Source organism: Stomoxys calcitrans, chromosome 1 (assembly GCF_963082655.1).
Source record: "Stomoxys calcitrans chromosome 1, idStoCalc2.1, whole genome shotgun sequence".
Classification (NCBI taxonomy): Eukaryota; Metazoa; Arthropoda; class Insecta; order Diptera; family Muscidae; genus Stomoxys; species Stomoxys calcitrans.
In genome coordinates, this window is record NC_081552.1 from 178,484,864 (window position 1) to 178,629,042 (window position 144,179).

General features: G+C 38.0%; 1 protein-coding gene across 1 annotated transcript; it reads right to left on the minus strand.

Annotated features, from left to right (window-relative positions):
• Positions 1-45,563: 45,563 nt before the first annotated feature.
• Positions 45,564-106,539, minus strand: LOC106093407 (homeobox protein araucan). Its single transcript, XM_059371073.1, has 5 exons — positions 105,801-106,539; positions 86,928-87,614; positions 61,136-61,239; positions 50,443-50,741; positions 45,564-48,771 (listed from the first exon to the last, which is right to left on the minus strand). Exons 1-5 carry the CDS (start codon positions 105,840-105,842, stop codon positions 47,834-47,836), a joined length of 2,070 nt encoding a protein of 689 aa, XP_059227056.1. The 5' UTR covers positions 105,843-106,539; the 3' UTR covers positions 45,564-47,833.
• Between the last annotated feature and the right edge of the window lie 37,640 nt (positions 106,540-144,179).

The window sequence follows — 144,179 nt, forward strand, 5'->3', positions numbered from 1 at the left end:
AGAGCGCACAACAAGCCGACTACTGGCTTAGGTGTATGTCCATAGTGGCATGGGGCGGATTAATGTCTGCACCCTCTTTTCAACCTAACCTAACCTAACCTATGTGATCACAGATCAATATTTCCAATTTTAATACCCACCACCATCCTCTGGTGGTGGGTATAAAAATTAAAGATTTAAAGACTCTTCTATTTGGACTATTTTGGGTCCATATCTAAGGTTCACTGTTTTCTTGTTTTAAGGTAAATTTCTTAACTTTCAACGAAATTTTGATATTCATGTCAGATTTTCGTCTTAAAAACAAGACGCAAAGTTAAGGATTTGATAACCTACCATTTAAAATAAAAAATCCTTGAAGTAAAGGAAATATTAATTAATCAGAATTAATTGCTGATCGCCTCTGTGATATAAATATCACAGTAACCACGCTCAAAAACCCTGTATATTAGCTGTGCTTTTCTTAATGCATGTGTTTCTGTGTAATGACAGATTTTTTGTCTGCACAAATTACATTACTCCCGAAGGCTTGTCGAAGATCGAGTTAAAGTATTTTTTCTACGCAAATACGTACTATTGCAAACTAATGTTAATATAACCTCCCCATCAAATGTACCGCATTCACTTGTCTACTGTCGCTGTCTAACATCTATGTGAACATTTTTATTAAATTATGACATAAAAGCATCAAAAACCTGTCAACCATAGAAGAAATGTTAAAGTTGTTGTTCTTTAACATTTTCTTAGCAGCAACTTACATGGCACAACAAAAAAGTGGCACACATGATAGACAATTACTTCGAGACATGAAAATCTCAATTGGACGAAATGTTTGTGGCTATGTGGTGGATCTCTAAATACTCGTAGTCGTTTTAGCTTTTCGATTAAGAGCTAAGATCTGGTCCCTTTATCATTAGTTCTACAGTGCTAACAACAACATGAGGCAAAATAACTTAACTCTAGCAACATACAAAAGCCTTATGAGGAACACAGTCACTCGTCATACAACTCATATTTCAAGTGATGTAGTGCAAGAAGAACAGGACGATCAAGAATCGATTGTTACTCAAGCAACAAAGAGTTTTCCAAGTTATCCACCCGTGCATTGTGACATTAATTGTCAATGCTCTCATATCCGTGTACATTCATCCGGTAAGACGTCAATGGAAATCCAACGTAAACTGGGTGGAAAACAATAACAAAAGGTAGCAACTATGATTACATGCACGAAATGTCCAAGATTTTGGGTCAGTTAGGCATTAGGTTATAAATATATGGTTGGTTGTGGTGGCGGTGGCCTTCTACCCAATGTAAATACAAATGGACGATGGGTAAATACCCAAGAGGTATTTGATCGGTACATTGGGTAAATATCCGGGTATTTACCCATATATACCCAGAAGCTGGGTATTTATAATATTGCAGATATCTTGGGTGTAAATAAATTTTCAAAACAATTTTTGATGATTTCATATTTTTGGTTTATTATACTGACCTTCTAATCTCACAAAATCGGAATTTAGTTATATACACCGATCTCCAGACTTAAAGTCTTGAGGCAATAACATGGTAATTTTTCAGTTGGGCACAATGAGTTCTGGTAGATCCCTACCCATTCCTGTAAAGTGTGGTCCAGATCGGACCAAATTTGGATATAGCTGCCCTGTAGACCGATCGCCCGATCTCCCGATATTGGGTATTGAGGCCATAAAAGATCTAATTATTGCCCGAATTCTATGAAATTTAGCACAGTATGTTCTGGTAGACCCCTACCCATTCCTATCAAATGTGGTCCAGATCGGACCATATGTGGATATAGCTGCCATATAGACCGATCTCCCAATGTCGAGTGTTGAGCCCATAACAGGAGCATTTTTTATACGATTTTCATGAAATTTTCAGTGAGCTCTGGTAAAGACCTACACCTTTTTGTTGAATCTTGTTCAGATTGGACCATTTTTGGATATCACTGCCATATAGACAGATTTCCCGACATAAAGTAATGAGGCCATAAAAGGCGCACTTTTCAATAGATTTCGACAAAATTTGGCAAAGTGATTTCTGGTAGAGCCCTACACATTTTTGTTAAACCTTGTTCAGATCGGACCATATTAAGCTGTAGCTGCCATATATAACGATCTCTCGATATGAAGTGTTGAGCCCATAAGAGGAGCGTTTTTAATCCGATTTCGATGAAATGTGCCATAGTGAGTTCTGGTAGACCCCAATAATAAAGTAGAATCCCATCTCTAAATGTAGGTTCAATTAGTACAGTTTTGAAAACTATATCGCAAAGTGTAAATCGGGAGATACGTATATATGATACCTATATATAAATCTAAACTGATTGATTTGAAATTCACCAGTTATCTGAAGAGTCGTAAGAGAAAACTTCTTGCCAAATTTTTTGAGGATCACTCCACAGATCACCAAATTATTGCAGTATTAGTTCAAATAGGACGAAAATATATATGGGAGCCATATCTAAATCTGACCCCATTTCTATGTAATCACCAGTAATCATAAAAGTGATACATATAGGGTGATTTTTTAAAATCTATAGGAAAGTTTTTCAAAACAAGTAAAAAGGCGTTAGGTTCGGCCGGGCCGAACTTTGGATACCAACCACCTCGGATATATATTTAAATCACCTTCCGTGAAAATCCGGTGAAAAATCCATACTTTATGCCCCATAGCAGCTGTATTGAAATATTTTCCGATTTGAACCAAATACCAACAAAATATTGCTCTTTTTAGTAGCTATATCTAAAAATAAACTGATCTGAACCATATACGACACGGATGTCGAGAAGCCTAACGTAAGTCCCTGTGTAAAATTTCTGTAAATTGGATTATAAATGAGCCTTTTATGGGGCCAAGACTTTAAATCGAGATATTGATCTATATGGCAGCTATATCCAAATCTGGACCGATTTGGGCCAAGAGCCTAATACAACTCACTGTCGCAAATTTCGGCTAAATCGGACAATAAGTGCGTCTTTTATGGCCCCAAAACCCTCAATCGAGAGATCGCTAAATATGCCAGCTATATTCAAATCTGTACCGATCTAGACCAAATTGAAGGTGGACGGCGACATCGGACAATAAATGCGCCTTTTATGGTCCCAAAACCTTAAATCGCGAGATCGGTCTATATGGCAGCTATATCCAAATCTGGACCGATCTGAGCCCACTTGCAAACGAATGTCGAAGGGCCTAACTTAACTAACTGTCTCAAATTTCGGCGACATCGAACAATTAATGCGCCTTTTATGGACCTAAAACTTTTAATCTCAAGATCGGTCCATATGGCAGCTATATCCAAATCTAGACCGATCTGAGCCAAATTGGAGAAGGATGTCGAAGGGTCTAACACAACTCACTGTCCCAAATTTCAGCAAAATCGGATAATGTGGCTTTTATGGGCCTAAGACCCTAAATCGGCGGATCGGTCTGTACGGGTCTATATCAAGATATAGTCCGATATAGCCCATCTTCGAACTCTTTTCCACATTTCGGCCGGTATGTCACGAATAAATGCTTCAATGTTGTCTTCCAATGCGTCAATTGAAGCGGGCTTGTTTATATAGACATGAGCCTTAAAATACTCCCACAAAAATTAGTCTAAAGGCGTTAAATCGCACGATCTAGGCGTCCAATTGACTGGTCCCGAACGTGAAATAAATTCACCTAACTCGCCTCTCAATAAGTCCATTGTCACGCGTGCTGTATAGCATGTGGCACTGTCTTGTTGAAACCACATGTCATGCAAGTCAAGCTCTTGCATTTTGGGCAAAAAAAAGTTGGATATCGTCTTACAATAGCGCTCACCATTCACAAATACTTTACGACGATTCGCAGAAGTACGGTCCAATGATGCCACCAGCCCATAAACCGTACCAAACTGTGACTTTTTCTGGATGCAGTGGTAGCTCTTGGTTTTTCTGGCTGATCCTCACTCCAAAATTGATAATTCTACTTAGTTACGTACCCATTGAGCCAAAAATGAGCTTCGTCGCTGAACACAATTTTTCGATAAAAAAGTGGATCAAGAGACCTTTCACCTAAAATTTTGCGTTGCGGTAGGTCGTACGGCTTCACTTCTTGCACCAGCTGTATTTTGAAAGTCCTAACATCTAAATCCTTCCGCAAAATTTTCCACGTTGTTGAGTAACAGAGGCCCAATTGCTGCGAACGGCGACACTGGCCGATACAGCTGTGATATTTTCTTCAGTTCGCACACTACGTAGGCGTATTAGTGCGAAATTTAGTCACAATTGCCCGAATAGCCGCTTCAATGGTTCGATTAAACTGACCATAAAATGGAAGGAGCGCGCGATTAACTTTCTTAACAGAGCACGCATTTTGATAAAAAAAAAATTCAATAATTTGCAAGCGTTGTTCGTTTGTAAGACGATTCATGGTTAAAATATGGACCAAACTGCAGATATTTGATAGTGAAACAAAACACGAAACGTGCGTGAGCTGTTTAAACCAGTGTTGTAAAAAAGATAATTGCTATAAAATCACTCTTTGAAACACTGGATGCAAAATATACGCTAAATCAGATTAGAATTGAGCCGCCTAACGGCTCAAGAAGTGAGAATCCATGTAAGGTAACGAACCGATTTTGGGCCATATTTGGCACAGTTGTTGATGGTCAAGAAGGTCAAATCCGAATTTGGTTTCCATGGGAGCTATATCAGATTATGAACCGATTTAGACCATACTTGGCTCAGTTGTTGATGCTCAAACCAAAAAACTTCATGCAAAATTTCAGGAAAATCTAGAGGCTCAAGAAGCCAAGATCCGATATCGGTTTATATGGGAGTTTTATCAAGTTATTAACCTATTTGGACCATACATAGAAGAGTTATGGAAAGTCAAAATAAAGAACATGCTGCAAAATTTCAACTAAATCGGGGAAGAATTGCGTCCTCTAGAGGCTCAAGAAGTCAATATCCACAAACGGGTTTTATGGCAGCTACATCAAAACATAGACCGTTATAGCCCATTAACAATCCCAGCTGACTCACACCAGTAGGAAGTATTCGTGCAAAATTTCAAGCGCCGAGTTTTATTCCTTCGAAAGGTAGATTACTTTCGGATGCACGAAGAAGGCTAAATTGTTATACAATCTCAAGGCGTTCAAGGTTAGGTTGGGTTGAAAACAGGGTCGGATGTTAATCCGCCTATGCCACTATGGACATACCCCTATGCCAGTAATCGGCTTGTTGTGCGCTTTTAAAACTATGAAGTAACCACTTAAAAGAGAATTTCAATTTAGGAATTCCGTGCTACTTACAAAATCCTTAATTATTTTCCATGGCTCATGTCTGGTATTGTGTCCCCACCTAAGTGTCGTTAACTAAGATTCGTCGCCCACGCACATAACTCGGACTTCGTCGACCCGATAGGCTTCAGGTTTACCAAGTTTATTGACGGCAGTCCTTTGGCCTTAATTGCTAAATCGTCTGCCCTTTCATTCCCCCTTACTCTTTTATGGCCCGGCACTCAAACGATGCGTATATTGCCATCCTTAGAGAAGGCTTGAATCTCCTTCTTACACTGAAAGACTGTTCGTGACCTTACCTTCCTAGTTGTTTCTGCTGGCAATTTTACTGTCCGTAACGATGTTCACACTAGATTGTATCTCCGCCTGCAGGACCGAATTATGGCCAGGCAGTCTAAATCAGATCTTAGTCCCATGGGTTCTCAATGTAGACCCCCGGGCCCGCTCTGTCCTCTGGCTTTGATCCATTCGTGTAACATGATCTTTCAGATGTTAATACTTAAATTCCATCAATCCAAGACTGTGCCTCGCACTCGGTCCAAGGTTCATCTCAGGTATTCGATCGGAAACCTCCTCCCTTCCTTTCAGGTTTCCTATCGTCGCCGCAATTATACCGCGATGGTATAAGCTGCTCCCATCCTCAATACTCCTTAATTCGCCTTAAGTCTCATAGCTGCCTCACACTTAATATGTTTGTCGGATATTTAGAATAGTCTCCAGTGCCCTAGTGGGCGTGGTGCTCATCGTTCCAACTATGCCAAGACAACATGTCCTTTGAACCCGTTGTATGGCCCTTATGTCGCATTTTTTCTCAATAGCAGTCCGCCAAAGTACTGAGGCGTAAGAAAGTATTGTTCTAATCATCCTCCTGTAGAGCCAGTGGGCGATCAAGACGATCAAGAATATATATTCTCTGTTGGGTCTCAGATCGATATTTCGATGTGTCGATCCTATGGTGGAGGTTATAACAATTATTTTTTAAATAACAATGTGATCCTCAGGGCCAAAGTCATGACATCTCTGTTGTGGTGCAACGTATAAATTGTAGGTTGATAAGTAGTTGGTAAGTAGGAAGGTAGGTAGGTAGGTATGTTTAATGCTCATACTGGCTGACTAAATGTTGAACAACATGTCATGTTGTGATTATTTTGTTTGACACAAATTGACAATCTGTTACTTATAATGTTGTCGATGTGGACGTCCGACGTTGTCAACAATGTTGTTGCCACAATTGCATGCCTCAAAAGCAGCCTGGCTGTGTTGTACTCGTATGCAACATCATTATTATAACTAACATCGTATTATTGTGAACTATTACAACAATGACGATGTGCTCACATTAAAATTATGATTACAATTTATGATTTATTAATGAATTTAGCAAAGGCCAAGCTACAAGGAGTCCAGTGCAGCGTGTACCGGCTTGACTTTGCTCTTTGCTTTCGCATATTGTTTTTTGTCTTGATTATTTGATAAAAGTGCTTAAATTTTGTTTCTGTTGGGGCTGTTTTTCAGTGCGGGTTTTTTGCTGCCAACATTAATTGGTGTCACCGGCCGGAAATGATAAAAACTTGTGGAAAAACTGTATTTGCAGTGCGTTTTTTCCACTTAGTGAGTGTTTCAAATACAAAAATAAATGTCAATTCAACAACAGTCAAAGGCTTGAAGCAAACAAATCCACCTAAATTGGCAGAAATTTTTAATGAATGAATTGTATGTAGAGAGTGCAATGAATGCTGAAACACTACGATTCTTGAGGTGAAATGTTGCTTGTTTAACAAATTTCTCTATGGCAAATTGGCCATTGTGCAAAACGCCAAAGAAATAAAAAAACAAACTTGGGGACAATCATTCATAATGTCAGCAAGAGCACTGACTCCAAAGCACCACCACCACCACCAACAACTCGTCGCAAAAAAAGTCTGTTGTTTTTTTGCTCCTTCCTGTCAATAACAACAGCAGTTGGATTTTATGCCAATCATCATTACACACAACCTTACATATAAATTGCCGCCGAAATGGCTTATTTATCAGCCTTTCTTTTGGCCAAATTTATATAATTGTAGTCATAAGTGTTGTTTTGTTTCATGCCATTAAACATATCCAAATAATTTGTAACAAAAAATTTTCCCCAAGTGTGCCAAGAACAAGGGACAATGTTTTTAAATGGCAATTGAGAAATGATTTCTTCAATACTATTGAGTTTTTTATACCCACCACCATGGGATTGGGAGTACTCGTTTAGTCATTTCATTTGCAGCACATCGAAATATCCTTTTCCGACGCTACAAAGTATGTATATATTTCTGATTGTCGTGAAATTTTAAGACGATTTAACGATGTCCGTGTGTCTATCCGTCCGTGTGTCAGTCAGTTGTAATCACGCGACAGCCTTTAAAAATTGAGATATTGAGTTGGAATTTTGCACAGGCGCGTTTTTCTTCTATACGCAGGTTAAGTTTTTATGGGCCAAATTTGACAATATTTGGATATAGCTACCATATAGACCGATCTGGCGATTTAGGGTCCTAAGTCGGTAAAATCCGCATTTTTTGTCCGACTTCGCTGAAAATTTAAACCGACAGTTGTACTAGGGGCCCCGATATTCAAACTGAATATGGTCCATATCGGACCATATTTACATATTGCTGTCATATTGCCCATTAAAGGTACAGTTAAACCCTGATCTCGTTGGAACTTGAAACAGTCAGTTGCTTTAGGCCTTCCGTCATCATACCTAAATATGGTCTAGATCCGACAATATTTAGATATAGCTGCCATTTAGACCGGTCTGCCGATTGAGGGTCTTAAGCCCATAAAATCCGTAATTATTATCGGATTTCACTAAAATTTGATATAGTGAGTTGTTTTCCGACATCCGACTCAAATATGGTTCAGATCGGGTTTTATTCAGCTATAGCTGCCATATAGACCGATTTGCCGATTAAGGGTCTTAAGCCCATAAAAGCTGCATTTATTACCGGATTTCGCCCATATGGCATATGACTGGGCTAGACCCAGAGGTCTCAATGTTAACCCAGAGAAGACTGAAATATGCCTGTTCACGAGGAAGACTAAGGTGGGTCAATTTAATGCACCACGTACTGAGAAGCCTCACAGATGTTGGGCACTATGTAGACGGGCCGTAGGCTCGAAATGGGGCATGTATCCGAGGATAGTCCACTGGCTCTACAGGAGCGGGATTAGACCAATACTTACTTACGCCTCAGTAGTTTGGTGGACTGCTATGGACAAAAAGTGCAACATACGGACCATACAACAGGTTCAGAGAACATGTTGTCTTGGCATAGGCGGAGCGATGAGGACCACGCCCACTAGAGCACTGGAGACTATTCTAGATATCCGACCCATTGACATACTAATATTAAGTGTGAGGCAGCCACTGCGGCTATGAGACTTAAGGCGATGAGCGAATGGATTGGGGATGGGAGCAGTTCATACCATTGCGGTATAATTGAGGCGACGATAGGAAACCTGGAAGGAAGGGAAGAGGTTTCCGATCGGATACCAGAGATGAACCTTGAAGTCGAGTGCAAGGCACTGCTGCTATCGGCACAGCCATGGTTTGACGGAACCCTAGTATTGCCATATGGAAGATCATGTTACATGGATGGATCAAAGCTAGAGGACAGAGAGGGCCCTGGGGGTTTACATTGAAAATCCAGGGACTGAGATCTGTTTTGGACTGCCTGACCATAATACGGTCCTGCAGGCGGAGATCCGGTTCACGATCACTGAATGCGTGAACTGGTGTGGTGCTAACGTGAGGACATCGAGTGTGAACATCTTTACCGACAGTAAAATTGCCATAAGGGCAATAATAACCAGGACGGTAAGGTCACGAACAGTCTTGCAGTGTAAGAAGGAGAAAATCCGCATCGTTTAGGTGCCGGGCCATAACGGAGAAAGGGGAAACGAAAGGGCAGATGATTTGGCGGTGAAGGCCAGAGGACTGCCGTCAATAAACTTGGTTAACCCGAAGCCTTTCGGGTCAACGCAGTCCGAGTTAAGGGAGTGGGCGACGAATGCGCATGCAACATTGTGGAACAGCGAAACGGTCGGTAGGACGGCGAAAATCCTATGGGGGGATCCAGATGGTGAGAAGACGAGGCTATTACTGAAAGGAAGGAAGAATGAGGTCAGGATAGCTATTGGTATCATAACGGGATAGCATGTGTAGGGCATGCGGGCAAGTGATAGCATGTGTAGGGCATGCGGCATGTGTATGGCATGAGTGATAACATGTGTATGGCAGCGGTCCTTAGGTGGAGACACAATATCAGATATAAACCAACTTAGGGGAGTGGTATTGAAAACAATTAAGGATTTTGTAAGAAGCACGGAATTCCTAACTTAAAATTTTCTTTTTAGAGGTTACTTTATAGTTTTTTAGAGCGCATAACAAGCCGATTACTGGCTTAGGTGTACGTCCATAGCGGCATGGGGCGGATTAATATCTGCACCCTCTTTTCAACCTAACCTACCCGATTTCGCTAGAGTTTGACACAGCGACTTGTATTAAATCTCCCGTAATCCGACCAGTAAATTGTCCATATCAGGCTATATTAAGATACAGCTGCCATATAGACCGATTTTTCAATTTAGGGTACTAATCTCATAAAAATCGGATTTGTTTTACGATTTCGCTGAAACTGTTACCTTTAAAGAGTGATTTCTAGCTATTATTTTTTTGGCAACACTGGTTTTAACAGCTCACGCATATTTCGTGTTTTGTTTCAAGGTCAAACATCTTAGGTATGGTGTATAATTTAACTATGAATCGTCTTAGAAACGCGCGTTTCATCCATTTTACGACAAAGTTAATTTTTGTCGATTTTGGAGCGAAGATCAGCCAGATGCATTGCAAGAGCTACCAATGCATTCAGAAAACGTCGCAGTTTGGTACGGTTTGTGGTCGCATTGGACCAAATTCCTTCAACGATGATCCGAGTCGTAACGTAATTGATCAAGGACCCCATAAAGTATAAATATTCTTGTTCGTCTCGAAATTCTGATTCGAACTAGCCATGTCCGTCCATCCTTCTGTCGAAATCGCGATAGTGGTCGAACGCGTAGAGCTAGCCGCTTGAAATTATGCACAGAAACTTTATATTGGTGTAGGTCGTCCGAGATTGCAATTGGCTATATCGGATTAGATTTGAATACAGCTCCCATATAAATCGATCTCTCGATTCGACTTCTTGAGCCCGTGGAAGATGCAATTTTTGTCACATTTGGCACACAGGGTTCTGTTATGACTTCCAATAACTGTGCCAAGTTCAGTTCAAATCGGTCAAGAAACTGATATAGCTCCCCTGTAAACCGATCTCCCGATTTGATTTCTTGAGCTCTTACAAGCCTCGATTTTTATCCGATTTGACTGAAATTTTGCATATAGTGTTCTCAACAACTGCGCAAAGTAGGTCCAATTCGGTCTATAAATAGTTATACCCCCTCTGGGGGTATATTTTCTATTTGTCATTCCGTTTACAACACATCGAAAAATCCATTTCCGACTCCATAAAGTATATATATTCTTGATCAGCGTTAAAATCTAAGACGATCTTGCAATGTCCGTCCGTCTGTCTGTTGAAATCACGCTACAGTCTTTAAAAATAGAGATATTGATCTGAAAATTTGCACACATTCTTTTTTTGTCCATAAGCAGGTTAAGTTTGAAGAAGGGCTATATCGGACTATATCTTGATATAGCCTCCATATAGCCGATTTAGTGTCTTAGGCCCATAAAAGCCGCATTTATTATCCGATTTTGCTGAAATTTGGGACAGTGAGTTGTATCACGCCTTTCAACATCTTTCTTCAATTTGGCCCAGAAGGGTCCATATTTGGATATTGCTGCCATATAGACCGATATCTCGATTTAAACTCTTGGCCCCATAAAAGGCACATTTATAATCCTATTTCACTGAAATTTGACACAGTGACGTACATTTCACTTTTCGACATTCGTGTCGTATATGGATCAGATCAGTTTATTTTTATATATAGCTACTAAAAAGACCAATATTTTGTTATATACTGTTGAAAAATGACTTGTACTTATAAGTATTTGGTCCAAATCGGAACATATTTCGCTATATCTGCTATGGGGCATAAGGTATGCATTTTTCACCGGATTTTGACGTATATGCCCGAGGTGGTGGATAACACATTTTTACTTGTTTTAATTTAATTTCACCATAGAATGTGGGTACACTAATTTCGTCATTCCGTTTGTAACTCATCAAAATATTCGTCAAAGACCACATGAAATATATATATTCTTGATCGGCTTGACATTTTAAGTGTATACAGCCATGTCCGTCCGTCTTTCTATGGAAAGCACGCGTAGTTTCCAAGGAGTAAAGCTTGGCGCTAGAAATTTTGGACAAATACTTCTGTCCGTTAACCATATCGGTTCATGTTTTGATATTGCCCCCATATAAACCGATCTCCCAATTGCTCCTAGAGGGCGCCATTCTTGTCTGATGTGGCTGACAGATGTTCTCCTACGACCTTTAGCATATCTCTTAAATAAGTTTTGAATCGCTCTGTAACTCGATAAAGCTGCCATATAAACAAACCAATACAACTGTTTTCCGCTTTGACTGAAATTTTGCACGTAGTGCTTTATTAACACTCCTACCAACTGTTCCGGCCTAATCGGTGTATAACCTGAAATAGCTGGTTTTTATTGCCCTCATTGTAGAGTGGAATGCTAACGCATATCACCAGATATGGAGAAAATGTCAACTAAAGGGGTGAGCTGCTTATCGAATATATTGGGTTGCCCAAAAAGTAATTGCGGATTTTTTAAAAGAAAGTAAATGCATTTTTAATAAAACTTAGAATGAACTTTAATCAAATATACTTTTTTTACACTTTTTTTTCTAAAGCAAGCTAAAAAGAAACAGCTGATAACTGACAGAAGAAAGAATGCAATTACAGAGTCACAAGCTGTGAAAAAATTTGTCATCGCCGACTACATGAAAAATCCGCAATTACTTTTTGGGCAACCCAATATTATAAGTTGCAAACCGTCCTTTATTACCAGGAACATGCAGGAGGTACTAGATATTACCTTTGTATCGGAACATATAAGCACAAGAATATGCGACTGGGATGTGTTAGATGACCACAGCTTCTCTGACCATCGTTATATTAGTTCCAGCATTGGGAAAAATACCGCATAAGTTGTCCTACAGCTAAACAAAAGAAAGGCAGATTGGAATAAATTTTGGCACAAATTCTGCAACTGCGAAGGATATAGACATAACGGTCAAGCGGATCACGAAGGCCCTGAATGACTCGCTTGTGTCAGCATGCCCTAGTGCAAAGCCAAGGGCTAACAGCGACCGCCATGGGAGATCCCAGAGCTGGTTGGTCTAAGGAAGGACTGCAGAAAACTCTTCACCAGAGCAAATCCACAAGAGCACCACACGATCTATAAAGCTAAGCCAAGAAAATATAAGGGAGAGCTGAGAAAGCCTCAGAAAAAATCCTGGGTGGAATTCTGCAGCTTCGTAAAGGATACATCTGAGGCCTCTAGGCTAAGGAAGATTCCGTCCTCGAGACCTATTACGGTGGGGTATATTTAAAAGTCAGAGAATGCATGGACAAAGTCTAGTGAGGAAACACTAGAACTACTCCTTGATACACATTTACCGTGAAATTTTCCAACGGACATGAAGGACTCCATCGAGTCAATCCGGTAAGTTTAACCGGCTGTCATGGGATGACATGGCATCCCTGTGGGAGGTAGGGACACGAAGGTAATTTTCATTCCGAAAGCAAGAAAAACTTACAACACGAAGGCGAAAGATTTTCGTCCAATTAGTCGTCCTTTATGCTGAAGACCCTTGAAGGGTTGATAGAAACATATCTTAGGGCAAAGATTGCTGTCGCGAGAGCAGCATGCAGATAGTAAAGGCAAATCCACTGAAACAGCCCTTCACGACCTAGTCGGCTACATTATTATTGTCTCAGGAGAAAAAGGTGTACAAGTAGTCACATATGCTGATGACGTGGCAATAACGGTTAGGGAGAAATTTCCCAGTAGATATACTTCAGGATGCTCTACGTGCAACAGCAAAGTGGGCTACCGAAAGTGGTCTAGGTATAAATCCGTGCAAGACAGGAGTAGTTCTTTTCAGCAGAAGATACAATTTGGCTACAGTGGCAACTGTCTCCTTGTGAGGAGACAATGTTCCACTTACAGAAAGCATAAAATACTTGGGTGTTTTGCTGGACATGAAATTTAACTTCAAATCTAACATTTTGGAAAAGGCAGAAAGACAACTCTGCACAACAACAAGACAGCGCGTCATGCATTGGGTATTGCTTTATGGTATTGTGGTCTGGCGACGGCGCTTCTAAAGTCCACCTTCTCTCCAATACTTAACCGGATCCAAAGGTTGGCTTGTTTGTGCATCACACCCGCACTGAGGACACCATCTGATGCACTGAATTTAATGCTACATCTAATGCCTCTGGACATTGTGGCTAGACAAATTGCAGCGAACACTGCTGTGAGGTTAAGGGTGCTTTCTTTTTGATCATATTGCGGATACGGAGACTGTGTTATCCTTGATGCAATATTCAATGATTCAGGTAGTGTGTATGACGTCCTACCTGAACCGCTTTTTGATGAAAAGTACTGTCCCACTATTCCTGATTGAACCAATTGCAACTACGATATTACTGTTAATAGAAATTACATAGACTTCTATACTGATGGTTCCAAACTGGACCACCAGGTGGGCTTTGGGGTGTACTCTAAAGATCTAGAATTGGTCATATCAAAAATGTTGCCCGACTGCAGTGTGTATCAAGCGGAAATCCTTGCAATTATGGAAGTGGTGGAATCGCTAGGACATAATGCCATTACGACGATTGGTTTAAATATCTTCTCAGACAGCCAGACAGTCATTAAATCCCTGGAGAACGTGTTTCTGGACACAAAAAACGCCCGCGACTGTAGCAGATCTCTCAACGAGATGGCTGAACAGTTCAAAATTCACCTGTTTGGGGTGCCGGGCCACAGAGATATCCCAGGTAATTGAAAAGCGGACGAGCTTGCGAGACTAGGAACTACCCTACACATTCCAGGGATACTGGAATCTGTGGGTATGCTTCTATCAACATGTAAGCTAAGTTTTCAGGGCCAGGCCCGAAGGACAAGAATGATAGATGGTCACAAAAAAGGGCTGTGAGAATTTCTAGAAGCTATGTGGCCTAATCTAGACTTGAAGAGGTCTACTGCTTTGCTGTCTCCGGCAAGAACAGACGTCTCAGTCATTGTGTCCATCATGACTGAGACGTCTGTCGGAAAACATGCTGACAGTGAGGACATCGAAGAAGAAGAAATTCGCACTTACAGTCAGTAAGAGTTCCACTTTAGGTTCCCATTTCTTTGAACACCTATCTGATTTAGGGGACGTGAACATTCGCATGTTACTGGGGTTTTTAAAGCGATCTGGATGGTTTCTGTTCGGGTGGTATTACAATGGACGAAAACGTCTAAGTAGTCTGATGGTAGACTGTCACTTAATCCTAAATTAACCTATTGCTCTCATAGCCTCATCTACTTTCCCCGAAGATGTTCACACTTGATGTCATCATCTTATCAACATGTTAACATCTTACCATCGCACGTATTCCGAGATCGCCGGGATTTCCGCTTGCAGCATTGTATTATGGTCAGGCAATCGGGAACAGATCTCAGATCCCAAACTACTGAGGCACACGTAAGTATTGGTCTAATCCCGCTCCTGTAGAGCCAGTGGGCTATCCTCGGATTCAGGCCCCATTTTCGACTCTACATAGTGCGCAACATCTGTGAGCCTTTTCGATACGCTTCCGAATATGACACTTCTAATTCAGTTTCCTGTCCAAGAACATTCCTAAGTATTTGCTCCTGTCACATATCGAAATCGTTCTGTCGAGAAAACGTGGTGCATCAAATTGGCCCACTTTCGTCTTCCTCGTGAACAGCCAGATTTCTGTCTTCTCTGGGTTAACATTGAGACATATAGGTTTAGCCCAGTTGTATTGCATCTACATGACCATTTTGGTCTTTCTGCTTTGCTGATTCGGATCCTTAGCCCTTAGAAGTGTCCCAAATCTAAAATCTCCTCCCTTATCCTATTAATGAAAGGTACCGATATTACTAATGTTGAGTATTATTAGACCGTTAGTATTCAAGAATGGGGCTTGGTCCCGCATGTCAATGTTGCTACTAACCCGTGAAATGTGGTGAGAATTTCCATCGCAGACTATTAATGTCTCATTTCCTATGTGTTTTGCCTTCCATACCAGTCGTGTATAGTATGATAACAGTTCATGCGATATAAAGTATGAGGAAAGTCGCCCAATAAACTGATCAAAGTTTTATTGAATTCACTATTCGGTGTTTTATATTTGAAATTATGGTAATGATACGCCTACAGCCACGCAAAACATTTTGCATCTAAAGATAAACGAAAGATACAAATGTATGAAACTATGTACATTCCACGAAAGCTATTTTGCGTATTCATCAGCCGTTTCAGATGGTATCTACAAAATCAATAAATTTTCAAAGCTAGCATGTAATGGCCCATCTCCAAATGGATATAGAAATGCGGCCTATCAAAGAGATCAAAATCCAAAGGTACGAGTATAATTGCATTAAACAGCGACTGGAATATCAAACAGTTTTGAAAATAAAATCCTATATGTTAAAAAAAAAAAACACAGAAATATTAAAACAAAACAAGTAAAAAGGCATTAAGTTCGGCCGGGCCGAACTTTGGATACCCACCACCTCGGGTATTTATGTAAACTCCATTTCGTCACAATCCGGTGAAAATTGGATAACTTACGCATCCAAATTCAGCACGGACATTGAGTGATCTAATATATATTGGGTTGCCCAAAAAGTAATTGCGGATTTTTCATATAGTCGGCGTTGACAAATTTTTTCACAGCTTGTGACTCTGTAATTGCATTCTTTCTTCTGTCAGTTATCAGCTGTTACTTTTAGCTTGCTTCAGAAACAAAATGTAAAAAAAGTATATTTGATTAAAGTTCATTCTAAGCTTTATTAACAATGCATTTACTTTCTTTTAAAAAATCCGCAATTACTTTTTGGGCAATCCAATATATCACTAATCCATTTTGTAGAACAAAATATTGGTATTTTTGGTAGATACATCCAATTATAAACCCATCTGAACCATATTAAAGTCGGATATAGTGAGGCTCAGAATAACTCACTATTTCAAATTTCAGCGAAATCGGGTAATAAATAAAGCTTTTATGGGCTTCAGTCGCCTTATCGACAGATTGGTCTATATGGCAGCTATATCCAAATATAGTCCGATCAGAACCATATTTAGGTCGGATGTTGGGAGGTCTTAACCTACTTACTGTTTCAATTTTCAGCGAAATCGGGTAATAAATAAAGCTTTTTGGCTTTAGATTCCTTATCGGCAGAACGGTCTATATGGCAGCTATATCTAGATATAGCCCGATCTTTACCATATTTTGTTCAGATATTGGGAGGATTAAACTAACGCACTGCTTTTACGCATAAAGCTTTTATGGCCTTTAGAATCTCTATCGGGAGATCTATCTATACGGCAGCTATATCTAAATATAGTCCGATCTTTACCATATTTTTATCAGATGTTGGGAGGCTCAAAACTGCGCACCATTCCAAAATTCAGCGCAATCGGATAAAAAGTAAAGCTTTTATGGCCTTCAGACCCTTTATCGGGAGATCGGTCTATATGGCAGCTATATCTAAATATAGTCCGATCTGAACCATATTTAGGCCGGGTGTAAAGCTTTTATGGCCTTCAGACCCTTTATCGGGAGATCGGTCTATATGGCAGCTAAATCTAAATATAGTCCGATCTGAACCATATTTAGGCCGGGTGTCGAGAGGCTTAAAATAACCCACTATTTTAGATTTCAGCGAAATCGGGTAATAAATAAAGCTTTTATGGCCTTCAGACCCTTTATCGGGAGATTGGTCTGTATGACAGCTATATCTAAATATAGTCCGATCAGAACAATATCTACTTCAGATGTCGGGAGGCTTAAAATAACCTGCTGCAAAATCTGATAAAAAATAAAGTTTTTATGGGCATTAGACCCTTTATCGGAAAATCGGTCTACATAGCAGCTATATCCAAATATGGTCCGATTTAGCCCGTTCAAGAACTTAACCAGCGTCTTTCAAAAAGACGTATCTGTGCCAAATGTTAGCTCAATATCTCATTTTCTTCAAGCTCTAGAGTGATTAAAACAGACGGACGGACAGACACACGGACATCGTTAAATCGTCTTAGAATTCTACGACGATCCGAAATATATATATATACTTTGTAGGGTCGGAAATTGATATTTCGATGTGTTGCAAACGGAATGGTTGTGGGTATAAAAATCAGTATCGTACACAATTGCCAATTATTAAAATCTAAAAAAATTAATTTTGTAATAACTTCAAGGCAATCGTTTTGTCCATGGTTTGTCTTGATCAAAAATTTGATCAACATTTAACTTTTGTTTTATGTTTAAAGAGTTTTTATCGAAATTTGGTTTAAATTTTTGGATTTTTCTCCCAAATTTATTTATACAATATATTGCTATCATCGTTCGATTTGTTGTACCTCTATACATTAATTTGAGACCCTGTTGCCTTTTTGTGCAGAATTGTGTTGTGTTCGCCTGTTTTTTGTCCACGGTCCCATGATAATTAAGTACTATTTTCTTAGCACTTTGTTTCGATTTGCTATGACAATGTGGGTACTCAAAATTGTCATAATCGTTTTCCGGGTATGGTTTGTTTGAGACATTGTGTGCGGTTTATTGTGCCCAACATTTTGCCACAACATGTGGTAGAATACATGCATTAACCCTATCACAACCCAGGCTATACTGATACAACTTTTGAGTTTTATGGCTTGTACTATGTTGAAAACCCATGCTTTTCGTGATTAATTTTTTGAAAAACTACACAAATTTCAGTGGTAAAATAACAAAGTTATTAAAAATTTACCATAAGTAATGATGGAATGTCGTTCCGTATAATATCAGTGAGTTTATTTTGCTTTAAAATCTATTACGAGTATTTGGACAGTTCACGATTTATGCATCCATGGCGGATGCATGGGCTGAACTGAATGACAACTGAGGCTTCCAGGAGCTCAAGAAGTCACATCGGAAGCTCGATTTATATGGGAGCTATATCAGGCCCTTGACCGATTTGGACCGTTCTTGGTACAGTTGATGGAGGTCATAACATAACACTACGTACAAAATTTTAGCTAAATCGGACAAAAAGTGTGGCATCCAAGGGCCCAAGAAGTCAAATCGGGAGATCGGTTTATAAGGAAGCTATATCCAAATCTGAACCGATATGACGCATTTGCCATCCCCAACGACCTACATGAATATTAAGTATCTGTGCATAATTTCTAGTGGCTAGCTCTACGCGTTCGATCGCTATCGTGATTTCGACAGACGGACGGTCGGACGGCTAGTTTGGCTAGTTCGAATTTCGAGACCATCAAGAATATATATACTTTATGCGGTCCTAGATCGATATTTTGAGGTGTTACAAACGGAATGACTAGATTAGTATACTGAACTGCTGCACAAACAGGCAAGATCTTCGTGTGCCAAAGTGCTTAGGCTCGAAAAATTTCTTAGCGAACAGCGCCTACGTACAAAGGTTCTTGCTTCTACACAAGGAAGTCGTTCGTGTAAAAGGGTAAAGGATAGTTTTTCATCTATCCCAAATCTTGTTAAGGATGATCAAACGTTCACTGAACCGGGTTATAAGACTAACCTTATGGCTGATATATTTGCAAGGAACTCTTCCCTGCCGGATAGCAATCAGGCACTCTGCTTTATCGAAAATGTATCTGGCGTCATGCCCCAGATATTTTACGAACTCGTGGGGCTAAAAGGGTTCTTAAGAATCTAGACGTGAATAAATCCCCGTTCCCGGATGGCTTATCAACACTTGTCTTGTATAAGTACTCTTCGACGCTTGCTCGTCCGTTATGCAACCTTTCCTACCTTGCCTACCGTGCGAGAAAGTTGCAAACGTTCAGCCTATACCCAAGAATGGTGAGACGAACAACCCTGTGAATTACCGGCCAATTGCGATATGCTCCTCTCTCTCCAAGGTTATGGAGAGCATGGTTAATCACCATCTTGCGAGGTATTTAGAGTCTAATTTGGGTTTGGGTTCTGCAAAAATCGCTCTACGGACGGCCTTATGGCATTTCTGTCGGAATCTTGGAGTCGTTCAATGCACCAGTTTGGTGAGAGTAAGGTTGTGGCTCTGGATATCGCCAAGGCATTACTTTCAAAGCTTGTCGGTCATTTAGTGTCGGTAATGGCTTCGTTCGATTTATTTCGAGCTTTCTCAGAGATCGCACTTTTCGAATCGTTATAGATGGGTTCTATAACGGCAAAGAGCATAAATTGAAGGCAGTTGTGCCCCAGGGGTCTGTCCTCCTTCTCTTTTTCTTATTTTCATCAACGATCTGTTGATTCAGACATCGAATCCGATCTGCTCATTTGCAAATGACGGTGATCTCTGTCACAGGCCCAGTCTTTGAAAGATTGAGGACAAGAGACGGGTTATTGACGACACACTCTGGCAGGATTTGCTGGCCATTTCTGAGTGGGATCGAGTAGATTTTAATGCACGGAAGACTCAGTGCTGCTTATTGTCACACAAACGATTATCTGATCCATTACGATCATCTTTGTCTATCAACGGTATAGATGTTGAGCCATCAGAAGCTCTTGATGTTCTGGGCAAAGTGATGTCCGTTAAGCTAAACATGTATCTAAAGTGTCGAAAGAAGCATTCAAGTGCTTAGGCTTCCTTAAGCGGTGTAAAAATTACTTCACTTCTTCTGATCTTCTTAACATCTAAGCCACCTTTATAAGGCCAAAAATGGAGTGCAACTCACATGTAATGTCTGGTCCTTCAAAATCATCCCTGGAGCTACTGGACCGTGTACAGAGCAGAGCGATAGCGATGATTGGCGAAAGTATTACCTCTATTACCTACCTAGGTGTTGGTTGATAAATAAAAGCATTCTATGTTATTTTAGACCTGTTCCGTAATCTTGGAACAAAGAGGTTGATTGAAGGCTTATAATTTCGGAAATAATAGTTAAGTTAGCCTTGAGGAGCTACCAAACTCTTTAAGCCACACGGACCTGATGCAATATATCTGGCGTTACGTCAGAAGTAGGCGGCGTCCCATATGGCCTCTATTTTCACAGTGTACTTAGGACATGCACATACTCTGAAAGGCTGGAAGGAGGCTAGTGTGGTATTTACACCCAAATCTGACAAGGCAAGTTATGCAACACCAAAGGCCTACATAACTATAAGCCATGGAACCTATTGTGGATACCATGATAAAGAATAGGACATCCAGCGAACTGCTCAAATACAAACCGCACGCCTATGTCAAGGGAAGATCGTTAGAGACGGTCCTACTCAAATTTGTGCATAAAATAAAATAATCCTTCGTTGCCAAGGCGTAAACATTGAAGGTATGCAATGACATTGAGGGGGCTTTTAACAATGTTCGATACATAGCACTGATCCAAGCTTTAGACCAGTGACAGGTGGACCGAGACTTTGGATAAACTAAACTATATTCTAACGAGCAAGTGGATAAAATGCGAGTCCCATAACATAAGAATAACAGCAAAATTGGCACAAGACGCTACAGAGGGGTATTTTATTGCCACTCCTATGGATGACGACCATAAACAATCTATTACGGATGATGCCTGAGGTGGGATTTGAGCCCGTATGCTACGCAGACTACATAAAAATACTTCTAAGGTATAAGGATTCGAACCAGCTATGCGAAAGAGCAGCAGATGACATACGGCTGAGTTAGACCAATAGGTATCAATGTTAACCCAAAGAAGACTGAAATCTCTCTGTTTACTCCGCATAGACGAAGATGGGCCAATTTGACCAAACACGTTGCCGCGACAAAACTATTTTTATGTCTGACAAGGATTTATAATTAGATGTGATTGTGGACTGGAAACTTAATAGGAAGTGTCACCTTCAGAAAGGTTCACAGATGTTGGGCACACTGTAGACGTGCTGTAGGTTCGAAATGGGGTTGGAATCCGAGGATAGTCCACTGGCTTTACTAGAGTGATAAGACAAATACTTACTTACGACTCTGTAGTTTGGTGGACTGCGATGGAGAAAAAGTGCAACGTAAGGATAATGCAATAGGTTCAGGCCCACTAGGGCACTGAAGACTATTCTAAATATCCCACCCATATATATACAGATTAAGAGTGAGCAGCCACAGCGGCTATAAGACTTAAAGCGATGGGAGAATGGATAAAGAATAGAAGCAGGTCGTACCATGGCGGTATAATCGAGGCAACAATAGGATACCTGGAAGGAATTGAAGAAGTTTCCGATCGGATCCCTAAAAAGACACTTGGGGTTGAGTGCGATACTCTGTTGCCAGCGGCACAGTCTTGGATTGACGGAACTCTGGTGTTATCATCTGGACATCTACACGGATGGACCACAGCTTGCGGACAGAGTGGGACTAGGGGTCAACACTGAGAACCTATGTTTTGAGATTTGTTTCCAACTGCCAGACCATAATACGGTACTGCAGGCGGAGATCTAGGCAATCATAGGAATGCGTGAGGTGGTGAGGTGTTAACCCGAGAATGTCTAGTGTGAAAATTTGTACGGACAGTTAACTGGCCATCATAACAACCAGGACGGTAAGATCACGAACAGTCTTGGAATGTAAGAAGGAGAATGGCATGATTCGCATCGTTTGGGTACCGGACCATAGTGGAGTAAGGGGGAATGAAAGAGCACACGATTTGGCTGTGAAGACGGGAGGAATGCCATCTATTAACTTGCTTAACCCAAAGCCTCTCGAGTCGGCGGAGACCGAATGAAGGGTGTGGGTGACGAACGCATGTAACACTATGTAGTGAAATTGTCGGTAGGACAACGAAAATCCTATGAGGAGATCCGGATCGTGAGAACACGAGGCTATTAATGAAAGGAATGAAAAGAAGGACGGTATAGCTTTCGGTACCAAGTATGGTTCAAATCGGTATATACCCTGATCTAGCTCCCATTTAAACCAATTTCTCGATGTGAGTTCTTAAGTCCTTTGCTTCAACTTACGACTTCATCCCTGAATTGTGTTTTAGGTTCTTGTGTATTCAGGATCTGTGTTAGAACTTTTCGGCGAACTAATTCAAAGAACTTGACAAATGCGATCCATGGTGGAGACTATATAAGATTCGGCCCGGCCGAATTTAGCACGCTTTTACTTGTATTACAACAATTTGGTAATTTGTTAAGCGATTCACACAAAAGCTGGCACAAAAATTCCCTTTTAACTCCCGGTGTTGCTGTTAAACTTCAAAGAATAATTATCATCCGATTTTCACTTTCACATCCTCTGTCAACTCAGTCACAATGGCCTTTTTACGATTTTTACTATGGGTGCGTATTTCGATTGAAATCAGTTCAGATTTAATTATATACAGCTCTCTCCCACCGTTGCTACCTGTTCCTTAGCGGAATGTTCATGGGCAAAATTTGCGAATTTGCATTTGCACCTCCCATATATAATTGAGTCCGATTTTGACTTATACTCAATAGTTCAGTAATTTGTTAACCAATCCGTAGGTTTCTCTTGTAACTGTTCTGATAACTGATCAATTTCATAGAAATCTGTTCAGATTTAGATATAACTCCTATAGATATGTATCAGCCGATTTTCATTTTAAGGCCTTTGCTAACGCCAACGATTTTCTCAAAAATTTGCACAACGAATTACTTTATGGCTCCATCAATATGTACGGATTTAAGTTGAAATTCTGGGTATCAAATTCAAGTAAATTTTAGTTTTGACGACTTAGCCGCATGCCCAATGTGGTGTAGGGGGCTTCACCCGACTTTAGTGTGTCCTTACTTGTATTTATTTTTTGAAATAATGGCCGAGATAGGCTTCGTATTTTGGGATTTTGGAAATCTAAGCACAAATGACGCCCGGGCCACCTAGGTCTTTGAAATTTTGCTAATGATCTTGATAACACTAAGCTCTAACTATTTCATATATCAAAGGGCTATCTCTATCCGTTCTGCAGAAAACTCGTCAACAGAGAAAAGCCACAAGAGCACCACACGATTGGAGGGCATCTATAAGGCTGAGCTAAGAAAATATAAGGGCGAGCTGCGAAAGGCTCAAAACAAATCCTGGGTAGAATCCTGCAGCTTCGTAGATGATACATCTGAGGCCTCTAGACTAAGAACGATTCTGTCCACGAGACCTATTACGGTGGGGTATATTCAGAAGTCAGGGAATGTATGGACAATGTCTAGTGAGGGAACACTAGAGCTACTCGTTGATAAACATTTCCCAACGGACAACGTGGCGCCAGAAGAGGTTGTCACTGGTATGCATTCGTCGGAGGCTATTAGGGAAATTGTGTCTGAATCGAAAGTCCTTTGGGCGATGAGAAGTTTTGTCTCCTTTAAGTCGCCAGGCCCTGATGATGTATCACCGGTTGTATTACAAGCTGTGTCTGACAGACTAATTCCCTGGCTTAGGGAGATTTACTATGTTTGTATCAGCATGTCTAATATAAAGCTGTGATATGGAGGGACACAGAGGTAATTTTAATTCCGAAAACAGGAAAACCTTTCCACCCGAAGGCGAAAGAGTCCTATTAGTCTGTCATCATTTATGCTGAAGACTCTTGACAGGTTGATAGAAACATATCATAGGGCAAAGATCCCTGGAGATGGCCTGTTGCGGCTGCAGCATGCATATAGTAATGGCAAATCCACTGAAACAGCCCTTCATGACCTAGTCGGCTATATAGAGAGTTATCCAGCTGTCAAGGAATGTACAATGATAGCTTTTCTTGAACATTGAAGGTGCTTTCAATAATGTAAAATCGACGTCAATCATGAAGGAGTTGGAGTTTCTAGGCATCAACTCTACCGTAAGATAGTTTATTAATAACTTACTTGCTAAAAGATGCATCGCGACAGGCTTGGGATCTGTGGATCTAAAAAGATGGGTCGGCAGAGGAACTCCTCAAGGAGGTGTAATGTCTCCTCTACTTTGCAACATAGACATTAACAATATATTATTGTCTCTGGAAGAAAAGAGCGTAAAAGTGGTCGCGTATGCTGATGACGTGCCTATTGAGGTTAGGGGAAAGTTTCCCAGCACTTTAAGAGACAGAAGTAGTTCTTTTTAGCAGGAGATACAAGTTGCCTATAGTGGCACCTGTCTCCTTGGTAGGGGAGAGTGTTCCATTTACAGTGCATTCACAGAGAATGCAAATCAAATCCAAATCAAATTGTAAAGGACAAGAAAGGCAACTCTTGCTCTATTCACCTGGAAGAGAGCCATAGGCAAAAGTTGTGGGTTGAGACCGTGGGCCATGTATTGGGTACATACTGCAGTTGTCATACCAATTATGTTATATGGTGTTGTGGTCTGGTGGACGGCGCTTTAACAGTCCACCTAATGCTCAATACTTGACCGGATCCAAAGGATGGCTTGTTTGTGCATCACAGCCGCGATGAGGACGACACCATCTGATGCGCTAAACTTAATGCTACATCTTATGCCTCTGGACATTGTTGGCTAGACAAATTGCAGCGACCACTGCCGTAAGGTTAAGGGAGCTTTCTCATTGGTCATGAGGTGGCTACGGACACTGTGTTTTCCTTGATACAATATCCAATGTTCCAGGCAGTGTGGATTACACCCTACCTCAACCGCTTTTTGATAAAAAGTACTGTCCCACTATTCCTCATAGAAACGATTGGAACTACGGTATACCTGGTAACAGCTGTCACTGGCTAAACCAGACCTCTCAGTCATTGTGTCGGTCATGACAGGTCACAGTCAAATCGGAAAACATGCTGACAGCTGTGAGGACATCGAAGAAGAAGGGACTATAGAACACCTTCTGTCTGTGGGTCCCGCACCAGAAGTCAGAAGGCTTTCCACTTTAGGCTCTCATTTCTTTGCGAACCTGTCTGATTTAAAGGATGCGAACATTCGCAGCGATCTGAATGGTTCAATGGTAGGGACTAGAAGGCATCTTCCGTCTTCTGTTCCTTTAGTATCACAATGGACGAAAACGTCTAAGTGAGTCTGATGGCAGACTGCCACTTAAGCCTAACCTTACCTACCCGTTCTTCAATGGCGCATTTTTTTACTAGTTTTTTGGATTCTATCCCACTGTGCAACGTCGCTCTGGACGCAGGGAGAGGCAGACGTTTTCCGGATATGCGATGTCCAAAGGGACAAACGGTTAGTACCCGGGGTTGCGTATCTCAAAACCATGCCTGCTTGTCGGAAAGCTCACAAGCTTGCAAAATTTGTGAGACCTGCTTCTCCAAATCGGTGTATAGCCCATATAGCTTCTATAGAAACTAATCTCCTGGATAGAGCGATGTTTCCCTCTGCGTGATATTGTAACATATATGCCTCCTTTGGTCGTTAATGGGTTAAAACTAACAGCAGAAAACAATTCGTTCAATACAGTCAAATGATTGGATTTGTAAACATATTATTAAGTAGTTCAACGTCAGCATTTGCTAGTTCATAATTCTTGCTGTTGTGGTTGCTGTTACCCGGGCACACCGCTCGTCCCTTAAACCCGCCAAAGTGCTATTCGAAATTGCTGTTGTTGTTGGTGCTAATGTTATTATAGAATGAAACCTATGTTCAGAAACCAATGAACAAAATGTAGTTTGGGTGCGTTTGCTTGTTGTGCAAATAAAAATGTATTAAATGTATTTAGCAACAACAGAAACAACAAAAGAGGTGAATGCAAAAAACAAAAACCAAACATTTAAATGTGAACACATATAATCGGCGTTGTTGTTCAACATTGTTTTTGCAAATTTCTCAAAACATGCGCGTAATTTGATATCTTAGGCTGTTTTTGCCCCTTCCTTTTTTATGCTTCTCCTTCTTCTCATATTGCTGCTCTGTGGTATGTTCCAATGTATGTATGTACGAACGTACATGCGACTTTGTCATTTAGATACGCTCTATTTGACAACTTGTGTACCTTTGGCCATATTTTTCATGTTTAATATCCTCCATGGGCGATGAAGATGGTTCATCTTGATGGGGGACCATAACTAGTCACCAAAAAATCAAATTTTCAATGGACCAGTGTATAAAACCGGCTTTTGTTTTTCTTTTTTCAGTTCTCAAAAAAATGGCTAAAATGTGGCTTATTTTCCAAAAAGTGGTATAGGTGAAGGTGTTCGTGAAGATAAATTCCGAATTTAACTAGCAGAGACACAAATCGCTTTGTTAACAGAGTGCGAGAGAGAGTAACAGAAGTATTAACAGACATCCACTGAGGGGTTAGCAGAGCTCTGTAAATACTTAACAAAACCAAAAAACAAGAGATATTAATAAAATTTCTTACTTTTTTTTATTAATTACTGCAAATATTTGTAAAACGAAAAATAAAACATACGAAATTTGGAGTATAATATCAATGCATTGAATGAAAAACGCAAAATGAAATATCTATTACCGTAGCACTGAGAAAAACCACAAATTATAAAAAAAATATTCTGGACAGGATTATGACCAATGGTACCGGAGGACATCTAAGAATTCTATAAGGTACAACCATACATCGTTGGAATGGTCACGACGTGTGCTTTCCTAAACATGTCCTTCTTTGAAAATCGAGCAGTTGGCTTTTTCAAAATCCTGTCTTTTTTAAAAAAATTCACGAAAAAAATCTGGACAGGATTATGGCCAATGCTCCTGGAGGACATCTAAGAATTCTACAAGGTACTACCATACATCGTTGGAAAGGTCACGATGTGTGCTTTCCAAAACATGTCCTTATGAAATTTAATTAATATCTCTTATTTTTTGGTTTTGTTAAGTATTTACAGAGCTCTGCTAACCCCTCAGTGGATCTCTGTTACTACTTATGTTACTCTCTCTCGCACTCTGTTAAAAAAGCGGTTTGTGTCTCTGCTAGTTAAATTCGGAATTTATCTTCACGCACATTATAGGTAAATAGATTTGGAACAGTCACTTAAATGAAAATTCAAATCAAATGTTGTCAAAATGTAAACAAAAATTTACATGAAATTCATCTAGGATAATCAAGTTATCTAGAAACATCACGTTTCATAGAATGTGTGTTGAAAAGCAAAAATTTCGAAATATCGGTATCAAGATTTCTGCGGATCTAATCTGAAATTGTGCACTTTTCAAATGTGACCCTTCTCTTGAAACGCGTGATCTCGGAGTTGGGTGGTGCGATTTTAGCGAAATTTTGTGTGCTCTCTTATAGTAAACTAAAATCAAGTAAAAATGCCGGGCCGAACTTTGGATGTGGTGGATATCCAAAATTCGGCCCGGCCTTTTATATATGAGGGTATATATGAAAACCACCTTTCGGCACAATCCGGTAAAAATTAGTTAACTTATGCACCCAAATTCGATACGGATATTGAGTGGGCTAATAAATATAAGCGACTGTTGAATTTTGTATTTCAACAAAATCGGATAATAAATAAAACTTTTATAGGCTTCAGACCCTAAATCGGCTCATCGGTCTATATGACAGCTATATCTAAATATAGTCCGATCCAAACCATATTTAGGACGGATGTAGGGAAAACTAAGACTACCCACGCTCTTATGGGCTTCAGACCCTTTATCGGCAGATCGGTCTATATTGCAGCTATATTTTAAATATAGTCCAGCGTGCACCAAAAAGATGTATGTGTGCCAAATTTCAGCTCAATATCTCAATTTGTGAAGGCTGTAGAGTGATTACAACAGACGGACGGACAGACACACGGATATCTTTAAATCGTCTTAGAATTTTACGACGATCCAAAATATATATACTTCGTAGCATCGGAAATTGATATTTCGGTGTGTTGCAAACGGAATGACTAAATGAATATACCCCCTATCCTGCGGTGATGGGTATAACAAGTAAGAGCGTGCTAAGTTCGGCCGGGCCGAATCTTATTTTCCCTCCACCATGGATCGCATTTGTCGAGTTCTTTGCGCGGTATCTCTTTTAGGGCAAACAGGGCTATATCTAGTTATAGTCCGACTCGGACCATAAATGAATTGAATGCTGAACATTGTAGAAGTCATTGCGTAATATTTCAGTCCATTCGGATAAGGATTGCGCCTTGTAGGGGCTCAAGAAGCAAAATCGGGAGATCGGTTTATATGAGAGCTGTATCAATCTATTAATCGATTCATACCATATTAGACACGTTTGTTACAGATAATGGAAAAAGCCGTTCTACAAAATTTCTGCCAAATCGGATGAGAATCAAGAATTCAAGATCCCAGATCGCTTTATATGGCAGCTATATCAGGTTATGTGCCTATTTGCGCCGTACTAAGCACAGTTATTGGAAGACATAACAAAACATCTCGTGCAAAATTTCAGCCAAATCGGATGACAATTGCGCCATCCAGCGGCTCAAGAAGTCAAGATCCAAGATCGGTTCATAATCAGCTATACCAGATTATGAACCGATTTGAATCATACAACAATCATAGTTGTTGCAAAACACCACGTGCAAAATTACAGCCAAATTGGATAAGAATTGCGCCCTCTAAAAGCTGAAGAAGTCAAGACCCCAGATCGGTTTATATGGCGGCTTTATCAAAACATGGATCGAATTGGTCCATTTAAAATCCCAACTGACCTACACTATTATGAAGTATTTGTGCAAAATTGTAAGCGCTTAGCTTTACTCATTCGAAAGTTAGCGAGCTTTCGACAGACAGACGGACGGACATCGCTAGATAAATATATATACTTTAGGGGGTCTAAGACGCATATTTAGAGGTGTTCCAAACAGAATGGCGAAATTAGTATACCCCCATCCTATGGTGGAGGGTATAACAAAAATTTTGTATCCAAATTTCGGACCTAGAGAGGCCGCCCCCAAAACCTACCAAATATATCTATAAACCAATCACGACAATAATGGACTTAAATTAAAGGTATTTGATATCCAATTATCGGACTAAGTGTATGGGGACCACCCCAACCCCTAAAACACCCCCAAATAAAAGGTATTTATGAGTAGAATACAAATCTGGTATCCAATTGTGGGACCAAGTTTCTGGGGGTCCACCCCTCTGAAAACACCTCCCAGACAGGAATTATTTACTGACTATGGCAATATGGAGTTCAAATAGAAGATATTTGAGTGTAGAGTACGAATTTGATGTCCAAATGTGAGACCAAGTGTTTGGGACCAAAGGAGGAGATCTACCCCTTCCCCAAAACATACCACAAAAAACAACTATTTTCTGACCATCGTAATATGGGCCTTAAATAAAGGTATTTGGGACTAGAATACGAATCTGATATCCAAATGTAACACTATATTTTTGGCGCACCGCCCCTTCCCCAAAACACTCCCTTCAAGAGTACCAAGAAATATGTCGCTCCAATAAAAGTGACTTGAGATTGCAAATGCAAATTTTGCCCATGAACATTTCACTAAGGACAAACTTCTCACATATCAATTAGTGAAGTCCGATCCAAATTTAAGCTCAATGATAAGGGGCCTCCTCTTTATTGCCGAGTCCGAACAGCGTGTCGCAGTGCGACACCTCTTTTGAGAGTAGTTAACACCCCCAAAAACACCCCTAATACCTAGACATAATGAAATATCGGGCTGAAGTAAAGACTTTTAAGATTGGAGTACATCTAACATCCAAATTTAAATGACATTAAACCCTTCGAGCGAATTCGTAGACCAAAAAAGATCATATGGGATTCAGATAAAGGTACTTATATTGTTACACTGTTAGCCAAGCGGTAAATGTATACCGCTTGGCTGTTTTTATAGCATAGTATTCACTAAAAGCTCTTTAATTGTCGAAAATAAATATTCAAACGACAATTTTGTTCCGCTTTGCTGGGCCCGGTTCAGCAAATATGTTATAAAAAGTGTTCCAACTGGCTAAAATAAGGTACAATCCTCGTCTTTTTAGTAAACCAGCTGTTTCTCGCACGTTTATTACTAGTATGTAGAAACCTTCTGCAGTTTGTTATAAGACACGTGGGGCTACTTGAAAGTGTTAAGAACTTTGGAATCGGTGCTGTACGATTTAAGAAATTTGAGGAGACATTTTTTTTTCTTCTCAAAACTGCCAAATTTTGGGACGGCTTTAACATATATATTAGTTGATCAAATCGGGACTTCAGCAGATTTAATCACATCTACATTTATTCCTTTTAAAAAAATATATAAAAGAAATTAACACCTGCTGGTAGAAAAACAAGTAAAAAGGCGTTAAGTTCGGCTGGGCCGATCGTTGGATACCCACCAACAGGGGGATATATATAAAACACTTTTCGTCATAGTCAGGGGAAAATTTTATTTTATAATTTATGGCCCCATAGCAGCTATATCGAAATATGGGCCGATTTGGGCCAAATTCGACACGGATAGTGATTGGTCTTATAAGTACAAGTCACATTGTTCAATTTTGTAGAGCAAAATATTGGCCTTTTTGGTAGCCATATCCAAATACAGACCGATCTGAACCATATACAATACGGATGTCGAAAAGCCTAACATAAGTCACTATGACAAATAACGGATTACAAATGCGCTTTTTATGGTGCCAAGACTTTAAATCGAGAGATCGGTCTATATGGCAGCTATATACAAATCTGATCCGATCTGGGCCAAATTGAAGAGGGATATCGATGGGCCTAGAGCAACTCATTGTCCCAAATTTCGCCGAAATCGGATAATAAATGTGCCCAAAATCGTAAATCGAGAGATCGGTCTATATGACAGCTATGTCCAAATCTGGACCGATCTGAGCCATATCGCAGAATGATGACGAGGGGCCTCACGTAACTCGCTGCCCCAAATTTCAGCGACATCAGACAATAAAGGCGCCTTTTATGGGTCCAAAACCTTAAATCGAGAGATCGGTCTATATCGCAGCTATATCCAAATCTGGACCGAGCTGGGCCAAATTGAAGAACGATATCGACTGGCCTAACACAACTCACTGTCCCAAATTTCAGCAAAATCGGATAATAAATGTGGGTTTTATTGGCCTAAGACCCTAAATATGCGGATCGGTCTATATGGGGGCTATATCAAGATATGGTGCGATATACCCCATCTCCATATGGACAAAAAAGAAATCTGTGTAAAATTTCAGCTCAATATCTTTATTTTAAAAGACTGTAGCGTGATTTTAACAGACAGATGGACAGACGGACGGACATGGCTAGATCGTCTTAGATTTTTACGACGATCAGGAATATATATACTTTATAGGGTCAGAAATGGTTATTTCGATGTGTTGCAAACGGAATGACAAAATGAATATACCCACATCCTTCGGTGGTGAGTATAAAAAAGTTATGAAGGAAATAGTGATGTTACGTTTTTTGCAAAAAAAAAATGCAAACTTTTGATTTTTTTCGGAAAGTTTAGATTCTGAAGCAAATAACTTTTAAGAAGGGACATTCTACACAATTTTTTAATACTCGAAGAATTTTTTAACCTTTCGTCAAAAAAATTTCAAACAGTCTCACAATTTAAAAAATACTGAAGATACCTAGACAAAATGTTTCCAAAACAAAATCGATTTAGTCCAATAAGTTATAAACCGTTAGAGACATACTGGACATTTCCGCATATTTTTTTGTAGAGTTTTACAAAAAAGAAAAGAAGCAAGCTGATCGGCCCATAAATGACTATTCGGCAAGCAATATATGCTCAAGGTGGCCAACTTTCAAACCCCATGGGTCAGCCTCTGGACCCACTATGGTCTCAAATTTTGCATACTTATTGGAAAACACTTCACCATTGACTATGTAAAGTTTCGTGTACATATCTCTACCCATTCAAAAGTTCCAGAATTATCTCCTAGATTTTTCGATTTGGCAACACTGTGTGTTGGAGACATTTGTAAGTCGACTTCTTGCCAAAGAGGTATCGAACTGCGACATGGCATACGGACTCGGCTGTAAAAAGGAGGTCCCTCATTATTGAGCTTAAACCTAAATCGGACAACACTCATTTATAGGTGAAAAGTTTGTTCCTCAACCGAACTGCGTATGTGAGAATTCGCATTACACAAATGGGCACAATCGTCCAAGTGTTCTCACCTTATTGTACCAAATAAGGCTATCACAATTCGTATCGAACAATGCTTAATGCGATTGCTATTAAACTCCCCTTTTGTCGTTAGTAATGTGAGCCCTGGCATATTTTATGCTAATGGTTACCAATAAAATGATTGTTGTTGGTTATTAGATACGACATTGATTTTTAGTTGAAAAAATAACAAATTCATTCAAAGTTATGCCAAATTCGCAATGCATTGCTTTAATCAAATTCCAATTAATGCCGATTCATATATCTCAGTGGTGTGACACACTGCGATCTCGTGTTGCAAATGCCTTGAAGAATTCTGGGGCACTTTGGGGAATAAGAACACTATAATGAGTTTGTCCTTGCATGGTGTGTATTGTATTAACATCAAAAACACTGTGGATCAAAATTTAACTTTTTCCAAAAAAGAAAAAAACAAGAGAAAGCGTCCCAGCAGACCATCCTGCACCCCAGGACGCAATAGTGTAAGTTAAAACTATTGTGACTTTAGCATACACAGTTGCTTCCGGTATGCATGATTTTTGTGGGCGATGTCCCACTTAAATGCGATTGTATAAAGGTCCAAAATGCGCTTCTTGTTTAACACCAAAAATGGAACATCATCAGCACAAATTTAGTTTGCATTTTTCATGCAAGCAAGGTTTTCAATGAAAACACAATTTTCTGCGATTAATGCTCCATAAAATAAATGATTTTTTATTATTTTGTTTTTATTTGCAGTGTGTAATTAAAATATAGATTCTCATTAAAATAAAAGCTCAGTCTCAGATGTCGTTTTATAGTAATTAATTAAAAAAATTAATGAAATCAAATAAAAGTATTTAAATTTGAATTCAGTCTCAAAATATATTAAGAATACTGCCTTAAAAAGTATAACACAACAACAAAAGATAAAACACAACACGCGCTATAACCTTTTTGCCCGAGTTTGCAAATTCAACTGAAGATATTAAACTCTCTTTAAAGCATGCGGATAAAGATCGGGTCAATTTCTAGCTTTCGTGAAGCACGAATTGTTTTGCTTGGTCTTCATTCAATGAGCTAGAAACACTATTAGCATACACATCCGCTGATCAGAAGCCATACCATACTTTGAAGCCATGTTTCATGCATACCCTATGTAATAGATTACTGCACAAAAGTATGTTAAAACCATATTTTTTTGTAAATTTTTTGAAGAATATTACTTTACATTATATTATAGTCTCATGCGTACTTATTGAGCCTTCAAAATGCGCATTAGTATGCTAGAATATTTGCGTATTGCTTCCAAGACAGGAACAATTTTTTGCTGGGGTGCTAAGTTCCGCCGGGCTACATCTTATAAACCCTTCACCATGGATCGTATTTGTCAAGTTCTTTGAAAGACTTTTTCAATATATATCTATGAGCAACATCAAGTTATTGACCAATACCACCCCCTAAAGTTTCAGGAAAATCGAGTAAAATTTGCATCCACTAGTGGCTCAGAGTGTGATCGGTTTATATGACAGCTACAATATATCAGGTTATCAACCCATTTAGATTATACTTGGCACAGTTGTCGAAATTCATTCCCAATCGATATGCGAACAATTTCAGCCAAATCGGATAAAAATGTCACCCTCTTGAAGTTCAGGAAGTCTATATCAAACCACCGATTTGGTTCATTTACAATCCCAAACGACCAGCACTAATAGGAAGCATTTCAAGCGTCTAACTTTGCTTCTTCGAAAATTGGCGTGCTTTCGACAGACAGACGGACGGACATAAATGAAGCTAATTTTTGGCTTAATGGGTACGTAATTCAGCGGAATTGTCGGTTTTGGAGTGAAGATCAGCCAGAAGCATTGCAAAAGCTACCAATGCGAATTATGGGCTGGTGGCATCATTAGACCGTACTTCTTCAAAGATTATGAGAATCGTAACGTAACTGTGAATGGGGAGCACTACCGTGAGATGATATTCAATTTTTTTTTTTGCCCAAAATGCAAGAGCTTGACTGGCATGACATGTGGTTTCATCAACTTTCATCAAGACGGTGCCACACAGCACGCGTAATAATAAATTTATTAAGAGGCGAGTTCGTTGAAAATTTTATTTCACGTTCGGGACCGGCAAATTGGCCACCTAGATCGTGGAATTTAACTCCTTTAGACTATTTTTGTGGGGCTATGATAAAGTTTATGTCTATACATACAAGCCTGTTGGGTCTCAGATCATTATTTCGATGTGTTACAAACAGTAAAATCGCACAGATAATTAAAGTGGAGGTAATAAGAGAAGACACGTGTAGCGGCGTTCGAACACATTTCGAACCGAACACTGATTTTGGTAATAAAATTCAATGATTTGCAAGCGTTGCTCGTTAGTAAGTCTATTCATGATGAAATGTCAAAGCATACTGAGCATCTTTCTCTTTGACACCATGTCTGAAATCCCACGTGATCTGTCAAATACTAATGCATGAAAATCCTAACCTCAAAAAAATCACCCTTTACCTACCATGGCAATATGGGACTCAAATGAAAGGTATTTGCGAGTAGAATACGAATCTGATATTTAAATGTGGAACCAAGTTTCGTGGGTCCCAAAAAACACCTTCTAAACAGGACTTACTGACCATGGCAATATGGGGCTTAAATAAGAGTTATTTATATGTAGAATACGAATCTGACATCCAAATGCCAACCAAGTGTTTGGAGGGCCGCCGCTCCCGAAAAACATCGCCCAAAGAGAAAAAATTTGCGACCATAGCAATATGAGAATCAAATGAAAGATCTTTGGAAGTATAGCACGAATCTGATATCAATATTCGGGAAAAGTGTGTTTGAGGCCACTCCACCCCCAAAACACCACCCAAATAGTATATATATGTGCTGACCATTGCAATATGGGGTTCAAATGAGAGGTATTTTAGAATAGAACACAAATTTGATATATATTTTCAAGGCCAAGTCACTGAGTGGCAGCCCCATGCCCCAAACCGGTCATGTTTGCCGACTATGAAAATATTGTGCTCAAATGAAAGGTATTTGAGAGTAGGCCACGAATCTGATATCAACATTCGGGACCAACTGTCTCGGGGACGTCCCACCAACATAACCCCCAAATAGGATTTATTTGCTCATCAAGACAATTTGTATCTTCAAGACAGTGTAGCTCGATATTCAAAGATTTTAAAGCCCATACCCCAAAACGGACATATTTGCTTGCTTTTACAATAAGGGGTTCAAATGAATGGTATTTGATCTAGAAAACCAATTTGACATCCAATTTTGCGGCCAAGGGCAATATAGGGTTCACATAAATGATATACAGATATATGAGAATAGAACACGATGCTGATAAAGTTTCAGAGCTTAGTGTTCCGAGGACCTCCCCACTCCCCAAAACACCCCTAAATCGGGCATATTGACCAACCATTGCAATATGGGGCTTACCCACTTTTGGGACCAATTTTCTAGAGGTCTACTGCTTTTCCAAAATACACCGCAAACAGCAATTATTTACTGACCATCGCAATATGGGCCTCAGATAAAGGTATTTGGGAGTAGAATACGAATACAAATGTGGAACATGTATTTGGGGCACTGCCCCTTCCCAAAACATCCCCAAAGGGTAAAAAGCAGGAAGATGCCTTGTAGTTCCTACCGCTGCAACATCCAGATCGCTTTAAAAAGCCCAATAACTTGCGAATGTTCACATCCGCTAAATCAGACAGCTTCTCAACAAAATGAGAACCTAAAATGGACCTCCTTCTGACTGCCAGTGCGGCACACAAACATAGAAGGCGTTCTATAGTCTCTTCTTCTTCGATGTCCTCACAGCTTCTGCAAAAGTCGTTGCTGACAAACTTCAGTCTGTCAACATGTTTTCCGATTACACAGTGACTTATCCTGACGGATAAAATGACTGAGACGTCAGTTCTAGCCAGTGACATCAACGCGGTATACATCTTGAAGTCTAGATAAGGCCACATAGTTTTGGAGTGCTCACAGCCCCCTCTTTGTGGCCTGGTCTTGAAAACTTAGCTTGCATGTCGCCAGAGGCATACCCACAGATTCCAGTATCCCCGGAATACCTCTATGGCCCGGTACCCAGAACAGGTGCATTTTGAACTGTTCAGCCATCTCTTTAGAAAATCTGCGAAAGTCCAGGTCGGTTTTTGTGTTCAAAAATACGTACTCCAGGGATTTAATGGTTGCCTAGCTGTCTGAGAAGATATTTATGTCAATCGTCGTAATGACATTATATCTTAGCCATTTCACCACTTCCTTAATTGCAAGGATCTGCGCTTGATACACACTGCAGTCAGACAACATTTTTGATATCACCCGTTCTAGATCTTTAGAGTTCACCTCAAAGCCCAACCGGTCTTTTAGTTTGGAGCCATCCATATAGAAGTCTATGAAATTTCTGTTACCAGGGATATCGTAGTTCCAATCGGTTCTATCAGGAATAGTGGTACAGTACTTTTTTATCAAAAAGCGGCTCAGGTTGGGTATAATCTTCACTGCCTGGAACATCGGATATTGTATCAAGGATAACACAGTGTCCGTAGCCGCCACATGGCCGAAGAGAAAGCTCCCTTAACCTTACGGCAGTGGTCGTGTCTAGCCACAATGTGCAGAGGCATAAGATTTAGCACTAAGTTCAGCGCATCAGATAATGTCGTCCTAAGTGCGGCTGTGATGCACAAAAAAACCCTCCTTAGGATCCGTTTAAGTATTGAGCAGTAGGTGGACGTTTCAAGCGCCGTCCACCAGACCACAACACCATATAGCATTATTGCCCTGATAACTGGAGTATATACCCAATGCATAACACGCAGTCTAAACCCCAAACTTTTGCCAATGGCTCTCTTCCAGGTATATAGGGCAAGAGTGGCCTTACTTGCCCTTTCCAAAATGTTGGATTTGAAGTTCAGTTTCCTGTCCAGCAAAACACCCAGGTATTTTGCGCTTTCTGTAAATGGAACATTCTCTCCTCTCAAGGAGACAGGTGCCACTGTAGGCAACTTGTATCTCTTGCTGTAAAGAATTACTTCTGTCTTGAACAGTTTTCTACCTAGACCACTTTCCGTAGCCCACTTTGCTGTTGAATGTAGAGCTTCCTGAAATATATCTCTTAGAGTGCTGGGAACTCTCCCCCTAGCCACAATTGCCACGTAATCAGCATATGCGATCACTTTTAAGCCTTTTTCTTCCAGAGACAATAATATATTGTTAATGGCTATATTCCAAAATAGAGAGACGGTACACCTCCTGGAGGTGTTCCTCTGCTGACCCATCGTTTTGTATCCACAGATTCCAAGCTTGCCGTAACGCATCTTCTAGTAAGTAAGTTATTAATAAACTTTCTTACGGTAGAATTGATGCTTAGAAACTCCAATGATGACGTCGGTTTTACATTATTGAAAGCAGCTTCAATATCAAGAAATGCTACCATTCCTTGACAGCGAGAGAACCCACTATGTAGCCGACTAGGTCGTGAAGGGCTGTTTCAGTGGATTTGCTATTTATCTGAGCCCTATACTGAAACTGGCAGGAAATAAGTCATGTTCTGGGGAGCTGGTACGGTCTTTCAGATATTTCGCCCCAATGTGGATATCATTTTCGTGCCCTTCTCCCAAATACCTTTCATTTGAGCCTTTTATTGCTGTGGTCAGTAAATATATCCGGTATGGGTGTATTTGTTGGGGTGAAGTGGACGCCCATATATCAGATTCGTTATCTAGTCTCAAATACCTTTCATTTGACCCACACATTGCCATTTTTGGTTTATGTTTCCACTTGGAGGGTTTTGGAGATGGCGCGGCCCCCGCAGATATCCCACCCTAAATAAGGATAACAAATTTCTGTTTTTGAGTTATTATAAACCAACCAAATTTCGCTTAAATCGCCCCACTCATCTCCGAGATCTGACATTTTTGAAAATAGGGTAAGAGCATCATGCTTTACTCTCAAATTTCTTTTTTTTTGTCATTGGTTTAAGGGGAGTTTATGGGGTGAGGCGACCCCCAAACACCTGACCTAAAAATTAGGTATCAAATTAGTTTTCTACTATAGCACACCTATAATTTGTGTCCCTTATTGCCAAAGTAGGCCAACATGGTAGGTTTGAAGGGAGTTTAGGGGGCGGACACTGAAATAATATCAGCAACGTGATAGAGCACGATTTAGTTTGGTCCCATAATGTCAAGTATTTTGAAGGTGCAAGATATTCAGGGCAACGGGTCTCGTACAGATCCATACTAATAATTATTTTGTTGTTGTTTTGGCTATCTACATTCAAAATCATATTTCAAAGCTACCACTTGGGATATCACATTTTTTTAGATCCGTAGGTTCTGCTGTGTCTATCCCAATTTGAGGGTAAAAAGTGTACTCTACTACCAAAGAACTTCTATTTCTCTCCTATTCTATCCTGATCTGTCCTCGTATATTATTTCATATATTACTTTTAATTCCTTTTTGTTTTGGGTAGGTTGGGGGGAGATGGATTTCCCTCTAACACATCCTTTCATTTGAGTACTATATATTCTCGCTCGCCCCGCCGCTAAGACCCAAAAGACAATTTATTTGAGTTCTTTATTGTCGCGATATACATATCCTGCTGAATGGCAGGACGGCTGGACGTGACCCAAATTCTTGAAATCTTGTATTAACATTAGATTCGAACTCTACTGACATAGACCTTTCTTCTAATTCTCATATTATTCCGCTCGAACAACACGCCCTATTGAAAGGTATTAAGTGGGTGGGCCGGTGGACTCTATTCCAATATGTGTTCGTAGTCAACTCCCAAAGACCTTTCATTTGATACCCATTTTGTGACATTGAACATTCACGCCCGTTTAAGGGGTTTTGGGGTTGGGGAGGCCCCGTAGACAACTTGGACCAAATTCTTATAACAGATGTGCACTCAACCTTTGAACACCTTTCATTTGATATCCATATTGTCCCAATTGGTCAATAAGTCCTGCTTGGGTTTTTTTTTTGGAGGGGGGAGGGGAGGCGTCTCAGATACCAAGGCATATATTTTTATATCAGATTCATACTCTACTTTTAAATAGATTTCATTTTTTAACCATATTGTCTCAATTGGTAAATATGCCCTCTGCGGGGGTTTTGGGGGTTGGGGAGGCCTCTCAGACACCAAAGAATAAATTTGTATGCCAGATTTGTACTCTACTTTTAAATACCCATATTGCCAAAAGCGGTGAAAGAGTCCTGTTGGGGTTTTTTTTTGGGTTAGGGGCCCCCCTCGAAACTTAAGAGTGAAATTTTTATATCAAGTTCGTACTCTACTCTTAAATACCTTTCATTTGATACCCATATGGTCCCAATCGGTGAACAAGTCAGCTCGGGAAGGTTTTGGGATGGAGCGTCCCCCCAAGATATTGGACCCAAAAATTTTATACCAATTTTGTGTTTTTGGGATACCATAAGGTCCCATACAAAATTTCGCTAAATTGGTGCACGTATCTCCGATATGTGGCGTTTTTCAAAATCGGGGTATGGGGGAAGGTCCCCACCCCCTGCTTGGCTATTCAAACAATTTCTATCTCCCAATAGATGGCGCTGAATTTGTTGTTTTTGATGCGAGCTGTTGTTTCCAATCACATTGCCTTCATTTTTTTTATTTTTAAATTCAATCGAATTTCCACTTTTGTCGGCCTATCTAATGTCACCGTTGCGCATGGGTATGCATCTTCGGCTAACCCATGCCATAAATATCAGAACAAATTTGATCACTGAATATTCCTTCAATAATAGTTGCAACAATAATCATTAACCATTTATGACTTCAGTACAAAAACTTACGGCCTAGAGCACTAAATTTGTTTTTTTTATACCCTCCATCATAATCTAAAGCATTGAAATTGTAAACTAAGACCCAACAAAATATATACATATTTATATTTTTGATCGTCTTGACATTCTAAGTCGGTTAAGCCATGTCGGTCCGTCCATCTGTCGAAAGCCCGCTAACTTTCGAAGGGATAAAGCTAGGCGCATGAAATTTTGCACAAATGCTTCAAATTAATGTAGGTCAATATGAACCGATTTCCCGATTTTAATTCTTAAGCTACCATAGGGCTCAATTCTAATCCAATTTTTGTTGACATTTTGCGCAATGACATCTACTATGGTCTCCAACAGCCAAACCAAGCATGTTTCGAATTGGTTGACAACCTTAAATAGCTCCAATAGCATTGCAATTTATATCCATTATCCTTTGTTTGCCTATATTTTTAACTGTTGTCACTCGATTCGTTCGTCAAGTCATTGAAAACAGCTATTTTCCCTTGTTAAAACCAGCTGTTTTCAATAACTTGGCGAACGAATCGAGTGACAAAACAAAAAAAATGTGTGCTCATCGGCGTGCCACTTGGGCTCGATTATAAAAACGAAAAAAAAGTGTACTCATCGCCATGCCACTTGGGCTCGACTATAAAAAGGAGGCTTTTATCTTTCAGCTAAATTTGCAATAAAACCCGCTCCACAGAGCTTTCGCTTTCAAGATGTAGAAAAATGTCACCTCTGTAACGTAATCTACTCTCCAACAGCTCTGATTCTGGGTACGTTCGTGCCTTCTCCTCTAATATTTTAACACAAACTTGGATATTCGCACTCTACTAAGTAAATTTTTATCTATGGCAAAGATAGCCACATAAATTATCTGAATTATCTATCTTAGGGTGGGAAATTTGCAAAAAAATAGTACAGCAAACAACCGCAACGAAATTCCTAGACTTTATTTTTCTTTATTTTACGGACCGATAGGTTGCCATAACAAAGATAAATGCTACATGATCTATTTTTACCACTCTGCCCTCTCTCTGTTCGTGATGGCGTCCCCATTCAGTTGACCCATTTGCAAACAGAATAGATGGCGCTTATTTAAATGTTAGTGCTGCCATCGATAAGGGAAAGGTTTAGATTTTAATACCCAAAATGTTAACAAAATAACTTAAAAGTTCTCCGTTCCCTGTCGCCCTAGATGCTTGCGCAAACACATATAAACTTGCTGCTACTCGCTTGGAGGGGTTTAGCGCCTATATCATTGATCATCATGGATTAGTTGTCTATAACTGACTATATGGCTACCCGTTGAATAGTCATAATTTAGTCTTTTTTAAATAAAATTAAATTGCCATATTAAACAATTCTCAGTGGTAGAGATCTAATTTGCCGGTCTTTATATTAGGTGCGGTGGCGACTGTTCTTAGTAATTTAACCATGTAAAACTTTAGAACAAGAAAGTGTTGCCCAGCAGCACGTTGTTTGGACTTGTCTAGGAAAAGAAGTCTCCTTGTGGATGAGCTAAATATGGCGGCCACCTTGACTTAAGGTTTGCAACTGCTTCTATCACACTGACCGTCATAACTTTGGGGGTACGGCGGCAGTATCCTGTTAGGTCATTATAATTGATCAACTGTTTCGAGGTGAGGTGGTCCGCTATATATATGAGCAGAATAAAGATATCATATTCGCAGTCCACTACATTATACTTTGAATTTAACCCCATATTGTCATAATTGGTGCACACAGCAACTTTGTGAGGGACGCCTCACTCCATCTGGCACTTGAGCACAAAATTGAATCCACATTATTTTAATGGGAAGGTAAAGCACCACCTAGATTCTTGGACACAAAGTTTAATGTCATATTCGTAATCTGCTACCAAATGCTTTTAATTTGAGACTCATCTAGCTAGGATCGAATTATATTCCCATTTAATTTGGACCTAATTTTGTATGTCATTTTCGTAGTCTAGTCCCGAATACCTTTCATTTGAGTCCCATATTGATAATTACGTCCAATATGTTTGTTTGGGGGAGTTTTTGGAGTTGGACGACCCCTCGCATACTTCATACCAATTTTTAATACCACACTTCATACCAAATTTTAATGCCGTATTCTACTCCCCAATACCTTTCATTTGATGCCCATATTGTCCCTATCGGTCCACTTTTGATTTTAAGTGATGTTTTTGGGGTAACGGGGGAGAGTCCGCCCCCTTCCAAAATCAAAACAAGTAAAAAGGCGTTAAGTTCGGCCGGGCCGAACTTTGGATACCCACCACCTCGGGTATATATGTAAACCACCTTTCATCAAAATTCGGTGAAAATTTCATACCTTATACTCATATACCTTATACCGATCTGAACTATATACGACACGGATGTCGAAAAGCCGAACATAAGTCACTGTGTCAAATTTCAGTGAAATCGGATTATAAATGCGCCTTTTATGGGGCCAAGACTTTAAATCGAGATATCGGTCTACATGGCAGCTATATCCAAATCTGGACCGATTTGGGCCAAGTTGCATAAACATGTCGAAGAGCCTAACACTAAGCACTGTCCCAAATTTCGGCGAAATCGGACAATAAATGCCTCTTTTCTGGGCCCTTAACCTTAAATCGAGAGATCGGTCTATATGGCAACTATATTCAAATCTGGACTGATGTGGGCAAAATTGAAGAAGGACGTCGAAGAGCCTAACCAGACTCACTGTCTCAAATTTCAGCGACATCGGACAATAAATGCGTCTTTTATGGTCCCAAAACCTAAAACCTAGATATCGGTCTATATGGCAGCTATATCCAAATCTGGACCGATCTGTGCGATATTGCAGAAGTATGTCAAGGGGCTTAACTTAACTCACTGTTCCAAATTTCGGAGACATCGGGCAATAAATTTTATGGGCCCAAAACCACAAATCAAGAAATCGGTCTATATGGCAGCTATATACAAATTTGAACCGATCTGGACCAAATTGAAGAAATATATCAAAGGGGCTAACACATCTCACTGTCTCAAATTTCAGCAAAATCGGAAAATGAATGTGGCTATTATGGGCCTTACACCATAAATCGGAGGATCGATCTATATGGCAGCTATATCCAAATCTGGACCGATCTGAGCCAAATTAACGAAAGATGTCGATGGGCCTTACACAATTCACTGTCCCGAATTTCATCAAAATCGGATAAAAGATGTGGCTTTTATGGCCCTTAGACCCTAAATCGGAGGGTCGGTCTATATGGCAGCTATATCCAAATCTGGACCGATCTGAGCCAAATTGACGAAGGATGTCGAAGGGCCTAACAAAACTCACTGTCCCAAATTTCAACAAAATCGGGTAATAAATGTGGCTTTTATGGGCCTAACACCATAAATCGGAGGATCGGTCTATATGGCAATTATATCCAAATCTGAACCGATCTGGGCCAAATTGACAAAGGATGTCGAAGAGCCTAACACAACTCACTGTCCCGATTTTCAGCGGAATCGGATAAAAAATGTGGCTTTTATGGCCCTTAGACCCTAAATCGGAGGGTCGGTCTATATGGGGGCTATATCAAAATCTGGACCGATCTGAGCCAAATTGACGAATGATGTCGAAGAGCCTAACAAAACTCACTTTTCCAAATTTCAGCAAAATCGGATAATAATTGTGGCTTTTATGGGCCTAAGACCCTAAATCGGCGGATCGGTCTATATGGGGGCTATATGAAGTTATAGTCCGATATAGCCCATCTTCGAACTTAACTTGCTTGTGGACAAAAAAAGAATCTGTGCAAAATTTCAGCTCAATATCTCAATTTTTAAAGACTGTAGCGTGATTTCAACAGACAGACGGACAGACGGACGGACATGCCTAGATCGTCTTAGATTTTTACGCTGATCAAGAATATATATACTTTATAGGGTCGGAAATGGATATTTCGATGTGTTGCAAACGGAATGACAAAATGAATATACCCCCATCCTTCGGTGGTGGGTATAAAAACTAAAAAGCCTTTTCATCCTTCCTGACCATTTTCGTAATCAACTACCAAATACCTTTCATTTGAGTCCCCATTGTCATCGTACATTACACCTATTTTGGGGGGTTTTGGGGTCGGGGCAGCCCCCCAGTTACTTGGATCCAATTTTCATTATGAAATTTGTACTCTTCTCTTGAATACCTTTCATTTAAGTTCCATGTTGTCCCGATCGGCCCACTGTTATTTTTTGGCTGGTACTTTTGGGGTAAGGGGGAGGGTCCGCCCCCAATGCGATATCAAAAAATTATATAGCCTATTGTTCCTTCCGGACCACTCCCCACAATCTGTGAAAATTTCAAAGAAATCGGTTCAGGCGTTTTTGAGTCTATACGGAACAAACAAATTTACAAACCCACAAACAAACAAACAAAACGCAACAATTTCATTTTTATGTATAGATACGATAGCAGCTCACCCCTTTCGTTGACATTCGAACTTCCCAATATCCCCATATATGGTGATGTGCATTAGCATCACTATCTAGAAATAGGCTTTTTGAACATATATATGGGAGCTATATCCAAATCTGAACCGATTTTTTCCAATTTCAATAAGCTTCGTCTCTACGCCAAAACAAATCTATGTGCCAAATTTGAAGGGGATCGAATGAAAATATCGACCTGTAGTTTGTACACAAATTAACAAGGAGAGACGGTCAGGCAGACAGATGGATATAGCTTCATCGAATCAGAAAGTGATTTTGAGTCGATCGATGTACTTATCAATGGGAATATCTCTCTTTCTTCTGGGTGTTACAAACAAATTCACTTAGCTATAATACCCTGTACCACAGTAGTGGAGGTAGGGTATAAAAATTCATTGAGCAATACCATTGGCATCAATTCTTTCATTCAGTGTATGTATTCTGTAACCCATGGATAGACAGACGGTCCTAGCTTAATCAAATTATAAAGGAATTTTAAATCAATCGACTTTATATGGGTCTAGCTAGCTTTGCTTTTTACCGTTTCAAACGAATACACAAAGTTGTAATTTCCGATACCGCTGTAGCGGTTTTTGATATACAACCATGATTACTCACCTTTGAAATATCTTTTATTTTTAGATTTTTAGCAGTTCTCCCTCCACTTTCCACTTGGTTACCAATTTGAACAAAAACAAGAAGCAAATTATTTATATTTTTTAATAATTTTTGTTTTTATTCTTTATTTAAGGATTAATTGGTTTCATCTTTCATTCTCTCATATTGCAACTAAGTTTTGTTTTTTTTTTCGGTTTTCTTCTTTTTTGTTTTCTTGTATATCATTATTATTTGTTGTTATCATATAATTTATTAACATTTTTTTTTGTTTTGCATGTCTGTGTTTTTTGTATGTTTGTAATTGTTTCTGTTTTATATTTATAAGTATATATATTTTATGGGTTTATTAATTTGTAAGATTTTTAGATATACTTGTGTGTATGTATGTTGGTGTTTGATGTTGTTTTTTTTTTTATTATCAAACAGATATAATATTTGCAATAAATATCTGTCTGATAAATTATTTTGGTGTATGTGGTCAAGTTTTGGGAATTGGGATCTAGGGGATGAATGGTAGCTAATATGGTTGAGGTGTTGGTTTGTGGGATTGTGGGACCAGGTAATTGCGTATTTCTGTTTCTATCCAGTTTTCTTTCTGTTTAAATTCTGTTATAATTTTTAATGTTTCATGTTTTTTTTTTCGTTTTATATTTTGAGCTTTCTTCTATGGGTGTTTTTGTATCTTTAATGCATGTGTGTGTAAAATTCTGTCTGTGGGTGTTTCTGACTACTTACAAAATCATTAATTTTTATTGCTATAACTTTTGGTTTTTGTTTATGAAATATTTATTTTTTTTTACACATAAGTACTTACATTCATGATTATTGTTTTGCTTGTTTTCCAACTGTTCTTATCTTTTTGTCTGCGGCCTGTTTGGTTTTTTGAAATATACAAAGTTTTTTTTTTATTTATTTTATTTTAGCAACAGTTTTTCTTTTATTGTTTTATTCATTTATGGGGTTTGGAGGGGGGAGGGTTTGGATTCTCAGTTTGAGGCTTACATTTTTATTTATGCTATCTTTTTTTATGCTTTAATTTATTGTTAGTTTTTTTTATTTTTCAAATAATTTTCTCTGTTTGTTTATTATTAATACTAAATTTTACAAAATTATGTTTTCTTTTGTGTTGTGTTCTATATCAATAATCATAATCATAATAATATTGTATATAAGTAATAATGATAATTGTTATAATTAATAAGTTTTGTTGTTTTTCTTAATTTCTTTATATACACATTTTACAGCCGACTTATAATAACGAGTACTTGCTAATCTTTATGTTATACTATTACTTCTATTATTATATGCTCATCATCATCATATTACACTTGAAAAATTTTTAGGGATTAATTTAATTTTTTTTTTTTTAATTTCCTTTTTTCCTTTTATATGAAGTCATTCATTATTTGTGCTTTTCTGGTTATTGTTATTTTTAAATAAATACCTATATGCTGTGCATTGTCATGCCGCCGCCTATGTTTTACTAAATCTGAAATTATATTTTTATACAGGAACAAATTGTTTTTTTTTTACTTAAAAATGGGTTTTATATCAAAATCAAATAATAGGAAAAACATAAAAACATTTAAAACTTAAAACATAAAAAACAACCTATAAATTATGTTAAAAAAATACATTCATTGAAATTTCACCAGCTTGGGCATTATCTAATGGGCTGCCTTCTGTACGCTCTTTGCCTTGATATGTTGGTTTAATTTTCCATATATAACCCTGCTCTGCCAACCCGTGGCGCATCTTCCCGACTTCGGCTATTTACAGTTTATTACATGTAAGGGATTTCTTAAGAGAAATCTTCTTTATCCTTCTCTCTTTCGCTCACTCTCTTCAACACCAAATTAGAAAAACATCTTTTTATTTGTGTAGTCTTCTCTGGTTTAAATTACTCTATAAGCTCTGTTTGCATAAGTGTTTTCTCTGAATAACATCTCTGTGTTTTTGTTTTGCTGCCATGGCCTTGAAACAACTCTGTTTTCGTTTACTCTCAGCAACTGCTAGCAATGTGGCTGTGCTAAAGACACCCCCTTTTGTTCTGGTGTTTTGCTTACACCAACAACCCTGTCTTTGTTAAAATTTAAAATAAATGGTTTTTCCGTATTATGTTTTTTTTTTTTGTTTTGTTTTCCTTAGTTTTTTCTCTCATCACATTTTAAATTATTGTCCAAAATATTTTATTTCTTTTTTTTTCTTCGTCATACTTGCTTCCTTTTGCTAACATCTTAGGGCCTCAATGAGAGTTTGGGTGTTTGCTGTTGTAAATGCTGCTCCCTGAAGGCAATTAAAGAGCGAAATGCTGAGAGAGGTGAGGTTGTAGCCAGATTATTTGGTTTGCCGCCGTTATTTGCTGTAGGTGTCGTCGCTGTATTTGCATGGGGCGCCGGTGACTCTGCACGTGTTTGTCATGGTTTACCAGGTGACAATTTGTCCGAGTTCGTAGAGGAGGAGGATGAATTGGAATTATGGGATATGGGTCCTATGTTGTGATGGGAGCTAGGCTGACTGGAGGGTGGTGTTTGCACCACATCACAACCCATGGATGAAGTAGTGCTAGAGCCAGATGGTGAGGCCCCCGAGGGTGGTACTTGATGGGCGGGATTGTGGGGATGTCCTGTGGTTAAACTAAGCGGGTTAAAGTGTGGTCCTCCTGCCCCCGTGACTGCGGCCTTCCACAGCAAGGGATTCATGCCGAGACCATTGTGGGCCGCCAGACTGGCGCCAAATGTTCTTTGGTGTTCCAGAAATTCTTGTGAGGGGGCACCTAAATGAGCAGCTGCTGCCGCCGCTGGGCCATAGAAACCTCTATACAAATCTGGTCTCACATAGGGCGAGTAATTTGGTATTCTAGCCGCCAAAGGAGAGAGAATTTTCCCAGGACTAGCATGTTGGCCCGGATGGCCATAGAATGCAGGGTGTGTTGGTGGCAAATCACTACCCGGGGGACTGTCCTTGTTGCCTGACTCTTTGTTGGCATCCTTGGAGGCCATATCGGCCAGCGACCAAATGCGAGGCTTAGCCACTAGACTAGCGGTACTGCTGGGCGCTCCTCCCACAGCATGCAAAGAATTCTGCTGGGCCTGCTGATGCTGTTGTATCAGTTGCTGATGATGGTGATAGGCTGCAATGTCTGGTGGCGAACCTGCTGGTGGCCGAAAATGATGTAAAGCGGCGGGATGGAAGAGAGGATGACCACCGCCTGGCATCATTCCAGGTCGATCATATAAATCGGGAGAACCATTGGGAGAGCCGGGGCGGGAACCAGACCATTCACTGTTATTGCCCTCACCGGGTAAACGATGCTCCTTGTCCTCATTGGAGCCCAAGCCAGAGTCTTTGGCATCTAAAAATAAAAAGAAAAAAAAAACAAAAAAAAAAAAAATAAGATAAGAATCTTGTAAAAGAAAAAAAGTTCCAAGTAAAATAAAGCGCAAAAAGGTTAACAATAAATATTAAATCTGCAATTTTCTAATTCCTCAACCAAAGAAAGAGTTTGTTGATAACAGAAAACACTTTCTGCTAACAAGTCATAGGATAGGTTTTAGGGTAAAATTTCAACCAAAACAGGTGGAAATTTAGGCTTCTAGGGGCTCAAGAAGTCAAAACCAGGGATCGGTTTATATTGTGGCTAAATCTGCTTAACGACCGATTCGAATCAGCATGGATGTTGGAAGTCATAACTCAAGTCTTTGTTCCAAATTTCAGCCAAATCGGATGAAAATTGAAGCTTCTATAGGATCAAGAAGTCAAAACCGGGGATCGGTTTATATGAGAGCTATATCTGTTTATAGCCCGATTCGGATCATACATGGATACATGGATGTTGGAAGTCATAACTAAAGTTTTGGTTTCAAATTTTAGCCAAATCGAATGAAAACTAAAAAGTCAAATCGGGGAATCGGCTTATATGGGGGCTATATCTGCTTATAGACCGATTCAGATCATACTTGGAATGGATGTTGAAAATCATAATACAACTCTTTGTTTCAAATTTCAGCCAAATCTGATGAAAATTGAGGCTTCTAGGGGCTGAAGGAATCAAAACCGGATATCGGTTTGTTTGGGGGCTATATTTGTTTATGGATCGTTTCGAATCATACTTGGCATGGATGCTGGAAATCATAACATAAGTCTTTGTTCCAAAGTTCAGCCAAATCGGAGTGAAAATTGAAAAGTCAAATCCGGGATCGGTTTATATGGGGCTATATCAGTTCGTAGAATTACTAGGATTGTACTTGGCATGGATGTTGGAAGTCATAACACAAGTCTTTGTTCCAAATTTCAGCCAAATCGGATGGAAATTGAGACTTCTAAAAGCTCAAGAAGGGATCGGTTTGTATGGGGGTTATATCTGTTTAAGAAACGATTCGGCACAAGTCTTTGTTCCGAATTTCATCCAAATTGGATAAAAATTGATTAGTCAAATTCGGGGTCGGGCTATATCCAAATCTGAACATAAATGACCCATTTACAATCCCCAACGACCTACATCAATAAGAAGTATCTGTGCAAAATTCGAAGCGGCTAGCTTAACGCGTTCGACGGCTATCGTGATTTCCACAGATGAACGGAAAGACGGACTCGACTCAGAATATCGAGACAATCCAGAATATGTATACCTCATGGGGTCGCAAATCAATATTTCGAGGTGTTACACAGGAATGACTTGATTAAAGTACCCCCATTCTATGGTGGTAGGTATAGAAAGCAATGTACACCTTTTTTGAAGTATTTATGATATTTTTAGGTCACTTTCAACGCTTAACCATTGGAAAAAAGACAAAAATGTTTGCTGTTTTAGCGAAAATTTACAGCGGACTCATTTTCAACAAGCTTGTTGTTACAGAAAACATTTTTGCTGCCTTTACTTAAAATATTTATCTGGGTGCAGTTATGGAATATTTACAGCTTTTAGTGGTTTTGGGCATTTTTTTTTTTTTTTTGTTTTATTTATTTATTTTTTTGATGTTTTATTATTTTTTTTTTTAATTTTTTTCTTTTTGTTCAAACTTACCTAAAACATCATTATCATCGGTACTTTTGTGATCATCATCATCTAAGTTACAATCATCATCATCGACTCGATTGCGTGGCTCCCAGGTCATTTTATTTTCTTTCTTCAGTCTTCTGCGTGCATTGGCAAACCACGTCGACACTTGTGTCAATGTCATTTTCGTTATAATTGCCAGCATAATTTTTTCTCCTTTTGTGGGATAAGGATTCTTTTTGTGTTCATTGAGCCAAGCCTTAAGTGTAGATGTTGTTTCTCGTGTGGCATTTTTTCGGCGGGCACCATTTAAATCCATGCCATAACTAAAATGAAAACAAGAAAAAGGGAACAGCTTTAGTTAAAGAAGTTATTACCATAAAATTACTAAAAATATGTAAAAATAATTGGATTTTTCAAGAAATTTATTGAACATTTTGAATCAAAATCCTTTTAGTTCAGTTCATCATTTAGTTCACCAGCTCAAATCAGCTCAGTATTTAGAAATGTTCGTTTGATTAACTCCGTTCATTACTCGTTTGCCGTTCATTCATTGCATAAATCAACTGCGCGCATGGTTCAAGCCGGGAACCTAGAGCGACAACTTTGTTCATGGCATTTTAATATGTGTCAAATTCAAAGGTGCGTTCGATTGCCTATCACGGCGGAGAGTGCTCCCGAAATTAGGTCAAACAAAGTGACGAAAGCTTTATCTCTGGTGTGGTTACTTCCGTGTTAGAAGACCTTGCGTGCTTGGTGCTAGGGTTCCATTTGTGCTCCATATATATGGAATCTCATTATGGTTCCCATATGGAACCTCATAATGGTTCCCCAGCAGAAGCGTTCTTTAAAATCAGTGAAAATGCGAATGACTCGCTTATTCTGGTTAAAGTGATTCTAGACTTGCACTGGAATCTCAAGTTGAACAAGCCAAGCTTTTTGGGAGCTAATGGGGCGAACGTGTTCCTTGCTGACATTGCCTTAAAGCGTATTGTTGCGGAGTAGTTAAACTACCATTCTATCTGGTTTTTTGGCACATCTTAAGAAGTGATTGGGGTCTCAATTGTCACGCTATTCACGCCATGAAAAGTGGTTTATTAACTGCTTGTAGAACTAATTGGGCAACAATGTGGCATGGAATAGTCACAACTGTCCTGGGAAAAGAATATCCTCTTTTTTCGAAGAGATGCAGATGGGTTTGCCTGTTTGTAGGACTATTTTTACTTGGCATGCCCACCTTAATCTACTCGTGAAAAATTACGATACATTGCCAATACTGCCAATACGTCACATTTGTATTCTTGTCATCGCGCCAGAAGTGTTGTTGAGCTTTGTACTTAAAATATTGACACCATTATAAAATATTTGTTAAACAAATAAATAAAGTGTTTTAATGGTGAAAATGGAAATAGTAAAAATTCTAAGGACATTATACATCAAAACCTTAATAGTCTCTTGAAAAACGATGCTGTGTTGGTGAATTCATATGATAACCAATTCTGGGAACCAATGGATATGGAATTAATTGCTGAATACAGAGAATTGAGGTTGTCACGGTATTAGATTACTTTTTGTAATAATTAACATAAATAATCGAAATATTGGCTCATTAGGGGGTGGAATAATTAAAAACGGTTTGGTACTAAATCCAATAACGGTCTGGTGCTAAAACCAATAACAGATTGGTATTAAACCCAATACCTGTTCGGTAATAAAACTAGTACTAAACGGTAATCATCATTTTACGTTTCATCTATACCATCCGGTATTGTTTTTTTACCATCTTGCTTAACTATCAATACCGTATGGTACTGACATGAGCACTTTTGGTATCAACTTTTCTCTGGATGTGTAGCTCTTTCCTCCGATTAAGAGTCTTAATACCGTAAAATGCGGATTCATTGCCCAATTTGGCTGAATTGAGACAGTTTGTCTTGTATAAGGTTTGGCGGTATCTGAAATAAATGTATTCAGATCGGTCCCTATTTGGATATATTGATGGAGCTAAAAAAAATAGGATTTTAAATAAATCCATGTTACCCACCAACATGGATTTATTTAAAATCCTATTTTTTTTAGCTCCATCAGAGTTTGGCACGGACAAACTTAATGCATCTCTACTTGTTTTTGTTTTTTTCCCCACCATTAAAGGAGGGGGGTATATTCATTTTGTCATTTCGTTTGCAACACATCGAATTATCTATTTCCGACCCTATACAGTAAGTATATTTTTGATCAGTGTATGTAGCCATCCGTCCGTCTGTCTGTTGAAATCACGATACAGTGTTTAAAAATAAAAATATTGAGCTGAAACTTTGCACAGATTCTTTTTTTGACCATAAGCAGGTTGAGTTCGAAGATAGGCTTTATCGGACTATATCTTGATATAGTCCCCATTTAGACCGATCCGCCGATTTAGGGGTTTAGGCCCATAAAAGCCACATTTTTTATTGGATTTTGCTGAAATTCAGGACAGATGTTTGTGATAAGCCCTTCGACATAACTCTTCAATTTGGCACAGATCGGTTCAGCTATATATATAGCTGCCATATAGACCGATCCGCCGATTTAGGGTCTTAGGCCCATAAAAGCCACATTTATTATCCGATTTTGCTGAAATTCAGGACAGTGAGTTGTATTAAGCCCTTCGATGTCCCTCTTCAATTTGGCCCAGATCGGTTCACATTTGTATAAAGCCACCATATAGACCGATTTCTCGAATTAAGGTTTTGGGCCCATAAAAGGCGCATTTATTATCGAATTTTGCTGAAATTTGGGACAGTGAGTTAAGTTAAGCCCCTCGACATTCTGCAATAACGCACAGATCGGTCCAGATTTGGCTATAGCTGACATATAGACCGATCTCTCGATTTAAGGTTTTGAGGCCATAAAAGCCGCATTTATTGTCCGATTTCGCCGAAATTTCGACATTTTTCTGAAACTTGGCCCAAATCGGTCCAGATTTGGATATAGCTGCCATACAGACCGATATCTCGATTTCTAGTCTTGGCCCCATAAAAGGTGCATTTATAATCCGATTTCACTAAAATTTGACACAGTGACTTATGTTAGGCTTTTCGACATCCGTGTCATTTATGGTTCAGATCGGTTTACTTTTAGATATAGCTACTTAAAAGACCAATATTTTGTTATACACAATTGAACAATGATTTGCACTTATTAGTATTTGGATAAATCGGAACATTTTTCCATATATCTGCAATAAGGTGTGCATTTTTCACCGGATTTTGGCGAAAGGTGGTTTACATATATAACCGAGGTGATGGGTATCCCAAGTTCGGCCCGGCCGAACTTAACGCCTTTTTACTTGTTTCTGTTTATTTTTATCATTAATGACACATGTTGTGTGTAAAATACTTCTTTTTTCTTTAACACAATTAAAGGTTGTTGCAGTTTTTAATTGCCTGCCATTAATAACTGCTATAGCAACTCCTTGTTGTATGTTTTTTGTCAAATGTCTGTGTGAAATTGTTGCTATATCATCGCTGTGTTCCACCAATAAAGCTTTAATTTATGTTATTGTTCTTGACCATATTGCAATCGTGGTGGCTGTTGTTGTTGTAGTTATTTTACTGGGTTTACACATGCTTTTATGTTTGGTGGTCAGTTTTATAGAGCAATTATGTGGCTTTTAGCCATTTCAAGTAAAAGGCTGAGCAACGGTTCACAACCAATGCAACTCAACTCGCCTTTAGAGCCCTAGGCATTCTGATGGTGGTGGTTATGTTTGGCTTGTTTGTGCAAAATATGATTCAGCAATTGAACACTCCACACAACATATCCACAATTGGCTGTTGCATGAACAGCCAGCAAATGACAACAACAATTAATGCACTCACACACACACATAACAACAACAAAAACTTGGATAAGGATGACCCCAAAAAATTTAAAAAAAAAATATATGGAAAATATCCATAAAAGACATGTTTTGGCCATATGCGAATAATGACCGAATTGGCATGAGGAAATGTTATAAGGGTTGTTGCCCTAAGTTTCTTATACCCCAGAGTAAAGGCTACCTAAAATTTAAGTTTTTTTTTTTTTTTTTTAAGGTTTACAACAACTTCAAACAAAGTTTTGGGTTTTAAGTTAAGGAAATTTGTATTTAATAAACACCTGCATTTTTTATAATATACATTGTATGTTGGTTTTATCTACAAAAGGCAAATGGATAGGCAGACAGACGGACGGATACAAATATAGATGCGAGTTGTTACAAAATGAAATAACGTGCTAAGTAAACCCTTGTCCTATTTTTGAACGGAATAAAAATTAGATTTGAGCCAAATTTTCTTTAAAGTTCTATCCTTTCAAATGTTATTTCCACGAATTAATTTTTCATTTGATGAAATTTGTTTCAAAAAATATTTTATGTTTTATATTTTTATATTTTTGACAATACTTTTTAGGAATATAAGACCTTGACTCAACTCTTCATGCAAATACATACAACAAAACGCAGTCTATCAGCATTTCCCTTTCAATTTTTTTTCGTTTTTTCTTCCAAACTCTTTGCAGCTCAATCGTCTACTCAAGTTGTCTCAACTTACGTGACGGGATGTTTAAAATTGTTTAATTGCTTTCTTAAGTTGAAAATTAATAAACATTTTTGTTTTGGTCTTAAGAGTGGCTAGCAGCTTGTTATTGCCATGTAGCTCAAACAAATTATTAACGTATTTAAAATGCAATTGCCAACAAAGGAAGTAACGGTCATTTTTTTCATTATCGCATATAATGCAAAAAAAAAAAACTGTGTAGCCGCTGAGAAACACTAGACAAACGGAAAGACGGACGGACGGACAGAGAGATAGATAGTTGGAGTACAAAAACACATCAAGTTTTATGGAAGTGTTAATGTGAATTTTAGTGTTGGCGGATTTGTTTTAGTGCAGTGCAGTGGTCAAGTCTAGGCTTCAATATGTGTGGTTATGATAATAAATGTCTATTACAAAATGTTGGCGTTTAAACGCAAGCGCCAACAATTAAATTTTAGCTGGGAAAATTGATGATAAACAGAGCAATGGAGAGCGGTTAAATGTAAACAGCAAACAAAGTTGGTACGGAAAAAAACTTATAAAGTAAATTTGAAAAGTTAGTAAGAAGTAAAACATGAAGAATAAAAAGTCATATTGAAAAATTACATGACAGATATTTAAGGTTATTAAACGCTTGGAGTCCTCACGCATCATTACAAGCAAAATTTCAGGCAAATCGCTTATAATTTGAACCCAACAAGACATCCAATAAAAAGATTGATGTACAGCTATATCAGCTTTTGCAAAGATTTCATCCATTCTTGACATATTATTGAAGATGATTCAAAGTTTTCATGAGTATTTCTGTTCAGGCTTTTAACCATTAATGACCTTATCACAGAATTTTTTCACAGCGAAACAAATCTTTGAAACATCAAGCCTCCATACTTTTCGCCTTTCTACTTATAGAATTTTAATATTTCTATTGTTTTATCACTATTATAAACTATCCAACTATAGGTTTAGAATATTAAATAAGCCCCCACATTCTCTTGGACATATGTCATGCTAGTCATGTTTACATGGATCTTTGGTAAAGAGGGCCATAAACAATCCATTGTGCATTTTGTATGTATGTGTGTGTGTGTGTGTGTGTGTGGCGTTTGCATGGACAATTTTGTTGCAATGGGCGCCACAAAATCATCATATAAAAATTATAGAAAATCGATTAGCAACATGAAAAACCAAAGGAGCCTAAGAGAATGGGTCCAATATACCTAACAAATAGTAATTCAATTAGTATGGCAAAGTAGTAGACGTTTTATTGTGAATATGTTTTGCAAATTACAAAAAAACAAAACAAATAAAAAGGCATAAAATTCGGCCGGATCCAAGCTTGGATACCTACTACCTAGGTTTTACGACTACATAATAACCACTTTTTGTCATAATGCAATGAAAAACGCATAATTTATGAACCCATAGCAGATCTAAAGAAATATCTTCCCTTTTGGATCAAACTCGTCGCGAACATGGATATAGTTCTCCACATTCTGGAAAGTTATGTAAGTGTCTAATACTACACATTGTATCAAATTTCAGTGAAAATGCGCGGGCCCATGAACTTAAATCGGGACATCAGTATATATGACAGCTATATCCAAATATAAACCGAATTGAACCTAATATCGAGTCGGATGTCGAAGAGCGAAACATAACTTGCTGTGCCAAATTTAAGCGAAATTGGATATCAAATATGGTTTTTATGGGTCCAAGACCTTCAATAGGGAAATCGGTCAATAGGACAGCTATATCCAAATATAGACCAATCTGAGCCATATTGAACACGGATACGAAGAAGGTATCATCAAATCACTGTGCCAAATTTCATCGAAGGCTGCTTTTATGAGCAAAGAACTTAAATCTTGAGAGCGGTGTACATGACAGCTTTTCCAAATATAGCCGGATCTTGACCAAGGACAGTACAACTGTCGACAGGGCTATCGTACCAAATTTCCAAATAATTGTGGCTTTAATGGGCCTGAGACTTCAAATTGGTAGATTGGTTCAGCCAAATCGGACAAAAATTGCGGCTTGTAAGAACTCAAGAAATCAAATCAGGAAATCGGTTTATATGGGAGCTATATCAGGTTATAGACCGATTTGGACCGTATTTGGCACAATTGTTGAAAGTCATAACATAACCCTATATGGAAAATTTCAGTCAAATCGTATAACAAACACGGCTTCTTGGGGCTAAATATGTCAAACCGGGAGATCTGTTTATATGGGAGCTATATCTAATTCTGAACCGATATGGCCCATTTGCAATCCCCAATGACCTTCATCGATAGTTATTATCTGTGCAAAATTTCAAGCGGCTAGCTTTACGTTTTCGACCGCTATCGTGATTTCGACAGACTCAGAATGTCAGGACGATCCAGACTTTGGCGAAAGTTTGATCAAGCCACCGCTGCCGCATCGACATGGTATATAGTGCCTTCAGGAATGGGAAACCCCGCCTGAAACATGATGCTAAAGTACAAAAGGCTCTATGATTCCCTGATTCCAAGGATTTCAATGAAGACTGCCGGCCCGATGCCGCCACTAAAATTTAGGGCCATTCGTGTATAAGGAAGGTCCCGGGAAGGGAGGGAGAAACCCCAGTTCAGCGATCCCTTTCGGAAGGGAGTACTTCCCAGGCATATAATCAGTACAAGAATGCCCAAGGAATGAGATGCCCCAGGTACCTAATACGCTCTGTCGTAGGGCGAGTTTTCGTTGCCACACACCCAACATATAAATGCAAAGGCTTAAGATCGAGAATGGGGCGGAGATAGGCAACGCCATGGTACCCTGAACGGCACAGTTGTTCAAAGCCCGATGCCACATTAGACATTCATAGTTGAGAATTTGCGAACAAAGTCAAAGTTGGGGTTCAAAGCCCCTTTGTATCGTGTTGCCACGGTTTTTCTCAAGTACTCTTGGATGAATGCCAAGCCCGTTGGCTGCCATCGCCCATCCAGATGATTTCCTCAACCTTCAAACTATGAAACACATCTAGAAATTAGACAACGTGTAGGCAACTTATACACATTCCGACATGCATGTGATAACTCAGAAACAGAAAATGGAAGTTGACTTCCCGTTCCTACTAATGAATCAGCGAGATCGTTTAAACCCTATCACTGCTTCTACAGAAATCGTTACTTACAACCTATAGTCAATCATCATGTTTTCCAATTAGACAGTGACTTATCTGCTCCAGACAACGTTAGCAAAGCGGCAAGTTTAGGGCCACATAATCTTGGATCTGTCTTCCGTTGCCGTTTGGGTCAGGAATTTCTAAGGTAGTTTAAAATCTTGCAAGCTCGTCTGCTTTACAATTTCCTGGGATATTTCAGTGACATCCAGAACAATTGAATTTTAAACTCTTAAGTCATTTCGTTGAGAGATCTGCTGCTAGGTCTAAGATTAAACTTCCTCAATCTCATGACAGCGGTCGCAGCAATATGTCCAGAGGCATTAACTGTTGCCTTAAATTCAGTGCATCAGATGCTGCCGTCCGCAATGCGACTGTATATCAGAAAACAATCATCCTTTGAATCCGTCTGAGTATTGAAAAGTAGTTGGATTTTTGAAGCGCCGTACACCAGTTCACAGCACCATATAGCATTGAAGGTAGGACAACTACTAAATACAGCCAATGCATGACCCTAGCTTTAACCCCATATCTTTTACCAATGATTCTATTGCAGTTATCTAGAACATGAGTTTCCTTTTTCCCTTTCCAAAAGTTTAGGTTTGAAGTTCAATTTACCGTCTACCTAAAAATTCAAATATTTTGCGCTTTTAGTAAATAGAAAATTCTTTCCTCCTCCATGGAAGATAGGTGCTATGGACGGACCTTGTAAATCATGCTGAAACGTATATTTTCCATCTCAGGCAGGTTACGCATACCCAACTTTTCGTCCGATTTACTGTCGTAAGTAGAGATTCCTTAAATATGTCTCTAAGATTGCCGGGAAACTTTCCCCTAACCGCAATTGCCGATTTATCAGAAAAAGGCGATTAAGCATAGAGTGAAATATCTTAGCAGAGAAGCTATTCATGGTTGACATACCCAGCATTATGAGTCAGCATATAGTAGGAGGATGACCTCACTGCAAAAAGTTGTTTACATTTGCACCACAGTTTGAATCCCTTTCCTTACATCATGGGGACATCATCATGGGACATGTCAGCCTATGCGCTTAGGTAGTACCCAGTTCAAATACTAACGGGTTAACCCCTGACGTTTGAGAGTACATTAGAGTTGGTTCACAGCGGTTCAATATCCAAATCCTTAAGCCAAAAATCCAGAACTTATGTTCCAGAAGGAATTTTGCAGAAGGCCAAAATGGCGGCTACATAAGCAGAATATCAAAATCGATAATGTTTGTACTTTATATATAGTCGAAGCTCAATGATAAAGGGCCTCCTTTTTACAGCCGAGTCCGAACGGCGTACCACAGTGCGACACCTCTTTTGAGAGAAGTTTTAACGTGGCATAGTACTCCACAAATATCGCCAGCATTAGGAGGTGATAATCATTGCTGAAAATTTTTTCTGATGTCTCGCCAGGATTTGAGCCCAGGCGTTTAGCATCATAAGCGGTCATGCTAACCTCTGCGCTACAATGGCCTCATTGATCCAAAATTTTGAATCGGACAGCACTCAATGATATGTGAGAAGTTTTCCCCAGTTCCTTAGTGTAATATTCATGGGCAAATTTGCATATAGTGAAAGGTGGAAATTTGAAGAAGTTACAAACGGAATGTGTTTGATTGATTTCACATAATGCTAAATATCTAAGCTTAAGTAGGACAATTAACATACTAAGAAACTGCGGGTCGTCGTGCGACGGACGGTTATGATGCACTAGCCACTGATGGAGGTATTACCAGCCCAGAAACGCGTTTACCAATGGTGCGATATCTATGCCCGATTCTTTGATAGCTGGCGAATTCTTTTCTTCAATTCATAAAAAAGAATCTATTCTCCCTAACACACATTCTCGCGGTTATTTAAGCTCGACTAACGCAACAAATAATAATTTATTCAAATATCCGGCTCTGGTAGCCAACAGAAATAAACAAAAACCGAATGACTGGATTTTTGGAACCCCTGTGGTAATGGGTGCACACATTTTAAATCCTTTCAACAAATTTAAGTATTCCACAATAGAATGTTTCTAAAATCAAATAGTACTATGTTTAGTTTGTTAAGAAAAAATGTTTTCCTACAAATAAAGCCTTTTTGCTCTTTTCAAATACATAGATTCTTTTAAGCTCTTTTGTCTCATCTCTACAAACAGCTATAGCACAAAATATGTCCTTAGCCTTCCATTTGTATCCTGGTAAATATTTCCAAATTATTTGAATAATTGAACACATGTCCTTGTGTACAACTTTGGCTGACATTACTTTTAGGCACATTTTGATTCATATCCTCATTCTAGTTACCGAGGGTGATTCTCAACAAGAAATTTCAATAATTTATCATACTGGATTACACTTGTTCATTAACAACAAATTTTATATCTTTACGAGTTTTTTGTTGTGGTATTAAAAGCAAACTGATGTTCTTGTTAACAAGAAAGGCCAAACAAATACAGTGCTAAAAACAACCACCACACAAGGTACACTTGAAAAAAAAAATGGGAAAAAAAATTATGATTTTTATTTCCAAGTGGTGGAAGAAGTTTTCTGCACAAAAATACCACTGAAATCTTGTACTTGTGGATTGAAAAGCGAGTTTCAAGCTTTAACTATTTAATTGCTAATTTTTGATTTCGATCAGACATTTCAATCTATTTTTACGGAAAAAGTGTTCCTAGGTCAAAACGAGATATATACAAGCCTTCGTGATAATTAAGCAATAAATGGCAACTATTCCTTGATTACAGTAATACAGACAGGGACACATGGTTAATTCGTCTCATGAAGTAATATTGAGACCATCAGCATACGTAAAAGTGTGTCTAGCCCTGTTTCATTTCAACATTACAAACCAATGTTCAAAATAATCATATCCTATAACACAACTATATGTGGGTTATACCAAATGCCATTACAACTTCAACATCAAAACTAATGATTTCGAAATGTTCCAAAAATAAAGCTTAAATACTTTTGGTGTTCTTTTTGACTGTTTGCGCTTTGTTTTCATTGTTAACTTACCTATTAAAGGGATAACCAAAGGCAGCATCATAGGGATGATATACTGAGGGATAAGGCCAAGGGGCTCCACCGGCCACCAAATTTTCTTTCAAATCCAAGCCACCCTGAAATCAGAATAAAAAAAATAAAATAAATCATAAATCAAAAAAGAAATGCTTTCATATTGTACCGAAAATACGTTCTTAAATATTTAAATTTCCTATGTTATCACCTTGAACTTAAATTATTAAATGGTCATGTTTAACAAATAATTAAAACCCAGAACAGATTTCAGAACAACAATGTTGTCATTATGTGGCCTACAAGAATGAAGAAGAACAATTTTAATTGGTGATGATAACATCTGTGTGGGGCTCATCATTATGATTTTAAATTAAAACGTAATTGATTTCTGTTTTTGTTTTTTTTTTTCATAGAAGCTGCCTTGTCCCCAAGAATTTTTTATAATTTTAATTTTATTGCGTTTGTAATATGCACGCAGAAGATGATAAGGCTGCTTACTATGTTGGACATTCGATTTGTCCTATTACAATGCAAAAAATAACACACCACGACTACTTTTGAAACAAAAGACTATTAATTCTGCTAATTTTCTTATATATTATACAACTTAATCATAATGGATGATGATGCCGCTACTGATGGCAAGAAGACCTCACGTTTTCTGCTACATACTGCAAGCCCCACACTTACTCACTCATGTGCGTTCCATATAAACATTTAAAAACCAAAATTGATAAGAAATTATTAATAATAGCAAAAAAAAACCGAAGCTGACAAAATGCGCACAAAACACCATTGAGTTATTAATGACATTTGAACTTAGGCGCTGTTTTCTATTTCTATTGAAATTTTAATTAGGAACCTTAATACCATGAAACAAAACAAATTAAAATTACCCATAACATATTGCTGAAGTGATAATTTTATTTAATTTAATCAAATAAAACCAAAAAAGCTCAATTTTCGTGATTATTGGGAATTTTGTGACAATTTCAAGGATCTTGGAATTTAAAGGAAAAATATTTAGAAAGAGTTGACAGTTTTTCGCAGTCAAAGTTGTTAGTTTCATGCAAATCATCTCATCAATCAATAGCCAGGAGTCTTCTGCTTTATCAATGGATTCTGAAAAGGGAACTTAATTTTTCGTATCCAAGTCCAATAGGTATGTGCATCAAAATTTCTTAGAACAGTATTAAGTGAATGTGATCAGTATTCGTAAGAGTTGATCACCATATCACCAAAAATTTTTGTTAGGTTTTAATTAAAATTTAAATTGATATGATATTGATAGCTATCCTACGACCGCTAAAATCTATCGAATATAAAATCAAATGTGTATTATATTTTGTTTCAGTATTATTTATTTATTTTTTACATCAATTTAATTTTAATTTTTCAGAGATACAACTAAGGAGATACAAGCATTTTAAGTTATTTTTAACTCAAGTTTATGGAAAGAATATTGTTCTTCTATCCTTTAAATTTATTTCATGTTTTTTCAGATATAATTTTGGAGATATAGATATTTTAAATAATTGTTAACCCTGCACCATTACTGTGGTACAGGGTATTATAATTTAATGAATTTGTTTGTAACACACAAAGAGTATACCGATCGACTCAGAATCATTTTCTGATTCGATTTACCAATGTCCGTGTGCTGTCTATCTGCCCATGTTAATTTGTGAACAAAGTACTGGTCGCCATTTTCATCCGATTGTTTTCAAATTGGGCACAGGCATCTTTTTTGGCTAAGAGACGAAGCCTTTTGGTGTTGGAAGAAATCGGCTCAGATTTGGATATAACTTCTATATATATATTTTCGTCCAATGTGGACTAATACTGCAATAGTATCGTCATTTGAGAACCGATTCTCACGAAATTTGGCACAATGGAGTCTCTCACAATTCTCGACATTAAAGGTGAATTTGATAGAAATTGGTTCAAATACAGATACAGCTCCCATATTTATTTACCGCCTAATTTCAACTTCTTGAGCATTTGCAAGCGCATGTATCAACCAATCCTCTCAAAACTATGCACTACGCTTTCTTCCGACGACCACAAAACATGCGGTATTTGGTCGAAATCGGTTCAGATTTTGTTATAGCTCCTATGTATATGTACGCCCCATTTGGACTTATACTGCTATAATATCGTCACTTGTCAACTGATTCACATGAAGTTTGGCACAAAGGATTCCCTTATGACTCTCGACATTGATTGTTGAATTTCATATAAAACCGGTTCACATGCAAATATAGCCCCCACATATATATGTATCACCCATTTTTCACTTTTAGAGCCTTTCGTATTTCTTAACAGATTTTCTCTAAATTTTCCACAATGTCTTTTTATATAATTTTATATTGTGTATACCGATTTTGGTTTAAAGCTGTCAAGATTTTTGCACTAATTTTCGACGACGTAACCTACCTACTCAATGTGGTGTTTTGGGTACCACAAGATCGACTTCGGCCGTCCTTACTTGTTTTTTTTTATTAAGTTGGAGGCAATTTAGTTTTTCATACACTTATTTATTTATAATTTTTTATACTTAACACCATAGGATGAGGGTATATTTATTATGTAATTCCGATTGCAAGACATCGAAACATCCATATATATTTTTAATCGTCGTAACAATCTAAAACGATCTCGCCATGTCCATCCGTCCGCCCGCCCTTCTGTTTAATATACGCCACAGTCTTTAAAAATAAAAACGATCTACCGATTTGACAGGTCTTAGGCACATTAAACACATTTATTAGCCGATTTGGGAAAGTGAGTTGTGTCCAACACCTCGACATCCCTGTTCGATATGGCTCAAGTCGGTCTGGATTTGTGTAAAGCTGCCATTTCTACCGATCTTCCGATTTAAGGTTTTAGGCCTATAAAATGTGAATTTATTTACCGATTACGCTGAAATTTATCACAATGAGTTAGTTAAGCTCCTTGGCATTCGTATCAAGTTTGGTCAGGATCGGGATTTATGTGGATGTACCTTTCATATATACCGATCTCCCGATTTAACTTCTTGGGCCTACAAAAGCAGCGTTTTTTACCCCATTTCGCTGAAATTGGCAACATTAAGCTATATTAAGGTCATCGATATTTGTGTTTAATATGGCCGAAATCGGTCCAGATTTGGATCTCTCGATTTAAGGTTTTGGGCCCATGAACGCATATTTATTGTTCGATTTTACCGAAATTTGAGAGAGCGAGTTGTGTTGCCATATAATTAAATATATATACACATGTGACCTTCAACATTAAGTTTTCTATTGTTCCGTAAATAGTTATTGCCCGCATAAAATTTTGAAATTGAGCTTTAAATTTTATCCCATTAGGCTAAATATTGTTATATGTAGTAAACTTCTGCCCTCAAGTACTCAAACAAATGTTGCCCTCATAGATCCCCAAATGGACTTCTTAAGACCCAAGAGGTTTAAATTTGGTTTACACGACCTTAAATACCCAAATCAAAAACCACATATACAGATTTCTGAATATATGATATAGCCTCCATATAAACCAATTTTTATACCCTCTATCATAAGATACTACAATAATTTTGTCTTTCCGTTTGTAACAATAAAGTTTGTATATTCTTGATTGTCATGGAATTAAGTCTATCTAACCATGTCCGACCGTCTGTGGAAAGCATGCTAACTTCCAAACGCGTATAGCTAGCCGCTCGAAGACTTTCACAAATGCTTTCTTTAAGTGTAGGTCATTTGGGATTGTAAATGGGCCCAATCGGTTCATTTTTAGATATAACTTAATTTCTCATGAACATTCCATTAATGAACATGTGATACTTCTCCTATATCTATGAGAGTCCTATTAAAGCTTAAGCTCAATGATAGATGGCCTCCTTTTTATGCCCAAACTGAACGCGACACCAATTGGTAGAGAAGATTTGACATGTCAGCATACCTCACAAATGTTGCCAGCATTAGTAAGGGGATAACCGCCACTGAAAATTTGTGTGATGGTCACGCCGGGAATTGAACCCAGGCGTTCGGCGTCATAGGCGGCCATGCCAACCCCTACGACACGGTGGCCTCATGTTTAGATATTTCTCCTCTATAAACCGATCTCTCCACAAGGCCCAATTTCCTCGATTAACTTTAAAATCCCCTTAAAAGGATTCAAGTTCTCAAGCTTCAAATTTTTTCCCTTTAAACTAAAATGTTATCGCAATATTCGTTATCAATACTCTGCAATCACTATAAACCATACATCTCTCCTGCAATGCATTCTCCTCAGTAGCAAATACAAAGCAAATAATCCCATATTTTATAATATGAAAAAAAATTCTACACAAATTTTTGCTTGCTTTCAGCAAACTTACATGGCAGAGCTAAGAAAACGCATTCAGAATTTATCACACCTTTTTCAAAATGATTTTTTTTTTCATTATTTTGTTCTTTTCATACATTTTTCTGCAAAAGCCATAACAAAAGGGTGGGGGGGGGGGGGGGGGGGAGAAAAAAAAATCAGCAACACAAAAAAAAAGAAATATAGGAATTGAACAGCAAAATCATTTCAAAAGCGTGTACGTGCAACCTTAACTAAATGTCTGATATTAAATCTGAACAACATTCAAAACAACACCACGAGTACAACAACGAGCAATAAGAACAACAAGAGTGTTTAACACAATATTTACTGCTAAACAGAAGTCATATCTTTTTATATTTTTTCTTGCCATCCATTTTTTTCTGCTGTTGTTGTTGTTCCTGTTGCTGTTTTCGGTACTGTGGGGATACATGGGCCAAGCTAATGGTGATGACGATGATGGTGGAAATGATGGTGGCGATGTGGTAGCAAACCAAGAAATTGCGTACACGCAATCAAAATTAACACTAAAACAAAAAAAACATCGAAGAACAATCTGAGGTATCGAACATTCGAAATAAAAAAAGTAAAAAAAAACACTGAAAATGTGCAAGAAACAACATTTTAACAGTTGAAAAAGAAATTATATAAAAAGAGATTGAAGGTGATAATGACTTCGTTGCGGGTTTTGTTTTCCGCACACCTATGTACTGGTGTGGTATGGTTTTCATTCACATTTATTGTGTTCCGCGTGAGTTCTCAAAAGAGCACAAGAGAAAGGTAGCAAAAACAAATCTCAGCAGTCATTTAAAAACGTTTAAGTTTGCTATAAGCAACCACATAGCCACATTGGTTTGGAGAAGCCAAAATCTGGGTAAAACCTTTTTAAATCCTGAAATTTTGAGATTTTGTTAATTAGCATTCAATAAATTTCTTACATAATTCCCTTATCGCTCTCATAATCTTTCTCATGTTTTGGAAAATATGTTTAACTAAGGTCAAAACCACTTGAACAACAGGGCGCAGACCAAGAACTAATCCCACTCTCCTCTCAGTTTTGGGTGAAATTTCACTTTTTTAACTAACTCAATTATAACTTTTAAAATTCATACACAAGTAATGCCCCAGACCAATGTTTAGCCATATGAAGTTATCTCTTAAGATTTTCTCAAGTGCCAATGCACTACTCTCAAAACCATGTATACACATCCAAACACACTTCCCATATCTGTCTGGATATCAAGCTGTGAGCACTTTACACTCTACTTTGGGTCAGACAGACTTGCAACAATTTAGAAATACTTCAAGCCAACAGCCCATCCATCCATGCAACCACAGGTTGCAACAACATTAGAGAAGACAGTCATAACTGCAATGGCTAATAGTCATCATCAAATTGTCGTCTACAAACTGCAGGAGGACATTGCCGTTGTTGTCGTCGTCGTCGTCTTCATAAGTTGCAGTTGCAGTATTGCAGCCAACAAGAAAATGTTTGTTTAATTTGTATAACAAATGTCTAATGTTTTGCCCAAACAAAGATCTTTAAAATTAGATATTTTGTAACAAACACACAGTTGCATACCCATAAGAAACCATCATAAATTATGCGTAAAATATGTTTGTAGACATTGCAAATGGACAGACACGGACGGACATTGTCTGGCCTGCAACAAACGAGGACACAAGTGTCTAGTGTCTAGCCCGTTTTAATATTAATAATAATTATGATTTCATCCGGGGTCATAGGTTACAACTGTCGCAATTTTAATAACTGCTACATAAGCAAAGATTTTCAATTCTTGGGAAATTTGTTGTTATGTTTACTATGTTGTTATGTATGCTATGAGAAAACACTTGTAGCGGCTCTAAGATTTTTATCAGCTTCCTGCATGGAAAATCTGTACATTTCTCTTGATGCATTGTGCAATGATGCTTTGAATATCCGGTTAGAGAAGATAACTATTATTGCTAGTTATAGAAGGAAACTCTGAGAATTGCTTACTAAGCGTTGTGCAATGGCTAGCAATGAAGAAAGTTTAGCTCAGATTAGATCAAGATGCTAATTTTGCAAATAGATATCAAACTAATAAAATTCCAAAGCCAAGAGTTATACCGGTCTGAGTTCCTACAAATTTTTACTTCTTGGGCACTTAAAAGCCTACATTTTACATGCAGGGAAATTTGCGAGTAAAACCAGCAAAAATGTTTCCTGTAACAGCAGAAACCTGCTGAAAATGGGACAGCAGTCAGTTTTTGTTAAAACAGCAAACATTTTCAGCTGTTTTCAAATGGTAAAAATTAAAACAAAAAAAAACTCAAATATTTCTTAAATTTTTCAAAAAATTTTATATTCCTTTTATCTTAAAATGTAACAAGCATATAAAATAATATTTGTTTCGATTTTCTGTTGTATAATTTGCCAATTTTTGAACGAATTTAAATAACAGCTGACAAAATTCGCTACTACTATTATATTTATGCTTCTAAACAAAAAATTAACGCAAATCCCTCAATCGTTGTTTAGAAGTTCACAAATTTTGTATAGATTCATTTAAAAGCTTTAACTTTTATATTTAGTATTAGCAGACTTTTTTCTCTGGGTGTAGGCCCGATTTATCTGGAACTTAACAGTGAACTATTCTGATTTCGTCCAATACCCAATCTTTAACAACTCAAGAACTTCGGTAAATAGACATAGCTGCCACTAATCCTGTTTGGCTTTATAAGGTCCTAGAAGTAAAATTGTTTACCCTATATGTCTGGTATCTGCCATATGGTGCCCTCTAATACCAAAACCGTAAACAGTTCAATAGGTATATCCCCCCATGTAGACTGATTACTTGAACTGGGGCCGAATTACCGTGATCAAGTGCGCTTTCGTATCTAATGATACGATTTCAACCCGTATTTAATGGATGTTATGCCACTTGTATATACATTTGTATGTCAAAGTTTTTACAAATAGTGATCGATTTAAACCGTCGTGTTCCTAAATTTAAAAAATTCCCGTTCAATAAAGAGATACACAATTCACAATAGAGAGATTTCGAACGATTTTACTCGTTCACGTATGCGGTAATTCGGCCCTGACTTCTTGAGCCCCAAGATGCCTCAAATGTTTCCAATTTGATTTAACTTAGCCCGTTTAAGTAAAAAGGGGACCGGGAACAAGTAAGTTCCAGCTTCAGCTTTGTGCTGATCAGCTCTTTGAATGGATATCGTTCTCAAAAATTAGGCATTTATTGGTACGAAATGATCGAATCAAATGTACGTCCACTATGGATGGCGTTCTACAAGTCCTTCCAACAACTTCTTATTGAACTCACTAAGACCTTACCTGCGCTAACATAGATATCAATATCAAAAATTTCATTTAAATTCTAGTACGAACTGCTTTTCACAGTTAGCTTTCTTTTTTGGCCGACATGTAAAGGTCGGCCATTTAAGAAGGTGCTTAGAAAGTCATATCGATGCTTTATTGCAGTTTTCACCTTACTTAGCATGGATTTTATATATTTTGAACCAAACGGGCTATGATACTCATGAAATTAAAAAAAGAAGTTTAGTTTATATGTGAGCTATATCATCTTATAGAATAATTTCGACCATACTTCGCTTGAAAGTTCCGTTCCATGGCCTTCCATGTGCCCAAGGATTCATACCAGGAAATTTGTTTATATTGTAGCTTTAGGGGAAGTTTTTTTCCAATTATCGGTGATTTAAATAAGATGATAGGTCAAAGATAAGGGGACCATTTATTACCACATTCTAATACGGCTGTCATATACATATATCTGCCGGTTTAGGGTCTTAAACCCACAAAAGCCCCCCAGAAGGCCCTTTTTTACTTAATAAAACCTCAAAAAATCATTCTAGACCCATCCATGCTTTTGCAAAAATATTCAGTAAAGGACTCTCTATTAAAAATCGGAACAAATTTCACTCAGTGTCGTATATAAAAGAACTGCAGGCTCAAAGTAAAACTCCACGACGGGTTTGGTGTCGTACGGAAACGTGCGATTTGGCACTCAATGTGTTAAGCCCACAAAAGCCACATTAATTACCTGTTTTTGATGAAAATGTCGAAACCAAATATGGTCTAGATTGGACCATATTTGGATATAGCTGCCGTATAGACCGATCTATCGATTTAGGTTCTTAGCCCACAAAAGCCACATTAATTACCCGAAATCGCTGCTATTTGGAACGATAAGTTGTATAATGCCACCCGATGCAGAGACAAAATATGGTCTAGATCGGGGCGTTTTTGCATATAACTGCTATGTAGTGAGATCTGCCGATTTAGAATCAAAACACCAAAAAGGTGCATTTATTAACTGATTTCGTGGAATTTGAAACAGTGAGTTATCTCCTCATTTTTGCCAGTCACAGTCCAGGCCCATCTTCCGATTTAGAGTCTTAATCCCATATTTTATTTTGATTTATTTTGCCAGATTTCGCTGAAACTGTGGCTTTTGATGGGTTCCTCTGCACTTTAATCAAAAATAATCCAGAACAGCCCATATTTGGATACTCAGTGGCACAGATAAGTCTACCTAACTTTTCGTCAATGGCAGCTTCGAAGACTGACCGTTACATAAGAAAATTTGATATAAATTATAAATTTTTTACTAATTGTAACACTAGTGACCATGGTGTATAAATGTAGCAACATTCGATATTTTGCGGAAAAACTTTTTCGCATAGAACTTCGTTTTGTGAAATCCGTTTTTTGAGTAGTGTATGTAGACTTTTCTGCGCCACTGTATATAACTGTGGAAATAATAGTGGAGTTATAACATGATTTCTGTATATCCATGGTGGTGGGTGTTCGGCAAAGATCGCCATGGTCGAACATAATAAGTTTTTACTTGTTTTGGTTTGCGTGTCTTTTGAAGTTAGTGCTCAACTTGAAGGTAATCGCATTATATTTCTTATAATTAAAATACAGATTTTTCAGGTCAAACTATTTTAGGGTCCTTTTATATGGCCTAAAAAGAAGACGAACCATTCCATATTTTGCGGTTCATCCTAGATATATCATAGATGAGTGGACCAATTTATGCACAATAGTACTCCCAAAAACACAAATCACATATTTAAGTTTGGATTAAAGTACCTAGGGGCCTGCCGCTCCCCTCACCCCAAACAGCCATAAAGACCTATAGCCACAATATGCGACTAAAATAATTATTACAATTAACAGAAACGAGTAGAAACACAAACAGGGCCCAAGTGAAACTTGGCCCATCCCATCGTCAAATCTCCCGAAATCGGTATATGTGCCTATCGGTACATCGCCCAGTGAAATGTGATTGAAAGACTAGTAAAACATTTTCTTATAAGGTTAGGTGAATGAACACATTTCGAACCGAACACTGATTTTGGTAATAAAATTCAATGATTTGCAAGCGTTGCTCGTTAGTAAGTCTATTCATGATGAAATGTCAAAGCATACTGAGCATCTTTCTCTTTGACACCATGTCTGAAATCCCACGTGATCTGTCAAATACTAATGCATGAAAATCCTAACCTCAAAAAAATCGCCCTTTATATGCGTTCCCTTGTTCAACTCTTTTCCTAATAAGGATGACCCAAGGGTTAATGCTATTTAAAATTGGTCACATTTTAAACTCTCTACCATAAGATGGGGGTATACTAATTTAGACATTCCTTTTGTAATACATCGAAATATTGATTGACATTGATATCCTTGATCTTCGTGACATTCAGAGTCGATTTAACCATTTCCGTCCGTCTGTCGAAAGCTTTTTAACTTTCGAAGGAATCTAGCTTTATTCCTAGAAATTTTGCAGATAATCTTCCTATTAGTGTAGGTCGGTTGGGATTGTAAATGGGTTATATCTTTTCTTTTTACAGATCCTTTGAATCTATAAAGAAGAAATCTTCTTAGAAATTAAAAAAATTGTGTTCACTAATTTTGATGCAGCCCTTCACCAATTTGAATATTTCATCATTAAAACTGATCAACCTATTCATTAATACTTATGAAGCTATTCATCAATATATATGAATTTTTTTTCATAATGATTATTTTTCATCAAATTTGAAGAATACTTTCATCAAAATTTGCTGTCATTGGCTAGAACAGACGTCTCAGTCATTGTGTCCGTCAGAAGGAGTTACACTTTAAGTTCTCATTTCTTTGAGAACCTGTCTGATTTAGCGGATGTGAACATTGCGCAGTTTATGACACATTTCATAAAATGTATGAAATTTCTTCAGTTCGATGAAATGTTTCATATATTATGTATGAAATATTTCTTCAAATTTGGTGAAACTTCATAATATCTATGAAAAGTTTCATTAGAGCCAAATAAGTTATTCAATTTGATGAAATATTTCATAAATAATGTATGAAACAATTCTTCAACTTTAAAGAAAATTCATTAGATCTATGAAACATTTTCATTGGAACCAAATCGATGAAATAGTTCTTCAATTTGATGACATTCTTCATATATTGTTTATGAAATATTTTTTTAATATTGAAGGAATTTCATATGATCTGTGTAATATTTTCATTAGAGCCAATGTTATGAAATTAGTTCGTTAATTTGAAGAAATCTTGCATATATTGTTTATGAAGCATTTCTTTAAAATTGAAAAAATTTATTGGTACAGAGTATATGTATAAGATTCGACCCGACCGGACTTGGCACATTTTAACTTGTTCAAATTTGCTTTACTTTGCTTTCACAAGGAGTTGTTTGATGTTTTGATTATTTGCTGATATATACAAAATTTGTAATTAATTGAAGAGATTTTTAACTAATAAATATTTTTTGTGTTTTTTCAGACTTGTTTCTTTTGCTTCTTCAAAGGTAAGCTGCCTTTGAGACTTTTTAAATATTCCTAATGCTCAAAATCTCTCTGTCTAGATTAAGTCATATCTACATTGTGTAGATTTTTTATGCTTTTGACTATTCGCGTCTTTTGTGTTATAAATATAAGGTGGCATGCCCCATTGTTGCTGTTGCTGCTACTTCTTTTGGGGAGCAGTGATGTATATCAACCATGTTGACACTAGCACTTCATAACTAATTAATTTGGATAATATATATCATCCGTAGGCTATATGGGCCCACCCTCTCTCACACACACACAGAGTATGTATAGAGGGCAACGATTATAAATCATTCTGCGCGCAACGCTATGCCACCATATAATTAGTCATTTAAAAACTGTGAAATATGCTTAGCCACCCTGTCTGCCCCTGCTTTGCAGCGTAAAAGACATGGGGCTTTGACGAGGGTGGTGGTAATGAGATTGGTAAAGCACTCAGACCAAATGAAAGTGGAACAATTTTTCATTACCAGCATGAAATGAAATTTTGGACTAGGCGCTGTTTAGTTGCCATTGCTGTTGCTGCCACAAGTTTCTACGAAACACAACTCACTCGACATAGGGAGTTATGCCCATCATTGGCATAGCAGAAGAACATCATTATCAAAATGTCAGGGGGACTTAAAGAAGTCATTACTTTGACATTATCTGTCACAAAAAAGTGACAATGCCGACGAAGGTATGACTGAGTGAATAAATGAATGAATGAAAAGCGGAAAGTCAGAAGCTGGGAGCAAAAAAAAAAATCTAAAACGTTTGACTTGCCGTCAAAATTAAATCATGAAAAAAATATAAACCGTCTGTTTTGTATGCGGGGATAATTTAAAGGGAATTCTGTTTTAATTGACTGATCTTCTGCTTTTTTTTCTGTTGCTGTTATTGTTGTTGGGTGTAATAACACTTGAATTGCCCACATGTGCACGCCAAGTTGAGCTGTTTATGTTGAATGAGTTTTGAATTGCTTATAATGGGGATTTCATTTCTCTAGCTAACACAGAAATACTGTTTGCCTTTTGCCCTATTAAAGCCTTATTAATAAATTTGTCAACACAACAAGCGGTGACAGCATGTGTATATCTGTGGGCACGCACTTCACAGCCACGATCCATGTTTGTCTGTAAACATAGGGCCCATATAGACCATACGAGATTAGCCTAGGCAGCCAGCCATCTCCATGTTGCATGTGCTCCGCCGCGCTCAAGTAGTTTCGACTGGCATATGGTGGCTGCTTTTGGTTTTCTGTGTTGTTTTGTTTTGATCGCCCATTTATTTTTGAAGGATAATCTTCATTGGTTTGAAACACACACACACACACACAAAATTATGTTATTTTTAACACTTTCTCTTCTTCTCTTTTTCTTTCTCTCTCCGTGTTTTTTTGGCTATGAGTGTGAATTTTGTTTAGGCTGAATAAGCAACACCACTTATCGCGGCATAATGTGGCGCCCAAATTTGTTAAATGCATAAAGTTTGCCTAGATGGCTGGCTGCTCCATAGCCACTGCCATAAAATGTGTTGGCCATAATTCCATCAACGCACCAAGAAGGCCCCCAAACACTTCACAGGAAAGTGGCAAGGCAAGAAGAAGAAGAAGAGGCCATAGGGAAAGCTCAACAAATAAAGCCAATCTGTTTTGTTTTTCTTTGTGTTAAGGCTACTTTTTTTCCTAGCAAGCAAATAAAATTTTCAAAAGACTGTTTAGCAAAACATACTTGAGATATTTCTTTTTTTACTAAAAAAAAACAGGAGCTCGTTCTATTGAAAGCCAAAAAAATAAGGGAGAGGGATAACAGAAACAGTCTAACCTTTCATATAAACCCACAGTTTTCATATAGGGTGTTGTTTTAGAGTGACAGAACTTCGGTTTGGAAGAAAGATGCGAAGAAATAAATAAAACCAAGTAAAAACGTGCTAAGTTCGGCCGGGTCGAATCTTGGGAACCCACCACCATGGATTCTGCTAGAATAAGGCAGCTATATCTAGTTATAGACCGAATTGGACCGTACTTCGCGCAGTTGTTGAGAGTCATAACAGAACACTATATGCAAAATTTCAGCCAAATCGGATGAAAATCGAGGCTTGTAAGGGCTCAAGAAATCAAATCGGGAGATTGGTTATATGGGAGCTATATCCAAATTTCAACCGATATGCCCAATGACCTATATCAACATAAAATATATGTGCATAATTTCAAGTGGCTAGCTCTACGCGTTCTATCGCTATCGCAATTTCGACAGACGGACGGACGGACATGGATAGTTCGAATCAGAATTTCGAGACGATAAAGAATATTTCTGCTTTATGGGGTCCTACATCAATATTTCGAGGTGTTACAAACGGAATGATTAGATTAGATTAGAAATACCCCAATCCAATTGTGGTGAGTTTAAAAAATTTTAATGTAACGTCTGGTATTATAATCGTTTTTCATAAGTGAAAGCACATGTTTTTCACGGTTACTACAAAAATCTCAATGATAACATAATACTTTTACGAAACTTTTTTTCATAAGTAGTGAGGGAATGTCCTGCTGCATGAAATCATCAAGTTTTTTTGCTTCAAAATCTATTATCTAATAAAAAGTAATCATGAGAAAATTTCGCTAAAAGCGCATATGGTACCACCCTTAAAGCTTTGCCAGGCCATATTACCTGCCAAGCAGATTTCCGTGTGCTGCAAAGCAATTGCTCTAAGAAGAAAAGTCTGACCCTCTGATAAATCCTTTTGACCTATAAGACACAAGTCCAATTTTTTGTGGATTTCTTTCCTATTGTGATTTTAAAATATTCCTTTTTCGATTTTTTTTTTACAATACAAAAATCTTCATTTCAAAATCTTGTGATACTAAAAAACCACCCCTTCAACCACCACAATCATAGCTGCATCGCCAAGTATGTATCCATAAATGTTCACATATCCTTAGGGGAGCTTTTTCCTATAAACCAACCAAAACAACCATGTAGAAGAAGAAGACCACTCAAACAAAAAAAAAAACAAACAAACCCCTAACAAAACTCCTCCTTTTTTGCCATTTGTCCTTTTTTTATATGAAGGTATTGGCGTCTATGTTGCCATTGTATATGGTGAGTTAGGCAAAATGTTATAACTAACCACCGTACTTTTGGTGGCAAGCAAATTTGTGTTACATTCTCGTCCTTTATGTCTATGATACTATTCCATTGGGGGGAAGAAAACTAAGGACTTGGCTTTGTCTTGCTTGTTCGGCAAAATGTCAGCATAAATAGAAGTTTTCTTTGCCAAGCATACTACGAATACAGTGATTTGTCAATATTGTCGCGAAAACGGCTAAAAATGTCAGGCTAATATTTGCCTAAACTAAACAAAAGTTCATTTTGCTGTTTTCGTTTTTCACAAAGAAAATAAAAATACTACTCCAGGGACTAGTTAAGGCAAGGCAAAATGTCTGAGGCAAGCAAATGAAAAAAGCTTTAGGATATGTCCTTTGGGAAAATAATTTAAAAAAGGAAAAGACAGAAAGAATTTTTAAATAAAGAAATTGCAAAGCCCAAACTAAAGTTTTTAGTAATCCCCATATAGAGGCAAGAATACTTAAATAGAAAATTTAAAAGAAAAAATAATAATTTCTTAAGCAAAAGCAGGGAAAATGTCCACAAAATTCGATAAATGGAAACTTGAGAAGGTTTAAGAATTTAAAGGAAGCTTTCCATCACATCATTCAGTTCTGACCCTGCTGTCAGCCCTACTGTCACAGTTCAAACTTTTTCAAAAAATAATTTTCGAACCGCAATAACTTTAAGAACTAAAACGTGATAAGTTCGGCTGGGCCCAATCTCACCCACCGCCGTGGATTCCGCTAAAATGTACCCTTTGAATTTGAATTATATTTTAGCTATCAAAGCGGGAGTTGATTGAGGCTTCAATGGTCCCAAGAAGTCATGTCGTGATATCAGTACTTAGGGGGGCCTATATCTCCATACTGACCGTTTCGAATAAAACTTTGCACTGATGAGGCATACGATAGAATTTTCGGTCAAATTTCAACCAAATCAGGTGAAAATTTGGGCACGAAAAGCGGCCCAAATTGCAATCCCAAACGACCTACATCTATAAGAAGTATCTGTGCAAAATTGTCTAGCCACAATGCCCAGATGTATAAAGTGTAGCATTCTCTTCAGTGCATCAGATGATATTTCCTTCAGTGCGGTTGTGTTGTAAAGCAAACCATCCTTTGGATACAGCTAATTACTAAACAGTAGTTTGATTCATGTATGACGTCTACCAGACTGCAGCACCATATAGCATGGTATTTTACGCTTCTAATAAATGGAACATTATCCACACTCAACAAGACTGGTGCGACCTTGCGTACCTTGTGGGAATGTGTGAAACATTCTCTGCACTTTGGGTACTTTGGGTAAGCGAAAAACGTCTGCGATTTTGGAAATAATAGGTCAGACAACCTTAGAGCCAAGCGGCATGTTAGAACAAAGGGGCTGATAAGGGGACAACAAAGATCATTGGGGGAAATTCTGATCGCGACAAGGCAGAGAAGACAATGAGAGAGAGAGAGAGAGTAAGAAGGAAATCAATTCGACCCTCTGCGTCTACTCAGGATACATAGGGTTGCAACACAACTACACCGGATAGGTGCGGCAAGTGAGGTTGTGCCAAAGATGGTTAATCTCTCTTATGATCTACGCTACACCAGGCTTAAACCAACTCAGGCGGCTAAAATGCAAGAGGATTAAGGGATGCATGAAGCTGACAGAATTCCTAACAAGTCAATGCTTTCGAGATTTGTATTAGAATTATTACAGCATTCAAGAAGCTTATCTCTAAATTTGATGTATGCTTGAAAGGGTTGAGACGGGCTAAATCGCGTTTCCTCTTTTTTTTTTTTTTAGATGTACAGTTTGCCGCACCCTATTCTTTAAGGTTAGGGTAAACTTTAAAATCCGACAAATTTTTGACCGGTTCTAATTTTAAGATGTAAAGTACACAACGTCTGTCAACAAATTTAAATGTTATACGCTCCTCTAATTTATGAAATTGGTGGCTACCCTAGCGCAGAGATTAACATGTCCACTTATGACGCTGAATGACAGGGTTCGAATATTGCTCGAGACCATCAGAAAATCAGCAGCTATTTTCTGAATTCAAAAACCGTCCTCTATCGTCTCAGTCTCAATGATATGACAAAATAATTCCAAATTCACCTGTTCTGGTAGCCAAGCCACAAAGATGAATAAAGGAATTGAATTGCAGACAAGCTTGCAAGACTATGACTGTTTTGGGAGTTTGTAAATTATCCCCTTGCTCGTAAAGGGTCATAACTTGAGTCCCTATCAATGGCAAAGCCGAGAGCCTTGACAGTTTGAAATATTTTTCGAAATATTTTTTCATATATTGCTGAAGATTTGAGTTCAAACGTTTTGCTGAATATAATGCTCAGAAGTCTGGTTGTTATAGTTACCAGCAGGGGTGACTAAAATTTTGACAGGCGTTGTGTACTGCGCATCATGAAAAAAAGTTCCTCATTATAGTTTGCCACAAAGAACAAAAATGCATCCCTTTTTCGAAATATTTTTACATATATTGCTGAAGATGTGAGTTCAAACTTTTTGCTGAATATAATTCTCAGTAGTCTGGTTGTTACAGTCACCAGTAGGAGTGATTCAAATTTTGACAGGCGTTGTGTACTGCGCATCATGAAATAAAGTTCCACATTACATTTTACCGCAAAGAACAATACAATTTATTATAGTTAGCGTGCAAGATTCTTCAGAAGTATCATCACATCATTCACATAACTATCGAAAGCTCCAGTTGGATAGAATCTCTAACAGACTGTTCATGATAGTCACTTATAAGAGCGGCTTAAAAAATCTCAAATTTTGACAGGCGTGATATACGAAAATTAAGAAATAAAAACCAACATAAGATTTTAAAAATTCTCAAAATGCTTACATCATAAAATGTCTTTTTTTGGCATATAGATAATTTGCATGAAACATGGTTCTTCAAATATAATTCTTCCAAAATATACCACTTATGCCTCAACTCTACCTCAGATTGTATAAAATTTTGATGATTTGGTGTGTTAAAGAAACTCATTTCACCAATTAAATTATTTCAAATCATTAGAAGACCACGTTTATTTTCCATAGCTCTTAATTTTTATCCATAAAAAAATCTCGATCCTTGTTTGTTATAGGCAAAATAAAACTGCAATAGTCTTTAGAGCCAAATAAAAGAAAAACAATCTGCATAAAAAAAACAACGGCTGGGATTTATTTTCTCGCATTGGCATAATGAAAACCAGTTTCTATTGCTCCACGTCAACGACATTAAACATTTTCCGTAAGAAACTGAAGAAAAAACCACCAAGTGACTGTTAGACAATAAAACAAAAATTGCCCGTTTGTCGTTGGTTGTTTGTTAATGATGTATATTTGTTGTTGTTTTTGTTATACTTCTGCCCCCTATTATCCCCCATAAGGTTGTTAAAGATTGTTGGCGCTGAGAATATGTGTTGTTTAACAAAAACGACATTAAACATCAAATGAGAAATTTGCATAACAAATTATATGCACAAAAATCTGTATGGATAGATGAAGCGAAAAAATAAAAAAATGCCATACAAAAAAAAATTAAAGTCAATAATTTCAATCAAAACCATTTGAGTTGATCGTTTTTTGTTTTTTTTTTTTTTTTGTCTCTGCTGGACTTTATGATGATTGTAGCTTGGTATAGTTTTTGGGTGTTCAGCTTGCTGACTGATGTTATAAACCGATTAGAGGTGTTTAAGATAAAATTGGAAGAAACGAGAAAAAAACAATCACTATAAATAACTAAACAATAATGGCTGCTGTAGTATAGTAAGAACCATAAAACTAATGACATATCCATTCAAACGTTTCATAAAAAATTTTTTCGCCCTATCTCTTTCGCTTGTGAGGTCTTTAAGAAGACGCCATAAGCTCAGCATTTGCTGGATACCATTCAAACCTCTGGCTGGTTTAATAAAATCCCAAGATTTATGTGTCTATCATATTAGTAAAGCCATTGTGATGCAGAAAATGGCAAACAAAAATCTTAATGTTGTCACCTGGATTTTAAAAATTCATTAGTTTAGTGTTTTTTTGTTAGTGATTGAACGTTTTTTGTTATTTTTTCTTTTTTAAGATGAGACGGAAATAGTTGTCACAACAAATTGACTCACATTAAGTCACAGTTTTGTTATGGCGTCCAGACAATAAACGATTTGAGTGGAATCTAAGACAGTTTGGGTTTTTTGTTTTTCGATTTGAAATATCTTTCACTTTTTGCTAAAACAAATTAAGACAAAATTTCTTTTGAAAAAAATGCATACCATATGTTTGAGTTTGAGAGTTTTCCTACAAACCACTTGGCAAAACAGCACGAGTCAAACACATGACCGCAAGCAAGAGTGTGCCTTCCTTTTTCCTCATACTTTGGTTTTGAGACAACAAAGTGATTTGAGGAAGAAATTGGGTATATACTTTCAGTTGTGAAGAGTTGTGAAGCAAATAGGCAATGAATTTCTGGGAAATTATTAAACAATTTGCTTCACTCAAAAAGACCTTCTAGTTACATGTTTGTGGTAAACAGATAGTTATTACAGAAAAAGCTAAATCGGGGCCCACCCAAACAATTACAGCAATAACCGAAAGAAAACAAAGTTTTTTGCAACTGCATCAATGTTCCTTCATGCTAATTGATAGAGAACATTTTTTTCAATTTCATTGTTGCTCACACATTATTTAATTTTTATTTTCCAGATTAAGCCATTTCATAACAATTTATCCTCATTTCTGCATTAGAACAAATGGTCCTCAAGTTTAGAAATTAGAAGTAAAAGAATCTGACTTTGGCAATGCCACCAGGCGTATCCACTCAACCCAATGGCGTAACGTACCAACACCGGAATTAGGATAAACAGCCTAATCACTAAAAAATACGGTATTCAATATAGCCGTTACATGTGGGTAATATGAGCTCAACTCAATGGTTGATCTTACCAACATGAATTGATGAAGCATAATTTTTTATTCTAACTGCTCCATAGCGATATCTGAGTTTTTTTTATCCTAATCACTAGACAATACGGTATTCTTTATAGTCAGTACTAAACTAAATTTCCCATGAATATTCCACCAAGGAACAGGGGATACGTCTCTCATATCAATGAGTGCAGTCGAACTCAAGTTTATGCTCAATGATAAGGAGCCTCCTTTTTTTATGCCGAGTCAGAACACGTGCCGCAAAGTGACTCCACTTGGAAGAAAAGTTTTAACCCTGCCATGTTAAAACTCACAAATGTAACCAGCACTAGTAAGGGGATAGGGGGCGTCATAGGCGGACATGCTAAACTCTGCGCCATAATGGCCTCAATACATACGGGTAATATACACTCAACACAATAGTTTACTCTACCAGCATGGAATGATGGACCTTATTGTATTCTAACCACTCAGTAGCGATATTTGAGTTATTTATTCCAATCACTAGACAATACGGTATACTTTTTAGGCGTATATTCGGCTGATAAACACTCAACTCAAGAATTTTCTTCCAACTGAACTGATATATCCAAGCATACTATCGATCAATGTTAACTGGGTTAAATAAGCTCATTTCAGTACCAGAAAGTGTCAACTATTCGACCTTCTGTCAACCTAAAATCTGTTCAGAAAATTTGTGCTACCACAGACTTCCTTGTAGTTTTCCAATGTATGCTCCTAAGTTAGTTCGTATCTGGTATTTGTCAGCGAAAGCCAAATATACTCCCACGTTTCGGTGTCCTTCTTCAATCCCTTAAACAATCTATCACTGCCGCACCCATAGTCCTATGTATTCCGAAATGATGGCGGAAGCCAAACTATTATCCCTTCTGATCTCTCTGTTTTGTTACTTTCCTCATTTCTCCAAAGGATTTTAGACATCCTACGGACTGTACTGCATTGCTACAAGCGGGCTTTTCGCCCATCTCAACATGAAGCGGCACTGTCTAAGCTTCGTATTTACCAAATTTGTCGATGGCAATCTTCTGACAGCCAAGTCGTTTGCTCTCCTAGTCTTCCTTGCCCTGCTTTGGGCCGACACCCAGTTAATTAGGTTATGAGCACGAATCCGGTTCAGAGTCAAAGCAAGTTTGTTCAACAATTGACTGATTGTCGGTAGTTGTTTACCTAAAAATTTTATGTGATAGCACAAGTTTAGAAAGATATCTGGAAGTGATCACCAAAACGCTATGAAATCTCACCCTACATTCCTGTCCAATTTAAAATTCTATACAATTCTAGAACAATATTTGAGAATACGATTCATACTAGAGATCAAATATGTCTCTCCATTACATAAAAAAAAAAAAACGTAAAAACGTGCTACCGGCCGTGTATTGCAAACCCACCAGCATGGATTCTGCTAAACATTGCTGCCAAATCCGGCAAACATTTAATCTTATAGGGGCCGTAGAAGGCTAGTCGAGAGATCGGTTAATATGGAAGCGATAGCAGGCTACTGACCGATTTGGACAGTACTTATCGCAACATTTCAGCCAAGTCGGTAAGCATTTGCGGCTTCCTGGAACTTAAGATGTCAAATCGGGAAATGTGTGTGTATATGATAGCTATATAAGGTCAAAGACAGATTTCATCCATATTTGGCACGGTTGCTGGAAACCGTAACGGAACACTACATGCAAAATTTCAGCTCAATTGGAAGGACCACTTTATATGGAAGCTATATCCAAATCGGAACCTATAAGGTCTATTTGCAATCCCCAAAGACCATAATCAAAAATAAGTATCTGTGCGAAATTTCGAGCAGCAAGCCTTACACGTTCGACAGCTATCATGATTTCCACAGATGGACGGACATGGCTAGATCAACGAGGCCGAAAATCCATTTTTCGAGCAGGATTCACTGAATAAGGTTACGCCAAGCGATCAGTCGACATAACATTTTTCAATTTTTGGCAGAACTTGGCCTCAAGGATGTCAACTTGTTCTGTTTTTACATTCATTCTTTGTTTAAGTTTTCTTCTCCTTCATGGGGCCTATCCACTTTATGTTTTCACAAGTGACCTAGCCTTCTATTGGTAAAACAGGGTATTTCGAGTTGTTACCAACGGAATGACCAGATAAGTATACCCCCTGCTCCTTCCTATGGTAAATTGAAAATTTTGCCCATGAACATTCCACTGAGGAACAGGGGCAAACTTCTCACATATTAATGATTGCAGTCCGATTCAAGTTTAAGCTCAATGATAAGGGGTCTCCTTTTTATAGCCGAGTCCGAACGGCGCGCCGGGAATCAAACCCAGGCGTTCAGCATCATAGGCAGACACGCTAACCTCTGCGTTACGGTGGCCTCTCCTCTCCTATGGTGGTGGGTATAAAAATGTATATCCTTATCACTAGACAATACGGATGTTAGAAAAGTTTGTAATCTTCTTGCTTTGATTTATTTATTTATTTATTTATTTATTTATTATTATAGTCAATGGAATTCATATCCTTACAGACTAAGATTAAATTCAAAAAATATAAATATATTTACAAAAACTATGTTAGGGGAAAAGCGCAATATAAACTTGACCTAAATACTTCTTTAGATGTGCTAAAATCAATACTTGGCTTCGATTCTTTTTGAAAATTTAAATTAATTCGATTTAAATTTAAAAATGAGCGTGTTAGTGGTCCATTGCGGGCATAATTGCAACGATGAAATTTAATACTAAATAAATCAGTAAATCGTAAACTCCTTACTGGAACAGAAAACGGAACTAAAGCCAACAAATCGGGAGAATCGACACGATTATTAATCAAATCAAAAATAAATAAAGCAGACTGAAATTTTCTACGGCAATCCAAACTCTGTAGTCCCAGTAACAAACATCGCGACCGATATGGTGGATGCTCCAAAGGAAACAAAGGCCTAAGGGCAAATTTAGAAAAAAGTTTTTGAATTCGTTCAATACGACCGATATGCGAAATACAATAAGGATCCCAAATGATGGCGGCATACTCCAACTTTGATCTAACAAAAGTTGTATATAATATCTTGAAAGTGTTAGGATCAGAAAAATCAAAGCAATTTCTCTTAATAAAAGCAAGGACCTTATAAGCATCAGGTATTATATAGTCAATATGTGGAACAAAGGACAAGGAGAAATCAAAAATCACACCCAGGTCGCGAACTGAAGTTGATTTTTTAAGTACACAATTACCAATTTTAAATGAAGTTTGGATTGGATGACGCAATCTGTAAAAAGAGACGTGAGCACATTTCGATAAATTTATAAGAAGCTTGTTGCTAATACACCAACTCAGCAGATTGTCCAAGTCATTCTGTAAATCGAAGACATCAGACATAGACTCAATTTTATGAAATATTTTTAAATCATCAGCATAGAGCAGAAATCTAGATGTTGAAAAGCATGAGGAAATGCCATTTATGAATAAAATAAAAAGAAGTGGCCCCAAGATACTACCCTGAGGCACACCGGAAGTTTGAATATAAGGTGAAGATACAAAACTCTCCACCTTTACTGTACACACTCTGTTGTGAAGATATGAAGCGATCCAAGAAAGAAAATTGGAATGAAACCCTAATTCTTGTAATTTATCGAGCAATATAGAATGTGATACTTTATCGAAAGCTTTTGATAAATCTGTGTAAATGGCTTCAACTTGACAGCCACGTTCAAAGGCAGATAGGCAATATTCTGTAAAGAGAACCAAATTAGTTGAAGTTGATCTTCCTGAAAAAAATCCATGCTGATGGGGAGAAATAAATGATTTGCAAATAAAAAACAATTTTTTGTGAATAACATGCTCAAACACTTTTGAAACACACGACAATTTAGCAATTGGCCTGTAACAAGTTACATCGTCTTTTCTGCCACCTTTAAAAACTGGGGTAATTGATGCTACTTTCCATCTATTAATAAATATACCCTCCTTAATAGAGAGATTGAAAATGAAAGTTAAAATTGGAGCTACACAAATAGAACACTTTTTTAGAAAATAAGCACAAAGGCCATCGGCGTCGTGTTTAAAATTATTCTTAATATTAAAAATAGCGTCCAACACATCTTCATCCGAAACAGAAATATTTGCCAAATTAATAGCAGATACAGAATCAAGGACTGCCGCGCTACTTGTTACGGGAGAATCAAAATTAGATTTGAAAAAAGAAGCAAACATATTAACCACGTCCACACCAGATTTTGATGTACAGCCATTATATGTGAGAGTAGATGGGATATCAGATGTTTTCCTTTTAGAGTTAACATAAGACCAAAAGCTTTTAGGATTGGCTTTAATTTCATTCTCTTTATCCAGAATGTATTGCTTATAGAGGAATTTATTTAAAAAATTAAATTCACGTTGATAATGCTTGCATTGGACCAAATCTTCTGGATCACCATGCGCCAAAAAGCGCTTATGAAATTTATTTCGTAAATTTTTAAGTTTCTTAAGACCTGTCGTATACCAAGGCAGTTTATGTGGCTTATTTTTCTTAAACGGAACATTAGATTTAAGTATATCAGAGACTTTTTCTATAAAAAAATCATAACAAACTGATGATGTTTTATCATTAAATATTTTTATCCAATCAATGGAGCCAAGAATTGAATTCAACATATTAAAATCACAAACGTTATAATTTAGAGCCAGATTTTGAGACGGTGATGATTTTAGAAAGTTAAAATAACCTACTTCAACAACAATAGGCATATGATGTAGATTAGATGGGGAAATTGGAGCCAAACATTCATAAACATTAAATTTAAAATCATTTGGAACAAAAATAAGATCAAGAAATCGGTGAAGTTGATTAGAAAAATGATTAATTTGAACAAGATTTAAACTTAATAAAGTATCAATACAATTGACCTCGTAATCCTTGTTTACATTAGTGGGCGTTAAAAAATGATTGTCGTCAAATTTTGACCAACAAATGTTAGGTAAATTAAAATCACCCATAACACAAATATTAGCTTTCGACCCCATGCTTACTTCAATAGCAAAAATATTATCAATATGCTTCGAATAAATAGATGCACTACTACCTGGGGGTATGTAAGACAAACATAATACAACGCTAAGATTTAAACCATTTATGCATACAGCAATTTGGTCTAATAATCCGCTGTCATCATCCAAACCACATAAGTTTGACTTGTATTGAGATTTAACGGCCAAGAGCACACCACCTCCTCTAGAATATCCAGTCCTTGAAACATTTCTATCTTTACGGTAAACAGCAAATAAATTTAGATCGAAGAACTCAGCATCACAAAAGTCATCGTTCAACCAGGTTTCAACAAGAGCAATAACATCATAGTTCAATTGATTGGAGAAATCAAAAACATCCTTGGATTTCGTACGCATACCAGACAGATTATGGTAGTAAATTTTTAAACCATGCACCTCATTAATCAATGGGGAAGCGATTCCACTGCCATTTTTTGAAAATTTATAAATGGACGAATTCTAATATCAGTAGGCCATAACTTTGGGTTGATGACGTCATCGTAATGATTAGATGTAACACCAAGCTTAAAGTTGACGCGTTTTAAACTATTGATGTCAACATCTTTTTTCACAAGCACATAGCACTCCATATTAGACTTTGCAATGTTAGCATTCTTTTGAATAAAGTCAGTGATATGCTCGCTCGTAACTGATGGCTTAAAAGATGAAATATGCACCCATTTCTTAGAAATAACAACATCCAATTCATTTGTTGTATTATTTTCACCATAAATGACCTTATCCTTTCTTTTTCTACGCCTCTGGACACGCACCCAATTAGAATTAGGTAGGACGTTGGCTTCAAACACAGCATCATCATTATCAACAGCATTAGCATCTACTGTGTTAAGCGATGATACAGATGACGCGTATGGCACAACATGTTGGCTGTTGTTTACGTTCAACGAATGCTCGACAGCAGCAGCGACAGGGGCATTTGTACTTTGAACCTTACCAACAACATCACGGCTCCTCACTGCTGCAGTATTAAGATTGGAGTTATGTTGATGCCGTTGTTTTTTTTCAGTTTGCTTGTTGTTCTCTATTATTTGCTTCAATTCGTGCACTTCTGCTCTCAGTGAAGAGTCGATTAAGAGCTTGAGTTCTCTTACTTCAGTTTTTAAAGATGAAATGCCAGCAATTAGATTAGAAGTGAGACGCAAACAATCATTGCAGTTGAAAACTAAGTTCGCGTTTTTAATAAAAAGTTCGGCAATATTTGCATCAATGTCCGCACAGAAAAAATGATATTTAGCTCTACAAACGTGGCAGGCTATCGATTTGGCACTTAAAGCCTTAAAGCACTTGGCGCAAAGTGTATTAGGAGGGAGATCCATTAAAACACGACTGAACTATTTAACTGTCAGTGACATGGACACAACTTATTATTTGATTTTCTAGGTTATGTTAAGATTTGATTTTCTAGGTTATGTTAAGGTTGTAGTTTTTGATCATTTTTTTACGCATATTCCGTTACTTATCTATCATGTGTAATACAAAAGTTTACTACATCTATTTCTCACACTTACCGGATTCGCATAGAACGGTGGCTGTTCAGCACCCATACCCGTTAGATACGCTGACATGCCTTCTGGATATACACCCATGGGCACACCACCGGGACCGGCAACTAAACCTCCGGCAGCGGCTAGTCTTTGATAGCTTAAAATGTCATATTGGCAGGAGCATATTGTTTGACCACTAACGGGATCTGTGTAAATCGTACGACCCGTATCACAACAACGACTTCCCGAACCAGGGCCCGAGCCTGGTGCACCGGGTAGGGGTGGTGGTGGCGGCGCTCCCGCCGAACCCGGAGCCAATGGTCCAGGTAATACTGATGTAGGCGGTGGAGGGCCGGCGGCTGCGGAACCTGGCCCCGTTGAGGATAACGCCGACGAGGAGGTGCTGTATGGTGTGGCGGGTGAGATGGAACGCGCGCCCGGCGGTACTGTTGACGTGACTGCCATTGCGTTGGCAACAGAGGGCGTGGTTAATGAGGCGGTTGATGACGGCACGGCGGCAACAACGGCAGCAGCGGCTGCTGCAGCGGCGGCGGCGGCAACGGCTGTGGCGTTGAGGGTCAGTGATGACGCCGTATGATTTGTGTGATGGTTGGTGGTACTTAGATTAGTTGGTTGGGTTTGCAGGCTTTGTTGGTGCAGAGGTGTTTGTGTTGAGGTGGGCGATGCACTTGGTCGAGTTGAAACGGCATTCTGCAATATATCAAAAAACAAATTGAATTTGTTAAAATCAAAAAAATAATTAAAATCGGCTTTATTAAAACCGAAAAAGATAACAAGAAGGCTACTGTCTCGCTCAACTTGCATAGAGTTTTATATTTTTTTATTTTTTAATTAACTAACCATAGACTTATCACAAAACACTAGCAGGGCGGGCTACCATGAGAAAGGGTTTTGACAAAGAAAGAAAAATCACTACAAGACATTGTACAAAGACCATAAAAAACTATAAAGTGGCTAGTAGACAAATATAAATATCAATACTTTTAATCGCTGACAATAACGACTTTCTGGTTTCTTTACATTCTCTTTTATGTAAACCGACACATCATGTACATGTGTCACTAATCAGAAAACTGAAAGGCAGGCACCTTTAGCTGCATGACGCAGACCTAGCTGCAATGCTTTCAGATATATAAACTGTGTACTTAGACCGTCCGTCCGTTGGTCCGTCGTCTGTCTGCATTCCCAAATCAAATGTAAACTTTTACGATTGACATCGATGATTTAAAATTACACAACTGTTGATATTTTACCATAGAACACAAATGGACAGGCCACCTCTTTACTTGGTCAAATGGGGAGATGCCTAAACTTGTTTGTTACTTCAATTGGTATAACAGAAAAAAAAATCTTCACTTTACTAGCTGTAGTGTTTAACCCAAAACCTCTTTGAGAACTTAAAAGCGGCGGTAAATGCCTCTTGTAATCATCGATTGCCTGGTGTTGTCAATACTTTTAGTAGTTACATTTAATATGATTTTTATCAGTTAACTTTTATTTATTTTAGTTGTTTTTTTCGATTTTTTCCATTTTCGAAAAGTTTTGTTACAATTTTATGGCTATTTTTTGGGGGGTTTACTTTGCTGTGATTTTCTCACCCAGCCGAAACTACCGTTTCTCGGGCTAGTGGAGTTAGTCGAAAAATTTGTTACCATTCCATTTGATTATGTACACACAGAACACTCTGAAGGGGCTTGGGCCGTTTGTTGTTCTGTAATAAACACCGGCGTTTTGTTTATATTTAATCTTTAGCCAGATTGTCCCGATAAAAGCCACTCATTCGTTTACAATCACAATCCCAACAGTCAGCTAGGCGATTGTTTACAAAGAGACTCACAAAACATGAGGCCGAAGAAAGACCAAACAAATGCCGCAGCCTTATTATTAATCAGTTACACATTTGGTGTCACTCACATCAAAACCCTTTTTCGTTACTTGGTGTTCTGTCATCAAATATATTGTCAACTGAAGGCAGGGTCGATTGTCTTTATCAGCGTTAATACAAGATTGAATTTTTAAGATATGACAAAAATGAATTAAATCAATAATTAACTAGTTTGGAGTTCATAGACTTTATGTCTATGGGGGGCCAAAACGGAAACTGAGAGGAGTTTTTTTTTTGTTAAATTATTGAATGAGAAAGGGAAAGTCTAGAAATTCACTTTTTAATAATGTTTAAAAATATTGAAGTATGGAAAAATCTAGCCATTAATCCAAAATAATACGTATTTGATTGCCACTATAATCGAGTTTGTATTTTTTTAGCTCTTGTAACCTGGAATATGGAAGAGTTCTCTATACCAGGAGTATTTTAACCACTAGGAAATACGGTATTATATAAAATGGATACTTCCCAAAGGCTGGTACGTTTCGTTTTTCACCACTGAAATTATTTTTGCGATTTCGCGATTACTTTTGAAACACTACACAAATATTTATGTTAAAATAGCAATTTTTGGGATTGAGGACATTCCAATGGTCCCAAAACAACAAAACATTGGTTGATGTACGTGTCGCCTATAACAATAATTTTGACATGTCTTTGCATGCCATTCCATCATACAAATAAAAGTTCCCAATATCCTAACCACTAGACAATACGGTATAACAAAATGTTAATTAATATTAAGAATCTTTTTATGCTTAAATATTTATTTTTCTGTATTTAAATCCTTAAGTGGAGCAGAGTTTAAAATATCCTAATCACTAGACAATACGGTAAAAAATGTTAATATTCTCATTTGATGCCAATTTAAATACTGAGCAGAGAATAGTTCCCGATATCCTAACCTCTAGACAATATGGTATTATTATATTTTAACTAATATTAAAAACATTTTTTACTTAAATGATATCTTTCCGTTACTTACATCCAGGATTAGAGAAGAGTTACGTGTATCCCAACCACTAGGCAATACGGTATAAAAATGGTCGTCACCCCAATTTGACATTTAGGTATAAAAGTGTTAACAACTGCCTGGAATCTTTTCATACTTCAATCATTTTTTTTATACCCTCCACCATAGGATGGGGGTATACTAATTTCGTCATTCTGTTTGTAATACCCCGAAATATGCGTCTGAGGCCCCATAAAGTATATATATTTTTAATCGTCATGTCATTTTACGTTGATCTAGCCATGTCCGTTCGTCCGTCCGTCTGTCTGTCGAATGCACGCTAACTTTCGAAGGAGTAAAGCTAGCCGCTTGAAATTTTGCACAAATATTTTTTTTTGTGCAGGTCGGTTGGGATTGTAAATGGTCCAAATCGGTCCATGTTTTGGTATAGTTGCCATATAAACCGATCTTGGGTCTTGACTTCTTGAGCCTCTATAGGGAGCAAATCTCGTCCGATTTGACTGAAATTTTGCACGTGGTGTTTTGGTATCACTTCAAACACCTGTGTTAGGTAAGATTCAAATCGGTTCATAATATGGTATAGCTGTCATATAAACCGATCTTGGATCTTGACTTCTTGAGCCAATTGAGCGCGCCATTGTCATCCGATTTGGCTGAAATTTTGCACGAGGTGTTTTGTTATGACTTCCAATAACTGTGCTGATCTGGGATCTTGACTTCTTGAGCCTCTAGAGGGCACAATTCTCATCCTATTTGACAAAAATTTTGTACGGCTTCTTGTATGATCTTCAATAAACGTGTCTAATATGGTGTGAATCGATCAATAGCTTGATACAGCACCCATATAAAGGTGCAATTCTTATCCGCATGAACTGAAATATTACACAATAACTTCTACAATGTTAGAGCATTCAATTCATTTATGGTCCGATCGGACTACAACTTGATATAGCTTCAATAGCATAACAGTTCTTATTCATTATTTGTTTGCCTAAAAGAGATACCGCGCATAGAACTCGACAAATGCGATCCATGATGGAGGGTATATAAGATTCGGCTCGTCCGAACTTAGCACGCTTCTACTTGTTTGTATATATAAAGCCTGCAGTAGAAACGACTTTTGAATATCCTTACCTCTATACAATACGGTATAACAAGTAAAAGCGTGCTAAGTTCGGCCGGGCCGAATCTTATATACCCTCCACCATGGATCGCATTTGTCAAGTTCTTTTCCCGGCATCTCTTCTAGGCAAAAAAGGATATAAGAAAAGAGTTACTCTGCTATTAAAACGATATCAAGATATGGTCCGGTTCGGACCAAAATTAAATTATATGTTGCGTTAAGAATTGCGCCCATTGGGGCTCCCGAAGTAAAATAGAGAGAACGATTTATATGGGATCTGTATCGGGCTATAGACCGATTCAGACCATAATAAACCCGTTTGTTGATGGTCATGAGAGGATCCAACGTACAAAATTTCAGGCATATCGGATAATAATTGCGACCTCTAGGGGTCAAGAAGTCAAGATCCCAGATCGGTTTATATGGCAGCTATATCAGGTTATGAACCGATTTGAACCTTATTTGATCCAGTTGTTGAAAGTAAAAATAAAATACGTCATGCAAAATTTCAGCCAAATCGGATAGAAATTGCGCCCTCTAGAAGCTCAAGAAATCAAATCCCTAGATCTGTTTATATGACAGCTATATCAGTTTATGAACCGATTTGAACCATACTTGGCACAGTTGTTGGATATCATAACGAAATACTTCGTGCAAAAATTCATTCAAATCGGATAAGAATTGTGCCCTCTAGAGGGTCAAGAAGTCAAGACCCAAGATCGGTTTATATGGTAGCTATATCAGGTTATGGACCGATTTGAACCATACTTGGCACAGTTGTTGGGTATCATAACAAAACACGTCGTGCGAAATTCCATTCCAATCGGATAAGAATTTCGCACTCTAGAGGCTCAAGAAGTCAAGACCCAAGATCGGTTTATATGGTAGCTATATCAGGTTATGGACCGATTTGAACCATACTTGGCACTGTTGTTGGATATAATAAGAAAACACGTCGTGCAAAATTTCATTTCAATCGGATAAGAATTGCGCACTCTAGAGGCTCAAGAAGTCAAGACCCAAGATCGGTTTATATGGCAGCTATATCAGGTTATGGACCGATTTGAACCATACTTGGCACAGTTGTTGGATATCATAACAAAACACGTTGTGCAAAATTTCATTCTGATCGGATAAGAATTGCGCACACTAGAGGCTCAAGAAGTCAAGACCCAAGATCGGTTTATATGGCAGCTATATCAGGTTATGGACCGATTTGAGCCATACTTGGCACAGTTGTTGGATATCATAGCAAAACACGTCATGCAAAATTTCGTTCCAATCGGATAAGAATTGCGCACTCTACAGGCTCAAGAAGTCAAGACCCAAGATCGGTTTATATGGCAGCTATATCAAAACATGGACCGATATGGCCCATTTACAATACCAACCGACCTACACTAATAAGAAGTATTTGTGCAAAATTTCAAGCGGCTAGCTTTACTCCTTCGGAAGTTAGCGTGCTTTCGACAGACAGACGGACGGACGGACGGACGGACGGACAGACGGACGGACATGGCTAGATCGACATAAAATGTCACGACGATCAAGAATATATATACTTTATGGGGTCTCAGACGAATATTTCGAGTAGTTACAAACAGAATGACGAAATTAGTATACCCCCCATCTTATGGTGGAGGGTATAAAAATGGTCGTGACCCAAATATGAAGTTTAATGTCCTAAAGACTGGGCACTTAGTATAAAAGTGCTAACAACTGCCTGAAATCTTTTGGTACTTCAATGATAATTTTTCTTTATATGAATCCTCCAGTAGAAACGAGTTTTTAATACCCTAACCTCTAGACAATATGGTATAAAGACTGGTCAATACTTTCACTCGACGCCTATTTAAAGAGAAAATAGAAAAGAGTTTGAAATATCCCGACCACTAGGCAATACGGTATACAAAATATGAATCCGATTTGCGCACCTTTGACATTGCTATGCATGGCATAACTTTAATGAGTCGCATCTGAATCTTGTCTATCGGCTTTCTTCCGTTTTTATAGAAATGTCGTTCAGGCTCAGTTAAAGTTGGTCTATTTCCCAAAATAAAACTCAACCGCCTCCTTCTATATTGCAATATCCACCATATCAAAATGCAAATTTGCCCATGAATATTTCATTAAGGAGCAGGTTTAACAAGTTTAAGCTCAATGATAAGGGCCTCCTTTTTGTAGCCAAGTCTAAACGGCGTGTCGCAGAGCGACATATTTTTGGAGAGAAGTTTTTACATGGAAAAGTACCCGACAAATGTCGCCAGCATTTTTTTCTGATGTTCCCGCCGGAATCGAACCCAGGCATTCAGCGTCAAAGGCGGTCATGCTAAACTCTGAGCTACGGTGGCCTCCAAGTTTAACAGTATTACTCAGACATAGTATGAATTTAGGCTAATTAAGCAGTTACTTCACTGAAAGCTATATCTTTGCTTTGTTATATGCTTGTGACCACAAAAACTGTACACAGATCCTATTTTAGTCTATTGTCTCTGATGTAAAGTCCAAACGTTTTTCCAGACACCAATTATTATTCGGAACCAAATGGTTACTAGTCTTGATTTAGAGTTCTAACTAAACCTTTAATCTTACACCCACAAATTTCTAGGTGCTTTATTTTCAGAGGTTTGCACAAACTTCCCGAGAGAACTATGGCCTAGAATCGAAATCCCTCGGCCCAAAGTACATATCCTCGGTTATCGTAGGGATTTTTTTTGTAAGTACCCGATTATATACAAGGACCAAAACTTTATTCGGTACTGAGGCTTGCTTTGGACACGGTAAAGTGAATATCATTTTATTTTTTCTTAAAAAAAGATCGAAACTTATGTTCAAGAATTTAAATGAGGCAATACGTTTTATGGGTCTCATATTCAATTATGAATGATTTGCTAATTAGTGTGTCTCCTATCTTGTAGGGGAAGCCATAAAAAATGTATTTATCAATAGGAAAAGCCAGATTTGGATATACATAGCTGCCATATAGACCGATCCTCTGATTTAGGGTCTTAGTCCCATAAAAGCTACATTTATTATCCGTTTTTGCTGTAATTTGGGACAGTGAGTTGTCTTAGGTCCCTCGACATCCTTCGTTAATTTAGCCCAGATCGGTTCATATTTGGATATAGCTGCTATATACACCGATTCTCCGATTAAGGTTCTTAGTCCCATAAAAGCCACATTTATTATCCGATTTTGCTGAAATTTGGAACAGTGAGTTGTCTTAGGTCCTTCGACATCTTCCTTCAATTTGGGTTTGATCGGATCAGATTTGGATATAGCTGCCATATAGGCCGATGCCTCGATTTAAGGTTTTGGGCTCATAAGAGGCGCATTTTTTGTCCGATGTCGCCGAAATTTCGGACAGTGAGTTAAGTTAAGTCCCTTGACATTTCTGCAATATGGCACAGATCAGTTTAGATTTGGATATAGCTGCCATATAGACCGATCTCTCGGTTTTAGGTTTTGGGACCATAAAAAGCGCATTTATTGTCCGATGTCGTCGAAATTTGGGACAGTGAGTTGTTTTAGGCCCTTCGACATCCTCTTTCAACTTCAGTTAGATCGGTCCAGATTTGGATATAGCTGTCACTCTACTCTATTTAAAGTATTGGCCCTAAAAAAGGCGTATTTATAAAAGTTGACACAGTGACTTATGTTAGGCTTTTCGACATCCGTGTCATATATGGTTCAGGTCGGTTTATTTTTAGATATAGCTATTAAAAAACCAATATTTAGTTATACACAATTGAACAATGACTTGTACCTATTAGGTTCAAATCGGAACATATTTCGATATAACTGCTACGGGACATAAGGTATGCAATTTTAACCGGATTTTGATTTTGCATTTCCTGTCATCAAACAAAAATTCAAAAAAAAAATCCCATTGACTTGATTAGATATCATACTGTTAAACAATTTCAATGCATTGCTTTCCATTTAATTTTTGCATATTTCGTCATTGTTTTATTTTAAGGCCAACGGCGATTCATTTCATTCATGACGTACAAGAAAAGAAATCTCTTCAAAAGCAAGTAGTTCCCCCCTTTTATTGTTCATCATTATAAAAATAATTTAAAATTTCGCTAGACAATTTATAAGATTTTAATCGAAACCATAGCGAACAAAAAAACTACATTTATTAAAACAATACAATTTTGCCATAAGAGGTGGAAGGGGTTGTAGCTCGCCCTACTTCAACACAAACAAAAAAGCAAAGATATCACAAAACAGACAAAAGTTCATCAATGGTTGAGACTTCAACAATACAAAAAAAAACAAGTAAAAGCGTGTTAAGTTCGGCCGGGCCGAATCTTATATACCCTCCACCATGGATCGCATTTGTCGAGTTCTTTTCCCGGCATCTCTTCTTAGGCAAAAAAGGATATAAGAAAAGAGTTACTCTGCTATTAAAACGATATCAAGATATGGTCCGGTTCGGATCACAATTAAATTATATGTTGGAGACCTGTGTAAAATTTCAGCCAATTCGTATAAGAATTGCGCCCATTGGGACTCACGAAATAAAATAGAGCGAACGATTTATATGGGTTCTGTATCGGGCTATAGACCGATTCAGACCATAACAAACACGTTTGTTGATGGTCATAAGAGGATCCGTCGTACAAAATTTTGAGGCATATCGGATAATAATTGCGACTTCTAGGGGTCAAGAAGTCAAGATCCCAGATCGGTTTAAATGGCAGCTATATCAGGTTATAAACCGATTTGAAGATTATTTGACACAGTTGTTGAAAGTAAAAATAAAATACGTCATGCAAAATTTCAGCCAAATCGGATAGGAATTGCGCCCTCTAGAGGCTCAAGAAGTCAAGACCCAAGATCGATTTATATGGCAGCTATATCAGGTTATGGACCGATTTAAACCATACTTGGCGCAGTTGTTGGATATAACAACAAAACACATCGTACAAAATTTCATTCCAATCGGATAAGAATTGCGCACTCTAGAGGCTCAAGAAGTCAAGACCCAAGATCGGTTTATATGGCAGCTATATCAAAACATGGACCGATTTGGCCCATTTACAATACCAACCGACCTACACTAATAAGTAGTATTTGTGCAAAATTTCAAGCGGCTAGCTTTACTCCTTCGGAAGTTAGCGTGCTTTCGACAGACAGACGGACGGACGGACGGACAGACGGACGGACATGGCTAGATCGACATAAAATTTCACGACGATCAAGAATATATATACTTTATGGGGTCTCAGACGAATATTTCGAGTAGTTACAAACAGAATGACGAAATTAGTATACCCCCCATCTTATGGTGGAGGGTATAAAAATGAATAACTGGGTATGGTTTTAATAAAATGGCGGAATTGTTAAATGCCTATAAACTATGTATTAAACATATAAAAAAATACCAACAAAAACCGAATCAAAAATGCCAACAGCAAGAAATTTGGCCACCAGAAACATGAGTTAAATAACACCTATACACACAAATAACAACAAAACGTATAGAAATAAAAAATACCTGGAAAAAAATTAAATAAAAAACCACAATGGGCCCAAGTGAATGGTTTGGCTTGAGTGTGTTGGTAATGGTGTTAATTTTTTTTCTTTAGTCTTTTTTTTTGGCATTTCTACAAATATCCCCAAAAAAAAGTCACGCCCCATTTTTTTAAACATACACGCTTTTATTTCTTTTAAATTAAAATTCTTTGCTAGTTTTTTTTCTTTCGCTTCAACGTTTGGTATCTTTGCTGTCTACAATATGTTGTTGAAGAACAAAACCAAAAATAATTAAACTTGTTGAGATTTCTCTTCTTGTTGTTTTTTTTTTTTGCATTCCACATTAGTCTGACTTGTTCTAAGATATCCATGAACATTGCTTTTTTTCTAATCATACACGACAGAAATTACTTTGTTGCCGGCTACTGTGTGCCTGCATTTCTTAAGCAAATTGGTGATTTGTCATTTGTTCTATACTGTCGATTTTTTTGTGTTATACCCTACACCATAGGATGGGGGTATACTAATTCCGTCATTCCGTTTGAAACTCCTTGAAATTTACATCAAAGATCCCATAAAGTATATATATATATATACTTATATATATATATACATATATATATATATATATATATATATATATATATATATATATATATATATATATATATATATATATATATATATATATATATATATATATATATATATATATATATATATATATATATATATAAAGGGTGATTTTTTTGAGGTTAGGATTTTCATGCATTAGTATTTGACAGATCACGTGGGATTTCAGACATGGTGTCAAAGAGAAAGATGCTCAGTATGCTTTGACATTTCATCATGAATAGACTTACTAACGAGCAACGCTCGCAAATCATTGAATTTTATTACCAAAATCAGTGTTCGGTTCGAAATGTGTTCATTCACCGTTCAGCGATGAGGCTCATTTCTGGTTGAATGGCTACGTAAATAAGCAAAATTGCCGCATTTGGAGTGAAGAGCAACCAGAAGCCGTTCAAGAACTGCCCATGCATCCCGAAAAATGCACTGTTTGGTGTGGTTTGTACGCTGGTGGGATCATTGGACCGTATTTTTTCAAAGATGCTGTTGGACGCAACGTTACGGTGAATGAACACATTTCGAACCGAACACTGATTTTGGTAATAAAATTCAATGATTTGCAAGCGTTGCTCGTTAGTAAGTCTATTCATGATGAAATGTCAAAGCATACTGAGCATCTTTCTCTTTGACACCATGTCTGAAATCCCACGTGATCTGTCAAATACTAATGCATGAAAATCCTAACCTCAAAAAAATCACCCTTTATATATATTCTTAATCATCATGACGTTTTAAATCGATCTAGCCATGTCTGTCCGTCCGTCTGTCGATAGCACACTAACTTTCGAAGGAGTAAAGAGAGGCGTTTGAAATTTTGCACAAAGATTTCTTATCAGTCCATGTTTGGATATAGCTGTCATATAAATCGATCTTGGGTCTTGACTTCTTAAGCCTCTAGAAGCAATTCTTATTCGATTTGGCTGAAGTTATTCACATGGTGTTTTGGCATGACTTCCAACAACTGCGCTAAGTATGATCTAAATCGGTTGATATCTTGATATTGCTGCCATATAAACTGATCTCTCAATTTGAAACTCTGAGCCACTGGAGGGCGCAATGTTTACTCGATTTGCCTGATGTTTTGGGGTGGTATTTTTCCATGACTTCTAACAGCCTGGAAATGTACGGTCCATATCGGTCAATAACTTAATGTAGCACATATATATTTTGAAAAAGTCATTCAAAAACTTGACCAATGCTATACATGGTGGAGGGTATATATGATTCGGCCCAGCCGAACTTAGCACACTTTTACTCGCTATTGTTAAGATTAACAAAAACGTTGCTGTTGGTATTATATGAGAATTTGCAATAGAAATACAAATCGAGCTTTGTACACAGGTTTAAGGAATATGGAACCGAAAGTAACCTTTCTGTAAACTCGTACCAAAATGTCTGCAAACAACGTTATTGTATTTTATCGGCCAGTCCCAGTAGCATGCCATTTTAAGTGATGCAAATGCAAAGTTCTAGTTTTAACTCATTAATAGCCAAGTCTAGGCGCCGTTTCGCTGAGCGACTACTCGTCGTAGAAAACCTAAGACTCCGTTAAAATGAAGACTTTTATTTATCATTGGAGTAAAATTTGATTCACCAGCAGTTGTTGTGGCGATCCTCGTCAAGCTTCTGCATGTGAGCAAACTCGTTTCGGTCCAAAGTACCGATCACCAGGGGAACAGGGTGCCCATTGTTTATTTAAAGGCGCCAATAACTCGCCTTGTCACATCGGGCATCATAGGCACTCAGTATTTGTGCAAGAGCGGGTGCCGCTCGGCCTATCACCGAGACTGTTCACTCGATACCGCTGATTATATGCGACTACCGTTGCAGCTACTCCATATAGAGCATTCCACTATCCGCAACCTATGGACTAGCTTGCAGCTAGGATTCTTGTGACAACAATGATCACCACACAGATCGAACCCTAATGCTCCAGCCTGTGTGGTGTTCACAGCTTTCCCGTACCAGGTACAGATACTTCATGTTGGCCATGAACATTCCATTAGGGAACGGGGGCAAATTTGTCACATATCAGTGAGTGTTGTCCGATTCAAGTTGAAGCTCAATGATAAGGGACCACTTTTTATAGCCGAGTCCGTATGGTGTGTTGCAGTGCGACACCTTTTTGAGAAGTAGTTTTTATGTGGCAAAGTATTTCACCAAATTTCGGCAACATTAGGAAGGGATAACCAGGATTCTCGCCAGGATTCATACCCAGATGTTCAGCGTCATAGGCGGACATGCTCACCTATGTGCTACGGTGGCCTCGCTAGCGAAAAAATTTTTTCGCTCGAAATTGCAGACTCATTTCATGGAAATTTTTACTCTTAGAGAAAATTTCACGAGAATTTTTCATTTAGAGAAAATTTAATGAAATTTTTCTCCTAATAGAAAATTTCTTAAAAAATTTTTCTTTAGAGAAAATTTTATAAAAAATATTCTAAAGAATATAAAAAATAAAATTTTTTTTTGGGAGAAATTTATGGAAATTTATTTAAGAATTAATTTCAGAAAAAAATAATTAAATTATGTTTTATGGACATTTAGTCTCCAAAGGAAATTTTTGCTAGAGTTTTCCTTTAAGAAAATTGTACTTAAATTTTGTCTTTGAAGACATTTTTAATAAAATTTTGTCTTTAGATAGTTTTTGCAGAAATTGTATTCGTTTTTATGCCCTCCACCATAGGATTGGGGTATACTAATTTCGTCATTCTGTTTGTAACATCTCGAAATATGCGTCTGAGACCCCATAAAGTATATATATTCTAGATCGTCATGCCATTTTAAGTCGATCTAGCCATGTCCGTCCGTCTGTCTGTCGAAAGCACGCTAACTTTCGAAGGAGTAAAGCTAGCCGCTTACAATAACTATGCTAAGTATGGCGCAAATCGGTATATAACCTGATATAGCTGCCATATAAATCTGGGATCTTGATTTTTTGAGCCTCTAGAGGGCGGAATTCTCATGCGATTTGGCAGGAATTTTGTACATGACTTTCAACATACATACGATCAATATCTTGATACAGCTCCCATATAAACCTATCTCCCGATTTTGCTTCTTGAGCCCCTACAAGGCGCAATTCTTATCCAAATGAACTGAAATATTATACAATGAATTCTACAATGTTCTGCATTCATTTATGGTCCAAATCGGACTATTGCTTGATATGAATAGAATAACATTTCTTATTCAATATTCTTTGTTTGCCTAAAAAGAGATATCGCGCATAAAACTAGACACATGCGATCCATGGTGGAGGGTATATAAGATTCGGCCCGGCCGAACTTAGAACGCTCTTACTTGTTATAATATGTATTGACATTTTATTACATCACTACTTCCACTTTGACATAAGGACGGATATGCCTCAATCTCATTTGGAAATGTTTCTTAGTTCATAGGTATACTTAACTATGGGCATATCTATTAGCCCTCCCGGCAATGGGAGCTAACTCACGATGCCCCAACGCCCTGCAAGAAAATAGTGATTTGTAACATATATATCCTTTAAATAATAGATTTGAAATTTTTTTAAATGTAATTTAAGATGTATTTCAAATTTATGAAGTTTACGATCACTAAGCTCATCTCGAAAGCGAAGTTAACACATTATTAGAAACAAGTGAAACGGTGCTTAGTTCGGCCGGGTCGAATCTTATATACCCTCCACCATGAATTGTATTTGCCAAGTTCTTTAAATAACTTTTTCAAATATATATGAGTTATATCAAGTTATTGGTCGATATGGACAGTACTTGTCATAGCTGTTGAAAGTCATAGAAAAACACCACCTCCAAAATTTCGCCCAAATTAAATAAGAATTGCACCCTTCGGAGGCTCAGAAAATTAAATTGGGAGAACGGTTTATATGGCAGCTATATCAGGTTATCAACCGATTTAGACCGTACTTGGAACAGTTGTTGGAAGTCATACCAAAACAACTTATGCAAAATTTGGATAAGAATTGCGCACTCTAGAGGCTCAAGGAGGGTTTAAAAATAATCCTCCTCTTAGCAGGAAAAAATTTACTTTAAATTAAGTTTTTAATATATTTTTTTTTTATTTTTAAAAATTAATTGGACTTTGAAATCATTTAAGCAGAACTTTATTTAAAAATGTTCTGCTTAATTTCTTTTTCTTGTATATCTATTTTTATCACCACATTTCAAGGCACATGTACATGTACTCTACACCCCATAGCAGCAATACAATGCAACAACAATTAAAATTCAATTCAATACAACATCGACATCTCGATTGATCTTAACAACACAAAAGGCAACAGAAATGGGGTTTTTCAACAATTTTTTTTCGCTACATACATATCAGCACCATAGCAGATTGTCAACTACAGTAGCAGGTACTTGTGAGCCTCTTTTTTGTATAGTAGTTTTTTTTTAAATTTTTTCTTGTTGTTTTTTTTCTACTAAAACATGCTACGAAAATTTGAAATTGTTTACAATTGTTTTCGTTCGATATCTGCTACTATGTCACATCATACATACAATACATCGATTGCCTCCACACATTTGATGGTAGCTTTCAGCGTAATTGATTTCCTTGGCAATACCAACAAAGAGTTAAAATCAGACACAACAACAACAAAAGCAAGAAAAATAACATAACAATAGACATGAATGTTTTGCTGTTTGCCATCGAGCTAAACATCATCGTATCCTTGCGAAACGATGCCTCTACTCTGTAAAAAAAAAAAAACAACAAAAACATTTTCTTTTGTAGCTTGCAACAGCCAGCACCCAACATGTCATTTTGCCAATTGTACAAATTTTTTGTTTTGTAATTTTACATTTTTTCATTTAACTAAATTCAAATTTTATTTCACTTTGCCAAAGCCAAATGTAAAAGGCCAACCAACCAAGCCAATAGTGTTGTGAGTTCTTTTGCCTGCCGTCATGCCTATGGGATGGATGGTGACATCAATACCTTAGCAAGTTTTTGTGGCAAATTACAGGGGCAACAATGAGTGTATATTTAAGCACGAAATGCTAGACAAAAAAATTAATTGATTGAAAGAAGAAGAAGAGGAAGAAAGGGTGTAATACTCTACAACTTTTGATGTTGTTGTTGTAGCCACATGTCTATATGTGGAGGTGGCGCTCGTCAAGCTCCTATAGGTAAGCAAGCTCGTTCCGGTCCACAGGACCGATCGCCGCGGCGACATGGTGGTCATTGTTTTTTGAAAGGCGCTAATAAGTCGCTTTGTCATATCGAGCATCCTAGGCATTCAGTATTTATACAAGAGCCGGTGCCACCCGGCTTCTAACTGAGACTCTCCGCACAATACCGCTGATTGTTTACGACTGCAATTGCAGCTACTCCTTATGGAGCTCGGTAGCTCGCAGCTAAGCTTCTCGTGATAACAATGAACGCCACACAGATCGGAGCTAAAAGGTGCAGCCCATATGGTGCTCATAGTTATCCCTTGCCGGGCAAAACCTTTGATATCTTATTCTAATATATCGGTGGCTACATATATTAAGGGACTGAAACCAGTTATTGCTGCTTTAAAAGAGAAAAAAACATCTTAAATCCGTAAAATTGTAGAAAAAACAAGTAAAAGAGCGTTAAGTTTGGCCGGGCCGAATCTTATATATAATCCACCATGGATTGCAGTTTTTTCATTGACTTTTTCAAATATATAAGAGCTATATAAAGTTAAAGACCCATGTGGACCGTACTTGCCATGGTTGTTCGAAGTCATGGTAAAACAAGTGAAACCGTGGTTAGATCGGCTGGGCCGAATCTTTTATATCCTTTGTCGAGTTCTTTTCCCGGTGTATCTTTTTTGGCAAACAAGGGATAAAAGAAAATAATTGCAATCCCATTGAAACTATATTAAATTATGGTCCAATTCGGATCATATTTGAATTGAACTTTGGAGACCATAGTAAAAGTCATTATGAAGGGGTTAAAGAAGTAAAATAGGGAGATCGGTTTATAGGGGAGCTGTATTAGGCAAAAGACGGTTTCAGACCATATTTTACACGGATGTTGAGATCCTGTGAGAAGCTGTTGTACAAAATTTCAGCCAAATCGTATAATAATTGGGCCCTTTAGTGGCTCAAAAAGCCAAGATTCAAGATCGGTTTATATGACAGCTATACAAGGTTATAGACCGATTTGAACCATACTAAGCACAGTTATTGATCATCATAGCGAAGCACGTCATGCAAAATTTCAGCCTAATCGGATAGGATTTGCGACCTCTGGAGGCTTAATAAGTCAGGACCCTAGATCGGTTTATATGACAACGATATCAGGTTATAGAACGATTTTAACCATACTTAGCGCATTTGTTGAAAACCATATCAGAACACCTCATGCAAAATTTCGGACAAATCGGATAAGAATTGCGCCCTCTAGTGGCTCAAGAAGTCAACATTCAAGATCGGCTTACATGGCAACAATATCAAAACATGGGCCGAAATGGCCCATTAACAATCCCAAGCGACCCAAGTATTGTGCATAATTTCAAGCGGCTAGCCTTACTCCTTAGAAAGATAGCGTGCTTCCCATGGCCCATTTGCAATCCCCAATGGCCTACATCAATATTGAGTATCTGTGAAAAATTTCAATCGGCTTGCTTTACGCGTTCGATCTCTATCGTGATTTCGACAGACGGACGTACGGACGGGCGATTAAGAATATATACTTTATGGGGTCTTAGAGGAATATTTCGAGGTGTTAGAAACGGTGTGACTAGATTAGCATATAAAAAGGATTAAAATGCCGAAATAGTTCGAAATCTATCAAGAATATTAGAAAAATGTATTAGCTTTGGTTATCCTCCCTCCTATGCTATGAGATCTTCAACCATGTAAAACTCCTCTATGAGCAGGCGGTTTCGGTTGTAAATATGAGCACCCCTTATCACTGAACTGTATTGGAACATCTCTCATTTATAGAGAAAAATTGGTTCCAGAAAAGTGTTCTGATAGGCTTGATACTGCTGCGCTGATTAACTTGTTTTGAAGCTCAATAAAGAACTGCCCAGCTGTAACTGTTGTGAGGCTTGATTAATTCCTGGTTTTTGCATTCGTAAGGCCTGGTATCCCCATGCATATTTTCAAACATGGAGTTATATAGCCTGGTCAGTAGTTGTCTTTTAGGAAAATTCTTCTCTTGGAAGAATTTGTTGCATTAATTCATCATAAATGCTACAAAATCTTACACTCTTATTTTATGGAAGATTTTAGTGCCTAAATTCATCAGAAATGCTACAGACACTTACACTTTCATTTTGAATATATCAAACTTAACTTCAATCTAGTCATACTTAATTTTGAATGCCGCCTATTGAAATATCGAATAAAACTTTGTAAGATTTTCTTACAATAGAAAAAAAAAGTGTGCCTTTTTACAGCCTTTAAAGCACATATCAGCTTTATCTAAATCTGGACCGATTTTGGTGAAATACTGCCCACGTATTGGGATGACAATTAATTTGTATATATCCGTTCAAACTTGTGGCTACTACAGCCTTAAAAGGTCATATCGGACGAAAGATATATATGGGAGCTCTACCTAAATTTGGACCGCATTTAATGAAATTTTGTGCATGTATTGGGACGTCAAATAAAACACCTCATGCAAAATTTTTTAAAGATTGCAACAAAACTGTGGCCTCTACAGTCTTAAAAGGCCATATCGAATCAAAGATATGCATGGGAGCTATGTCTAAATCTGAACCGATTTTGATGAAATTCTTTGCATACATATGAGAACGTCAAATAAAACATCTCATGCAAAATTTTGTAAAGATGGGACCAAAATTGTGGTTTCTATAGCCTAAAAAGGCCATATCGGACAAAATATATATATGGGAACTATATCTAGATCTGGCCCGATTTTGTCATAGTTTTGCACGCACATGAGGACGTCGAATAAAACACCTCATTCACAATTTGGCATAGATCGGTCCATAAAATCAATAGCTTTCGTCCTTGGACCATAGAAGTGACATGTGCAAAATCGGACTGCGAACTATACCTAGATCACAAGAATACATGGGCAGACAGACAGATGGACATTGCTCAATCGAATTAGGAAGTGATTCTACATATCGATGGGTCTAGCTCTTCTCTTTTTTAGCGTTGCAAACAAATGCACAAAGTTATAATACCCTGTACCACAGTAGTGGTGTAGGGTATACAAAAAGTCCTCTCCTAAGCCTCGTTTTTGTAGGCATTGGTTAAAATCCCGCCAAGAGCTTTGGCCTGTCGCGGTATCACCATGTACTGCACATTGGCAAAATTAGATTTATAGCGGATTGTAATTGCTACCAAAGTTAAACTGTTCCCTCACTAATGCAAAAAAAATTAATTGAGCCCTTCAGCCATGGTGAACTTGTGTACCGAGAAGTATCACTCAGAAGAAAGAGGTTGCATCACCGGTTCAAAAAGGGGTCCCTTACTATTGAAATAAAACTTCAGAGGGACATCAATCGTTGACATTGGGGAAGTCTGCCCGGGTTTTTTAATCTATGGTATCGGAAATTTTGCAATTTTTCTATTATGTTGACATTTCAGAAGTGATTAGAGTTTCTTGTTTATGATTCTGTTTTATGTATTTTTTTATTTTAAATTACTCCCGATAAAATGTTCTATCGATTCCTGCTAACATGTTTTCTAATTTCATGAATTCAAAATTTTCAAAAAATTAGTCATTCTTTAATTTTTTTCAAACAAAGTCCTTATATATATATTTTTTTAATTTTTAATCAATAAGTTAATTTAAAACAAATTTTTTCATACACACCATTACTAAACACACACCACTGTCATTACTGTGCACTGTCATTTAATTGGGTGGAGTTTCGGATGCTTCACACAAAACCAGAAATTTTCAGTACAAAAAAAAAATATTCAAAGACTCCACCAGACACAAAGCTTTGATAGCTTGCAGAACACTTTGTTTTCTTTCTTTTTTTTTAACAGAAAAAAAAAGATTTTTTAAAAATTTGTAATTAACATTTCAATATTTTTCTGCAGAAAAGCATAGAAACACAAAAATTCTTCTTCTTCTGCCTTGGGTTGTATAACAAATCACTTGATTTTTTTTTATTTATTTTTTTTAATTAAAAATAACTTAACAACCGTTTGCCGGCGGTAAATCCACAAATGCAGGGCAGCTTTAGATTTTTTTTTTATTTATTTCTCAGTTAATAATGCACAAATTTTCTTGATAATCTTTGGTGAATTTTGTTGTTTTGTTTCCGTTTTTTGTAATAAATCCTGGTTTTTTTTTAATTCTTTTTCAATAGAAGAATTTACGATATTTTCATTTAAAACTTGTATTGTGCGGCTACGGCGGCGGCGGCTATGACGATACGTTTCACACTAGTTTTCCTTAAAGCACGCTATTGCGTTTCATACGTGTGTGTATGAGAGTGTGGCGTAGTATTTTTTTCTTGGTGAATATGGAATTTTTTTCTTGCTACTCGGTGTCTCGGCGTGTGGAAAACAAACGGACGACACGAACGAACAATCTGCGTAACAGTCAAAAGTAGACTAACATGGGTTACTTGAGCATGTACAAAGTGGTGGTGTACAACAAATGGGAATTACACGACAAACACGACACACAACACATATACAACAACATCGTAGTCGTTGTCGTCGTCGTCGTCATCATCATCATCAACACCACCGGAGTGGCAACAACAATAACAATAAGAGCGATTTGAGCAGATACAAGCCGATGAAGGTACATGTATAAACATGCATAGAGCATACACCACACCACACCACCACCACCATCAACGCTATGGCCATTCATGGAGCCACAATACCAACACCAAACCAGCCTTGCTCTCAAAGAAAACAGCTCTCTTACTCTCTGCTGTTGGCATATTTGGGTGGTGTGAGATTTTAATACGGCCCAACCTCCCTTTTTTGAATGTTTGCACCATGAATTGCTGAGAGACTGAGCTAAGAGTGACTGAATTTGAGAAAGAGAGAGTCAGATTATCTGAGAGATATTTAAAGATACTACTCAGCAAAAGGCTAAAATGACTTAGTGTGAGATAATGAGTATAGTCATTATTATCATGGAGTTTTTTTTGCAGCTTGTTTGGGTGGTGAATCGATAAGAAATAAAAACCATACACACATATACTTGTGTACGAACTAAATGCTGGCTCAATTTAGATACTATTTTGGTTTAAGGATTTTAGCTGAGAAAAAAGTTATTGAGAGCCAGAGAGGAATGTGGAGAGAGCGTAAATCTGAACGAGTTTTGTACTTTTATGCTTATGCTTCTTCTTTTTCATGTTCTTGGTTGAATTTCAATTCAATTTGTATCTTGTAGATAGGTTTTGTATTGTATTAAGTGGTGGTTTTAAGTATCTTTCGCTTGCTTTTTTGTTGTTTTGTGTGTTTTTTTTTTTTGCTAGGTGCTGCTGCTGTTCGTCTTCGTTATGTTCCCATTAAACAGAGCTACACACAGACAGACGTTGCGTTGAATGGACAGACAAAACGAAGTGGCAGGCTGACTGGCTGGCACACATATACCCAGGCCATATCTTATATTTGTGAGATACTTACACTCTTTTTGCTGTTGGGTTAATAATAATCAGCCGTAACAACAGCAACGGCAACTACTCACAGCTCGTCATACTGCTCTACAACAAAGCAGTTAGTAGTTTAGGGTTGTATGTGCATGTGTGTGTGTGTGAGAGTGTTTACGTGTGCATTTGATGTTGTGGCTGTTGTTGTAGTTATTTTGTTGTTACGTTTTGTTTTATTATATGTTCATTCATGCTTAAAACTCAATGGCTGGCTGACTGACTGGATGGCTAACTTGGCTGGTTGGATGGTTGACGAGTGCCTTATCATGGTTGTAGTAGTTGTTATTGTCGCTGTTGCCGCCTTTTTGTGCCATTTGAATGGTCGGTCAACCAGCAGTTTTCAGCACAAGAGAGCCCGACGGAGGGGGGCTCTCTATCAATTTGATGACGGATGGACGAAAAAGTGGACTTAAATGTGGCCGGCTGATTGCTGACTTGCGGGCTGGTTCACAAATCACATTCGATATTTCCATATGAAGTAAAACAGGGCATAAATTAATACATATGTACGCATACATACACAGCCAAGCGAGAATATGCACACATATGGGCCAGTCTATATATGAGGCTTTGATGTATTCAAAGAAAATATCGCAACTGCTTATTATTTTGTTTAAATCCAAGCCAAAATTAAAAAAAAAAACATGAAAACATTTTTCAAAGGTGATTATTTCCTCATTAATCTGGAGGTACTTTTGAGAGTAATTTAAACCTTACTACGCTACATTCAAAATAGTTTTTTTTTTTAAGAGAAATGACTGTGGGGTGTTTGCTGAATAGACAAACTCTAACTATTGTTGACCGTTGCACATTTTAATTGGGAATACAGACCTACTTGGTCAACTTTGCTCTCTCTACTTTATTTTCAAATAAACGTAATCACGTAAAATTGCGCCTGGAATATCCAATCTCCCTTCTGCTAAAGTTGAATTTACGTGTGTCCACAGAAGAAAACGCAAAAAAATTTGCAATTACAAATTTAATTGAAAAAGATTTTGTTAAAAAAAAAAAAAAAAAAACGATTAGGGATATATTTGTAATTCTTTTTGTATTTAGCAGACAAAAGTGTCCTTGGAACACAACAAATTCTTCCCGAAGTTTAAAAAAAAAAAAAAAAATCCCAAAATACCCCTTACCGACAAAGATAGTTTTTAAATCGAAATTTTTTAGTAAATTTGCTGTTGAGTATACAAATATTGTTACACCCATAGCAAAAAGTTTGCGAAAAATAGCAAACACTGTGTGCTGTACATTAGTAGTTAATTTTGCTGCTATTGTAGCAGTAGATCTTCTATTACAACAGTAGTACTGCAATTTCAGAGAAGTAGGCTTACTGCTGAAAAGTCTGTTGTTTGCTGAAATGACTGCTGCTTCTTTATGAAAGGGATGTTAAAAGAAACTATAAAACACTTATGTAAATGTGTGTCTCAGTGGATGTTTATAATCACCACTGAATGCAAACTTTCCATAAGCTTTTTGCTTTAAATATAGATACAAAAGGCCATGGGAATCATGTGAATTTTAGTAGAGCAATAACAACAAATGCGAGCTAGCTCAGCCACATTCAGAAAAGTATACCAATGGATGGATCAGGTAGCTTCTTTACAGTTCTATTGCACAAATTAAAATCATCTCTTCCAACAAATTTTCTAAAAAATTATAAAAAAAATGTCTAAAGTTATCAAAAAAGCTACATGCAAAATTTCAGCTAAATCGGATATAAATTGCGGCTTGTAAAGGTTCAAGATATCAAATCGGTTTACATGGCAACTATATCTAAATTTGAACCGATATGGCTTATTTGCAATCTTCAACAACTAACATAACTAGTTAGCATCTGTGCAAAATTTTAAGCGACTAGCTCTACGTGTTCGTCCGCTATCGAGATTTCGACAGATAAGTGCATGGTCAAGAATATGTGTACTTTAGGTCTTAGACGATTATTTCGAAGTGTTACAAACGTAATGACTATATTAGTATACCCCTATCCTATGGTGATGGGTATAAAAAGGTAACCTCCAAAAAGAAAATCTAAGACAGGAATTCCATGATACTTACAAAATACTTAGTTGTTTTTCATGCCACTCCCCTAAACTGGTTCATGTCTGGTATTGTGTCCCTACCTAAGTGCCGGCATCTCTTAGACGCGAAAGCCGGGCAATGACATAGGAAATGCTAAAACGTCTCATCATCTTCCCCAGATGCCCTACACATGCTATCTCTTGCCTCACCGATTTTATATAAGTGAGCTTGTAGTCTTTTGTGTCCCGTTAGGTACCGAAAGCTATACTGACCTTCATCTAACTTATTTTCAATAATAGCCTCGTCTTCTCAAGATCTTGATCTCCTCATAGGATTTTCGACATCTTACCGACCGTTTCGTTGTTCCACAGGATTACATGGGTATTCGTTGCCTACGCCCTTAACTCGGACTGCGTCGAACCGAAATTCTTCGGGTTAACCAAGTTTATCGATGGCAGTTCTCTAGCCTTAACTGCCAAATCGTCTGCTTTCTCATTCCCAGGTACTACGTTATGCCCCGGCACCCAAATGATGGGGATCGTGCCACCCTCAGAGAAGTCGTTAATCTCCTTTCCACATTCCAAGACTGTTCGAGATTTTACCGTCCTGGTTGTTATTGCCCTTATGGCCTGTTTACTGTCCGTAAAGATGTTCATACTCGACGTCCTCGCGCCAACACCACACCACCCCATGCATTCCGTGATCGCCCATAAATTCTGTAATGATAAGCCTTCAATCAACGTCATTATTCCAAGATTCCGTGTCTCCGGAAGTCCAACAATGCGAATCTCTCCGGTAATCCATGGTTTTTCTTGGGTTGGTTTCCTTTCCCGAAGAGGACAACTATCTTCGAAAAACTCCACTAGTGCAGTCGTAATCCTGTTGACATTGTCGTCAATGTCTTCTATGCGTGGACAATCTAAATCATCTTGCCGAAGTTTTCTTCTGAGTAGCCTTCCGAATTTTGTCCTGTTGGCTTGTTGTGCGCTCTGAATACAAAAAAACTAAAACAAGCAAGAGCGTTCTAAGTTCGGCAGGGCCGAATTTTGTATACCCTTCACCATGTATAGCATTTGTCGAGTTCTTTGCGCGGTATCTCTTTTTAGGCAAACTAGGAATAATCAATATGATCTGTTATGGTATTGGAGCTATATCAAGTTGTAGTCCGATTCGGATCATAAATGCATTGAATGCTAAACATTGTAGAAGTCATTGGGTAATATTTCAGTCCATTCGGATAAGAATTGCACCTTGTAGGGGTTCAAGAAGCAAAATCGGAAGATCGGTTTATATGGGAGCTGTATCAAGCTACTGATCGATTCAGACCGTATTTAATATATATGTTCAGAGTCATGAGAGAAGCCGGTGTTCAAAATTTCAGCCAAATTGGATAATAACTGCTCCGTCTAGAGGCTCAAGAAGTCAAGATCCGAGATCGGTATATATGGCAGCTATATCAGGTTATGCACCGATTAACGCCATACTAAGAACAGTTGTTGGAAGTTATAACAAAACAATTCATGCAAAATTTCAGCCAAATCGGATGAGAATTGCGCCATCTAGAGGCTCAAGAAGCCAAGATTCAAGAACGGTTTATATGACAGCTATACCAGGTTATTATCCGATTTACACTGTTCTTAGCACAGTGGTTGGAAGTGACACCACATTACCACGTGCAAAATTACAACCCAATCAGATAAGAATTGCGTCCTCTAAGGCTGAAGAAGTCAAGATCCAAGATAGGTTTATATGGCAGCTATATCAGGTTATGAACCAATTTGAACCATACTTAGCACCACTTGCAAAATTTCAGTGCCATCGGAGGAGAATTGCGCCCTCTAGAGGCTCAAGAAGTCAAGACCCAAGACTGTTTTATATGGCAGCTATATCAAAACATGGACAGATTTGGACAATTTACAATCTCAATCGACCTAAAATAATATAAAGTATTTGTGCAAAATTTCAAGAGCCTAGCTTTACTCCTTCGAAAGTTAGCGTGCTTTCGAGAGGCAGACGGACGGTCATGACGATCAAGAATATATATATATTCTTGATCGTCATGACCGTTTATGGGGTCTTAGACGCATATTTCGAGATGTTACAAACAGTATGACGAAATTAGTATACCCCCATCCTATGGTGGAGGGTATAAAAACAAAAAGATAATCTAAGTTAGGAATACCTTGCTACTTGCAAAGTCCTTAATTGCCATGCCACTCCCCTAAGTTGGTTCATGTGTGGTATAGTGTCCCCACCTAAGTGCAAATATCTGTTAGACGCAAAAGCCAGGCAATGACAAAAGAAATGCCCCATCGTCTCATCATCTTCACCGCATGCCCTAGACATGCTATCACTTGCCGCACCGATTTTACATAAGTGAGCTTGTAGTCCTATGTGTCACGTCATGATACCGAAAGCTATACTGACCTCCTTCTTACTTCCTTTCAGCAAAGGCCTCGTCTTCTCTGGATCCCCCCATAGGATTTTCGCCATCCTACCGACCGTTTCGCTGTTCCAGAGGGTTTCATGAGCATTCGTCGCCCACTCCCTTAACTCGCAATGCGCCCACCCGAAAGACTTCGGTTTAGCCATATTTATTGGGGGCAGAACTCAGGCCTTCACCGTCAAATCGTCTGCCCTTTTATTCCCCCTTACTCCGTTATGGCCCGGCACCCAAAAGATGCTGATTTTGCCATCCTCAGAGAAGGCGTAAATCTCCTTCTTACACTGCAAGTTTGTTTGCTGCTGTGTCAATATACCAATTTTACGGATTTGTGTCCTTTTTTTGGTTGCTTCCAATTACCCTTTTTATTTTTGGATTCACGGGCTTGTGCCCGTTCGAGATGCGTATTTGAAAAGTTCATAATGTTCAATAGTTTCATATCGTTTCCAGAGTTCGTGATATCAATACTTTGGTCTTTGATATTGTTGACAAGGGAAAACACTTATAGCTAATACAATTAGAAACAATTTTATAGTTATGTTGTCTATATAGGTATAAATTTAGCGTAAAAAATCATTACTTATCTAAATATATTCATTTTTTCAAAAGGTGCTACGGCGCAGCCGTATAGACTATATAGACTAAATTCAAATAATGAATCTTTAAAACTAGAGACTATATACATATCGCAGGAGACTACCTATTGGGCAGTGTTGTAGACCAGGTCCTCAATACCGGTGGATCCCAACCTCCTATTATAGAACAGGAGCCTGCCATCCCTAGAGAGCAGGCCCTGTTCCTCCAAATCCACAAGGCACACCTGTGGCCGGTGCGGCACCTCCAACAAACGCCCAGGACTTATACCGCCCTGCAGACATCCCCTCACCAAACCATTGTCCACAGTGGACGCCTTCCCCAAAAAACCAAACGCGCATCTAACAAGAAACAAATCGATCCTCTCAGGACCCGCCATGGAGTAGAGCGTCTCACAGGACTTCGCCGGCCGTCCCCCATCGGGGCCCATGGCAGGCCTGAGGCCCAGGCAAGAGACGAGGATCCTCTTCTTCCAGATCCTTAACCTTTCCATCTGGTGGGACGTGATGTCGAACCACACCGGAAAGGCGTAGGCGGTGATAGACCTGATGATCTGTTTATAGATCAGCAGCTTCACACACTGAGACCCCCTGAGGTTCTAAAAACCCCCATGTAGGAGAAGAAGACCCCTTTGACCTTGTCGAGCCAAAGACAATGCCGAGATACTTAATGCTGTCGCGGGTAGCGATGGCCTGACCCCAAATGACAAGTAGGCCCGAGAACCCCTTGAAGATCATGCCTTCGTATTTCTTGACAAGGAAAATGCCAAGTAACGTATTAGCTGTTGATGAGAAGTGCGAAGCAGTCACTTTATACAAAGGTGGTGAATTTAAAGCATCCATCGTTGTTATAAGATTATTTCTTCAAGTTTTGCCACCATGGTTGGATATCAATGCTCCGGTGAAGTCTGTACATACATCCAAGAAGCGCCTTATTGTCAACACCATGAGTTTTTTTTTTTGGTAAGTCTATAGATAATAAATACCCTTACAGACTAATAACAATATATTTACAAATGTATTAACCTAAGAAGTTAAAAATAATATAATTTTCCTTTTTAAACTTTCTCGATTCTCATATAGGTCTATTATATCTTTCAGTTGATTAAATTGATAACATAGGTGCTGAAAAGGACCATTATTGGCATAGTTGGTTCTATAATAAGAAATTTTCAAAAGCTCAAAATATCTGGTAGGTCTGGTAGGAAGCAAGAATCTATTTGACCATGAATTAATTTAGTCAAAAACGTAATGTTCGGCATGGTTCTACAACTTTCTAATGTAGGAAGCTTTATAAGATTTAATAGGTACTCATACGAAGGTAATGAATTTCTGTCCAACCCATTTGGAGGGAGACCAAATAATAGAAATTGTTTTTGAACCGATTCTATCAAATCAGAATGAATATTGTAGTACGGATCCCGTACCGCTGAACCGTACTCGAGATTACTTCTGACTAGCGACGTACATAAGTTTTTCGTCACAGAGAAAGCAATGAGTTCTTTACTCCAGCGTTTCGTGAAGCCAAGAGCACCACGTGCTTTGTTTATAACCATTGAGATGTGTTGACGGAAGTTAAAGCGTTGTTCTAGAAGAAATCCAAGGTCTTTAAAGCTATAGATTACTTCAAGTTCATTGGAACCCAAAGATTAGGTAGTTTTAAGAGCGGTAATTCTTGAAAACGATATGTGTTTGCATTTGGAAATATTAAGTTCCATAAAGTTCTGGTTGCACCATTCGTAAAAAGTATCAAGGTCATACTGACGATAACACTGTTCATCAGAGTCACTGGTTGATCTGTAGATCTTTACATCATCTGCATACATCAAAATATTTGAGTGCTTTAAAGTAAAAGGGAAATCGTCGAACCAACAAAACAGCACAGGGCCAAGATGACTACCCTGTGGAACACCTGAAGAGACAACAATTGATTTGAAAACTGCAGTACCAAATTTAACTCTGATCTGATCCACTTTAGTAAAGATGGACTGAAACCAATAAGGTCTATTTTTCTTAAGGTTGTGGTTGACTTTATCAAATGCTTTTCTAAAATCGGTATACATATTATCCGTATGGTAGCGTTCCCTAAATCCATCGTTGACTAAACAAGTAAATTCTAAAACATTTGTTATAGTCGATTTCGATTTCCGGAACCCATGTTGGTAGGGAGACAATATAGAAGAGACTTGATGTGAAATAGTGTCAGTCAGAATTTTCTCTAATAGCTTCGGAACAGCATTTAAAATTGAAATGCCCCTGTAATTAGAAACCTCATTGCGATTTCCGGCTTTAAATAACGGTCTTATATAAGAATGCTTTCACAATCCCGCAAATATCCATGCTTAAATGAACTTTTGAAAAGTGTACAAAGGGGATACGAAAGTTCGAGAGCACAATGCTTTAAAATGTTCGATGGAATTCCAACTGGACCAGGATTAAAAGATTTCTCCAGCGATCTTAAATTTTCAAGTACTACGTTTTCGCCAATACCAGACACGTCTATAAAAGCTGAATTGTTGATGGTGTATGGATATGTTCCACATAAATAATAATAATTATCTGTGTAAGTACCTTTTCAAAGTATTGTTAATCATATCGAACAACTCCTTTAATGAATGTGATATGTATTCCATGGTCATATGATAATAAAGTTTGAGTAACCTACTGGTAGCTGATGGAATGCCTCATACATATACATTTTAAGCTGTGCACATAAATATTCAAATATCTTCATATGGTTATTTATATGATAATTGAATAGAATCATAATCTGGTTCATTTAAAACTTTTCACTGTGTTGTTTCAATTTTCGAAAAATCGAAACAAGAAAATATATGTGGCTATTATGTTAAAATCTACACAAACAAGTAGTTAAACACTTTGTTATGTGATTTGAACCCACATAATTTTATTTTCAGCTTTTTTTTGTTTGTTTCTTTTTAGCTTTAAATGCTAATTTAATACACACATAAATGATGCGTTGTTGTATATTAAGCATGTTCATAAATGCTTTGATTTGGGGGGACCTCCTCTATGGTCATTAGGAAAATTTAGTCTTCAAATTATCCATTTCAGCAATTAATTTGCAAATTAATGCTTCCCAATCAAAACAATGTCAATAAAAATAGTTCGGTGAACCAAATTTGGGCAAGACTTAAGTCGGAAATGATTAAATGTGTTTATAGTCGTCACCTGAAATGCAAAATAATCCCAATGTGGATGGCTGTAGACAATAAAATTCAAATCTTTGTCAAAAATATTCATTCAATACATAATTCTCAGCATCTGACAGTTAACTTGAAATTTCAATAATTGGAAAATTTATTCAAAATTAAGGTCGCTTTCAATTACAACTGCTACATGTGATAGTGGTATGGAGGAACAAATTGACAAAATCAATGTTTTTCCTTGTTATATATTCAAATTAATTTTGAATCTCTTAAATGTTATCATTAGCAGCAAATAAGTTATCAACTTGGAATAATTAAAAAATTTTAAAATTGAACTTTGCCAATGGTAACTGATTTACAAAAGAAACTATAGACAACAGAGACAAAGAATATTAGGGTTTTATAAAAAGAAGGTCTTAGGAATTCCTTGATCTGTATTTGCCAAAAAGGCTTTACACTTCTTTAGTTAGATCTGTGTTGGAATATGCATCGGCTGTTTGTTCGCCCTGTTATAGACGCCACATTGATCGAATTGAATCGGTTCCGAAACACTTCTTAATCTGTGCGCTTAGAGGTTTCGAATGAAGTAACCTATATGACTTACCCCCATATATTGATCGCTTCAAACGAATTGATCTTCGCAAACTTGAACGTAGACGTTTTATGTTAGGCTAGAAAAAGCTGTGGAAAAATTTACAAGTTTGATACATGAGTCAGCTTATTTGTCTACTCCGCCAGAATCTCCTCGATATAACTCTCAATTTTCGTTTTCCTTCGCCTTAATAAAACAGAAACGAAGATTAGAGAAAATCCAGCAGGCAATTAGGTCTCCAGTGGATAAAACTAACCTAAAAAAAGCAACAAACAAACTTAAAACTTGACTAAAAAAATATATAAAAAGTAGAATTTGTCATAATTCGGCGAAAAATGAATAAATTATGCCCCCACATCTGCTCTATCGAAATATGGTCCGATTTGGCCCAAATTCCACACGGATATTGAATGGGAGTCATTGTTGAATTTTGTAGAATAAAATATTGATCCTTTTTGGTAGCCGTATCCAAAAATAGACCAATCTAAACCATATACGACATGAATGCCGAAAAGCCTAATGTATGTCAATGCCAAATTTCAGCGATATCGGATTATAAATGGCCTTTTATGGGGCCAAGATTTTAAATCGAGAGGTCGGTAAAGAGTCGGTAAAGAAGAGTGTTGAAGGGCCTAACACAACTCACTGTCCCAAATTTTGGCGAAACAATAAATGTGCCTTTTATGGGCCCAAAACTTTAAATCGAGATGTCGGTCTATATGGACGCTATATCCAAATCGGGATCGATCTGGGCCAACTTGAAGAAGGATGTCGAAGGACCTAACATAGCTCACAGTCTCAAATTTCGGCGACATCTGATAATAAATGCGCCTTTTATGGGCCCAAAGCGGGCAGACGGACGGACATGGCTAGATCGTCAAAAATGTTTACTATGATTAAGAATTATATACTTAACTAGCTGACCCGGGCCCGCTCCGCTGCGCCTCCTTTTTCTTTATATGGGGCCAACAGTTTACTTGGAATATTTATTTTCGGCAATTAAAGATCTTTTAGTGAAATACCATGCTACGAAAATAGTATATCGCTTGACTAACAGTTTAACATTATAAGTGCCTTTATCTGATTGGAATAGTCAAAAATTTTTTTCCTTTGAGGGTGTTTTGGGAAAGGGGTGATGCCCTTAATACATGGTCCTACATTTGGTTATCAAATTCGTATTCTACTCCCAAATACCTTTATTTGAGCCCCATATTGCGATGGTCACTAAAAAATAGCTGTTTGTGGGATATTTTGGGGATGGGGTAGACCCCCAGAAAATTGGTTCCGAAAATGGGTATCAATTCTCGCTCTACACCCCAATACCTTTCATTTAAGCCCCACATTATCATGGTCGATAAATATGCCCGATTTAGGGGTGTTTTCTAATCTCATTTAAACTCCTTATTTCAACAGTCAGCAAATATGTCCGGTTTGGCGTATTGGCCCTAAAAACTATGAATATTTAGTTCCACTCTTTTTAAGACACAAATTGTCTTGGTGACCAAGTACGTCCTATTTGGGGGTTGTTATGGTGTTGGGACGTCCGCTAGACATTTGGCCCCTAATGTTGATATCAGATACGTGGTCTACTCCCACATACCTTTAATTTGAGCCCCATATTTCCATAGTCGGCAAACATGACCAGCTTTGGGGGTGTTTTGGGGGATGGGTGGCCACTCAGTGAGTTGGCCTTGAAAATATATATCGTGTTCTACTTCAAAAACCCTCCTATTTGAGGGTCATATTCCAATAGTCAGAAAATACTATTTGGGTGGTGTTGTGGGGGTGGGGTGGCCTCATAGACACTTTTCTCGAATATTGATTTACTCCCAAAAACCTTTTATTTGAGCCCCATATTGCTATGGTCGTAAATTTGTCCCCTTTGGGGTATGTTTTTTGTGAGAGGCGGCCCCCCAAACGCTTGGTCCCATATTTAAATATCAGATTTGTATTCTGCATTCAAATACCTTTTATTTAAGCCCCATATTCCCATGGTCAGTAAATAAGTCCTGGTTGGGGGGGTGTTTTGGAAAAGGTGTGGACCCCCGGAAACGTGGTCCCGCATTTGGATATCATATTCGTATTCTACTCGCAAAAACCTTTCATTTGAGTCCCATATTGCCATGGTCGGTAAAAATGTCCCCCTAGCACTTGGTCCAACAATTAGATATCAGATACGTTTTCTTATCCTAAATACCTTTCTTTTGAGTCCCTTATTGTCGCGATTGGTCTAAATATATGTTTGGTTTTAGGTTTTAGGGTGGGGCAGCCCCCCTAGGTACCCCATCCTAGGGTACTGTATGAGAGCACACAAAATTTCGCCTAAATCGCACCACCCATCTCCGAGATCTGGCGTTTCAGATATCAAAAAATGTAGTACCCTATTTTAACCACGGGATCATTTTGTACCATCTGTGAAAATCTCAAGAAAATCGGTTCAGCCGTTTCTGAGTCTATAAGGAACACACAAACATACAAACAAACAAACCTACAAACAAACACAAATTGATTTTTATATATAAGATTGGGTCGGAAATGGATATTTTGAAGTGTTGCAAACGGAATGACAGAATGAATATATCCCGATCCTTCGGTGTAAGAATTGCGCCCTTTAAGGGCTGAAGAAATAAAACAGAGAGATCGGTTTATAGGGGAGCTGTATAAGACTATAAACCAATTCAGACCATATCAGACATTACAAACAGAATGACGAAATTAATATACCCCCATCATATGGTGGAGTGTATAAAACAAATCAGCTGGTTATGAACTCATTGATGCCAAAGTTTTGAAATCTCGATCGAGAAAAAGTCCAATTTTCCTTGCACTTCTATTTAATTCTGCTTTGAAAATAACCTACGTTGCTATTTAATGGAAACTTGCAAAAATTGTTATGATATTTAGGCCAAAAATTTTTACATGGCTGCCATACCAAATGGTGCAGTACCTCACAAATGTCGCCAGCATTAGGAGGGGAAAGCCACCGCTGAAAATTTTCAATGTGTTCTCGCCATGATTCGAATCCAGGTGTTCACTGTCATAGCCTCCATAAGTTTGCTGTCAATTATTTCAAAACTGTTTGAAAAACTTTTTCAGAAAAGGCTACAGCCATTCTGGATAAACTAGGCATGATACCCGATTAGCAATTTGGGTTAAGGCAAGGCCACGGTAGATCTGAGCAATATCATAGAGTAGTTCGAGCTATACAAGAGTTCCTGGAGATGATAACTCATCCGTCTTCTTGGTATAAGACAGATGTGGCACAATGGTCTTTTGTTCACATTAAGAACGCCACACCACTTAGTAGCACTAAGAGGGAAATACTGTGTCGTTATTAATATAAAAAAAAGATTTTTAATTTTTTCTACCTCCCCACAAATCCGTTGATTGTTCCACATGCTGTGGGCGTAATTTTAAGGAAATAAAAAATTTAAAAGTCATTGCTGATCTGAGATTCGAACACGGGACCTTTGTACTGTAAATCTTCTGAAGTACACTCTGTGCCATAAAAAAACTAAAATCACTAAAATAAAAACTAAAATAAACAGAATATGTCAAACAAACACAAAAGCGTGGCCATCTTTGATGAGATAGAATCAAAGTTGGCTTTTGTGTTAGCTATTATTGAAGGGAGAAAATAGTGTCTTATTCTAGAGCGTCTGCTTTGAAAACGGAAGGTTCTTGGTTCAACTCTCGTTTGCGATGAAGGTAAAGTCTTAATTTCCTTTATAATTTGAATTATTCATAAAACATGTGTCAAAGAAACTGAGAGAACGTGTTTGAGTTTATGTAGTTATTTTTCAGCAACGTTCAACTAAGATATGTCATTATTTTTTAACAACTTGTATGCTTAGGCATAAGTACTTATTTTTGAACTATTGGTATGCGTGTGCGGAAGGACTTTCCTCCTAGGACATTGCCATGTAAAAGTAATTAGAAACGATGCCTAAAATAAGCAGTTATTAGTTTTTGAATGAGTTTACCTTTCTGGTCATTTGGAGGGTTTTTGGTGGTATGTAACATTTACGCTAAGAAACAAAAATCATATCGCCCCAACCCATGCCAATGTTAGTTGTTTTTGTTCATATTTGGACGATATGACCGTCTTTTGGGCACAATGACATTTTTATACCCAACACCGAAAGTTGGGATATATTCATTTTGTCATCCTGTTTCGTCGTAAAAATCAAAGACGGTCTAGCCATGTTCGTCCGTCCGTCTGTCTGTTGAAATCGCACTACAGTCTCCTAAAATTGAGATATTGCGCTGAAACTTTTCTTAGATTCATTTTTTGTCCATAGGCAGGTTAATTTGTAAGATGGGCTATATAGGACTATATCTTGATATAGCCCCCGTATGGACTGATCTGGCGATTTAAGGTCTTAGGCCCATTATAGCTACAGTTTTTATCCGATTTCGCTGAAATTTGGGACAGTGAATTGTGTTAGGCCTCTCGACATCCTTGTTCAATACGGCTGCCAAATATACCAACCTTTTAATTTTGGGTCTTGGGCCCTTAAAAGGCGCATTTCTTATCCGATTTCGATGAAATTTGAAACTGTAAGTTATGTAAGGATCGGTCCAGACCGGTCATATAGACCGATCACTCAATTTAAGGTCTTGGGCCCATAACAGGCCCATTTATTGTCCGATATCGCAGAAATTTGGTATAGCGAGTTTTGTTAGGCGGAACGACATCCCTATTAAATACGGCCCATATCAATCCAGATTTGGGATATAGCTGCGATTTATACCGTTCTCCCCATTAAAGGTTGAAAAACCATAAAAAGTGAATTTAATAACCGTTAGGCCCCTCGACATTCGAAGCAAGTATGGTTAAGATCGGTCTTTATTTCGATTTTACTGACACATGTTCCCGTCTCTCAATTTAAAGTCTTAAGCCCATAACAGGCGTATTTATTGGCTGATTTCGCTGAAATCGGGCGATATATATATATATATATATATATATATATGAGAGCTATATCTAAATCTGAACCGATTGCGACCGAACTTTATAGATATTGCGGAAGTCATCGAGGAAAGCGATGTACAATTTTTTGAGAAGATTGAAGTGAAAATCGGGCTATATATATATATATATATATATATATATATATATATATATATATATATATATATATATATATATATATGACAGCTATACCTAAATCTGAACCGATTTCTATGAAATTCACCAGTAATTTCGAGAATCAAGAGAAAATCCTTCCTACCAAATTTTAGAGAATCGGCTAACAAATGATCATTTTACTGCTTTATTACTGCAAATCGGATGAACATACATATGGGAGCTATATCCAAATCTAAACCGATTTCTATCACCAGTAAAATCGGGAGTCATGAGAAAATCCTTCCTGCCAGTTGCGAGAGAATCGGTTAACAAATGACCATTTTATTGCAGAAGTAAATATGGGAGCTATATCCAAATCTGAATCGATTTTTTCCGATTTTAATAGGCTTCGTCTCTAGGTCGACAAACAGGCTTGTACCAAATATGAAGACGACAAGACAAGACTTAATGCCATAAAACCCAAATGAAGAAAAAACCTTAAACCCAATGTAATTTGGGCCATATGGATCGCATTTGTCGACCATGAATCGCATTTATCGAGTTCTTTTCCCGGTATCTCTTTTTTAGGCGAACAAAGGATAGAAGGATAAGGGAAAAGAATTGCTATTCTATTGGAGCTACATTATATTATGGTCCGATTCGGACCATAATGTAATGAATGTTGGAGATCATAGTAGAAGTCATTGTGTAAAACTTCTCACATATCAATGAATGCGTCTGAGACGAATATTTCGAGAAGTTATAAACAGAATGACGCAATTAGTATAGCCCCATCCTATGGTGGAGGGTATACAAATTTTGAATTCATTTTACTTTTGGGCTTATGTGGGACGAGAAAATCATCAGCCCTGCCGAAAGCCGGTTAATTTCCTATTTTTGTAGTGCAATAGCCATTTTTATTTAGATTGGGAGAATGTTGACTTTATTTTACTGTTGGGCCTATGAGAGAGGAGAAAGTCTTAAGCCCGGCCGAAGGATTTCAACAACTGTGCCTAGTACAGTCCTAATCGGCCAAGAACACGATATAGCACCCATATAAAGCGATCTCCCGATTTGACTTCTTGAGCCCCAGGGAGCCATAATGTTAGTTCAATTTGGTTAAAATTTTGCACGGTCCGTTTTGTTATGACTTCCAACAACTGTGCCAAGTACGGTCCGAATCGGTTTATAACCTGATATATCTACCATATAAACCTACCTCCCGATTTGATTTTTGGAGGGGCAAGCCATAATTTGAGTTCGATTTGGCTAAAAATTTCCATGTTGTGGTTTGTTACGACTTCCAACAACTGTGCCAAGTACGGTCAGAATCACTCTATAACCTGATACAGCTCCCATATAAACCGATCTGCCGATTTGATTTCTTGAGTCCATACAATCCGCAATTTTTGTCAGATTTGCATGACATTGTGCATGCGGTGTTTTGTCATGACTTTCAACAACTGTGTTAAAAACGGTCCAAATCGGTCTATAACCTGATATAGATCCCATATAAACCGATCTTCCGATTTGACTTGAGCTTTACATGCCGCAATTTTTCCGATTTGGCTGAAATTTTGCATATGGTGTTCTGTTACGACTTCTAACAACTGTTCCAAATACGGTCCAAATAAGTCTTTAACCTGATACAGCTTTTATGTAAGTTGGTCTCTTGATCATCCTTGTTCAGTTCCTAAAAGCTTTAATTTTCGCTGGTTTTACAGAAGTTTGGCATGTAAAATGAAACTAAATATATTTTGTATAAAATTTTAGCAGAATCCATTGTGATGGGTTTCCAACTTAGCACACTGTTACTTGTTAAAATTGATACTGATGTTTAACATCCTGGTTAATCGTATTGTATTAAGGGAACATCATTTCATTTCGATCCTATGGCAGCCGGTTGTATGTACCGGACTGTCACTTCAGTGTACAATACACTGCTACAACAACAACCATTCCATTTATTTGTCTATCGATCAAAACTTTTAATACATTTTCGTAGATCGTAAACCTTCTGCTGATAATTCAACGCATTAGTACGTAGTATTATTGAAAATTGCATAGCTCATGTCAGCCATATTTCAAAAAGTAACCTCTACATAAGCCCCCTTGTATGGTTGCATAAACCCATTTTGATAACTTATATAGCTTCGATACACAAAACATGGCATTTGGACAAAAAGTTTCAAGAGTTAAGGCCTTAGGAACCACCACATTAAAACTCCAACGAAGGTGTTCAGTAATTTTGTAAACTTACTAGCGGCATAAAATTTGTACTTTTACGATGGGATTTTCATACTCAAATCCTTTTTATCCCCTTCCTTGCCGCTTGTCACAGGCGTAAGTGTTTCAATGGGACTTAACGGAATAGAAACAGAGGCGATTATTTCGGTTTCTTTTTTATTTCGGTCAAATAACCGACAATTGGATTGCTGTGAAATATTTTCGGTTAGACAAATGTTACGGTTGTTCAAATTCTGTTCTAACAACGCTGTACAACAACTTCAAATAAACGCTAAATTACAACAGCAACGACTGGAACACAGCAGAGTAACACCTTCAATAACTAGAAAAGCACAACGAATAACAACAACTGTAACAAGAACAACAACAACAACATTTATACAGGCATCTTTAGCCAACCATTCAAATATTCATCCTCCCATTAGCCAACCCACATTTACACAAACACAAGCACTTACTCTGAGTAGGGGCAACATTTTTTGCCCATACTCTGTCATTGGCACTCGCTCTCGTGCACTCATCATCTTCTGGGGCGTTGTTGTTACACACAACCAAAGAATCAAACAAACTGAAAGAGAACACGAGCACAACAACTTAGCATAGACGCCAGGGCCCATCCCCATCGCCATTGGTGTGAGCGAGTTAGAGCTAGATCGTGTGCAGTACGTAGACAGAAGTGAGAAACGTCATGATGATGTTATTCGCAATGATGAACGTTTGTAGTGTATGGCACACACCAAACAGGGCTGCAGTGACCATGGAGGTGTGTGGTTGTTGTTGCTATTCTTGCTACAGCTAGCTGAGAGATGAGTGTGCTGCTACTTTTGGTATTGTGTTGGTGTGGGGTGGCGTTGGCAGTGGCTGCTGTTGTAGTAGTTGTATAGATGTTTTGTAGTTATACAACATAACACAACACAATACAGGAGAACAAATGTACACAACGCAACCGTACCAACTTCCATACATTTGTTGGCTAAAGCACATATACTCGCACAAACTCGCTATACCGCTGAGCACACCGTATCAAACAACAGCAGCAGCACCAACAAAAACAAGACGAACAACTGGCTGGCTATTGCACACGAAAGAAAACATGAAAAAATTAACTTAACAACTCGAAAAATGGCTGTTATTGCCCTGTGTTGTATGGTTGTTGTTCTTGCTGGATGTCGTCGTCAACATTATCATAGCTGCCGCTGTACTTTCGTTGTTGTTCCTGTTGTGTTAATTCAGGGCTAGGTGATGGTGGTAGTAGTAGCATTTGAGTCGTTGTGTTCATATTGTAAACTTTTGCTTCTTCTTCTTTTTTTATGAGCAGCTTGGTTTGTTTTTTTTTCTATTTTGTCACCGAAGGGGATGAAGCGGGGCCCATTACTTGCGGCTGCTGCTGTTTTGGGGCGTTCATACTTTCTTCATGTTGCTCTCGGGTTTTGTTCAGCGCTTAAGTTTTGGTTATTTTATTGTTGCTTTTTTATTATAACGCTGTTGTTGCTGCTGTTACACGTTTGCATTGTAAGTTGTGATTGCTGCTGGGCAATGTTGATGATAATGTTGGTGTATGTACTTGTTATTACACATGTATATACCTACATCCAAGCATATATCTTCATTTTATACAAAACCTAACTTCATATACACAAGACTTAATGCCATGCAGTGCAATTGTTTTTGAATTGGTGGATTTATGTATAGACAACCGATCTTGCCAACATACTTTGTGGTGTATTGAGGCTCTTACAAAACGGGTGTTCAATTAGAGTTTCACAATTTTGCAAGGAAACAAACAAAAACTTATTTAATGCCATTAAAGTTGTAGGGAAAATCTATTGTACAATATCTTGCGTTGTTACTCAAATATACGAATGTATCTTCTGAGCTAATGGATATATTTAAAAGTTTCAAATTATTTAGTCAATGGAATTTCATATCTTTACAGATTAAAATTAAAATAGAAAAATATAATAATATTCAGAGTAGAGCACGATGCTGGTATTTTTTCAGGGCTAACTGTATGGATAGCCGCCCCAACCTACATACCCTGGGCCTATTTGTGGATAATGGCAAAAAGAGGCTTAAATCTGATATTTGTTTTATGACCAAGTACTGGGACGCCTCACCTTAATTCGCCCTAAAGCACACATATATACCGACTATAGCAATATGTAGCTCAAATGTGGTTTTTGGGAGTAGAGTATGAATTTGATATCCCCTTTCGGGACAAAGGGTTTGCTAATCAAATCCACTACAAATTTAAGAGAATGAAGTAGATCCAACATCCAAGCTTTAATGGGCGGACCTCCCCTCCCCTCGGAGATGGGTGGGGCGATTTACGCAAAATTTAGTACGTTTATAAACTAAAAAAAAACAAATAAAAACGTGTTAGGTATGGCCGAGAACTCGTATAAAAGTAAAAGTTTCAGCGAAAACAGGCAATATATCCGCTTTTTATGGGATTAAAACCCTTAATTGGATGATTGGTCTATATGACAGTTATATCTACATAGTCTGATCTGATTTATATCTGGGCCTGTTGTCAGAAAGCTTCAAACAACTCACTATTTCAAATTTCAACGAAATCGGATAAAAAATTAAGCTTTTATAGGCTTCAGACCCTTTATCGTCAGATCGGTCTATATGGCAGCTATATCTAAATGTAGTCTGATCTGAACCATATTTGGGTCGGATGTCGGGAGGCTCAAAAAAACACACCAATTCCAATTTCAGTGAAATCGGATAAGAAATAAAGCTTTTATGGGCTTCAGACCTTATATCGGCTCATCGGTCTATATGGCAGCTATATCTAAGTATGATCCGATCTGAACAATATTTGGGTCGGATGTCGGGAGGCTTAAAACAAAAAAAAAAAAAAAAATAATAAGTAAAAAAATTAAACAATAAATAAAGCTTTTATGATCGTCAGACCCTTTAGCGGCAGATTAGTCTACATAGCAGCTTTATCCAAATATGGTCTGATTTGGCTCGTTCAAGAACATAACCTGCGTGCAGCAAAAAGACGTATTTGTGTCAAATTTCAGATCAATATCTTAATTTCTGAAGGCTGTAGCGTGATCGCAACAGACGGAGAGACAGACACACGGACATCGTTAAATCGTCTTAGAATTTTGCGTCGATCCGCAATGGAAATGGTCGGAAATAGATATTTCGATGTGTTGCAAACGGAATGACAAAATGAATATGCCCCTATCCTATGGTGGTGGGTATAAACATTTGGTATCCTTATTTAGGGTGAGATATATAGGGAGGGCACGCCATCTCCAAAGCCCGCTAAATGAAAACATAAACCAATAATGACAATATGGAGCTCAAATGAAAGATATTTAAGACTAAAGCACGAATCTGATGTATGAAGGTCCACATCACCCCTAAAAATACCCCCATATCGGATATATTTACCGACCGCAGCAATATAAACCTCAAATGAAAGGTATTTGGGAGTAGAGTACCAATATGATATCCACATTGGGCGAAATATCTGTAAGGCCGTACCAACACCCCCAAAGAGGACTTTAAAGATCGTGCCTGTATAGGGCTCAGATAAAATTTGAGAATGAAAGAAGGCGCAGCGGAGCGGGCGCTGTCCAGCTAGTCTATGATAAAAAAGTGAAAATGTTGCGCTTTGTTTGTTTGTTAGGTTAGGTTATGTTGATATCTGCCCATGCCACTATAGGCATACATCTACGCCAGTGATCGGCTTGTTGTTCGCTCTAAGAACTAAAAAGTAAGCTCGAAAAAGAAAATTTTTAATTTATGAATTCCGTGCTACTTACAAAATCCATAATTTCCATACCACTCCCCTAAGTTGGTTCCTGTCTGGCATTGTGTCCCCACTTAAGAACCGGTGTCTGTTAGTAGCGAAAGCCGGGCAATGACATAGGAAATGCTCCAACGTCTCATCATCTTCCCCAAATGCACGACTACGAGCTCACTTATGCAAAATCGGTGCGGTGTTTGTTTGTTTATTTGTTTGTCTGTTCCGTATAGACTCGAAAACGGATGAACCGGTTTTCATGAAATTTTCACAGATGGTAGAGTTTTAGCCCCTGGTGGAAATAGGGTGCTACATTTTTGATATACAAAGGGTTTCAATAACGCCAGATCTCGGACATGCGTGCTCCGATTTAAGCGAAATTGTATGCAACCATATGGTACCTCAAAAATACGAAATTAGCTTAAAATATTGGGGTCAAATGAACGGGGGGGACGCCCCATCCTGAAACCCACTCAAATGGACATGTTTACCATTGGTACAATAAGGGTATCAAGGAACGGTATTTAAGATTAGAGTACGAACTCGGTACACAATTTTCACCCTAAGTGTTCGGGTGTCCCCCACCCCCAAAAAACCCCCCAACAGGACACTTTCACCGGTAGTAGAGTACAAATCTGACATAAATTCGACGGACGAAGACTACACTTTACAAGACACTGATACTACCCGTGCTGTTTTATGGTTCTGAAGCATGGGTACTTGTGAAAGCAGTTGAGGCAGTGCTTGGAGTATTTGAGAGAAAGATTCTTCGTAAAATATATGGACCAGTTTGCGTTAATGGAGAATATAGGCGACGTATGAACCACGAGCTGTATGAGCTGTATGACGACGATAGCATAGTTACACGCATCAAAATACAACGGCTGCGTTGGCTAGGTCATGTTGTCAGAATGGATAGAGAAGCTCCAGCAAAGAAGTCTTTTGAAGGCAAACACGGTGGTACACGCAAACCGGGAAGACCAATAGCCCGTTGGAAAGATCAAGTTGTGGGAGACTCCTCGAAACTTGGTGTCAGAGATTTTAGAATGAGCGCAGAAGATCGAGGCGCTTGGAACGCTATTCTACGTTCGGCTAGTGGAACAAATATTCTGTCATAGCCAATTAAAGTAAAGTAAAGTAAGCCATTTTAATTTTGGTAGATAAATTCTGTGACAGCGACTGGCACTAATATTATTTTCGCCACACTAAGAGCTTCAAACAAATTAAGCAATACTTGCAAAACATATGTAAGTTATCATAATGAAACATTTTATATTTGGAAGTAGAGTACGAATCGGTGGTTTTAATTAGGGCTCAGTATCTGAGGAGCGCCCCACCATTGAGCCAAGGACAATTTTGGACTCAAATTTAAAGCCTTTGGAAGTACAGTGATCATTAATAATCCCATATTGGTCATCCGGGAAGATATGGGACGCAAATAAAAGGCATTTGGTAGTAAAGTTCGAAGGTCATTTCAAAATTTGGGAACACCCAACGGATTTGATATATTTGGGACGAAGAGAACGGAGCGGCTCAGTTTTGGCCACTTCAGTCTACCCAAATCATCGATTATAAGAAAGTAAAAACATGTTAAGATCAAGCTTTGGTAAAAAAATATTATTTTTATAACGCAAGAATTATTCAAGAATCTTCATATCTCTATCATATTACCTTCCGATCTAGACTATATCGGACAAGGGTTTTGAGTTGTCAAAAACAATTCACAGTTTCAAATTTCGTTGATATCGGTTATTAAGTATAATTTAGGTCCATTCTTTCTACTTTTAATAGCAGATAGGTCTATATCGCATCCATATAAAAACAAGGCTGATCTGGACCATATTTAGAAAGTGTGTTGAGGACTTTAACACACATTTTTGCTCTAAATTTCAGCGAAATCGGATAACAAATGCGTCTATTATGAGCCCAAGACCATATATTGGGAGATCGGTCTATATGGCAGCTATATCCAAACATAATCTGATCTGGACCGTATTTGGTCCGGATGTCATGAGGCTTTATACAATTCATTTTTCCAAAATTCAGAGGAATCTGATAATAAATGTGGCTCTTATGAGCTTCAGACCATAAATCGGTAGATCGGTCTATACCACAGCTATATACATATATGGTCGGATATGGAAGAAAGATGTCATAAATGTGAAGGTGTCAAATATGACTCTCTGTTCCAAATTGCATTGAAATCGGATTTAAATTGAGACTTCCAGCTCACTTTCAAACTTTAAAACGAGGTCATTTATGTGACAGCAAAAAGGATGTAAGTGCCAAAAATATCCTTATCTTTATTTAAATGCACAAAATTTGTTTACCACATTATGCATCAGCCAAAGAAATGATAAATATGTTACACGTAAAAAGGCGTTAAGTTCGGCCGAGTCGAACTTTGGATATCCACCACCTCGGGTATATATGTAAATCAGCTTTCGTCATAATCAGGTGAAAATTTCATAATTTATGTCCCCATAGCCGCTATATCGAAATATGGTCTGATTTGAACCAAATTCGACACGGATATTGAGTGGTCTAATATGTACATGTTATTGTTCAATTTTGTAGAACAATATATTGTTATTTTTGGTAGCCATATGATGTCGAGAAGCCTAACATAAGTCACTGTGTCAAATTTTAGCGAAATCGGATTATAAACGCGCTTTTATGGGGCCAAGACTTTAAATCAAGAGATCGGTCTATATGGCAACTATATCTGAATCGATTTGGGCCAAATTGAAGAGGGACGCCAAATTGAAGAGGGATGCACCGATTGACTCAGAATCAGTTTCTGATTTGATTTAGCTATTTCCGTCTGTCTGTCCGTCTGTCCATGTTAATTTGTGTACAAACTGCGCACAAATTTTCATCCGATCGTCTTCAAATTTGGTATGGGGATGTTTTTCGGGCTAAAGACGAAGCTTATTAAAGTTGGAAAAAATCGGTTCAGATTTGTATATAGCTTCCATATATATGTTCGTCCGATTTGCAGTAATAGTGCAATAAAATGGTAATTTGTTAACCGATTCTCTTGAAATTTGGCAGGAAGGATTTTCTTATGACTCCCAATATTACTGGTGAATTTTATAAAAATCGGTTCAGATTTGGATATAGCTGTCATATATATGTTCGTTCGATTTGGAGTAATAAAACAATAAAATGGTCATTTGTTGACAGATTCTCTTGAAATTTGGTAGGAAGGATTTTTCTATGACTCCCAATATTACTGGTGAATTTTATAAAAATCGGTTCAGTTTTGGATATAGCTGCCATATATATGTTCGTCCGATTTGCAGTAATACAGCAATAAAATAGTCATTTGTTACCCGATTCTCTCCCGACATTACAGGTGAATTTTATAGAAAACGGTTCAGATTTGGATATAGTTCCCATATATATGTTCGTCCGATTTGCAGTAATTTAGCAATAAAATGGTCATTTGTTAACCGATTTTCTTATGACTCGGTAATACTGGTGAATTTCATATATATATCGCCCGATTTTCACTTCTAGACCCACTGCAGGTGCATTTATTGACCAATCTTCCCAACATTTTGTATAACGCCTTCCTCGACGAATTCCACAATATCTATAAAGTTTGGTCGAAATCAGTTCAGATTTGGATATAGCTTCCATGTTCTTAAGTTGTTGGTAATTTGTTGTCATTTGTCAACCGTAGTTATTATATTTTGAACATATTTACTTTGCTCGAAATTTTAAAAATGAATTTTAATAATGTTCGAGATACATAATTAATGCGCCGAGGTCCATCAAAATTGGTTCGGAATTAGATGTAGAATTTTGTATTTATAGGGTAGGTGTAGGGTATTATAAAGTCGGCACCGCCCGACTTTTGCCGATTTTTTGGTTAAAGACTGTAGCGTGTTTTCAACAGACAAACGGACATGGCTAGACATCTTAGATTTATACGGTGATCAAGATACTTTATGGGGTCGGAAATGGATATTTCAATGTGTTGCAAACGGAATGACAAAATGAATATACTAATCTAGTGATTCTGTTTGTAACATCTCGAAATATTGATTTAGAACCCCATATAGTATATATATTCTTGATCGTTTCAACATTGTGAGTCGATCTAGCCATGTCCGTCCGTCCGTCTGCCAAACTCACGTTAGCGGTCGAAAGCGTAATTTTGCACAGATACTTAATGGTGATGTAGTTCCAATATAAACCGATCTCCTGATTTGATTTCTTGAGCCCTTACAAGCCACAATGTTTGTCCGATTTGGGTGAAATTAGACATGTATTTTTTTGTTGTGCCATTCAACAACGCTTGGAAGCCTCAATTTTCAACCGATTTGGCTGCATTTTTGCACATAGTGTTCTGTTATAACTGTGCCAAGTACGGTTGAAATCGGTTAAGAATCTGATATAGCTCCCATATAAACCGATCTCCCGATTTGACTTCTTGAGCCTCTGGAAGCCTCAATTTTTTTCCAATTTGGCTGAAATTTTTGCACATAGTGCTCTGTTATGACTTCCAACAACTGCCAAGTGCCAAGTATGATCCAAATCGTTCAACAACATAATATAGCTCCTATATAATCCGATCTACCGGTTTGATTTCTTGAGCTTTTACAACCCGTGATTTTTATCCGATTTGACTGAAATTTTGCATGTAGTGTTCTGTTATGACTTTCATCAACTGTGCCAAGTCCGGTCTACGTCGGTCTATAACCAGATGTAGCTCCCGTATTTTTGCAGAATCCATGGTGGTGGGTTCCCAATATTCGGCCCGGCCGAACTTAGCATGCTTTTACTTGTTTCAATCTAAGAAATGCAATGATTTTTTTTAATAAAAACCTTCTCCTGTGAAGCTTTGATTTTGGCACTTTCAACTTTTTGGTGGTTAGGGGATATGGATATGTTCTTAGAAATATATTCATAATTGTAGGTATCCAAAAGAGCTTGTGACTTCTTACGTTGTTGTCTACTCCTGGAAGACTTGCTCATCATTTGTTCAGCATAAATGGAAAATACTGCATGTATATAATCTTACAAAATTAAATGTAAAATTAATTTTAAAGGGACGATGTGCATGCACACAATAACGTATATATAAACATTTATCCCCAACCCTTAAATCTACCCATTCGATGCTGAATTTAAAACCAGGTGTGTTTACTCTTCTTATGCCATTAACACACTCAAACATTTACGAAACACATGTGATGGGTAGTCGTTGTTGTTATACGTTGCTGTTAATTTCAATTAACATTTAATTTAAATTTTTGCCAGCCATCCATGAAAATTCCCCATTCTCGAGTGTTCGACATGTGGACTTTTGTATCTAACTCGCGAGAATGCCAAGAAAACTAGAAAAAAACAAGCGACCAAGTAATGGAAATACAAGTAATTTACAAAGGTTAATACCCAAATAACACGACACACAGCTAATCTTGTGTAAGTATCTATTAGATACTAGGGCTGGTAGTTAGTCACTCTACCTCTCTGTCTTCAAACAAAGCAAAAATGTGGACTCATGTTACTACTCAAACAAGTTGTGAGCTTGTGGATGCTTTGATGGACATACGAATGATTGTTACGCCATTGCCAGAGATTAAATACAAATGTAGAAACGAGGGCACCCTTAAGTCATATTGTGTACATACATCATATATGAACATTCTTGTATTTAATCCACATTTAAATAAACATGATTAAGGCATGTCATATACGACATTACCTTACACTGCAACTAATATTACAGAGGTAATGCGTAGCGACTAACATAGCCATAAACTACAATTTGGTGTTGAAACATCGATCAGTCAAATGGAGGGATAAAATAGACCAAGTTTGCTTTTAAATAAGTCTGAACCAAGATATCCATCTGGATATAGAACAATGCTTAAGCTAAAAGGCAGTCTTACAAGTACAAATTAAACATGCGTTGAACATACAAGTTCGGCCCGTTCATACCTTAGGTACCCAAAAAATTCATACAAATAAACTCTTGTAACTGAGGATTATTTTGAAGAAATACAAGTAAAAGCGTGCTAAGTTCGCCCGGGCCGTATCTTGGGAACCCACCACCAAGGATTCTGCTAAAATATGGGAGCTATATCTGGTTATAGACCGACATGGACCGTACTTGGCACAGTTGTTGAGAGTCATAACAGAAAACTATAAGCAAAAATTTAGCCAAATCGGATAAAACTCGCAGCTTCGAGGGGTTCAAGAAGTCAAATCGGGAGATCGGTTTATAAGGGAGCTATACCAGGTTATACACAGATTTGGAACGTACTTGGCACAGTTATTAAGAGTCATAATGGAACACGATATGAAAATTTTTCAGCCAAATCGGATAAAAAATGCGGCTTCCAGGGGCTCAAGAAGTCAAATCGGGAGATCGGTTTATATGAGAGCTGTATCCAAATCATAACCGAAATGGCCCATTTGCAGTCATTATTGACCTACATCAATATTAAGTATCTTTGCAAAATTTCAAGCGGTTAGCTATACGCTTGCGACCGCTATAGTGATTTCGACAGACGGACGGACAGATATGGCTAGTTCGACTCAAAATGACGAGATAATTAAGAATATATATACTTTATGGGGTCCTAGATCAATATTTCGAGGTGTTACAAACGGAATGACTAGATTAGTATACCCCCATCGTATGGTGGTGGGTATTAAAATCGGTCATCAAATATGGGGATACAAATGCAAACTTTCACACGAACATGCCATTATGGAACAGGAGGCAAATTTCTCACATATCAATGAGCCCTGTCCGATTTTAGTTTAAGTTTAATGATAAGGGACCCCATGTCCACCTTAACGCCGAGGCCTGGATTAAAATCCCGGCGTGAACATTAGAAAATATTTTCAGCGGTGGTGGACCCCTTACTAATCTTGGGTACATAATCTTGGGATCTTGAGGTATCCTGCTATGTTAAAACTTCTCTGGCAAGTGGTGTCGTTCTGCGGCACACCGTTCGGACTCGGAATAGAAAGGAGGTCCGTTTGGACTCGGCATAAAAAAGAGGCCCTTTATCATTGAGCTTATAATTTAATCGCACAGCACTGATTGATATGAGAGAAGTATTCCCTGTTCCTTAGTGGAATGTTCAAGGGAAATTTAGTATTCGAAATTTAGAACATTTCCTATGTCATTGCCCGGATTCCGCGTCTAACAGATACCAGCACTTAGGTGGGGGCACAATACCAGACATAAACCAACATAACGGCGTGGGTTGTATGGAAACAATTAAATGTTTTGTAAGTAGCACGAAATTCCTAACTTAGATTTTTTTTCGAGACTACTTTTTTAGTATTTAAAGCGCACAACAAGCCAATTCTGGTAAGGGGTATGCCCGTAGTGGAGTGGGGCGAGTTAACCCAGCCTCTTTTCAACCTTACCTAACCTAAGGGTCATAAGTGTAAATCATATAACGAATTTCATCGAAATGGGGTAAACATCGATGCACCCTAAGATCTGAAGAAGTCGTGTCGAGGGATCGGTTTAAAGTATTCTTTTAATCTATTTGCGCCGTATTTGAGAGTTCGTAAGTGTTCTTTACATATTTATTTTCAGCAGAATACGGTAAAAAAACTAAGACTTCTCCCAGATGGCGGATAGCAGAGGAGCTTGGCGGAGCTTTATTCTAAGAAATGGATTAGACTAACTTCAGCGAACCGCAGACCAAAATTGACAAACACCAAAATGGGGAGTTCAGATAATGATGTAAACATGAGGTGCAGAAAAAAAATCAGGGGACTGAGCACCTCACAAGTTAAAATTTTGCAATTCCGAGCCTATTCCTTTCCCTTCAACTGTGAATGCCTTGGCACACGTAGCCGACCGTAATGCGTCACGTGTCCTTTGGATAAAGAAAAGAGGTAGAATAAAGCAAACCTCGGCGAGAGACATGCCCACCCCAGCCTTTGAAATCGGCTACTTTAAAAGCCTCTAACTCAGATAATGGAATTGTAAATGGAAAACTTACTCCAACGAAATCGAGTGATTACATCGAGAGTTTACCACTGAACCCAGAAAATTGTACGGGGCTCGACATAGGTTTAGGTTGAATGGGTAGCCCACCGCCAAAGGTGAGTTCGCTCGGAGGCCAGTCCGGCTCATTGTGACATGCTAGGAAGAAAAGGAAAAAGGAAGACCTGATGAAAAAACATGATGACGAAATGCTCCCACTACCCGCTCTCTCCGATGGGCCGTCTGGGAGATGAAGGGATATGAAAACAAGTTAAAGCGTGCTAAGTTCGTTCTGGCGTCTTAAAGCAGCCCACTATTTCAAATTCCAGCGAAATTGGGTAATAAATACGGTATTTATAGTTTTCAGACCCTAGTTCGGCAGAACGGTCTATATTGCAGCTATATCTAAATATAGTCCGACAACATTTAAAGTCGTATGTCGGGAGCCTTAATACAAATCGCTATTTCAAGTTTCAGAGAAATCGTTTAATGAATACAGCTTTTATATGCTTCAGACCCTCAACCGCCAGATCGGTTTATATGGCAGCTTTATCTTATTATCGTTCGATCTGAACCATTTCAGATGAATTTGAATTTCACCTCATTATATCCAGGGGCCTGAAATTATGCATATCAGATGTGTAGCGGTTATTTGCTTGCCAATATTTCTCTGAAGTCGCCTGCATTAGAAGAGGAAAACCACCGATGACAAATTTTTTCTGATGTTTTGCCAGGATTCGAGCACAGACGTTCAGCATCATAGACGGACATGTTTATCTGTGTGTATTAAATTCTTTTGTATGGGATAGCCCTTCACCTCTAAAATGAGATATTCCGGAAGTAAATCGTTTTTTTTTGGACAAACTTTCTTGCTGTTAAGCGAATCTACACAACAATGTCCTCTATCCCATAAATTGTCGACGTGCATTCATTATTCAATAAACATGGAATTGATTTAAATGTTAACATAAACACTACTTCATCAGTGGTATGGGAGAACCACAAAAAGGCACAGAAAAAGAAGGAAATGATTGAGATTTTATTAATAAAACATTAAAGTAAGGGTATGGGCAACACTCCCCCGCACCATGTACACACAAAAGCAATTACGATAAACGTAAATCGGAAAAAGTGAATGCAGAAACTCGAAAATGAAAAAAAGACAAGAAAATCAATCCGTGAAAAACATCCTCGCAACAAAAAAAAAAAAAACCGAACCAACTTAAAATACACATTTTGGCTAAAAACGACCCACCAAAAGGGAGAAAAAGATGGGGCTAAAGAACAACGAGCAATAACAAATGAAAACACCCACCATTAGTATCCTCAGGAACACAGGGAGATGAAGGCTGGCGGGAACCTCGACAGGATGTAGCAGACACCAACAATGCCATGGGAGAGACAACAATACGCAACTCAAACTGACAGCAATAGGGCGGTAGGGAGCAATAAAAATACAAATATATCGCTCTCTTTGTGTCAGTGTATTAATGTGTGTGCGTGTGCGTGTTTGTGTGAAATATAACAAACAAAAAAGGAACAAGTTTTACACTTCTACAAGATACGACAAATACATGACACATGTAAAAACCATGTTCCCCCCACTACTTGGTTCAGTACTTTAACCACCCAACTCAATCATTTCGCCAAAAACCCATTGCCACAGCCACACAAACCCCCCTCTCCCCACACCATAATATCTATTGCTGCTTTTACTTCTTTGTTTGTGGCAGTCATGCTGCCCCTCCATAAGGCCAGAGAGAGTATGGCTAAGCCACCAAAGTGGATACGTTAAACATTTTCGTGGCACAAACAAGCAGCCAAAGGATCAACGTGTATGAGAGCTTTGTGGGGTGTGGTGGTGTTGTTGCGAATGGGCCGGGGGAATTGTCATGGGTAAGTGGGTGGCTGTTTGTGAGGTGAACAGGATAACATGTAAAAATCTCAGGATACATAAACAACCCTTGGCATAACCGAAAATGATGAAAACCACAACAAACGATAGATAACGTTGAACGAAAACAAAAAAACGAAACCATCGCCAAAACTCATGCCAAACTCATCTCAGCCCAGAAGGCAAGCAGCAAACTTTTTTTGCAATGTGGTATTAGTATTATGGGAGCATGATAAAAGAAGGCAGCGCTTTAGCACAACCCGTCTGAATCTTTTTCCCCTTACCTGAAATACCGCAGCACAAAGTCTATAGCCTGCCTTGCACAGGTAAGACCATATTTAGGGAACACCTTTTGCATTTGTATCTATTAGATTAAAATTCATGTCAGCAACAGTAACACTCACAAATATTCATTGTTAAAGAAGCCGGCCAGCATTAGGAAACGGAACAAACACTTGCACTAAGCAATGTGCTTGCACACAACGCATTAGAAGCTTATGAAAGCTTAAGACGAGTACAATGTTTTAAAGCAGTTAAGCATTGCGGGAAACAAGCTGAGGGGCAGCCTATTGCACATTGCACACAACTTTGAAATCGACTGCGACAAGGGGATAAAAAACAAGTTATTCTGCATGTGATACATCGAAATATCCCTTTCTGACCCACAAAGTATTTTTTGAATATATACAAACTGAAATTGTTGCGCTTTGTTTGTTTGTTAGTTTGTTTGTCTGTTCCGTATAGACTCAACAACAGCTGAACCACAGATGGTAGAGTTTGGGCTCCCGGTGAAAATAGGATACTACATTTTTTTTATATCCGAAGCGAGGCGGACCCTCCCTCATGCCCCGATTTTCAAAAACGCCAGATCTCAGATAAGCGAAATTTTGTATGGCACCTTATGGTATCTCAAAAACACGAAATTGGTATAAATTTTTGGGGTCCAATATCCTGGGGGGACGCCCCATCCCAAAACCCTCCCGGGAGGACATGTTTACCGATTGGGACAACATGCGTATCAAATGAAAGGTATTTAAGAGTAGAGTACGAGCTTGATATACAAATTTCACTCTTAAGTTCCGGGGAGGTCCCCCACCCCAAAAAACCACCCAACAGGACTCTTTCAACGCTTTGGGCAATATGGGTATCAAATGAAAGGTATTTAAAAGTAAAGTACAAATCTGGCATAAAAAGTTATTCCTTGGTGTCTGAGAGGCCTCCCTACCACCCAATACCCCCCCCCCCCCCCCCCCAGAGGGGATATTTACCAATTGAGACATTATGCTTATGAAAGGAAACCTATTTTAAAGTAGAGTAAGAATCTGATATTAAAATTGATACCTTCGTATCAGAGACGCCTACCCTCCCCACTAAAACCCCCAGCAGGGCTTATCTACCAATTGGGACAATCTGGATATCTAATGAAAGGTGTTTGGAAGTTGAGTGCACATCTGTTATAAGAATTTGGTCCAATGTGTCTACGTGGCCTTCCCAACCCCAAAACCCCCTTAAACGGGCGTGAATGTCCAATGTCACAAAATGGGTATCAAATGAAAGGTCTTTGGGAGTTGACTACGAATCTGGTATACATATTTGGTATAGAGTCTGGGACCGGTCCACCCACTTAATACCTTTCAATAGGGCGTGTAGTTCGAGCGGGATAATATGTGAATTAGAAGAAAGGTCTATGTCAGTAGAGTTCGAATCTAATGTTGAAATAAGGATCCAAGAATTTGGGTCACGTCCAGCCGTCCTGCCATTCAGCAGGATATGTATATCGCGACAATAAAGGACTCAAGTAAATCAAATAAATTGTCTTTTGGGTCTTAGCGTCGGGGCGAGCGACCTGTATGGGTATGGGAAACAGATATGGATTTTGTAAGCAGCACGGAACTCCTAACTTTAAATTCTCTGTCCTTGTCAGATATCAAAACTGTCTTATTGAGGAAACATGGTGCGTTAGGTTGGCCCACCTTTGTCTTCCTGGTGAACAGGCCTATTTCAGTCTTCTCTGGGTTAATATTGAGACCCCACGGTTCTATCTCAATCATATGCCATATGCAAGACCCTTTCGGCCCTTCAGCATAGCTCGTTCAGATCCTTACCCCTTAGAAGTATTATAACATTGTTCCTTAGCATATAATTAGAGATAAACTCTGCGATATGTTTTTATTGTTAACGCTGTTTATCCCGGATGATGCCCTTTAACGAATATTGGATATAATAAATGGGAAAAATTTGTGATAAAAAATCAACTTTACTTGGCCTCGAGCTTGGGATTTAATCGATTCGGTAACTCTGTGTTATCGTAGACGTACGATACACGATGAATAAATGTCTTAAATCTTTTTTGATCGGCGACAAGCTTGATGTTGACATATGGACACCTATCCCTATCTTGAGAAAATTTCTAAATTTTGCTGTAGCTTAAATTAGGTTAGTTTGAATGGGTTGCCCGTCAAAGGTGAGTTCACTCGGAGACCAGTTTGGCCCTTTGTGGAACCCTAGAGAGAATTAGGGTAGGGAAAGAAGATGTGAGATCTCGGACTAGAGGCTATACACGAATAAAAGAAAAACTGGAGGAGTGGAGAACCCGAGTCGTGATGAAGAAACGCTTGTCCCCACGCAAGCACGTATCTATCTACGCCTGAGCTTGTGGTACCCCCATCCTGTTCCCTCAACAAACCTCAAGTACCAGAGGTACGTTCGCAAGTTCACCCAGATTACTGAAGAAACGGCTGCAGGAGAGTCTTTGCAGATCCGGACAGGAACACTGCAAGTGCTCAATAGTCTACTCCTCATCCTCATCGAGGCAACTCCTACAGAAGTAACTGTGAGGTATCCCCATGCGGCCTATGGCACAGTGTTTGGTTATGTCCCCTGTCAAGGTGCTCATCGACCTTTTATCTAACGCCAGCAACTCCCTCGTCCTCCTCTGGTCGATTACTGGCCATAGCGCCTTCGCAGTCCACCAACCATCCACCGAGTCCCACTTGCCACCGATACCGCCCTTGCCATCCCATCTACTATGTTCAGTTGCTATACAAATGGCACGTAGGCAAGACCGATGACTGGTCCGCCCGGCGCAGACGAACCCCTCCTGGCGCACTCGTCGGCCCTCTTGCTTTTTGCTGTAAGTTCTTTTAAAATCTAAGTTTTAAAATTTCGAAAGAAATTTCGAAAAAAATCTGTCTTCGTCAATATTTTATTTTATAAAAAAGAAAAACACAATTTACGCCTAGTCCTTGAATGGCATAGACAATTATTGTTCTTCTAGACGAGAAGTTATCACCTATCTTGAAAGAAAACTAAGCAAATTTTAGCATTAAGATGGCTAACTCACCACTTTATAAGACTAAAGCGAACAATTCTTTCAGCAGCAACAACTGTTTTTCACTCATTTAACATCATCATCTTCCCTGGTAGATAGACATACATTGGCAGCAATTTTCAATTGTCAAAACGAATCGCCTTAATGGTCATCAACAGCGACATTGCGACATTGTCCGCATCATTATGAAGTAGCAACCACAGCTGCAAATGCTTAAGCACCAACAAACAGCAGACAAAAGATACAAATGTATCCACCATGCTCCGCATGAATGTTGGGTTGGCAAACGATCTATAGTACAACGGAACAAACAGCAATGAGTGGTGAAACCCCAACACCAGCAGCCAACACAGCTTCAGACAGCAAGCAAGCAATAGCTCAAATAAACTTGAACAACAAAGCGTTGCCCTCCCTTCCCCAGACCAGTTAAGGGGAGACAAAGCGTGTCTGCTTTCCACCCTAAAGCTCGGTCGATGTATCCTCAGCCTTTGTAAGAGGGGGTCATTTTTTCTTGTGTATGCTGGTTTGTATGTTGTATTTTTCAATAATGGTACCTCTTCAACCGACACCACCACCACAGACTCCCAACTTAGTTAAGGTTGTCTCTTTCCATCGTGTGCATCATCATTGTCAATGATTAACAATACTCTGCTGTTCTTTTCCTTTTTCCACCAATTGTTGTTGTTGGCGAGTATTTTGTTGCTGATTTTTCCCGTGCTGTTTTTTGTTTTTTGGTTCATCTTGTAGGGTTCAGACATCTTTTGCCAATTATGCTGTTTATAATAAGTGGCAACTCCGCCACTACTTGTGTGTTTACTTAAGTCTACTCCTCAAACTCTTCTCTTACCAAGCCACAAACAGAGTTGCCGTTTCAATGGTACATGAAGCCCTAGATTTGATTTCTATAAAAATTAACTTTTCATAAATTTTACAACAAAAAAAAAAAAAAACTTCAAATTAAAGAAAATTTCTGTAGATTGGTAAATTTAAAAACAAAAAACTAAAAATTTGAAATTAAAATCCTTATTCACATAAAATTAAAATTTCTAAATCAAAATCTCTGCAAATTTTTAAATATTTAAAAAAAAATCTATTTTCTCGCTGACTCCCATTTTCAAAAACGCCAGATCTCGAAGATGGGTGCACCGATTTAAGCGAACATTAGTATACCAAACATTTTTACTCCAGAATTTTGGGGATCAAATAACTCGGGGGGACGCCCCATCCCAAAACTCACCCGAACGGACATGTCAATCGATTGCAACAATATGGGTATCAATTGAAAAGCATTTAAGAGTAGGGTACGAACTTGGCATAAAAATGTCGATCTAAGTGTCGGGGGGTCCCCCGACCCCCAGAAGGAACAACCAATAGGAAACTTTTACCGATTTGGCGAATATGGGTATCAAATGAATGGTATTTAAAAGTATAGTACAAATATAGGTGTGTGAGGAGCCTGCCCAGCACCCATAACTCTCCTGCAGGTAATATTTACCGATTGGGACAATATGGGACTCAAATGAAAGGTATTTGGGACTTTCAAACGAATATGGTGTTGCAAATTGGGTCTAAGTACCTAGGAGGCCGCCCATCACCGAAACCTCCCCAAAAGTAGTTCCCTAAAATCAAAAGTAGACCGATCGGGACAATATGAGACTCAAATGAGTGGTATTTGGGAGTAGAGTATGAATATGATATTTGAAATTGGGTCCCAGGGAGCCGTCCCAAGTCCAAGCCGCCCCAAAAGTACCGCAAAAATTCAAAGTAGATCGATCGGGACAATATGGGACTCAAATGAAAGGTTTTCACGAGTACAATAACAATATGATGTCAAAAATTGAATCCAAGTTTTCGGGAGTCGATTACGAATATGGTAATAAAAATTAGGTTTAAGTGATAGGAGGTTGCCTACAACCTCAGTCCTCCGTTTTTGGTAGGTTCCTACCAAAATTGGTAGCTTTTTTTCTCTTAGTGGTTGGTAGTAGTACCTCTATTTTTGGTAGGTTTTTCCAACATATAAATACCAAGTCAATTACTCAACAAGTAAAAGCGTGCTAAGTTCGGCCGGATTTGCACTTATGTGGCCGTAGTAATAACAATTTTCAAACGCAAAGAGTGGGTTCCGATTTAGATGTAGCTCTCATATACATATATATTGCCCGCATTTGTAGGGTAGGTGTAGGGTATTATATAGTCGGCTCCGCCCGACTTTGCTTTAACTTAATGGTTTTTAACAATTTTGTGGATCATTGCCTCTTTTTGTCAATAACGACTATATGAGGGATACTGTCACATACATATATTTATTGATAACATATTCGTTCACAATGTCGCTTAAAATTGCATGCATTTTCGCGACAACTGTATGAAAATGTCATAAACGATTTGTATGGGCTGTTAGCCATATGTATTCAACGATTTAACAAGGTCATGCAACCTTTTTTTAAAACGTCTTGACGACGCTTTCTGCTGGGTACTTCTATTATCCGTGCGTAACACATATGATTATTTGGTATAAAATTCTGGGTTTCCCTTTTTTATTATACGCACCGCCTAAGGTTGGGGTTTATTCATTTTGTCATTCAGTTTGTACCACTTCGAAATATTAATTTCCGACCCTATAAAGCATATATGATCGTCATAAAAATCTATGACGGTCTAGCCATGTCCGCCCAACCGTCTGTCTGTTGAAATCACACTACTGTCTTTAACAAGTAAATCGGACAAAAATTGCAGCTTCCAGGATCTCAAGAAGTCAAATCCGGAGATCGGTTTATATGGGAGCTATATCTAAATCTGAACCGATATGGCCCATTTGCAATTTCCAATGACCTACATCAATATTACGTATCTGTGAACAATTTCATGAGGATATCTTTACGCGTTCGATCGCTATCGTGATTTCGACAGACGGATGGACGGACATGGCTAGATCGACTCAGGACGTCGAGACGATCAAGAATATATACACTTAATATATTAACAGAATGACTACATTAGTATAACCCTGTCTTATGATGATGTGTATAAAAATAGAGATATTAAGCTGAAACTTTTCACATTCTTTTTTTTTGTCCATAGGCAGGTTAAGTTCGAAGATGGGCTATATCTTCATATAGCCCCCATTTATACTGATCTGCCGATTTAAGGTCTTAGAGTCATTAAAGCCACATATAGTTTGAAAGTCCTACTCTCTATCATGGGATCCAATATACGCCCCATGGTTTTGAGTTAAAAGGACGTTAGGCTTATAGGTCTATAGGCAGTTGGTGGCTTGTATATGCCTGCCTTAGGTCTAAGCCAAATTTTTGACCGAGACTTGGCCTGCCTGGGAAAGGTCAGCTATTTCCTCACGACCAAAATTTGCTTCCACCATCCGTTCCGTTCGCGAACTTGCTGCCCTGTCCTTTGATGAAGACGGCCACCTTTATGAGTTGGTGGCGCCTTACCAGAAATTGGGGATAC

Bases quoted from the DNA above. Each gene is read 5' to 3' on its own strand.
- LOC106093407 (XM_059371073.1), bottom strand. From the start codon at position 105,842: ATGACAGTGCACAGTAATGACAGTGGTGTGTGTTTAGTAATG. The intron at 61,240-86,927 runs GTAAGTGTGAGA...TTCTGATTTCAG, and splicing joins CACCGTTCTATGCGAATCCG to GGTGGCTTGGATTTGAAAGA. The intron at 48,772-50,442 runs GTAAGTTTGAAC...TTTTATTTTTAG, and splicing joins CGATGATAATGATGTTTTAG to ATGCCAAAGACTCTGGCTTG.